Raw genomic sequence first — 144179 nt, 5'->3', positions numbered from 1 at the left:
TGTTCAAAAACGAAACGAACATTGAATACCCTTTATATATGATTTGCGGATGCTATGATCACCGGTTCAAAATTTTGAATCCGCCTTAGGTATCACACATGCCCCCACTCGTTCTCTCTCGATTTCATCTCGGGGTCCGGAGATCGATTGAAAGAGGACTAGGGTGGGTACAATACGTTCGTTTCGCTTATGAACGTACAATATACTCCCTCTGATCCACACAGACCCCCCCCCCCCCGCGGGTCATTTCTATCATAGAAACAGACCAAACCTTTATCTCCTTGCACGACACGCAATTGATCTCTGAACATCAATCGATCTCGTCAACATGTGTCGGGGCATGCATGAACCGAATGGGATGCCAAAACTAAGACGCGAAGCGACACGTAGTGGAGGCAAAGTGAAACTTCAAACGAACCGTTTGTTTGTATGCATGTCGGACAAATTACAAATAAACATTGGAAATACAAGCATGGTCTAGGCCCACATGCGAATGATACTCGGCAGAATGTTCAAATGAGGCATGCGGGAGGATGGACTCGACTGGAGGGCGACATGATCGATGGAGAAGAGGGTTGGAGATGAATGAGAAATAAGCAAACGCCACATGATTATAGTTGACCGGCTCAAATAAACAATAAGTTGTCTCGCTTGGCCTACATAGTGAAAGGCCTAATGCGCAACGCGGAGCACTGATGCTCGAATATGGCTGGGAAAACAGGGAAACCGACATGTGGGCACACCTGTCGGGATGACGTAGCGCAAACTAGTCCAATGGAGGAGCTGGCCCACGACCTCCTCGCCACCGGCAACCGTTCATGTGGGTCGTGGGGGCCAGCAACGTGGCGCAGCTCCAGCACCGCCTCTGGACATGGCGACCGCGGTGAGCGACACGCTCATCGTCGCTAGACACGGTCGGTTTCAGTGTGCCGAGGGTGGCGTTAGTGTTGTGGCACGACCAACAGCTAGTATGTTTGGTTTGTGCCCAAGGTTGCCTAATCAAAGCATTGGGTAGCCAAAATTTTGGTTGAGGTTTTGGTTGCCCATGATTTGGCCGACATCGGCAAGAAAAATGAACTAGAGTTGGCTAGAGTTCATTGGCATGCCAAAAAATGGCAACCATCCATTTTTGGGTCATGACCAAAACCTCAAAAGAAAATGGCGACCATCCAAACAAAGACCAATCTTTGGGTCATGACCAAAATTTTGGTAAGGTGCACTTTGGCCATAATCCAAACACACCCCAACACCCGGCTCGTCGAGGATGCACGGGGCGTGGGGACGCGTCCGCGGAGTGGTGTAGCGCGGCCAACTGCATCCTCAGGACCTGAGACCATGCCGGGTCATCTTTCTTTTTCAATGACATGCGTCGATCGCATGTGAGCAAAGGGCATCTCCAACGTTGCCATGACCGCAACTAACTACCCTGGCACACCAAAAACCCTCGTCCCTCACGCCGTCGCACGGTGCGTTCCCAGCCGGCGCCAGCTGCCCGCATTCATGCCGTCCGTCCGTATGCCATCGTTAAGAGGCTTGGTGCCCGAGGAACCAACTCCGGCAACTTAATGACGCACCAGGACGCTTGGCCTCACCAGAATGCGCTACTTAAAGCGGCAACGCCCAGCTAACCTCCACACCATAGCGCATCGTCCTCCTACCTGGCACCACATCCGCCATGACCGCAAGCACGAACGCTCTGCGGGAGAGCTTGTCTTCGGGGATGGAGCTCGAGGTCGCCGCCCTCGCTCAAGTCGCCGCACAAGCGGTGGCCACGCTGGCGGCCGACGACGGGAGCACCGTCAACCACGTGTCCTACTTGCCGCCGTCCAACGTCCGGCACCGCCGAGGCTGGGGACTCCTCCGAGGATGAGTAGGGCATGGGAGGCGGCAGGGCATGGTGTGCCAACTGGCCGGTCCGTCTCCCGTGTTCTACTTTTCCTCGCCGGAGACCGCACCTTCACTTCACGGGTCTTGAACCCCGCCCCCGTACATGGAGATCGCAGATGGAGGACGTCGGTCGCCGCCGTAGAATAGGTTTAGGGTCGGGTTTCTTTTATTTTTCTGTCCTATAAAAGTTCGAAATGTAATGAAAATCTGCCGTGTTTGCATTAATCTCGGCCGGTGTATATGAACTTTCACAATAATATAGTATATTGTAGGAGTACTAGCAAGATGCCCGTGCGTTGCACGGAAGATCAAGATCTTGTGGGAGAAAAGGATGAACGAGGGAAGGCCTTATCTGCAAATGCACATTCACGCATTTCACATTTTTCTACATCTACTGGAACCTACGAAAGGGTTAACGTAAATTGCCTCTCTCTCTCCTCCCCTGATTTTCATGGTGGTGGGCCCCTCCCTCCCCCCAATCTACAATCAACAGCTCACACGTTTCACATTATGTTAATTACGTAACTGGGACTACGTAGGTGTAGCATTACTCGTCCTAAAAAACCCAACTAAGCCAACCTCCCAGCATATCGCGCGGGAAAAGACCCGGCCGCGCCATTTTAGTCGGGATTACCGGATTACTAGTAGTAGTATCGATGGATCGCGCGAAGCAACAAGTTTTTTTTGAGGGGGCGAAGCACCTAGTTTAAAAGGAAAAAAGGTGGTACACTCACAGCACCCCTGTCGCGGTCGCATTGCACCCCACACACGTTCGGTCCTGCACACGGCTCACGCAAACGGAACGCGCTTCGGCTTGCCTCTTCACTGACACGTGGGACTGCACTTGGAGAAACCGACCATGCGCCAAACTCCCCCCGCCCACCGCGCGAAAATCCTCCTCCACCCAAAAATTCCCCCCAAATCCTAGATTCAACCGCCCTTCGGCCAACTAGCCAATAATATTCCCCAAACCCCCCTCCCCCCGTCCCCCTCCACTCCATTCGCTCCGCCAAAGCCGCCCTCCCCGCCACGCCGATACGTTGGTGCTGCGGTTCATCGAGGGGACGCACGGAGATCCTCTCGCTCCCACAGTACGCTCTCGTAGACTGCTGTCCTCTAGCCGCGCCGCCACCGCTGGCGACGTTCTTGTGGAGGCGCACGGCGGTCAGCGCCGCCACCGCTGGCGACGTTCGTGTGGAGACGCACGGCGGTCAGCTTCTCCCACGGTACACGCATTCTAGACTGAGGCCCCGTGCATGTCGGTGTAGCGCTGAATGTTAGCTGATAGACGCTGTTAATCTCACTATTTGCTGAAGTAGTTTACAGTCAATATGCTCTGCTTAAGAAGCTTCCTTGCCCTGTTCTGCACTCAATCTGCTTAGCTGAGATGGCATGCCAAGGCCGATTAGTTGCTAAAATATCCTGCCATATATTTATTGTGACGTAGATTGCCATGGTCTAGTAGCCAATCTGTTAGGTGAAATAGCTCTACACCGTTTTATACTCGATCTTTGTTGCTGCGATGGCCTTCGATAGTTCGATGGCTGTGTGCTCGGCCTCATTGACTGCTGAAATAGCCTGCCATAATTTAGCACTCAAATCTGTTTGCTGAATTAGCTTTACATATATTTCGTTACTTAGATCTGCTCGTCCAAATATCTTGCCATAGCTTTAGACATCGACCTAGGTATTTTCTTCTGGACTTCATAAAAAAGCATATATGTTTTTCCTGTAATATCTAGTAGAAGAACTAATTTGTATGTCTAACAGATGGACATGACTTGGATAACTTCTGCTCGAAGATTCTCCGCTGCATATGTCGAGGGGGTTGAAAACTTCATGAACTTTATCAGAGCTGAGTACGGTGGTCCGAAATCAGATGTGCTCTGCCCGTGTAGCAGTTGTATGAATTCAGTTACAAGACCCCAGTCAACTGTGCAAAATCATCTACACTTGTATGGGATGTCGGTCACATATACTAGGTGGGTTCATCATGGTGAAGCTGTGAACATCAATGTTATTGACTACGTGGAAGCAGCAGATCACCATCTTGATCTGCCTGATGCTCAGGTGGAAGAGGAGGAGGAGGTGGTGGCGGAGCCAGTGAGTTTGACCAACATTGAATCAATGCTACGAAATGCTCGTGCATTCCGTGAACTTTCACCTGTAGAAGAAAAACGATGGGCCCGCATGTTGGAACAATACAACGTGGCTGTCACCCCAGGAAATAAGCTGTCAGTATTCTCAGCTATGGTCACCTTTCTTCAGGTTAAGACATCTGAGCGGATGACCAACAAATCATTCGATGCGATGTTGGCTACTTTCAGCAAAGCTTTCCCAGATGCGTCTGAGCTGCCACACACCTACAGTAAAATGAAGAATTTCCTTCGTGCAGTTGGAGTTGGATATGATATGATCAATGTTTGTAAGAATAATTGTGTTCTGTTCCGGAAGGATTATACCAACTTAAGTGAATGCCCAAAATGCAAATCATCAAGATGGAAAGATGGCGATGATGTGAAGAGGATTCCTCATAATGTTCTGAGACATTTTCCAATTACACCAAGATTGCAGAGGTTGTTTCATGATGCTGAAACAAGAGCGGATGTACTATGGCATTCTAGGAACCAGGATTTCAGAGATCAGAATGTAATGAACCATCCATCTCATGGTAGTGAGTGGAAAAGCTTCAATCAGAAGCACGAAACATTTGCTGCTGACCCAAGAAACATTAGACTTGGCTTAGCTTCAGATGGATTTAACCCATTTCGCCACCAGAGCGCCACATATAGCATGTGGCCAGTGCTTGTTATCCCTTACAACATGCCTCCAAATGTCTGCACCAAAGAATCAAACTACATGATGGCCTTGCTCATCCCAGGTCCAAAAAGTCCTAGAAAGGATTTTGATTTGTTCATGGAGCCTCTTGTGGAGTAACTTCAATAGCTATGGAGGGGTGTTCTCACTCGAGACCTATATAGCAGCCCACCAGCTGATTTCTTTCTGCGTGCTGTTATAATTTGGTGCATCCATGATTATTCGGCTTTGGGAACTATGTCAGGGCGAACGACACATGGTTACAATGCATGTGTTCACTGTGACAGGAATCCGCTATCATACGCAATACTTAGCAAGATCTGTTACATTGCACACCGCCGTTTCCTTGCCAAGGACAAGCCGCATCCTAGAAAATACCGAAGACATGTGTTCAATGCAAAGCATGAAAACCGTGATGCGCCAAAGAGGCTCACCGCCGATGAGTTGCAAGTGGAATTAGAGAAGGTCAGGCATATTACACCAGGAAACCATCCTGATAATGGTAGCGGGAAAAGGAAGCGTGGCAGGGCAGAAGAGAGATTATTGTTTACCCGCAGGTCCACTTTGTGGGACTTGGAGTATTGGAAAGATTTGGATCTGCGGCATAATCTTGATGTGATGCACATCGAGAAAAATATATGTGACAGCATTATCGGCACACTTCTTAATATTGAAGGCAAGACGAAAGATACCTTAAAATCTAGGATTGATTTGACACACCTGGGTATCAGAAAGGATTTGCAGGTGCAAAATGAAGGTAAACCACGGGATATGGCACCAGCTTTGTACGTCTTGGACAAGGTAAAAAGAAAAGAATTCTGCAAGGTCCTGTCACGTGTGAGATTCCCACATGGATTTGCTTCCAACCCTGAAAGGAGAGTCAGTGCAGATGGAGACAAGGTACAAGGGTTGAAGACTCATGACTGCCACGTCCTACTTCAAAGGGTTTTACCTGTTAACCTTGGAGGATTGGGCTGCCCTGACTTATACAGAGCAGTTGCAGAGTTGGGAAAATTTTTCAGGGAACTCTGCAGTAGAAATATCAGGATAGATGCTTTGGAGCGTCTTAGAGACAAGATACCAACTATCCTATGCGACCTTGAGAAGATATATCCTCCAGCCTTCTTTGATGTGATGGTGCATTTGGCTATTCATCTACCTGATGAGGCACTACTTAGAGGTCCAGTACAGTATGGCTGGATGTACCCTATTGAAAGGCGGCTAGGCACTTTCAAGGGATATGTTAGGAACAGAGCTAGACCCGAGGGTTCCATTGCAGAGGCCTACATTGCTACAGAAGCGTTGACATTCTGCTCAAAATACATTGAAACAGCCGATCAGCTTAGCAAAGACGTGGATGAAGACAATCCCGGGCTCAATGTTTTCGATTATTCTGTTCGAGTTACAGGGAAGAGTCGACAAGAGGACAAACCTAAAGATTTGGACAAAATGGTTTGGTATGTGTTGAATAACTGTCCTGAGATACTACCTTATATCAAGCAAGTGCTAAGTACTGCAGCTTATTGATAACCCACAAGTATAGGGGATCAATTGTAGCCTCTTTCGATAAGTAAGAGTGTCGAACCCAACGAGGAGCTAAAGGTAGAACAAATATTCCCTCAAGTTCTATCGACCACCGATACAACTCTATGCACGCTTAACGTTCGCTTTACCTAGAACAAGTATGAAACTAGAAGTACTTTGTAGGTGTTGTTGGATAGGTTTGCAAGAAAGTAAAGATCACGTAAAAAAAAGCTAGGGGCTGTTTAGAGTAAAGAAGCAATAAAGTAAATATAGCTAGTGTGGAAAAGTGGTGGTAGGAGTTGCGAAATTGTCCCTAAGCAATTGACTACTTTACTAGACCGATAGCAAGTTTTATGTGGGAGAGGCCACTGCTAGCATGTCATCCCTGACATGGAATTCCATGCACTTATGATTGGAACTATTAGCAAGCATCCGCAACTACTAACGTTCATTAAGGTAAAACCCAACCATAGCATTAAGATATATTGGTCCCCCTTCAATCCCATATGCATCAATTTCAATGCTAGGCTGAAGCTTCTGTCACCCATGACCTCCAATACATAGTCCTATCAACATACAACTAACCCTAAGGTGTGATCCACGCGCGCGCTCATATGATGGGCACCAAAGGACAACAACATGACCACAAGCAAATTAAATCAATCATAGCAATTCATGAAACACCGATAGGACAAAGAAAATCTACTCAGACATCATAGGATGGCAACACATCATAGGATGGCAACACATCATTGGATAATAATATGAAGCATAAAGCACCATGTTCAAGTAGAGGGTACAGCGGGTTGCGGGAGAGTGGACCACTGTAAATAGAGGGGGGAATGTGATGGAGATGTTGGTGAAGATGGCGGAGGTGTTGGTGAAGATCGCGGTGATGATGATGGCCCCGGCGGCGTTCCGGCGCGACCGGAAGCGAGGGGGAGAGAGCCCCCCTCCTTCTTCTTCTTCCTTGACCTTCTCCCTAGATGGGAGAAGGGTTTCCCCTCTGGTCCATGGTCTCCATGGCGTGGGAGGGGCGAGAGCCCCTCCGAGATTGGATCTGTCTCTCTGTCTCTCTCTGTCTCTCTCTGTTTCTGCGTTCTTGTCTGCTGCCCTTTCACCGTTTCGTGTATACTGCGATTGGATGGAAACCTTCGCCCAGATCTTTTTCCAAAAATTACTTTCTTGCGGCCGAAGAAGGGCATCAACCGCCTTACGGGGGGCCCACGAGGGTCAGGGCGCGCCTGCCTGGACTGGGCGTGGGCCCCACCCTCGTGGCCACCTCGGGCACCGTCTCGCGTTGATTTTAGTTCCCAAAAATCACAAATATTCCAAAATAATTCTCCGTCCATTTTTATCCCGTTTGGACTCCTTTTGATATGGGGTTTCTGCGAAACATCAAACATGCAACAAACAGGAACTGGCACTGGGCACTGGATCAATATGTTAGTCCCAAAAATAGTATAAAAAGTTGCCAAAAGTATATGGAAGTTGTATAATATTGGCATGGAACAATCAAAAATTATAGAAACAACGGAGACGTATCAGCATCCCCAAGCTTAATTCCTGCTCGTCCTCGAGTAGGTAAATGATAAAAAAGATAATTTTTGATGTGGAATGCTACCTAGCATAATCTTGATCATGTATCTAATCATGGCATGAATATTAAGACATGAGTGATTCAAGGCAATAGTCTATCATTTGAAATAAAATCAATAATACTTCAAGCATACCAACCAAGCAATTATGTCTTATCGAAATAACATAACCAAAGAAAGCTTATCCCTACAAAATCATATAGTCTGGCTATGCTCCATCTTCACCACACAAAGCATTCAAATCATGCACAACCCCGATGACAAGCCGAGCAATTGGTTCATACTTTTTAACGCACTTCAGCCTTTTCAACCCTCATGCAATACATGAGCGCAAGCCATGGACATAGCACTATAGGTGGAATAGCATATGATGATGGAGGTTGTGTGGAGAAGACAAAAAAGGAGAAAGTCTCACATCGACGCGGCTAATCAACGGGCTATGGTGATGCCCATCAATTGATGTCAATATGAGGAGTAGGGATTGCCATGCAACGGATGCACTAGAGCTATAAGTATATGAAAGCTCAAACTCTAAACTAAGTGGGTGTGCATCCAACTTGCTTGCTCATGAAGACCTCGGGCATTTGAGGAAGCCCATCATCGGAATATACAAGCCAAGTTCTATAATGAAAATTCCCACTAGTATATGAAAGTGATAACTCAAGAGACTCTCTATATGAAGAACATGGTGCTACTTTGAAGCACAAGTGTGGTAAAAGGATAGTAGCATTGCCCCTTCTCTCTTTTTCTCTCATGTTTTTTTTGGGTGGGCTTCTTTGGCCTCTTTTTTTATTTGGGCTTCTTTGGCCTCTTTTTGTTATTTTTAAAGTCCGGAGTCTCATCCCGACTTGCGGGGGAATCATAGTCTCCATCATCCTTTCCTCACTGGGGCAATGCTCTAATAATGATGATCATCACACTTTTATTTACTTACAACTCGATACTAGAACAAAGATATGACTCTATATGAATGCCTCCGGCGGTGTACCGGGATGTGCAACGATCTAGCATAGCAATGACATCAAAAAACGGACAAGCCATGAAAACATCATGCTAGCTATCTTACGATCATGCAAAGCAATATGACAATAAATGCTCAAGTCATGTATATGATGATGATGGAAGTTGCATGGCAATATATCTCGGAATGGCTATGGAAATGCCATCATAGGTAGGTATGGTGGCTGTTTTGAGGAAGATATAATGAGGCTTATGTGTGATAGAGCGTATCGTATCACGGGGTTTGGTTGCACCGGCGAAGTTTGCACCAACTCTCGAGGTGAGAAAGGGCAATGCATGGTACCGAAGAGGCTAGCAATGATGGAAGGGTGAGAGTGCATATAATCCATGGACTCGCATTAGTCATAAAGAACTCATATACTTATTGCAAAAGTTTATTAGCCCTCGAAGCAAAGTACTACTATGCATGCCCCTATGGGATAGATTGGTAGGAAAAGACCATCGCTCGTCCCCGACCGCCACTCATAAGGAAAGCAATGAAAGAACACCTCATGCTCCGACTTCGTTACATAACGGTTCACCATACGTGCATGCTACGGGACTTGCAAACCTCAACACAAGTATTTCTCAATTTCACAATTACTCAACTAGCACGACTCTAATATCACCACCTTTATATCGCAAAACTATTGCAAGGAATCAAACATATCATATTCAGTGATCTACAAGTTTTATGTAGGATTTTATGATTAACCATGTGAATGACCAGTTCCTGTCATCTCTCTAAATAGATATAAGTGAAGCAAGAGAGTTTAATTCTTTCTACAAAATATATGCCCACGCTCTAACAAGTATAAGTGGAGCAAAAGAGCATTCTACAAATGGCGGTTGTCTATGTGAAGAGAAACAGGCAATCCAAACTTCAAATGATAAAAGTGAAGCACATGAAGCATTCTATAAAGCCATACTCAAAAGATATAAGTGAAGTGCAATGAGTATTCTATAAATCAACCAAGGACTATCTCATACTAGCATGGTGCATAAAAGAAAAATGAAAACTAAATGCAAAAGACGCTCCAAGATCTGCACATATCACAATGAAACGAATCAGAAAACATACCGATACTTGTTGAAGAAAGAGGGGATGCCTTCCGAGGCATCCCCAAGCTTAGACGCTTGAGTCTCCTTGAATATTTACTTGGGGTGCCTTGGGCATCCCCAAGCTTGAGCTCTTGCCTCTCTTCCTTCTTCTCACATCGAGACCTTCTCCATCATCGAACACTTCATCCACACAAAACTTCAACAGAAAACTCGGTAAGATCCGTTAGTATAATAAAGCAAATCACTACTCTAAGTACTATTGCAAACCAATTCATATTTTGTTTTTGCATTGTGTCTACTGTAATATAGCTTTTCCTTGGGTTAATCCACTGATATAAATCGATAGTTTCATCAAAACAAGCAAACTATGCATCAAAAACAGAATCTGTCTAAAACAGAACAGTCTGTAACAATCTGAACATTCACCATACTTTTGATACTTGAACAATTCTGCAAAACTTAGAAAAAATAAACAATTTGCATAGAAATACAGTTCAAAAAGAATCAGAACCATTTGACATTCCAGTAAAAAATGTAAAATCGCGACTACAGCCAAAGTTTCTGTCCTGCACCGTACAAACCAACAAGCATTGTAAATATCCTAAAGGCAAACCTTGGCACATTATTTTTATTTCTAAACTTTATAAAAGCACACAACAGAAATAAATGACTCTCTAAAACTTCCGGGTTGTCTCCCAGGCAGCGCTTTCTTTAAAGCCATTAAGCTAGGCATAAAGTGCTCAAGTAATGGATCCACCCGGATCCCAAGGTATATCAAAGCCAATTTTAATTAACAATGATTTGTAATTTAGTAGTGAGCACAAAGTAACATATATCAAGCAATGACGAAGTCTAACTCTCTTCCTATGCATCGGCATGTCATAAAAGAACAATTCATGCACACATAGTAAAGGCCAATGCATAGTATAAACCGTTTCTTGCAATTTTACCATGTTGGAAACATAGAGAGGTGGAGATATAATTCCTCTCTCATAATAATTGCAAGTAGGAGCATCAAGCACATGCATATTATATCTATCAAAATCATCATGTGTAATAGTAAAACGCAACCCATCAATATAATCCTTAATAAGTGCAAACTTCTCCGATATAGTGTAGTTGGGAGAATTCAAAATGATAATAGGACTATCATGCGTGGGTGCAATAGCAACAATTTCATGTTTAACATAAGGAACTATATCAAGTTCATCTCCATAAGCATAATTCATATTGGCATCTTCGCCACAAGCATCATCAAAAAGGGATATTTCAAGAGGATCAATGGGATCATAATAGTCATCATAGCAATCATCCTTCGGTAAGCACGAAGGGGAATTAAACAATGTATGGGTTGAAGAGTTACTCTCATTAGAACGTGGGCACGGGTGATCAATCCGCTCTTCCTCCTTTTGTTCTTCGCTCTCCTCCTCATCTTTTTCATCCAATGAGCTTACAGTTTCATCAATTTCTTCTTCCATAGACTCCTGCAAAATATTAGTCTCTTCTTGGACAGCGGAGACTTTCTCAATAAGCGCATTAATATAGTAATTATATTCATAATTATCATAGCAATATTTCAATATAGCAAAATTTTCAGGCCTATAAACATCATCATCAAAAGCTTCATACTTTTCAAACAAATATTCAATTTCATAAACACCCTTAAAAGCAACAAATTCTTCTATTTGTTCCACATCATAGTAATCATATATACCATTAGCATAAGAATCTAAGGTTTCATTATCATTAAATTTGCATGAAAAGGGAAGGTGTGGAGCCTTCATCCTAGAGCAACAAGTATAATCATATCTCAAGCATACTTGCCGAGCATACCACTTCAATATATAAATTTGATCGCATAATAGTTTCCCTTTTTCTGTCAAGCGATAATCCCTAAAGTATTCACATTGATCCAACGTTACTCCCATTACCAAATTGAATGGGGTTTTCTCAGGATTATCAAAGTAGTACGTAATATCTATCACATAACGAGCATCGAGGGTTTTAGGAGGTTCCCCATCTCCATGAGTAGCAAGTACACCTAATTTTTTTGGTATTTCGTGTTCCATATCCATAACTAAAGATAGAGAACAACTAAGAACAACAAATAAAAATTACTTAGTGATAAAGCAAACAAGCACACACGAGAATATTCACCCCACGCTATTGCTCCCCGGCAACGGCGCCAGAAAAAGGTCTTGATAACCCACAAGTATAGGGGATCAATTGTAGCCTCTTTCGATAAGTAAGAGTGTCGAACCCAGCGAGGAGCTAAAGGTATAACAAATATTCCCTCAAGTTATATCGACCACCGATACAACTCTACGCACGCTTAACGTTCGCTTTACCTAGAACAAGTATGAAACTAGAAGTACTTTGTAGGTGTTGTTGGATAGGTTTGCAAGTAAGTAAAGCGCACGTAAAAAAAGCTAGGGGATGTTTAGAGTAAAGAAGCAATAAAGTAAATATAGCGAGTGTGGAAAAGTGGTGGTAGGAGTTGCGAAATTGTCCCTAAGCAATTGACTACTTTACTAGACTGATAGCAAGTATTATGTGGGAGAGGCCACTGCTAGCATGTCATCCCTGACTTGGAATTCTATGCACTTATGATTGGAACTATTAGCAAGCATCCGCAACTACTAGCGTTCATTAAGGTAAAACCTAACCATAGCATTAAGATATATTGGTCCCCCTTCAATCCCGTATGCATCAATTTCTATGCTAGGCTGAAGCTTATGTCACCCTTGCCCTCCAATACATAGTCCTATAAACATACAACTAACCCTAAGGTGTGATCCACGCGCGCGCTCATATGATGGGCACCAAAGGATAGCAACATAACCACAAGAAAATTAAATCAATCATGGCAATTCATCAACCACCGATAGGACAAAGAAAATCTACTCAGACATCATAGGATGGCAACACATCATAGGATGGCAACACATCATTGGATAATAATATGAAGCATAAAGCACCATGTTCAAGTAGAGGGCACAGCGGGTTGCGGGAGAGTGGACCGCTGTAGATAGTGGGGGGAAGATGATGGAGATGTTGGTGAAGATGGCGGAGGTGTTGGTGAAGATCTCGGTGATGATGATGGCCCCGGCGGCGTTCCGGCGCCACCGGAAGCGAGGGGGAGAGAGCCCCCCTCCTTCTTCTTCTTCCTTGACCTTATCCCTAGATGGGGAAGGGTTTCCCCTCTGGTCCATGGTCTCTATGGCGTGGGAGGGGCGAGAGCCCCTTCGAGATTGGATCTGTCTCTCTGTCTCTCTCTGTTTCTGCGTTCTCGTCTGCTGCCCTTTCACCGTTTCGTGTATATATGGAGATCCGTAACTCCGATTGGATTGAAACCTTCGCCCAGATCTTTTTCCAAAAATTAGCATTCTTGCGGCCAAAGAAGGGCATAAACCGCCTTACAGGGGGGCCACGAGGGTCAGGGGCGCGCCTGCCTAGAGTGGGCGTGGGCCCCACCCTCGTGGCCACCTCGGGCACCGTCTCGCGTTGATTTTACTTCCCAAAAATCACAAATATTCCAAAATAATTCTCCGTCCGTTTTTATCCCATTTGGACTCCGTTTGATATGGGGTTTCTGTGAAACGTAAAACATACAACAAACAGGAACTGGCACAGCGCACTAGATCAATATGTTAGTCCCAAAAATAGTATAAAAAGTTGCCAAAAGTATATGGAAGTTGTATAATATTGGCATGGAACAATCAAAAATTATAGAAACGACGGAGACGTATCACTTATATATCGTAATCTACTAAACTTGCAGCACATTCTTATATATTTAGATGTTTGATGCGATCACTATGTTGTGCAGCATCTACAAAAAGGAGTTACTGCCGCAAAATCCAAGAAACATTGACAAACTGGTTATGGCTGGATTTGTGAAATGGTTCAAGAGCCATGTAAGCTTTTGAATTGCACTGTTAGTTTTTTTAATATATTGAGTACATAATATGATCAGCTTGTCTATTTTCTAACCATAGGTTAAGCAGATGCGGGAGGATGGGCAGGCAGTTGATGATGCCCTTTACTCACTAGCAATGGGTCCTGATACTCGGGTAAGACATTATGAATCTTGCATTGTTGGAGATGTGCGCTACAACACCCTTGCACGAGACAAAGGCAGGAATACACAAAACAGTGCCATCATGAGCACGGATACGTATGACAAAGAGACAACTGAAATGTATGCTAACATAACAGACATTGTTTAGTTGCAGTATATCTCCAGTTTCGAGGATCATCGGTGTGTGGTTCTGTTGTGCTATCGTTGGTATAACCTGTTTTCCAGGATCGCAAAACCCAGAGCTGATGATTATTTCAAATCCATCAATGTCAAGGCAGCGTACCAGACCAACAAGCCTTTTATTTTGGCAAATCAAGCAACACAGATATTTTTCTTGGAAGACACATTTGCACGTAGCGATGACTGGAGAGTAGTGCAAAGGTTTGAGCAGAGGAATTCGTTTAATGAAGTTGCACAACAAGATGATGCTTACACTGCTCCTGATGTACAAGATAACACAGATGTTCCTAATATCTTTGAGAACCATCACGTCAATGACCCCGGCGAAAAGATTGCCTGTCATGCTGTGGACATACAAGAGTTGATCAAGAAGAAGCCAACGTTCGAGGACGTTGAGGACGAAAAAGAAGATGACACCATGGGGAATTACGATTCAGACTGATACACATGGCGAAGATGTTGACGCTGCTGCTGCGGATGATGATTACATTGCTTTTATCGTATTTGCCTGTCAGAAGATGTTTTTCATCTACTATGTGAAATTGTGTTTGCTATGACAACTGAAACCTGATGAACATGTTGTTTAGTATTTTCCTGTGAGAACATCACTTGTTATGTATGCTGATTTGTGTTTGGTGATTGTATGACGACTAAAACATGATGACATTGTTGTTTAGTTGTACTCATATTTGGCTGTGAAACTTGAATTTGATGACATAGTTTGTTGTTGGACTGCAATATGCTCGACATCTTCGAATGAGAACAAAGCTGACCCGACAGGTCCCCTGCTAATTTATTTATTTATTACCAAAAGGGCCTCTGCTATTTATTTATTTATGAGCAAAAGGGGATACCCCCTGATTTCCGTTAATAGAAATCATTAGATGTTCACAACACTACGCCCAGCCTGCTACACAGGTTTCATTCAATACTAGTTTCAGCAAAGTGCTCATGTCATAGCCACTGAATACATCACGAGTGCTACATACACTGCAAATAAAGACACAATCATCCTACAGAGCACATCGATTTTTTCCATTATCTTCACAAGCTCTTTCATCTCCTTGTTAATGTCAAGGCCGTTCAACAGCTGTTGCTTGGCCATGATCAGAGGAATTGCATCTTTAACCTTCTGCTCTGCATGTTCCTCTTCTTCCGTTCCTTCAGTTACTTGTCCAACACCCCAACCTGCTGGTATTGGGATTCCTCGGCTAACCAAATAATCAGCGTAGTCGCACTCCCACACATCAGCAACTTCCCAGAAATACAAATCACACGAATCTTCCCTTTTCTGCACGAATCAAATTGGAAGATCATTGACCAAACTATTAAAAAAATCAGCAACTGAAAGTAGCAGAACAACACTTAAACATATTATTACCCAATGATTCGGGCATTTGTAGAAGACTCGGCCAGGGTTGAGGATTGTGGTTGAGACGCGACGGATGACTTTGCGTAATTTGCAGCAGTGGCACCACACCAAGGATAGCGAGTTGCAATGAGCAACCGGCTGCGGCGCGCGTGCCGGCGGGGGTGTGATGAGACCCACAGGCGATGGTACGGGTGGCGACTTGGCGCATATTTGGTTGTTGCCTGCTGAAGAGCAGGTGGACGAGCAGCCAGCGGACATGGTTGCTGCGGCCAGAGCTTCTGATGCTAGGCAGAGTAAGTAGAGAGGAGGAGAAGCGAATGTTGGATATGTCAGTTTCATTACTTGCAGAGTAGCATAGCACCATATATAGTCATAGTCTAGGTTTGGCTTCGAACCAGCTACAGGAGCACGTCTCTCTTTTTTCTAAAACTCAGCAACGTCTCTTTACTGGTACACTAGCTTGTTCTGTACGCCTTCTCAAGTCTTTGATTCCTCCACCTGACATCTGGGACCCACCGGAAGGGTCTCTGTATTTCGTGAAAAAAACGTGCCCCCCGCTGACAGGTCGGACCCACCAGCTATCTTCGCACGCAAGGAAGTGCCTCCTTATTACGCACAAAAAATGAATACTCCCCCTGCCAGCTGGACCCAGCATCGTGGGAGGCTGACTTGTGGGCCTACCAAGTTGACGGGGACGGAGGGCTTTGTGAACTTAGTCAATATGAACGATTCTAGCTCCAGTTACCGTACGATGTTCATCCAACGGCAGTAGTGCTTCTTCAACCTCTGGTCTTCTTGCTCCAGCCGCCCAAACCAGCGCCGGTCGTGCCGCGTGCTCCTCCTTCCCGTGGCCGCCTGTGATGCCGCGGAGGCCTCACCGCCCCCTACTACTCCAACCGCTCGCCAGGCCATCCCTCTACTCACCCACACCCCCTGTTATTCTGCGGCGACGGCAGCCTCACACCGCAGCCGAACCAGTGAACCCTCGTACTCCTCTCCGCCTGGGCATCCACTGCCGTGTCTTCCCCGGCTCTGCGTCGTCCCCTTCCTAGGCCTCGCCATCATCCACTAACTTGGTGCTCTCGGCGCGGCGTGGTCAATGTGGTCAACGACCGACTTTTATCGGAAGAGTACTGTACGTGGATAGGCCGATAGCTGGGTCCATGGCCTCAGCTGGGTCCACGGCCACAGCCAAGTCTTTTTGTGATTTGCCAAGTAAGTCGCTTTGTCAGGCCTATTGGGCTGCAAATCTTTCAAGACGAGGAGAGCTTCATTCGGCTGGCCGAGAAAATGGCCTATCAGTAATGAGAAATGGGCTGTACATTTTTAAAACACATCAAACCGGCAATTAGTTTCAAATTTCTTTTTTCATTTCAAGATTTTAAATTGCATTAATTTTTATGCATGGACAATTTGTTGGATTTTATATTGATATACATTTATTTTCAAAATCAGTTTGAATGTGACTCGAAATTTCGGGATTAAATACAGTTCGGACCGCACCGAAATATGCAAAATTTCGTATAATTTTTTAACTGTGGCCACAATATGGGCTGTAATGCTAACAAAAAGAATATGGGCTCCAAAAAAAACCTTAAGAATTAGCAAATGGGCTGTAAATTATTAGAAATAATGGCAGATGGGTTGTATGTTGTTTTCCACAGATTTGAGGCTTTCCTAAAAAAAAGGTTGATGCACAAGTAGTGACTGTTGGATGTCCATCCAACGACCGTCGTGCTTCTTCAATCTCTGCTCTTCCTACTCCAGCCGCTCAAACAAGTGCCGGCGGGATTGCCTGCTCCCTCCTCCCCGCGGGCGGCTGTGCTGCCGCGCAGGCCTCACCGCCCCACCGTACTCCCATCGCTGGCCTAGCCATCCCTCTACTCACCCACACCTGCTGTTATTCTCCGGAGACGGCAGACGAACCAGTAAACCCTCGTACAGTCGTACTCCCCTCTGCGTGGGAAACAACTGCCGAGTCTTCCCTGCCTCCGTGTCGTTCCCTTCCAAGGCCTCGCCGTCATCCACCGCCCTGGTGCTCTCGGTGCGGCGTGGTCGACGTGGTCAAGGAACGACTTCCATCGGAAGAGTACTGTACGTGGAGAGGCTGACAGCTGGGTCCACGGCAGCCGCAAGGAAGTGCCTCCTTATTACGCGGAAAATAATTATTCCTCCACCTGACAGCAGGGACCCACCGGACGGGCCACCATATTTGGGAAAAAAACGTTTCCCCCCTGACTGCTGGGACCCACCGGACGGGCCAACGTATTTCACGAAAAAAAACGTTCCCCCCACTGTCAGCTCGGACCCACCGGAGGTGCCTCCTTATTACGCACAAAAAAATGAATACCCCCCTGCTAGTTGGGACCCACCTTGGTGGGAGGCTGACTTGTGGGCCTACTAAGTTTACAGGGATGGAGTGCTTTGTCAACTTAGTCAATATGAACGATTCTAGCTCCAGTGACCGTACGATGTCCATCCAACGGCCGTAGTGCTTCTTCAACCTCTGGTCTTGTTGCTCCAGCCGCCCAAAGCAGCGCCGGTCGTGCCGCATGCTCCTACCTCCCGTGGCCGGCTATGCTGCCGCGGAGGCCTCACTGCCCCCGACTATTCCCACCGCTGGCCAGGCCATCCCTCTACTCACCCACACCCCCTGTTATTCTACGGCGACGGCAGCCTCACACCACAGCGAACCAGTGAACCCTCGTACTCCTCTACGCGCGGGCTTCCACTGCCGCGTCTTCCCCGGCTCCGCGTCGTCCCCTTCCTAGGCCTCGCCGTCGTCCACCGCCCTGGTGCTCTCGGCGCGGCATGGTCGACGTGGTCAAGGAACGACTTCCATCGGAAGAGTACTTTTGTGGAGAGGTTGACAGCTGGGTCCACGGCAGCCATAAGGAAGTGCCTCCTTATTACGTGGAAAATTATTCCTCCACCTGACAGCAGGCACCCACCGGACGGGCAACTGTATTTCGCAAAAAAAACGTTTCCCCCTGACTGCTGGGACCCACCAGCTACATCTTTGCACGCAAGGAAGTGCGTTCGGGCAAAAAACAATTCGCCCCCTGACTGTTGGGACCCACCAGCTACATCTTCGCAGGCAAGGAAGTGCCTGACATTCGGGACCCACCTGGTCGAAGCGTACGTAGCATTGTCATTCTGGCCGCGAACATGTACGTACATACTGGTCGATGTAGAGGCGCGCACGTAGCATGTACACGTACGTACAGTGGCCAGTGTGCAAGAAAGAAAATACGGCCATGTACGTACATACGGGCAGGGTCTCGAACGCCTACTCGCGCATACGTACGGCCAGGGGTCGTATACATCGCTGGGTCGGAACGGAGAAACAGGGTCGTCGTCGTGTCCATGGGGAGCCAACCGGCTGGGTCGGAACGGAATGCATCGTCGTGTTCATCGGGAGGGCTTGGACGGAATAGCCGATGGAAACGAGGCCTGGCATACCGCAGAACGGAGGAAACGACCTTGTGTTCGACCGGCCACGTTCGAAACGGGATCCTGTTCATCGGGAGGGGTCTAGCATACCGCAAAACGGAGGAAACGGACCTCCTACGATCGAAACGGGGGTCCTGTTGATCGAGAGGGGTGTGGCGTACAGCAAAACGGAGGAAACAAACTTGTGTTGGAGCGCTACGGTCGAAATGGGGGTCCTATTCATCGGGAGGGGTGTGGCGTACCGCAAAACGGGACTCCACGGGATACTGTTCATCTCTACCGTCGACCCCCTCCAGCCTCCACGGGCTATTGTTCATCCACCATCGACCTCCTCCAGCCTCCACCTGCGACTGTTCATCCACGGGCTCCTGTTCATCCATCCTCCACCACACGCTACTCCTCCGGCTACTGTTCAACCAGCCCTCTTGATACGTCTCCGTCGTATCTATAATTTTTGATTGTTCCATGCCAATATTATTCAACTTTCATATACTTTTGGCAACTTTTTATACTATTTTTGGGACTAACATATTGATCCAGTGCCCAGTGCCAGTTCCTGTCTGTTACATGTTTTATGTTTCACAGAAACCCCATATCAAACGGAGTCCAAACGGGATAAAAGCGGACGGAGAATTATTTTGGAATATTTGTGATTTTTGGGAAGTAAAATCAACGCGAGACGGTGCCCGAGGTGGCCACCAGGGTGGGGCCCACGCCCAATCCAGGCAGGCGCGCCCCTGACCCTCGTGGGCCACCCATAAGGTGGTTGATGCTCTACTTTGGCCGCAAGAAAGCTAATTTTTGGAAAAAGATCTGGGCGAAGGTTTCAATCCAATCGGAGTTACGGATTTCCATATATACACGAAACGGTGAAAGGGCAGCAGATGAGAACGCAGAAACAGAGAGAGACAGATCCAATCTCGGAGGGCTCTCGCCCCTCCCACGCCATGGAGACCACGGACCAGAGGGGAAACCCTCCTGCCATCTAGGGAGAAGGTCAAGGAAGAAGAAGAAGGAGGGGGCTCTCTCCCCCTCGCTTCCGGTGGCGCCGGAACACCATCGGGGGCCATCATCATCACCGCGGTCTTCACCAACACCTCCGCCATCTTCACCAACATCTCCATCACCTTCCCCCCTCTATCTACAGCGGTCCACTCTCCCGCAACCCGCTGTACCCTCTACGTGAACATGGTTCTTTATTCTTCATATTATTATCCAATGATGTGTTGCCATCCTATGATGTCTGAGTAGATTTTCTTTGTGCTATCGGTGGTTGATGAATTGCTATGATTGATTTAATTTTCTTGTGGTTATGTTGCTGTCCTTTGGTGCCCATCATATGAGCGCGCGCGTGGATCACACCTTAGGGTTAGTTGTATGTTGATAGGACTATGTATTGGAGGGCAAGGGTGACAGAAGCTTCAGCCTAGCATAGAAATTGATGCATACGGGATTAAATGGGGACCAATATATCTTAATGCTATGGTTGGGGTTTACCTTAATGAACATTAGTAGTTGCGGATCCTTGCTAATATTTTCAATCATAAGTGCATGGAATTCCAAGTCAGGGATGACATGCTAGCGGTGGCCTCTCCCACATAAAACTTGCTATCGGTCTAGTAAAGTAGTCAATTGCTTAGGGACAATTTCGCAACTCCTACCACCACTTTTCCACACTCGCTATACTAACTTTAGTTGTGTCTTTATCTAAACAGCCCCTAGTTTTTATTACGTGCTCTTTATTTTCTTGCAAACCTAACCAACAACACCTACAAAGTACTTCTAGTTTCATACTTGTTCTAGGTAAAGCGAACGTTAAGCGTGCGTAGAGTTGTATCGGTGGTTGATAGAAGTTGAGGGAATATTTGTTCTACCTTTAGCTCCTCGTTGGGTTCGACACTCTTACTTATCGAAAGAGGCTACAATTGACCCCATATACTTGTGGGTTATCACCTCTCCACGGGCTCCTGTTCAACCACCCCTCCATGGGCTACTGTTCATCCAGCCCTCCATCGTCTACTGTTCATCCTACCCTCCACGGAGTGGTCCTGTTCATCCTGCCCTCCACGGGGTCCTGTTCATCCAGCCCCAACCGGCTCGAACAATCGGGGTCCTGTTCATCCACCCCCATCGGGAACTGTTCATCCAAACCCCCCAGCAATGCTCACTGTTCATCCAGACGCAACGCCACGAGGTCCTGTTCATCCACCCCCACCGGGAACTGTTCATCCAAACGCCCCAAGCAACGCTCACTGTTCATCCAGAGGCAGCATCGATCGGCTTCAGTTAGCAGCAGTAGCGAAGGAATCACTCGATCAGGTTCAGTTATCAGCCGTCGATCGATCGCTCGGGTTCAGTAACGCGTAGCCTGCAGTGCAATCGCTCGGGTTCAGTTAGAGCCGAACGCCTCGCACCCACGCGCGTGCGTGTATGAGAGAAACGTGCATCGCTCGGCCCTGACCACCCACCATAACGGGGAACACCCCGATATTTTCCTCGCCCTCACTTCTACCACGGTTTTTTCCGTCATGGACGACCCAAAGAATGTCATGCAGCCGCGTCTTCGGCCCGCCCAGGACGAAAAGCCCATTTTTTGTCATGATTGTTTGTTATAGAAGTAGGACCCCACCACATCTATGATGATACTGTGTTTTTTCACAATTATTGTCATAGAAGTGTCATAAGTATGACAGAAAAGATTTTCGTTCGGCCCAAAATGTCACGGATGTGTCTTTTTTTGGAGTGTAGCCTGCTACAGCCCGGGTTCCCGGAGTCCTGTTAGCCCAGTTGCTACAGCCCGGATTCACACGCTGATGACCGACACGTTTGATGATGGTTCATGTATGCCTGTCCCTGTAAGTTAGCGCCACTTTGGGTTCATGACTAGTCATGTCGGCCCGGGTTCTCTGTCATATGGATGCTAGCGACACTATCATATACGTGAGCCAAAAGGCGCAAACGGTCCCGGGCCAGGTAAGGTGGCACCCGTGGGAATACCGTGCGTGTGGCCGCAGATTGATATGTTGTGTTACATGCTAGATCGATGTGGCTTAGGATCAGGGTCCTGACAACAACGCTGAAACGCCCCTGTGACACTGCGATGGTGTAACTCCCCATTGACAATTGACATTGACTTAGACCGCCGGGTTATCTGTCTAGCCAAGATTTCATCCTCTGGCAACTCACCCCGGGTCATGTAAGCCAAATACGGAACTGTCCAATCAGGAATAGCATGAAGCACCACCACCAATTGCGCTTCCGGGCCAGGGACAGCAAGATCTTCCTCTGTACGCCATTTGACAGAAGGGTTAAGCAAAATGTCCAGGAATGTGTTAGGTGGCACTGGCTTACGCTGAGACCCTAGCCGGCTTAAAGTATCAGCCGCCTTGTTCTTCCTGCGATCAATATGCTCAACTTGATAACCTTTGAAATGACCCGCAATAGCATCAACCTCTCGACGATAAGCCGCCCTGAGCGGATCTTTAGAATCCCAAGTACCAGAAACTTGCTGAGCCACCAGATCTGAATCGCCAAAGCACCTCACCCGGCTTAAGTTAATCTCCTTAGCCATCCGAAGACCATGGAGCAAGGCCTCATACTCGACTGCATTGTTAGTACAGGGGAACATTAGCCGGAGAACATAAGAAAATTTGTCACCTCATGGGGAAGTCAAGACAACTCCAGCCCCGAGCCCTCCAACTGTCTGGATCCATCAAAGTGAATAGTCCAATATGTGTTATCCGGCTTTTCCTCAGGTGCCTATAACTCTGTCCAATCATTGATGAAATCCACAAGTGCTTGAGACTTGATGGCCGTGAGTGGTACATACTTTAAACCATGAGGACCAAGCTCAATGGCCCATTTAGCAACTCGGCCTGTGGCTTCCCTGTTTTGGATGATATCTCCTAAAGGAGCAGAACTAACCACATTAATGGGATGACCCTAAAAATATTGCTTAAGCTTCCGTCTTGCCATGAAAACCCCATACACAAGCTTCTGCCAATGTGGACTCGATAAGCACCTCACTGATGTAATAAACCGGACGTTGAACCGGGTACTCCTTGCCTACCTCTTTCCTTTCCACCACAATGGCTACACTGACGGCCCGACTATTAACAGCCACATATAACAACAGAGGCTCTTTATCAATAGGGGCAGCAAGCACGGGCAGCTCAGCCAACTGTTCCTTCAGGTCCACAAACGCTTGATTAGCAGCATCACTCCAAACAAAGTGATCTGTCTTCTTCATCATCTGATAAAGAGGAATAGCCTTTTCACCCAGCCGGCTTATGAACCGGTTTAGAGCCGTAATACGACCCGCCAGACGCTGAACATAATTAACACACGCTGCTTTAGCCAATGAAGTAATGGCTTTGATCTTCTCCGGGTTATCTTCAATGCCTCTGTTAGAAACTAGGAAACCCAAGAGCTTGCCTGCTGGCACACCAAAGACACACTTAGCCGGATTAAGCATCATCTTGTAGACCCGGAGATTGTCAAACGTCTCCTTCAAATCGTCAATCAGGGTCTCCTTCTCTCATGACTTCACCACAATGTCATCTACATAAGCATGAACATTGCGCCCAATCTGATTGTGAAGGCAATTTTGCACATACCGCTAATAAGTCGCCTCGGCACTCTTGAGCCCAAAAGGCATAGACACATAGCAGAAGGCTCCAAATGGAGTAATGAAAGTTGTCTTCTCCTGGTCCTTAACTGCCATCTTGATCTGATGATCACCATAATAAGCATCCAAAAAACTCAAACGCTCACGACCCGCCGTAGCATCGATGATTTGATCAATACGAGGGAGAGCAAACAGATCAGCCGGACAAGCCTTGTTCAAGTCCGTGTAATCCACACACGTCCGCCAAGTGCCATTTTCTTGAGTACCAGCACCGGGTTAGCCAACCACTCAGGGTGGAAAACTTCAACGATAAACCCGGCCGCCAAGAGCCGGGCCACTTCCTCACCGATGGCCTTCCGCCTCTCCTCATTAAATCGGCGAAGAAATTGCTTGACCGGCTTAAATTTCATATCAATATTAAGAGTGTGCTCAATGAGTTCCCTCGGTACACCCGGCATGTCTGAAGGCTTCCATGCAAAGATGTCTCGGTTCTCACGTATGAACTCAATAAGCGCGTTTTCCTATTTCGGATCCAGATTAGCACTGATACTGAACTGCTTTGATGAATCACCAGGGACGAAGTCAATCATTTTGGTGTCGTCCGCCGACTTAAACTTGAGCGACGGATCATGCTCTGTTGTTGGCTTTTTCAAGGACGTCATGTCTGCCGGGTCAACATTATCCTTGTAAAATTTCAACTCCTCCGTTGCACAAACTGATTCAGCATAAGCCGCATCACCTTCTTCACACTCCAGGGCCACCTTGTGACTCCCATGCACTGCGATGGTGCCCTTGTAACCCGGCATCTTAAGTTGCAAATAAACATAGCAAGGCCTCGCCATGAACTTAGCATAAGCCGGCCGCCCAAACAGAGCATGATAAGGGCTCTTGTTCTTGACCACTTCAAAGGTTAAAGTTTCAGACCTGGAATCATGCTCATCTCCAAAGGCAACTTCTAAAGATATCTTACCCACCGAGTATGCTGACTTACTCGGAACGACACCGTGGAGACAGTGTTTGACGGCTTAAGATTTTTATCGGTCAGTCCCATGCGACTGAAGGTCTCATAATAAAGTATGTTAATGTTGCTACCTCCATCCATGAGTACCTTGGTAAATTTATAGCCTCCAACCTAAGGTGCCACCACCAGAGCCAGGTGACTCGGATTATCAACCCGGGGCGGATGATCCTCACGACTCCACACAATAGGCTGTTCTGACCACCGCAAATAGCATGGCACCGCCGGCTCAACCGCATTCACGGCCCTCTTATGAAGCTTCTGGTCCCGCTTACATAAGCTAGTGGTGAAGACATGATATTGCTTACTATTCAACTATTTCGGGTTGCTCTGATAACTAGATTGCTGCTGCTATTGATTCCCCTGATTACTCTACTGATTATAACCACCCTGGTTGCCGTGGCCCTGAAACCCGGAATTTGAACCACCGCCGCCATGACCCGGACCATGAGAACCGGACCCTGATCCGCTGTTCGGGCCATGGTGGCGCTGGATGGACTCCCGAAAGCTTCTCATTATGCTGCAATCTTTCCACGAATGAGTAGCCGGCTTCTGATCCGTTCCGTGTTTCGGACACGGCTGATTCAACATTGCCTCAAGGTCGAAGCCAAGTCCTTGGAGCCGGTTGTCCCTTACGACGCTGGTTATAATTGCGCGCAGCAGTGTTAGCCACAAAATCATCAGCCTTGCACTTACCGTTGCCGCCCTGATTGGTAGGATTGTACTGTTGTCCCTTCATGCCGCTACTCTTCTTTCCCTTTCCCGATCTTTCATCCTCAATGTCGGGGTCCTTGGTACCATCAGAGTCGGCATACTTAACAAGAGCCTCTAGTAGAGTACCCATGTCATTGCAATGATGCTTGTGCCGTCCAAGCTTCTGCTTGAGTGGAGTAAAACGGCAATTTTTCTCCAACATTAGAATTGCTGAACCGACATTCATGTTATCTGAAGAGTGCATGATAGTCGATACCCGGCGTACCCAACTGGTGGTTGACTTGCCCTTAGCTTGAACACAAGAAGCCAAATCCACAATTGACATGGGCTGCTTGCATGTATCTCTAAAATTCTGGATGAACTGGGCCTTCAGCTCCGCCCATGACCCGATGGAATTAGCCGGCAGCCCCTTCAACCAGGTACGAGTCGTCCCCTCCAGCATCATGGTGAAGTACTTGGCGTATGTAGCCTCACTAACATCCAACATGTCCATAGCCATCTCATAACTCTCAACCCAGGCCTTGGGAGGCTGATCTGCTGTATAATTGGGCACCTTATGAGGGCCTTTGAAATCCTTAGGCAAGCGCTCGTTCCGTAGAGCCGCTGTTAGACACGGCACACCGAAAGTTCTAGCAGTTACACCCAACTCAACTAAAGTCGTCGGGTAAACCGGCGCGTGCTGATGAGCCGCCAGCTCAGCCTCCCGACGTGCTCTGCGCTGGTCCACCAAATCCTGTGCATCGGCATCGTTGCGCACCGGGTCAGGACCATGAGGTTGGTGACGACGTCGCTCAGTACTCGAAACTGCTGGCGAGTCAATATGCCGACAGTAGCTCCGGCTCGGACGAGGGGTTGAATGAATCCAGTCACGACTAAGCCTGCTGCTGCACCAAAGCCGTTTGAAGAAGTTCCCTAGCCCTTCTGGTTTCAATCACCGTCGGGGTCTCGCCCTCGACCGGTAAAGCCGCCAATCGCGTAGCTGCAGCGATCATGTTATCTAGAGGGGTGCAGTAATGACCCGGCGGCATCACTATGCGCTGAGGCAGGGTATTATCCATGTGTGGAGAACCGGCCATGCACGGCTGTCCCGGTACACCGCCTCCTGGCACCTCAATCGTCTGGTTTATTGATACGTCTCCAATGTATCTATACTTTATGAAGTATTAATGGCATGTTTACAATAGTTCTATATGATTTTGGTATGATTTGATTAGAACTAACCCGGACTGACGCTGTTTTCAGCAGAACTACCGTGGTGTTGTTTTTGTGCAGAAATAAAAGTTCTCGGAATGCGATGAAAATCAGCAGAGAATTTTTCTGGAAAATATAAAAAATACTAGAACAAAGAGTTACCGGAGGGGAGTCCCATGGGTCCCATGAGGGTGGAGGGCGCGCTCCCTGCCTCGTGGACTCCCTGTGGGGCCCCTGACTTGTTCTCGACGCCATCCTCTCCTATAAATACAGAAACCTCCAGAAAATAACCTAGATCAGAAGTTCCGCCGCAAGTCTCTATAGCCACGAGAAATCAATCTAGGCCCTCTCTGGCACCCTGCCAGAGGGGGCCATCATCACCGGAGGCCATGGAGGAGGATCCTGGAGGGGCCATCATCACCATGAAGGCCAAGGACCAGAGGAAGAACCTCTCCCCATCTAGGGGGAGGCCATGGAGGAGGAAGCACAACGGGGAGAACCTCTCCTCCTCTCTCTCGGTGGCGTCGGAGTGCTATCGGGAGGGGAATCATCGCCGCGGTGATCGTCTTCATCAACATCACCATCATCATCACCATCCTCATCTATTTTACGCGGTCCACTCTCCCGCACCCCGCTGTAATCCCTACTTGAACATGGTGCTTTATGCCACATATTATGATCCAATGATATGTTACCACCCTATGATGTTTTGAGTAGATATCCTTAGTATTTGGGTTGATTGATGATCTAGATTGGTATGAGTTGTATGTTTTATTTTGGTGCTGTCCTATTGTGCCCTCCGTGTCGCGCAAGCGTGAGGGATTCCCACTGTAGGGTGTTGTAATATGTTCATGATTCGCTTATAGTGGGTTGCTTGAGTGACAGAAGCATAAGCCCGAGTAAGGGGGTTGTTGCGTATAGGATAAAGGGGACTTGATGCTTTAATGCTATGGTTGGGTTTTACCTTAATGATCTTTAGTAGTTGCGGATGCTTGCTAGAGTTCCAATCATAAGTGCATATGATCCAAGAAAAGAAAGTATGTTAGCTTATGCCTCTTCCTCATATGAAATTGCAATGATGACTACCGGTCTTGTTAACGATTGCCTAGGATAATTCCGCACACCAACCCATCATTATTCCACACTCGCTATTTATAATACTTAGTAATATATTCTAACTTTATGATAACATCACCTACTTTTATGTTTTAGCTCTCCGATATCATGCAAAGTTATCCTCTTCATACCCACAACGTAGTTTTATTTCTTGTTTCTCGTTGGAAGCAAACGTTCGGTGTACGTAGAGTCGTATCAGTGGCAGATAGGACTTGAGAGAATATTGATCTTACCTTTAGCTCCTTGTGGGTTCGACACTCCATACTTATCACTTCCACCTTTGGGAATTGCTACGACGATTCCCAGCACTTGGGGATTATGAAGCTCTTTTCTGGCGCCGTTGCCGGGGAGCAATAGCGTGGGGTTGATATTCTCGTGTGTGCTTGTTTGCTTTCTTCACTAAGTAGATTTTAGTTTTCCTTTTGGTTTCTGTTTAGTTGTGGGTGAAACATACAAAAAATTTAAAAGAATGAAAATACGAAAAAAATACTTGCCTTTCATGCCTAAAAAGTTTTCCAATAAGAGAAGTGATTGGAAGATTATGCATTGAAGAGGTGAGGGTCGACCTTGAGCACTTGTGTTCATGCTCATCGAAAAAATGTAAAAAAATTCATGGAAGCTTCTCTAAAAATAATTATCTCCTTGTATATATCCATTGTATTATAAAAATAATGTGCCAAGCTTTGGTTTTAGGATGATTAGATTGCTAGTTTACTTAGTGCAGTACAAAAACAGAAACTTTGGCTGTAACGCGTGAATTTACATTTTTTTACTGGAAAGTCAAATGGGTCTGAAACTTTTTTCACATTACTTCTGTACAGGTTGTTTAAATTTTCATATTTCTTTAGAATTTTTTGGAGTTACAGAAGTTTACTAAACTTCCAGATTACTACAGACTGTCCTGTTTTGACAGATTCTGATTTCTATGAGTTGTTCGCTTATTTTGATGAATCTATGGGTAGTATCGGAGGTATGAACCAAGGTGAAGTTGGAATACAGTAGATATAGTTATAATAATAAATTGTAATAAGTTTGCAACAGTACCTAAAGGTAGTGATTTGCTTTATTATACTAACGGATCTCACAAAGTTTTTGTTAAAGTTTTGTGTGCATGAAGTGTTCGAAGATCGAGGAGCTATCAATATGAGAAGAATAAAGAGAGGCAAGAGTTCAAGCTTGGGGATGCCCAAGGCACCCCAAGTAAATATTCCAAGAATACTCAAGCATCTAAGCTTGGGGATACCCCGGTTGGCATCCCATCTTTCTTCCTCAACAATTATCGGTATACCTCGGTTTTTGTTTTGTTCACATGATTTGTGTCCTTTGTGTTTTTCTTTTTGTTTAAGAACCATGCTAGTATGAGATGTCCCTTCATCGATTTATAGAATTCTCCATGAACTTCACATATATCTTTTGGAGTATGAATAATATTATCATCTAAAGCGGGTTTGGAAGAGTGTCAACTTTAGGAATTAGTGATCCCACTATTCCGAATGAGAAGAATTTTGCTTATGTGGAGAGTAGTAAAATTTCTATGATTGTAGATCATGAAAGGAATGCTTTATGTGATGGTTATATTGTTTAATTCATTAATGATGCTACTGAAAATTATTATGAGGGAGGAATATATGCTTGTAGGAGTTGCAATAATATCAAGTTTCCTCTCTATGTGCTTAAAGTTTTGAAGTTATACTTGTTTTTCCTTCCTATGCTAGTTGATTCTTGTTCCTATAAATTATGTGCTCACAAAATCCCTAGGCATAGGAAGTGGGTTAGATTTAAATGTGCTAGTCATATTCTTCATGATGCTCTTTTTATGTTTCAATTCTTATCTTTTATGTGAGCATAATTGAAATCATCATGCCTAGCTAAAAGGCATTAAAGAAAAGCGCTTGTTGGGGGACAACCCAATATTTACCCTTACTGTTTTCATGTTTTTACATGATTAAACTACTGTAGTAATCATGTTTTATAGCTTTTGTTTCAATAAAGTGCCAAGTAAGACCTTTGGGAAGACTTGGGTGAAAGTTAATGTGATCTTGCTGTGAAAAACAGAAACTTTGTGCTCACGAGATTAGCTGTCATTTTTTACAGAAGAATGGTTTTCAGTTGATTATTTTTTCAGAAGATTAATAGACAAATTCCTCACGTGCAAAAATTTATTTCATAATTTTTGGAGTAGCATAAGTATGGTTTCTGTTCAGATTATTACAGACTGTTCTGTTTCTAACAGATTCTGTTTTCATTGCATAGTTTGCCTGTTTTCTAGTTTCTATGGCTTATATTTCTCAATATAAATTGTAGAAATTATATGGTACAGTAGGAATTGTGTGAGAACAATTATGAACCTTGTCTTTGACAGTACCAAAGTGAATGGTTTACTCTTTATCATACTAACCTATCTCATGAAGTTTCGTTAAGTTTTGTGTGATTGATGTTTTCAAGCTTTGGGTGAGACATCGATATGAGGAGAATAAGGAATGGAAAGACCCTAAGCTTGGGTATTCCCAAGGCACCCCAAGGTATTATTCAAGTAAGACTCAAGCACTTAAGCTTGGGGATGCCCCGGAAGCCATCCCCTCTTTCGTCTTCAAAACTATCGGTATACCTTACTCGGAGCTATATTTTTATTCGTCACATGATATGTGTTTTGCTTGGAGAGTATTCTCAATTTTACTTGCTGTTTGAATAAAATCATTGCATCTGAAATCTTGAATGAAAAAGAATCCTCCCATGGCTAGTTAATCATTTGACTACTCAGTGTTCTTCACTTATATCTTCTGGAGTAGTTTGTCATTTACTCTTGTGCTTCACGTATATCCTATGAGTAAATGGTTGAATGAATTGAATATCATAAATCTGAATTTATATATGTTTCATATGCTTATACCATGGGGAGTAAAGACTTCACACAGAATAAGTATAGGTAGTAAACTTATTTGAAAGTTAGCAAACGCAGAATTGGTCACTTGAACAATTCATGAAAGAATATTGAAGGAAGAGAGATTTGACATATAAATATACTATCTTGGACATCTTTTGTAATTGTGAGCACTCATTAAAATATGACATGCTAAAAGGTTGATGTCGGACAAGGAAGACAACATAATGGGTTATGTTTTCTTATATCCGAAATAAAGTATATTGTCATGGATCATCCAACATGCTGAGCTTGCCTTTCCCCTTCATGCTAGCCAAATTCTTTGCACCAAGTAGAGATACTACTTGTGCTTCCGAATATCCTTAAACCCGGTTTTGCCATGAGTGTCCACCATATCTACCTATGGATTGAGTAAGATCCTTCAAGTAAGTTGTCAATGTTGCATGCAATAAAAAATTGCTCTCTAAATATGTATGATCTATTAGTGTGGAGAAAATAAGCTTTATACGATCTTGTGATATGGAAGCAATAAAAGCGACGGACTGCATAATAAAGGTCCCTATCACAAGTGGAAATATAAAGTGACGTTATTTTGCATTAAGATTTTGTGCATCCAACTATAAACGCACATGACAACCTCGGCTTCCCTCTTCGAAGGGCCTATCTTTTATTCTTGTCTTATACCTTATACAAGAGTCATGGTGATCTTCACCTTTCCTTTTTACATTTTATCCTTTGGCAAGAACATTGTGATGGAAAGATCCTAATATATATATATATATATATATATATATATATATATATCCAATTGGATGTAAGCTATCATGAACTATTATTGTTGACATTACTCTTGAGGTAAAAGGTTGGGAGGTAAAACTATAAGCCCCTATCTTTCTCTGTGTCCGATTAAAGCTTTGAACCCACAAATATCACGTGAGTGTTAGAAATTGTAAAGATTAAATGACAGTTGAGTATGTGGAGTTTGTTGAATCAAAGCTCTTACATAGACCCTTCCCGAAAATAAGATGAATTGCAATTGTTTGATGAGCAAGAGCACGGTTTGTTGGTTTTCAAGAAAGTTTGTGATCTATACTTTAACATGTGAATAGCTTGTTACTTGATCATGAGAAGTTTAATGAGTTGAGCTACTGTTATGATATGTAATGATGCTAGAAAAAGTGATTGGAACTATCATTGATCAAACTTATGCACTTCCTAGCATTCACACTTCATAAATTATTTATTTTATCATTTACCTACTCGAGGACGAGCAGGAATTAAGCTTGGGGATGGTGATACGTCTCCAACGTATCTATAATTTATGAAGTATTCATGCCATGTTTACAATAGTTTTATATGATTTTGGTATGATTTGATTAGAACTAACCCAGACTGACGCTGTTTTCAGCAAAACTACCATGGTGTTGTTTTTGTGCAGAAATAAAAGTTCTCGGAATGCGATGAAAATCAACGAAGAATTTTGCTGGAAAATATAAAAAATACTGGAACGAAGAGTTACCGAAGGGGAGTCCCGTGGGCCGCATGAGGGTGGAGGGCGCGCCCCCTGCCTCGTGGACTCCCTGTGGGGCCCCCTGACATGTTCTCGATGCCATCCTCTCCTATAAATACAGAAACCTCCTGAAAATAACCTAGATGGGAAGTTCCGCCGTCGCAGGCCTCTGTAGCCATGAGAAGTCAATCTAGGCCCTCTCTAGCATCCTTCCGGAGGGGGCCATCATCATCGGAGGCCATGGAGGAGAAACCCGGAGGGGCCATCATCGCCATGAAGGCCAAGGACTAGAAGAAGAACCTCTCCCCATCTAGGGGGAGGCCATGGAGGAGGAAACACAAGGGGGAGAACCTCTCCTCCTCTCTCTCGGTGGCGCCGGAGTGCCATCGGGAGGGGAATCATCGCCGCGGTGATCGTCTTCATCAACATCACCATCATCGTCACCATCCTCATCTATTTTACGCGGTCCACTCTCCCGCACCCCGCTGTAATCCCTACTTGAACATGGTGCTTTATGCCACATATTATGATCCAATGATATGTTGCGATCCTATGATGTTTTGAGTAGATATCCTTTCTCTTTGGGTTGATTGATGATCTAGATTGGTACTAGTTGTATATTTTATTTTGGTGCTGTCCTATTGTGCCCTCCGTGTCGCGCAAGCGTGAGGGATTCCCACTGTAGGGTGTTGTAATATGTTCATGATTCGCTTATAGTGGGTTGCTTGAGTGACAGAAGCATAAGCCCGAGTAAGGGGGTTGTTGCGTATAGGATAAAGGGGACTTGATGCTTTAATGCTATGGTTGGGTTTTACCTTAATGATCTTTAGTAGTTGCGGATGCTTGCTAGAGTTCCAATCATAAGTGCATATGATCCAAGAAGAGAAAGTATGTTAGCTTATGCCTCTCCCTCATATGAAATTGCAATGATGACTACCGGTCTTGTTAACGATTGCCTAGGATAATTCCGCACACCGACCCATCATTATTCCACACTCGCTATTTATAATATTTAGTAATATATTCTAACTTTATGAGAACATCACCTACTTTTATATTTTAGCTCTCCGATAGCATTCAAAGTTATCCTCTTCATACCCACAACGTAGTTTTATTTCTCGTTTCTCGTTGGAAGCAAACGTTCGGTGTATGTAGAGTTGTATCAGTGGCAGATAGCACTTGAGAGAATATTGATCTTACCTTTAGCTCCGTCTGGGTTCGGCACTCCATACTTATCACTTCCACCTTTGGGAATTGCTACGATGATTCCCTGCACTTGGGGATTATCATTTATCACCGGCGGATTACTGGCCCCCGCTCCGGGTGTGTTGAAGAGGTCCCTCGACTCATAAACTGAGGGCAGACGACTCCAGTGCTTCCTCCTCAAGACTTCGTTTGAAGCGTTCTGATCCACCAAAAGCCGGTATGAATCTACTTGAATCCGCTGCGCTTGGGCATTCAAAATGGCCCGTTCTGCAACCATCCTGGAGTTTTCCGCTGCTAAGTCCGCCTTAGCTTGCGCGATCCCATCACACAATTTAGCCACTTCCGCCTTATGATGTTCCTGGTTGTCTGGGGTCACATCAACCTCCATCAGAGTCGCCAGAGCGTCTAGTAGATCTGCCAGAACTTGAGCCGGCGGGCGTGTTGAACCGCCAGCACCCGCTGCTGTCACCGCCGCTGCACTGGAAGTCATGGCCGCGGCGGTTGTCGAACCAAGAACCGGCTGGGTGCCAGCCATGAAGACCGCCACCCTGTTCGGCGGCTCATGGGGGTCCAGAATACTGTTGCCATCGGAATAGCCCCCAAGCCGTCCATCTTGCAACTGATACATTGAGTCGGGTTCGCCTGTGGATGACTCACCATCAGAGTAGATGGTCGTTTCATCGCCAGACACAGAGCCTCCCAACTCAGCCCCATGGGTATATCCAACAAAGGCATGCTTCACGACGGGTTTAACCTGTGCGGGTCGTGCGCACTGAGCCGTCTCGATGATGTCGGCGCAGGTGTCCGGCTCAGGGCCCGACTCGCCGATTTTGCCAATGAAGACGTGAATTCCGCCGAAGGGGACCCGGTACCCGTACTCAATTGAGCCGGCCTCGGGGCCCCAGCCTGCATCGTCGATGTAGAGCTTGCCGTGATGACTCTTGGTCATCCGACCCACAGCGTATCCCTTGCCCTTCGAAGCTGCCCTTTAAGAACTCAAAACCACCGTGCACTGGCCCCACGGTGGGCGCCAACTATTGTGGAATCGTCACGACAGATGTCCTCATGGAAGGACTTAGTTGTGGATACATTGCGATGAGGTTAGCTTAAAGGGGTTAAACAGGACAAAGGACACAAGGAGTTTATACTGGTTCGGCCCCTTACGGTGAAGGTAAAAGCCTAATCCAGTTTGAGGTGGTATTGCTAGGGTTTCGATGACCAGGGAGCAAATACGCTTTGCCTGGCTCTCGATCTGTTGTTTTCTTGCCCTAAGCCATTGCCGGGTCATCCCCTTATATACACGGGTTGACGCCCTGCAGCCTACAGTGTCCCGGCCGGCTCATACAACGTGTCCGGCTCGGTGACTTATCTTACATGCGTTACAATACAAGTTTACATATACATTGTGATTTATGCTTGAGGGCCTTAAGCCGCCTTCGGGTTTGGGCCCTCTAACAAGCCTGTCTATGAACCGCAATCTTAATATACTCTTGGGCTTCATTGAGATGAACCGCCATAGGGATGACCCGACCCCTCCTGTGCGGGTCATATCTAATAGTCATATCCCCAACACGTCGCGAGCTTCAACACTCATCGGATGGCATACATCAGTATGTATTATTTCTAATAAGTCAGTTGCTCGCTCCATTGTTCTAGAGAACGGAGTCTTAGTCATCTTGTCCATGAGGCATGATGATTCATAATCAAGTGATTCCAAAAGCCCATCGGCATGGAGTTTCTTCATGCGCTTTACACCAATATGACTTAAACGGTAGTGCCATAAATAAGTTGCACTATCATTATCAACTTTGCATCTTTTGGCATCCATATTATGAATATGTGTATCACTACGGTCGAGATTCAATAAACCATTCACCTTGGGTGTATGACCACAGAAGGTTTTATTCATGTAAAAACAATAACAATTTTTCTTTTGACTTAAATGAATAACCAAGAATAATAATTTTTCTTTTGACTTAAATGAATAACCGTATTGCAATAAACATGATCCAATCATATTATGCTCAACACAAACGCCAAATAACATTTATTTTAGGTTCAACACTAATCCCGAAGGTAAAGGGAGTGTGCAATGGTGATCTTTATCATCCTTGGAATCACTTCCAACACACATCGTCACCTCGCCCTCAACTAGTCTTCGTTCATTTTGCAACTCCTGTTTCAAGTTACTAATCATAGCAACTGAACTAGTTACAAATAAACAGGGGCTACTATGAATACTAGTAAAGCACAAATAAATATGTATATCATATATACTTTTGTTCACTTTGCCATCCTTCTTATCTGCCAAGTATTTGGGGTAGTTCCGCTTCCAGTGACCATTTCCTTTGCAGTAGAAGCAGTCAGTTTCAGGCTTGGGTCTCGCTTTGGGCTTCTTCATGGGAGTGGCAACTTTCTTGCCGTTCTTCTTGAAGTTCCCTTTCTTTCCCTTGCCCTTTTACTTGAAACAAGTGGTCTTGTCAACCATCAACACTTGATGCTTTTATTGATTTCTACCTTTGCCGATTTCAGCATCGCGAAGAGCTCGGGGAACCGTTTTCGTCATCCCTTGCATATTATAGTTCATCACGAAGTTCTAGTAACTTGGTGATAGTGACTAGAGAACTTTGTCAATTACTATCTTATCTGGAAGATTAACTCCCACTTGATTCAAGAAATTGTAGTACCCAGACAATCTGAGCACATGCTCACTGGTTGAGCTATTCTCCTCCATCTTGTAGGCAAAGTACTGTCAGAGGTCTCATACCTCTCGACATGGGCATGAGTATGAAATACCAATTTCAACTCTTAGAACATCTTATATGCTCTGTGGCGTTCAAAATGTTTTCGTTGTCCCGGTTCTAAGCCGTAAAGCATGGTGCACTAAACTATCAAGTAGTCATCATACCGAGCTTTGTCAAACGTTCATAACGTGTGCATCTGCTCCTACAATAGGTCTGTCACCTAGCGGTGCATCAAGGACATAATTCTTCTGTGCAGCAATGAGGATAATCCTCAGATTACAGACCTAGTCCGCATCATTTCTACTATCATCTTTCAACATAGTTTTTCTCTAGGAACATATCAAAAATAAACGGGGAGCTACATCGCGAGCTATTGATCTACAACATAGTTATGCAAATACTATCAGGGCTAAGTTCATGATAAATTAAAGTTCAATTAATCATATTACTTAAGAACTCCCAGTTAGATAGACATCCCTCTAGTCATCGAAATGATCACGTGATCCATATCAACTAAACCATGTCCAATCAACACGTGAGATGGAGTAGTTTTCAATGGTGAACATCACTATGTTGATCATATCTACTATATGATTCACGCTCGACCTTTCGGTCTCAGTGTTCCGAGGCCATATCTGCATATGCTAGGCTCATCAAGTTTAACCCGAGTATTCTGCGTGTGCAAAACTGGCTTGCACCCGTTGTATGTGAACGTAGAGCTTATCACACCCGATCATCACGTGGTGTCGCGGCACGACGAACTGTCGCAACGGTGCATACTCAGGGAGAACACTTGTACCTTGAAATTTAGTGAGAGATCATCTTATAATGCTACCGCCGTAGTAAGCAAAATAAGATGCATAAAAAGATAAAACATCACATGCAATCAAATAAGTGATATGATATGGCCATCATCATCTTGTGCCTTTGATCTCCATCTCCAAAGCACCATCATGATCACCATCGTCACCGGCTTGACACCTTGATCTCCATCGAAACATCGTTGTCGTCTTGCCAACTATTGCTTCTATGACTATCGCTACCGCTTAGTGATAAAGTAAAGCAATTACATGGCGATTGCATTTCATACAATAAAGCGACAACCATATGGCTCCTGCCAGTTGCTGATAACTATTACAAAACATGATCATCTCATACAACAATTTATATATCATCACGTCTTGACCATATCACATCACAGCAAGCCCTGCAAAAACAAGTTAGACGTTGTTGGGGATATAACTACTAGTGTAACCCGCCCAGGAGGGGCCGGGTTACGCTATGGCAATTCATCATATGAAGCCCAATATCAAGCTTGAAGATGGCGGTTCAATAAAGGGCCTAAAGCCCATAGGCGACTTAAGGCCCGTAGTGATAATCCGCCGTAATGGCATGACTTGTGAGGCAATTAACTAGTCACCGAGCCGGACACTGTATATGAGCCGGCCGGGACTCTGTAGGCCGCGGGGCATCAACCCGTGTATATAAGGGAACGACCCGCCGACGGCTTAGGGCAAGTAACATCAAATCGGTAGCCAGGCATAGCGGATTCGCTCCCTGGTCATCGAAACCCTAGTAATTCCACCTCAACTGGAGTAGGCTTTTACCTTCACCGTAAGGGGCCGAACCAGTATAACCCTCGTGTCCTTTGTCCCGCTTTAACCCCTTTAAGCTTCCTAGTTGTGATGGCTCCACGACTAAGTCCTTTCACGAGGACATCTGCCGTGACTATTCCACGACAGTTGGCGCCCACCGTGGGGCCTGCGCACGGTGGTGTTGAGTTCTTGGAGGGATTTCTTCAGGGATCAAGAAGCTCGCGATATGTTGGATGAAAAAGAGCCAACGCAGAAAACATCATCACCGATGAACAGCCGGAACGACGTATGAGATTTGAGATGAATTTTGAGGGTTGCGTTTTTTACTGCCACCGAAAAGATCATGGCGATTCGTCGAGGCCGAGACAAAGTGTTGTTTGAATCTATCGTGGCCTCGGATGGATGATGACGGTTAGTCCATGATGCAAATACCAGGAAAGATCAAAAGTTTATTGCTGCAAGTCGCCGAGACCGAGCGGATGAGTCACCGGAATCCTCGTTTTCCTCTGATTGACCAGTCAAGATGCACACATAGCAATCATACTATTCCAACAGGTACTCGATCGGTTCGGCCGGTGCACATTCACTTTAAAAAAAGAAGGGGAGGAAACAGCCCACGACCCAGCTATGAACACAGTTTTCGGCCAATTCCGCTTCGTCAACCGCCGCCAGCGCGGCGCTCGTGTCTGAGCCACCACATCGCTGGCCGTCTCCACGTCCACGGCCTCTCAAGTCACTGCCTTGCGTGACGGGCTCTCCACCGCGGCCGCGGAGTCTCCTCACCTGCGATCTACTACTCCGCTGCTGTTTTTTCTGCCGACCTCACCAAATCGCTGCATGAGCCGGTCCGCTCAGAGCCACCGCAGAGTCCGCCTCTGATTCGTCGGGCAGGCCCTGGGTTGCTGCCGTTCTCCGCCCCCGATTCACATTGCCTTTGAACCGCCGTAGCGAGCAAACCCCGCCGTTCGCCGCCAGGTGACCCGCCTGGCTTCTTCCCTGCCATGAGCCGCCGTAGCGAGCAATCCCCGCCGTTCGCCGCCGGGTGACCCGCCTGGCATGGCCGGACGGGGCTGTCGACCCGCCGCTCTGATCCAAATCGCCATCTGCTGAGCCGCCCTGGATGTGAGTCGCCTCGCCTCTGAATCGCTGCCGTACTCGACCGTGCCGTCTCCACCTCGTGAGCCACCTCCATGCTCAAGTCGCCCCGCTCTGCGGCGCCGTCTCCGCTTTCAAGTTGCCTCGGCTCATCCCCTACCTCCAAGTCGGCAGGTCTGGGCCACCGCGGGTTGAATTGGGCTGTGATTTGAATCTCCACTTCGCGTTGAGCTACCGCCGCTGTAGGCGTGCCTTGAGTAAACCTCTCACGCGGGCCTTTGGCACGGCCACGCCATTCCGCCCGGCGCCCCCAAGTTGCCTCACGCCATCCCGGATTACTCCGCCATCACGGAGACACGGACCTGCCGTATTCGCCTCCTCCGAGTCGCAATTGCGCCTGGCTTCTTGCGAGCCGCTCCTCCTCGCTCCCGCGTCAGCTCGCTCCTGTGGCCTGGCGTTGGCCTTACCTTCCACTGCAGGTCACTGGGCCTCTCCGCCGATCTTCGTCTCCGCCGCAGCCCGGAGCCTCCGAATCGTTTTCTTGCACGCCGAGCCGGTTTTCGCCGTCGTCATCTGCCAGAGCCGCCGTCTGGGGTTTGAATTGGGCCTTCACCCGCGGTTACACCAGCCGCTTGATTGGGTCCTCGCATGAGACACCGCCCTGACGGATTGCTCAGCCGCCGTCGCGTCTGGTTTTTGCAGAGAGCCGCCCCTGCCGGCCTCCTGAGACGCCTCGGTCGCCCGACTCACACACCACTATCTATGCCACCGGCGCGCTGCCTTTGCTGGTGAGTCGCCCTCGCCTGTTCCCTGATCCGGGCAGATTGCTGTTGCTGTGAGTCTCCACCCGCCGGAGTCTCTGCCGCAAGCAGGCACTGCTTCCCATTACTAACAGCCGCTGGTCCGCCTTGTAAGCTACTGCTGCGGTCAAAACCGCACTTTGGGCCACGACTTCTTTGACCCGATGTGGTTCTGGAGCCGACGGGAGTTGCCTCTGCCAAGCGGCCTACTCAGCCGCGGGTGTGCCAAGTTGCCACGCCTGACGATGTTCGTTCTCCGCTGTCTTGCTTACTTTCGCTGCTCCGGTCGCGCGGTCGCCCTGTTTCTCGCATCTGTCCAGCTGGCACTGTCAACCCACCGAGACTTATCTCCGTGACCACGGCGCATCGCGCAATTGCCGCATCTTGGGCGGGTCACACCTCGGGCTGGTCGTGCTACTTCCAACGCCATTGCTTTGGCCTACTGAGAGCCGCTCTACACCATGGTGCAATCGGTGCAATTGCAAGATGTTTTGAACAAATTTTGCTGCCTGCTGGAGGATCCCATGATGCAAATACTGGTTTTGCCGCAGAACTATTGCCTTCCTATCAGGACGTCCAAGCTTTCCAATACCATGCTAAAATATTTTACAGCACTGTTGGGTCTGTATTAACCAATTAAGACAAGGTATATATTGGAGATTCTTCTTGCTGTTGGTGACAATACTGTTACCATATCACTAGACAAGGCAGGCCCTACAAGGTTTTCATCGAAGGGCACAATATTAAATTGTTCATTGGCTCCAATGAGGACAAAAATCAGTGGCCGGTCAGTTGTGGTAGTATCTGCCAGGATTCTAACGGGTCAACACAAAAATACCTTGATACATACTACTAATTGCAATGTACGGAGTTCAAGTACATGTATCCGCGCCAGACTGCGCCTGGACCAAATCATCGGTCGTCCGTTCAGGTGATATCTGTCCAAACTGTTTCATTCATAACATATTATTTTATTCGAGGAACAAATACTCCGGCCAGTATATTTTAATCATGCAGGACCAATGTTCATTATAAAAGCGATGTCATGTTATGAATAAATGTGGGTGCAAACCGCCGCCTCTGTGGCTCAGTCTACAACAACAGCACCGCGCCGGCTCTCCCGTTTGCGCCGATTTACAACACCAGAGATAACTCACCCGTCCGCCTCCGCGGCCAACTCTCCCGTCCACGCTGGCTTACAACTCCGCGGTGGATAATCACTAGCCTGGCATATCAGGTGAAATCCATCCAGTATATTTTATATTGCATATTATTTTCTTTAAAAGAGCAATTACTTTGGCTTGCAAGTTCTCCCATGCAGGACTCAAACCGGTCTATATCACGGTCAACTACGGAGAATCTTAAGCCAACTCCTGGAGTCATCTTAAGACTCGGGTGCTACAATGGCATGACTCTGGAATTTCGGGTCATTGGAGGGAATGATAACCCAGTTCCGGAGGAAACCGCCATATTGATGAAAATTTAAAGGCCGCCATATCGGCGCGATGGCAAAAATTTATATGATCACTGGGGGCTTCCTGTTCAAACATAGGTCATATTCGAACCAAAGAGAACATAGCTGTCGGTACCCTTTTGATCGGCATACTGCCGAGCTCACTGAGGGGTTTCTTGATCGTATTCAAATCATAGTTCAACCCCCTTAGGTTACCGACATGGATCGTATTCGAATCAGGATCGTTAAACAACTCTCAAGGTCATGTGGGGGCTTCCTGTTCAAACATAGGTCGTATTCGAACCAAAGAGAACATAGCTGTCGGTACCCTCTTGATCGGCAACGCCAAAGCCACTGGCGGCTATATGATTGTATTCGAATCTTAGCTTAACCCCTTTGGGACGGTTTTCTGATCGTATTTGAATCAAAAGCCTTGATTTTTCTTTCTTTTTGGCTTAAGTTTTTTGAAAACAATCTTTGGTTTTATCTTGAGACCTTTTTGTTCATATTTGAAGCATATATGTGGTTTCGATTAACCCGGCTTGACTTTGGATGATAAGTCGCCATATATGACAATCATAAACATTTGGAAGTTTTTGGCTTCTAAAAATGGGGTTATCACCCTTACTGCACAGGTATCTTAAACCGGCAGTATGATTCAATATCACAAGAACCGGTTTTCCAAACCGGATTATACTATTATTCAAATCTTTAACAGCCAACATGGCTGGATTTCTATTATGGTTATCAATAGCCAATATTTTGATGGAGGTCTTCAAAGTCGCTTTAGCGCAATGATTATTATTTTATTAATGGACATGATTATTTTCACAATGGAGGGAATAGTCCCGAGTCGCTGCAGGCTTATGACCCGGCACTTGGGGGCTACATTATTCAAATTGAGATCACATCAAATATGCAAGTCCCATGTCACTGCCAGCATGCACCATGGCACTTGGGGGCTAATGTAAAGTCATTTTTGACCAACTTATTGAAGACCCGACTCATCCCATTGTAATGAGACGGCCCTTGGGGGGCTACCAATTGCTCATGTCAAAAATTCAAGGTACACAAGCCTCAGTTTATTATATTGAAAGGTCCACTACTCAGTTGGTAGAGTACAAAGCTCTTAACCTTATGGACGTGGTTTCAAGCCCCATGGTGGAGATTACATCATATGATATTATCATTAATGAATTATATACAAAGTCCCAGCTCAGTATTATCTTACTGAGCCGGCCCTTGGGGGCTACATGTTGCTGCTCAAGTTTACATGATCATATTTACAAAGTCCCTGCTCATTATATCATAATGACCCGGCACTTGGGGGCTACAAGTGATATGAATATAATGGAGTTCTACATCTTTAAGCCGGTTGAAGGTCACATGAGTATTTCAAGACCTATATTTTTAAACATTGGGAGCTGAGTCAAAAGAATTATTCTTCAATCTTTCTCTGTGAGAAACCAACGTCAGCAAATTGATTATGAAGTTGGCTTATTGACCCAGATTTTCTAGAAGAAGGGAATACCAAGGAATTAAGGATGATCAGGTGCCGGCTTACAAGAGCTTTTTAACCCGGAGCATAATCTGTCAAAATTGTTCTTGTGTTGTTTTACAGGATCAGTTTAACATGGATGAATCCAAATTAAACTGGGGGCTAATGTCGGGGATATACCCCGCAGTATGACCCGGCTGGAGATATAACCCGGCTGGGATTGGGTGTTTCATTGATGACCCGGCAGACCATAAGCCGGCAGGAATAGTTAAGTAGGTTAAGCTCGCGGGAACAGTTGCGCATTGTAACCCGCCAGACATAGTCATGTAACCCGGTAGACACAGTCATGTAACCCGACACATGTTAAGCCAGATGGTAAGCCAGGTGGTAAGCTAGATCGTAAGCCAGACGGTAAACCAGATGGTAAGCCAGATCGTAAGCCAGACGGTAAGCCAAATGGTAAGCCAGATGGTGAGACGTCAAAATAAGGTTAAATCATAAGTCCGAGTTGGACTCTACATGTAGCCCGCCCCTTCATCTTATATAAGGAGGGGCGGGGCACCCCGAGAGGGAGAAGAAACAATCTCTAGGGCTAGACACCGAGAGTCGGTTCCCGGCGACTCTCCTGTGACCATAATGAGACCTAGCCTCAAACAGCATGTAGGTTTGTTACCGGATGATGTTTCCTGGGGCCCGAAGCTGTCTAAATCCTTTTCTTCGTCCTCTTGCTGGGCTTTACTTGTACACTGAAAATTAAAGGGTCAGTACAAAAACATGAGTAAGATAAGCACAAGATAAACAGATTATCTTTACCCTAGAGCGGTTTTGAAAGCTAGCATGCTGGACTGCATTGATTCGCCGGAGGAAGGTGAAGTTCCCTGATAGTTTGAGTCAGAAGAATTGAGTGGTTGACGAGTGAAACCCGCCAAAGGATACAAAGAATATAAATCAGAGATAACCTCAGTCCGGCGTTTTCTTGTTACATCGGGTAAGCCGGAGTAGAGGTTCGCATCTTTACTGGTCTGGGTCTGCCTCCGACTCTCGTGAATCTGTCGCTTCAAAAGAAATTGAGGATCTTGATAAGCTAAAGGATGTGAAAATCTTACTTTCAGGGTTACCCTTCGGACTTTCTGTCTCGGCAAAGGCTCGGAGTCGGAGGAAATTATAGTTACCTCTTCAATTACTACATGACTTACTCCTGTATCCTCCTGCTGATAATCAGTGTCAATAAGATGGTTAAAGAAGGAGCCTAAAGAGTCAAGAGTTACCTCTGACTCGGAGGTATCGTCCAGATGAAACATATCCGAGGCGCTAGGTTTGTTCCCCTTATTACAGGCAGCGGCTTTCTTGGCCTTTCTGGCTTTCTTTGCAGCCTCATGGTCATACTTGACCTTCCAGAATTTATCACCAGCCTGTAAAATATAGCAAAAGTTTTTGAGTAAAGATGTAATTGTCAAAGTGGAAAGTAAGATGCTCAAGTTAATGGTTTACCACTGGAGCCGGGTTAGCCTTGCAGAAAGGACTTAAGCCCGCTTTCCCGCAATCTGCCAGGCTCTCGTTCAGAAGAGACTTGGTCATGTCATCAACGACATCCTCAGGTAAGTCGTCAGGACTGTGCCGTAGAGGATAATTTTTCTGGCCTGTGTAATCGCACATCAAGCCAGGGCGGCGGCTCAAAGGAATCACCCGCCAGGCAATCCAAACCCGGACCAAGTCAATGCCGTTTAGGCCGTTCCCCAGGAGTGCTTTGATCTTGTTTATGGTGGGGGCAAGTGTTTGACGTTCAGCCGGAGATAATTTATCTGGTAAGGGGTGAGTTGACTCCAGGCGCCGGGCGCGAAAGCCGGGCAAAGGGTTCTCATTAGCCAGAGAAGTGTCTTGACAGTAGAACCATGTCTGGTTCCAATATTTAGGGTGACTCGGCGGCTCGGCATAAGGGAAGAGGCAGTCTCTACGTCGCTGGATTGAGATTCCGCCAAGCTCCAAGCTGGGCCCGTGGGCACATTCGTTTTGACGGTTCGGATAAAATAACTCTCTAAAGAGTAGTAAGTTGGGTTCTTCTCCAAGGTACACCTCACAGAATACTTGGAAATTGCAGATGTTTGACACGGAATTGGGTCCGATGTCTTGAGGTCGCAGGTCAAAAAAGTGCAAGACGTCTCTGAAATTTTTTGAGCTGGGTGGAGCAAAGCCCCAGTTCATGTCATCAGTAAAAATGACAACTTCCCCATCCTTGGGTTGAGGCTTTTCTTCTGACGGGTCAGGTGCACGATAAGACATGATCTCTTTCTTCGGTAGATGACCAGTCTTCACAAAATCGTTTAAGATGCTATCAGTGACGGTGGATCTAACCCAGTTGCATGTGACGGGTGCTTTGGGAGCCTTGGGCGGCATTATGAAGGATGGAAGCCTATGACAAAATAAAAATTTCCGGTTCAAATTTAAGCCAGAGAAAATATTTCAATTCATATTCAAGATGGCGGCTTACGAAGGGGCCTAATGATATATGGCTAATTGTGTCAGTTTGTTTAAGCCGCCATGGAAAACATTAGCAATTAAATTATTTAAATCTACTATGTGTGATCAGGATTATTCATTGAGCATTGCCACTTTAAGCCGGCGATAAGAGTCGCCATGGCTAACAGATACAGTTTTTGCCTAAGTGTCGCACAAACAAGTTTCGCAGGTTCAAGCTGTTATTTTGGATTAAACGGTCGTTCAGAAAAGAAAATATTCTAGACCTAAAAACTGGTACAGATGAGTTTGAGAGTTCTAATGAGGCCTCTGAACTAGAGAAAGGAATCTACTAGCATCTAAAATGGATGCGAAACGGTTACCGCACAAGTTATATGTTCTTTTTGGATCAGAAGAAGCCGCGGTGGAGGAACCACGAAGAAACGATGAAGAACCATGAAGAACACGGAAGAAATTGAAAACCCTAAATGCAGATCTGAAGTGCGGGAAGGTGAATACTTACAGCTGTAGATCTACTGCGGAGGATCGCCGCTATTCTCTGGTCGATTCAGGTTGATGCAGCGGCCAAGATCGACGAAGATGAGGTGCTCTGCTGCGGCGGCATCGGCGGAGCTCGAGCAGCAGCGGAGTCGCGAGAGGAAGAAGACGACAGAAAGGGGGAGAATGAAGAAAGACCTAAAAGTCGTGCTTATTTATAAGGGAAAGACTGACAGGGAGGGCGCGAGAAACGAGGAGGCCAGACGTGGTTATCCAGCTACTCCGACGCCTCGATTTTCGGGATGGTCATTAAGATAAGGATCCGTTGTGATATGACAGAATAGAAAATGAATTTAATGGAAGATGACGTCATGGCGGGTTATCATGAATCCAGAAGATGACGTCATGGCGGGTTATAACTTTTGCACAGACAGAAGCCAGAAAGCTTTTTCTTAAGGTATTGAAGATTGACATGAACCGGTTCAAATCAATCTGGGGCCTAATGTTGGGGATATAACTACTAGTGTAACCCGCCTAGGAGGGGCCGGGTTACGCTATGGCAATTCATCATATGAAGCCCAATATCAAGCTTGAAGATGGCGGTTCAATAAAGGGCCTAAAGCCCGTAGGCGACTTAAGGCCCGTAGTGATAAACCGCCGTAATGGCATGACTTGTGTTGTAAGGCAAGATTAACTAGTCACCGAGCCGGACACTGTTTATGAGCCGGCCAGGACTCTGTAGGCCGCGGGGCGCCAACACGTGTATATAAGGGGACGACCCGCCGGCGGCTTAGGGCAAGTAACATCAAATCGGTAGCCAGGCATAGCGGATTCGCTCCCTGGTCATCGAAACCCTAGTAATTCCACCTCAACTGGAGTAGGCTTTTACCTTCACCGTAAGGGGCCGAACCAGTATAACCCTCGTGTCCTTTGTCCCGCTTTAACCCCTTTAAGCTTCCTAGTTGCGATGGCTCCACGACTAAGTCCTTTCACGAGGACATCTGCCGTGACTATTCCACGACAGACGTCCTCTACTTTGTTGTTGCAAATTTTACGTGGCTGCTACGGGCTTTAGCAAGAACCGTTCTTACCTACGCATCAAAACCACAATGATTTTTCGTCAAGTGTGATGTTTTAACCTTCAACAAGGACCGGGCGTAGTCACACTTGATTCAACTAAAGCTGGAGAAACAGACACCCACTAGCCACCTGTGTGTGAAGCACGGCGGTAGAACTAGTCTCATGAACGTGGTCATGTAATGTCGGTCTGGGACGCTTCATCCAACAATACCGCCGAATCAAAGTATGACATGCTGGTAAGCAGTATGACTATTATCACCCACAACTCTTTGTGTTCTACTCGTGCATATAACATCTACGCATAGACCTGGCTTGGATGCCACTGTTGGGGAATGCAGTATTTCAAAAAAAATCCTATGATCACCCAAGATCTATCTAGGAGATGCATAGAAACGAGCAGGGAGAGTGTGTCCACGTACCCTTGTAGACCGAAAGCGGAAGCGTTAAGTAACGTGGTTGATGTAGTCGAACGTCTTCGCGATCCAACCGATCAAGTACCGAACGCACGACACCTCCGCGATCTGCACACGTTCAACTCGGTGACGTCCCTCGTACTCTTGATCCAGCTGAGGCCGAGGGAGAGTTTCTTCAGCACGACGGTGTGATGACGGTGATGATGAAGTTACCGACGCAGGGCTTCGCCTAAGCACTACAACGATATGACCGAGGTGGAAATCTGGGGAGGGGGGCACCGCACACGGATAAGACAACTGTCAACTTGTGTGTCTATGGGGTGCCCCCTCCCCCGTATATAAAGGAGGGGAGGAGGTGAGGGCCGACCCTCTCTATGGCGCGCCAAATGGGGAGTCCTACTCCCAGTAGGAGTAGGTTTCCCCCCTTTCCCTAGTTGGAGTAGGAGAAGAAGGAAGAGGGAGAAGGAGGCGGCCGGCCCCCACCCCAATTCGGATTGGGCTTGGGGGGGCGCCCTCCACCTGGCCGCCTCCTCCTTTCTCCCACTAAGGCCCAATAAGGGCCATTGACTCTCCGAGGGGTTCCAGTAACCTCCCGGTACTTCGGAAAATGCCCGAACTCATCCGGAACCATTCCGGTGTCCAAACATAGCCTTCCAATATATCGATCTTTATGTCTCGATCATTTTGAGACTCCTCTTCATGTCCGTGATCACATCCGGGATTCCAAACAACCTTCGGTACATCAAAACACATAAACTCATAATACCGATCGTCATCAAACGTTAAGCGTGCGGACCCTACGGGTTGGAGAACTATGTAGACATGACCGAGACTCATCTCCGGTCAATAACCAATAGTGGAACCTGGATGCTCATATTGGTTCCCACATATTCTACGAAGATCTTTATCGGTCAAACCGCATAACAACATTCGTTGTTCCCTTTGTCATCGGTTTGTTACTTGCCCGAGATTCGATCATCGGTATCACTATACCTAGTTCAATCTCGTTACCGGCAAACCTCTTTACTTGTTCCGTAATGCATCATCCCGCAACTAACTCATTAGTCACATTGCTTGCGAGGCTTATTGTGATGTGCATTACCGATCTCGATCTCAGACAATCGGAGTGACAATATCCTAATCTCGATCTATGCCAGCTCAAGAAACACCATCGGAGACACCTGTAGAGCATCTTTATAATCACTTAGTTACGTTGTGACGTTTGATAGCACACTAAGTGTTCCCCCGGTATTCAGGAGTTGCATAATCTCATAGTCAGAGGAACATGTATAAGTCATGAAGAAAGCAATAGCAATAAACTAAACGATCATAGTGCTAAGCTAACGGATGGGTCTTGTCCATCACATCATTCTCTAATGATGTGATCCCATTCATCAAATGACAACACATGCCTATGGTTAGGAAACTTAACCATCTTTGATTAACGAGCTAGTCTAGTAGAGGCATACTAGGGACACTCTGTTTGTCTATGTATTCACACGTGTACTAAGTTTCCGGTTAATAAAATTCTAGAATGAATAATAAACATTTATCATGATATAAGGAAATATAAATAACAACTTTATTATTGCCTCTAGGGCATATTTCCTTCACATTCTCCACCTTTAACTTTTTATCCCGCATCTTGAAATATGCTTCAGCATTGACAACAGTTTCTCTAAGCCTACATGTGTTCTCTTCCTCATACATGCTCCAGAGCTTCGCTAGGCACATCTTCAAAGACTGTGGCCACTCTTGATCAACCCAGTCCAAGTAAGAACACTTCCGTTCATCCTATAATATTTAAAACTAGATCAGTAACAATTGTAGGGGAAATGGGTCTATAGCAACATACAAAATCACCAATGCTTATTTTGAAAAACTGAAGAAACATGATAATTATGACATATCTTCTCAGAAAGATCAATGTGCAAATGAAATAATTGGTACTGAGACAACAACCAAATTATGGAACATCAGAAGCTATAATTAACTACAACGATGCTACAAGTTCTTACTCATGTACAATAAATAACAAATTGAACATTTTATGAGGAAGGTAAATATAACTGCAACAGCATAGCGACAGTGTTTGGATGACAACAAATTGATACTAATAGGTGTGTACATACACAAATTTAGTAACGTAGAACTAATAAAACTAAGGCCGTCCACTATGTATGCCAAAACTGGGGTAAAGACAACTGTTGCTACATCTCGCACCGGTGCCCTACACTGGTGAGCCGATGCAGCGGAAAAAAATCAGGGACCCAAACTCCGGAGCACGTAGTTGCTCCGATGCCTAGTTCCTTCGTGCCATAAAGATTTAGTATTTTACTGCTTGGCTACTCGAATGTGTGGACCAAAGTTGGCTGCACAAACTGCTGAAGCAGTGCCAAATAATTTTCTAATGGCACCGCTGATGAGATGGCAACAATTTAAGATACTAGGTACAAACTGTGACACTGTCTTAGGATGCGTTTGGTTGAAGGTGTGGTATGAATGGGTTGGGACCGTGACGGTGTCTGAATCACATCTAACAAATAATTTGTAACAACGAAAGAGGGTTTAACCCTGTCTGCACATGCCAGAAACTTCCTCCCACTGTCCACAGAATCAAACGCAACTAGCTTCACGCATGGAGATTGATGGTGACAACAAGCAGATAGATCTTCAGCCACCCTGCTCCATTCGTTGCCACTAATGGTCCTAGGGAGCTACAAGAGGAAGAAATTACTCAAATGACCATCGGGTAAAAATCCTTCATTCCAAGTCATAGCCCGAGAGAGAGAAGAGAGGCATACCAGGTTGGTGAAGGAGTAGTCGCCGGAGGAGGAACCGCTGGAGAGGTCTTTCAAGAAGACCATGGCGACCCCGGCGGTAGGATGCGAGACGGCGAGAGCGAGGAAGAGGCTATAGCTTAGCAAGGAAGGAAGGAAGGAAGGAAGGAAGGAGGAAACAGGGGAAATGCGACTTGTGGTCGGGGAGAAAAGGGGGTGGGGAAGGGGGAAGGGGGGTGGGGGTAGATATTTTGGCGGTAGGCCAAAATTTAGGAAATGTGGAGGGAAACTTTGCGCGCGGTGCCGCCGGACCATTCACTTTGAACGATTGTGTGCATCGCAAGCGATTCTTCTGCTTTAAGCACATGGGATGAGTTTGATAATTCAAATTTTGGTGGAAATTTCCCCGGGTACGCCATTGCATAATTTAACATCGCTTGCTAATTTGGGCACACAAAAGAGCGTACAGCACATAGACCACACTTACTGAATCAAGCAATTTTAGTAATTAAACAGAGCCAGTTGACCTAAACATTGCTCTAACAAAAGACCAACATTAAAAACAAAGCCTAAGTACGCATACTTTTAACAAATCCGCCGCCGCGCCGGCCTATGCATCGCCGGTGTGAGATGAGACGTCGATGACTTGTCCTGGCGACATGCCGCCGTTGGTGGACTCCACGTCCCCCCAGCTCAAGTCGACCGCGTCCTCGTCCTCGTCCTCGAAGCCGCCCTCAAGGTTGTAGTACTCATAGTAGTGGCTGCGCCAGAGCTCGTGTTGGTACTCCACCGTCGATTCCTCGACGGACAGACTCTTCTCTACCTCGACCTCGGCCACGCACAACTCCTCCTCCCGATGCTCCTCGATCTCCGCCGCCTCCTGCATCTCCAACTCCCGCTCGGCGACCTCATGAGGAAGCATGTGCTCCATGGCCACCGCCGCCTTTTCAGACGTGGGTTGCATGCTGGAGTCCGAGGTGGCCGGGAATATCTTGGCATGTGCATCCTTGATCTTGGCGTGGATTTCCTCGACCCGGGCCAAGGCGACATCAGCGGCACGGACGGCAGCTCGAGCGCTCTCGGCGTTTGCAGCCACCGTCGCAGCAGCAGCTGTAGCCGTCTCGGCTGCTGCAGCTGCCCTGTCGGCTGCCGCAGACGCCCTCTCGGCGGAAGTGGCCGCGCTCAATGCGGATGTGGCGGCACTCTCGGCATAGGCGGCCGCGCTCTCGGTGCAGGCGGCGGCGCTCACGGGGGGGGGGGGACGTGACCATCGTACGGGCCTTCACAAAGCGTTTCCATGGTGTCATCTTTGCAAGAAGGGGGTGCGGGAATGGGGATCGGGATTCATGGATTCGGGGGTTGCCGGCACTAGACAGATGAGCCGACGAAGCTTAAGGAGGGAGACTTAAATAGACCCAGATATTTTCATCGCAAATAGTTCCTAGAAAACAACTGTGTGTGATGTTGTAGATATTTTTTATTAGCTGCGAATGACGAATTTGGAATAAAGTGCCAACGGATGGTGTTTTAAATGAACGAGAAATTTTGTAGTACTAATGCAACTGTCATGTCAAATTTTGGAAAATTTCAGGGGTCATTTGACCTTTTAAGACATTTAAGTGATTTTCTAGCCATCTAATGACCGTAATTGAAATTTGAACTACCTGTACATGCAACAGCTAACCATAACGGTTTGAAAACTCATATTTCATGTACTTGTGTGTGATTTAATTCCATGTGTAGTAAATTGGAAGGAATTTTCAAACATATTGGTATAACGACTATGACACAATTAAGCTTGGAGTGACATGACATTTTAATTCCAAAAAAAAATCAGAAACACATGAAACCTTGGTTGATGTAATGTCATGCCACCAAGATGATGTGGTAAAAAAATTGGCATGTTTGACGAAAGTTTGGACACAGACCCCTCAAAAACCGGAGCAACTCACTAGAAGGCTCGTGGTTCCGAGAGGGAAGAACAATGCATGTTTGATGACGAACGGGACATAGCTTCCTCTTACGGCCTTCAATTTTTTTCTACGTCTAACGTGCACTACTACAACTGTAATGTGAATTTTTTGAAAATTCTAGGGGTCATTTGACCTTTTAAAGACATTTAAGTGATTTTCTAGCCATTTAATGACCGTAATTCAAATTTGAACTACATCTACATGCAATGCCTAACCAAAACGGTTTGAAAAATCATAATTGTGTGCGAGTTAATTCCATGTGTAGTAAACTAGAAGGAATTTTCAAACATATTTGTCTCACGACATGGACACATGCATGCATATGTATGCATGGAGTGACATGCCATTTTAATTCTAAAAAAATTCAGAAACACATGAAACCTTGGTTGATGTAATGTCATGCCACCAAGATGATGTGGTAAAGAAATTGGCATGTTCGCCGAAAGTTTGGACACACACCCCTCACAAACCGGAGCAACTCGCTAGAAGGTTCATGGTTCCAAGAGGGAACAATGCATGTTTGATGATGAATGGGAGATAGCTTCCTCTTACGGCCTTTAAATTTTTTCCTACATTTAACATGCACTAATACAACTGTCATGTGAAAATTTGGAAAATTTCAGGGGTCATTTGACCTTTTAAAGACATTTAAGTGATTTTTCTAACCATTTAATGACCGTAATTCAAATTTGAACTACATCTACATGCAACGCCTAACCAAAATGGTTTGAAAAATCATATCTGTGTACTTGTGTGCGAGTTAATTCCATGTGTAGTAAATTAGAAGGAATTTTCAAACATATTGGTCTCACGACATGGACACATGCATACGTATGCATGGAGTGACATGACATTTTAATTCCAAAAAATAAAAAAATGATCAGAAACACATGAATCCTTGGTTGATGTAATGGCATGCCACGAAGATGATGTGATAATGAAATTGGCATGTTTGACGAACGTTTGGACACACACCCCTCACAAACCGGAGCAACTCGCTAGAAGGTTCGTGGTTCTGAGATGGAACAATGCATGTTTGATGACGAACGGGAGATAGCTTCCTCTTACGGGCTTCAAATTTTTTCCTACGTTTAACGTGCACTAATACAACTACATGTGAAAATTTGGAAAATTTCAGGGGTCATTTGACATTTTAAAGACATTTAAGTGATTTTCTAACCATTTAATGACCGTAATTCAAATTTGAGCTACATCTACATGCAACGCCTAACCATAACGGTTTGAAAAATCATATTTTTGCGTACTTGTGTGCGAGTTAATTCCATGTGTAGTAAATTAGCGGGAATTTTAAAACATGTTGGTCTCAAGGCATGGGCACATGCATGGAGTGTCATGGCATTTTAATTCCAAAAAATAAAAAAATGATCAGAAAAACATGAAACCTTGCTTGATTTAATGTCATGCCACCAAGATGATGTGGTAAAGAAATTGGCATGTTTGGCGAACATTTGGACACACACCCCCCACAAACCGGAGCAACTCGCTAGAAGGTTCGTGGTTCCGAGAGGGAACAATGCATGTTTGATGACGAACGGGAGATAGCTTCCTCTTACGGCCTTCAAATTTTTCCCTACATTTAACGTGCACTAATACAACTGTCATGTGAAAATTTGGAAAATTTCAGGGGTCATTTGACCTTTTAAAGACATTTAAGTGATTTTCTAACCATTTAATGATGGTAATTCAAATTTGAACTACATCTACATGCAACGCCTAACCATAACGGTTTGAAAAATCATAATTTTGTGTACTTGTGTGCGAGTTAATTCCATGTGAAGTAAATTAGAAGGAATTTTCAAACTTATTGGTCTCAAGGCATGGGCACATGCACAGAGTGCATGCCATTGATTTTAATTCCAAAAAATTAAAAAATGATCAGAAAACATGAAACCTTGCTTGATTTAATGTCATGCCACCAAGATGATGTGGTAAAAAATTGGCCTGTTTGACGAAAGTTTGGACACACACCCCTCACAAACCGGAGCAACTCAATAGAAGGTTCGTGGTTCCGAGAGGGAACAATGCATATTTGATGACGGACGGGAGATAGCTTCCTCTTACGGCCTTCAAATTTTTTCCTACGTTTAACGTGCACTAATACAACTCTCATGTGAAAATTTGGAAAATTTCAGGGGTCATTTTACCTTTTAAAGATATTTAAGTGATCTTCTAACCGTTTAATGACCGTAATTCAAATTTGAACTACATCTACATGCAACGCCTAACCAAAACGGTTTGAAAAATCATATTTTTGTGTACTTGTGTGCAAGTTAAAAAATCATCAGACGATGTAAATATCTGGTGTTCAAAAATGAAAATGTAAAGATCTGGCAAGACAACCGGCCCCCACACGATTGCACTCTATCTCGCGGCTCGAGGTTTGGTTGGTGATTGGCAGGGATCATTAATCAGACACGGTTCTGTATTGGAAACCGTCAGCTATTATGTTCACACACGGATTTTGCTGCGGGAATAGTGTGTAATTCAAACTACAATACTCGTAAATTCTGGCAACCGGCGTGTGTACTATCCCCGTCGATCTAGATTCCGGCCGCCAATAAATACTACCTTGCTCACGTCACCCCGCCTGCATTCTCATCTACATCCTTCCCTCGCTCGCCCTCTCTCTCTCTCTCAAATCTCTGCCATGGCGCCGCCGGTCTGCCCATGCGCCGACGAGGAGTCGCCGCCCCCTGAGGATGCTCACTCGATTAGCAGCGACGAGGACCCCTACGCGCCGCTTGACGAGGTTGCGCCGGACCCCCCAACTTTGGATTGGTTTTGGGGCCAGTACAATCTTTGTCTGTGGAAGTCATTGCCGCCGGCTGAGAAAGCCAGGCAAGTGGCGTTCAAGAAGGAGATGGCGGAGGAGGAAGCCAGGTACCAGGCGGCCTGTGAAACCCGTGATGCCGCCTGGAAAAAGGAGGTGGCGGAGCTTTGGGGGTAGGCGCGTCGTCGAGCCGAGGAGGTGTACGAAGACAGGTACTTCGCGAGGAAGGTCATAGGCGCTGGGCGCCTCGTCGCTGCGTGGAGGTGGGCCGATAAGCTCCAGCGTGCCACCGATGAGGAGCTCCGGTGGGCGCCCAACGAAATGGCAAGATTGGCCGAGCGCGTTCGCTAGCAAGAGGCAGATCGGTACGTCAAGCGCTGCGAGGCGGAGGGGTTGGAGTACTGCCTCCGCATTGGGAAGACGCCGCGAACAAGGGAGCTGCTGGCGAGGGGCTGCCGGAATACTGGCCCCGGGAGGGATTATTAGTTTTAGTATTGTTCGTTTTCAATTTTATGCATTGTACCTAGTAGTTAAGTATCGTCACGTACATGTGATGATATTATATATATATATATTCTGTGATGAACTAATGAACAATTAATATATATATATATATATTATGAATTCAATTTTCTATCTGTTTTTGTATACTAATTTGAATCTAGCTGTTATCATCCACATATACAGAATGGAAAGCGTATATAGACGCATTGAAACAGAACATATAAGAATGGAAAACAGAGTACACACATTGCAACAGAGCAATAAACAAAGCAATACTATGATTGCTGTGAATACATAGCTATCCACGTCGAAATGACTTTTCAAAATAAAACGCGTCCATGAGACCATGACCAGCAGCCCTTGCCTAGGGTAGCTCTTGGCTCTGCCTGAACTCGTGCAGGCGTTCGTCCAAGCGGTCGACACGCTCGCGGTACATCTGGAGCGTGATCTCGAGCTCCAAGTTGGCTATTTCATCGGAGATCACCAGGTCGAGGATGTGACGGCCATGTTCCTCTACTGCGCCCAGGTGGACACCTGGGCCAAGGAGGCGGTCGAGCCTACGGACCAGTGCGTTGGCATCCAGCGGGCTGCGAACAAGGCAAATGGCGGCACCCATGCGAACGGCGCGGCGGGCGTCCGGTGCAAGTACGGCGTGGTCGGCCTCTGGTGCAAGTACTGCGCTGAGGGCCTCTGTCCACTCCTGGCGAGGAATGAGGGTACTGACGGGACGTGTACCCAGCTGCGACGCCATGTCGACAGCAGGCAAGCGTCGATGGATCCGCTCCTGCTGTGCAGCACGCCGCGCCTCTCGCTCTGCGGCGCTCCAATGGTCTCACCGTGCGGTGAGCCGCAGCCTATCGGCACGGACGCGCCTAGCTTGCTCTGCGGCGTGCCATCGATCATGTTGCGTTGCGAGCTACAGCCTATCGGCGCTGACATGCCTATCTTGATCCGCGGCGCTCCAGCGCCATGCGCCAAAGGTCTGCTCAATCCTGGCGATGACGTGCATCACGGCGTCATCCATCATGTTGTCGGGGAGCGCCTCGGCGTCGATGGGCCGTGGCGCCTGCTCATTTTCCTCGTCGACGAGGTTGATGGCAGAGGCGGCGCTTTGGTGGGTTGGCATGCTTGGAAAAGGTGGATGTGCTACAGGTTGCGCTTGTCGCCTCCATGCGTCGCGCGCCGCCTATGCGCAGTATAGCAGGGTGGCGGGAAACAGGTGAGGAAATGGCGGGAAACGGTGGCGTGTTCATAAAATGCCATCAATTAATGGAAACTTAGCATAGAAGGAACATCGAGCTAGCACAAGAAGTAGATGATGATCAGATGAACACGAACCACACTAGGGAACCCGTCGGTGATGAATTCATCAATCCCAAACGGGTGAATACTAGCAAGCATTTGCCCACAACACGCACGGCCTATTCCATCACAAACAGGTCGGATGGATCAACTGTATGCCACGTATTGCACATTGTCAAAAAGTAATGCGGTAGACCTTCTTTAACGTATGTTAAAAAAAACAAGGACCTCGAGGTTAAATTAGCTGAGGGAATGGGTCATTTCGGTCATTTGACCAAAATGACCCATCCTATCAGTTAATTTAACATCAACAGAACTTTCCATCCAGTCACCCATCAGATGGCTGCTCCAGCCTGAGCACACTTAACTCGATAGTTTTCTTACATGAGCTACTGGTGGAACAGCTAGTCCTTGCTGATAGGAATGCCTCTTCGCATCCTTATGGTGTATCCGGATGACCGCCTGTCCCACAATGGCCAATAGATGTTGTGTAGACAGGGCATATCACATACGTCTTATTAGAAGCAACCGTCTATGTTATTATCGGTCTTTGCACACATTTCCGATTACAGACCTGTTTGCCGCGTATCACACACATCTTGTTATATTGAACTGTTTATGTTGTCTTGCCTAATCACAAACAGTTCATCCGAGTGAACCATATGCTGTACATCGCACACACCTTGATCGGGCTGACCGTTTCTTTTGTGTTGCCTAATCACAAACAGTTCATCCAAGTGAACCGTATGTTGTACATCACACACACCTTCATCTAGCTGCCCGTTTATTTTGTTCCTCCTCATCGCAAACAATTAATTGAGCTGAACCGTATGCCCTGCATCGCACACGCAACGAAAATCTGAACCGTGTTTGATGCATCCTCCATCGCAAACGTTTTGCACCTTTTTTGACGGTTATTTTACGCCACCTTTTGCGATTATGGCATCGCACACAGTTTCGTCGAAGGGTCTCTGGTCGTAGTGTCACGTTAGCAGCAAACTGCAGTAGTGATAGCTTAGCTAATTTTGCTAGAGTTGAGGGCAGAACCATGACTTGGATTGGTTCTGTCCCGGTAGAATCTTAAGAGCTAGCCAATGCAGATTGTATGAGCGTCATGCTTTGATTAATACAAGTTTTACCCGCAAAAAAGAGAGACCACCTATTGCCTATCATATGTATGCCACCGGCCCCTCCTGCCACAACAACAAACTGAGCCCATCCCACGAACACGTTTGAGAAGAGCCGACTACCTCAACCTTTGTCACATCTCCTACATCGCTCCCCTTGTCATCTTTACCAGAGAAGTCTCAACGCCATCCATTGGTCTCGCTTGCTAATGCCCAGCTCCAAAGACGAATCCCCCAAGAGGGAAAATGAGGCGTCGCCATCGTACGGTGACATAGCATCAAGGGTTTACCCAAGATCTGTAGCGATGATCGTATTCGTGTGGGAGGGGTGCAAAATCATTGCAGCGATGCCTCAAGGAAGGTCAATGACGCCCGCAGATGTCGCCATCACTTGTCATGGCACATAGTCGAGACAGGGTCTTTGATGAGCGATTTTTTTCTGCTCATTCCACCATTGTTTAAATAGGACAATCCCGAAATTGCCAAATGTATTACAAAACCAACTGATACGTCTCCAATGTATCTATAATTTTTGATTGTTCCATGCTATTATATTATCTGTTTTGGATGTTTAATGGGCTTTATTATGCTCTTTTATATTATTTTTGCGACTAACCTATTAACTGTAGGCCCAGTGCAAATTGCTGTTTTTTGCCTATTTGAGTGTTTCACAGAAAAGGAATATCAAACGGAATCCACACGGAATGAAACCTTCGCGAGGATCGTTTTTGGAACAAATGCAATCCAGGACACTTGGAGTGGAAGCCAAGGAAGCAACGAGGCGGCCACGAGGTAGGGAAGCACGCCCAGGGGGGTAGGCGCGCCGCCCACCCTCGTGGGCCCCTCGTGACTCCACCGACCTACTTATTTCGCCTATATATACTCATATACCCTGAAAACATCCGAGAGCACCACGAAACCCTATTTCCACCGCCGCAACCTTCTGTACCCGTGAGATCCCATCTTGGGGCCTTTTCCGGCGCTCCATCGGAGCGGGAATCGATCACGGAGGGCTTCTACATCAACACTATAGCCTCTCCGATGATGTGTGAGTAGTTTACCATAGACCTTCGGGTCCATAGTTATTAGCTAGATGGCTTTTTCTCTCTCTTTGGATCTCAATACAAAGTTCTCCTCGATCTTCTTGGAGATCTATTCGATGTAATTCTTTTTGCGGTGTGTTAGTCGAGATCCGATGAATTGTGGGTTTATGATCAAGATTATCTATGAACAATATTTGATTCTTCTCTAAATTCTTATATGCATGATTTAATATCTTTGCAAGTATCTTCGAATTATCAGTTTAGTTTGGCCTACTAGATTGATCTTTCTTGCCATGGGAGAAGTGCTTAGCTTTGGATCTCAATACAAGGCACGTATTGTATTGTGGTCATCGAGGATAAAAAGATGGGGTTTATATCATATTACTTGAGGTTATCCCTCTACATCATGTCATCCTGCCTAATGCGTTACTCTGTTCTTATGAACTTAATACTCTAGATGCATGCTGGATAGCGGTCGATGTGTGGAGTAATAGTAGTAGATGCATAATCGTTTCGGTCTACTTGTCACAGACGTGATGCCTATATACATGATCATGCCTTGATATTCTCATAATTATGCGCTTTTCTATCAATTGCTCGACAGTAATTTGTTCACACACCGTAGATTATGCTATCTTGAGAGAAGCCAGTAGTGAAACCTATGGCCCCCGGGTCTATCTTCCATCATATTATTTCCTGTCAACTAGCTATTTCTGTCGCTGTTTATTTTTGCAATCTTTACTTCCCAATCTATACAACAAAAATACCAAAAATATTTATCTTATTATCTTTATCAGATCTCACTTTTGCAATTGGCCGTGAAGGGATTGACAACCCCTTTATCGCGTTGGTTGCAAGGTTCTTGATCGTTTGTGCAGGTATGAGGGATTTGTGTGTAGTCTCCTACTGGATTGATACCTTGGTTCTAAAAAACTGAGGGAAATACTTATGCTACTTTGCTGCATAACCCTTTCCTCTTCAAGGGAAAACCAACGCATGCTCAAGAGGTAGCAAGAAGGATTTCCGGCGCCGTTGCCGGGGAGATCTGCGCACAAGTCAAGACATACCAAGTACCCATCACAAACTCTTCACCCTCGCATTACATTATTTGCCATTTGCCTCTCGCTTTCCTCTCCCCACTTCACCTTTGCCATTTTATTCGCCCTCTTTTTCCGTCCTTCTCTTTTTGCTTGCTTCTTGTGTGCTTGTGTGTTGGATTGTTTGTCACGATGGCTCAAGACAATACTAAATTGTGTGACTTTTCCAATACCAACAATAATGATTTTATTAGCACTCCGCTTGCTCCTATTACCGATGCTGAATCTTGCGAAATTAATGCTGCTTTGTTGAATCTTGTCATGAAAGATCAATTTTCTGGCCTTCCTAGTGAAGATGCCGCTACCCATCTAAACAACTTCGTTGATTTGTGTGATATGCAAAAGAAGAAAGATGTGGATAGTGATATTGTTAAATTGAAGCTATTTCCGTTTTCGCTTAGAGATCGTGCTAAAACTAGGTTTTCTTCTTTGCCTAAAAATAGTATTGATTCATGGAATAAGTGCAAAGATGCTTTTATCTCTTAAGTATTTTACTCCCGCTATGATCATCTCTCTTAGAAACGATATTATGAATTTTAAGCAACTTGATCATGATCATGTTGCACAATCTTGGGAGAGGATGAAATTAATGATACGCAATTGCCGTACACATGGTTTGAATTTATGGATGATTATGCAAAAAAAATACGTCGGATTGATTTTTGCTTCCAGAAATCTTTTAGATTCGGCTGCGGGAGGCACTTTTATGGAAATCACTTTAGGAGAAGCTACTAAACTCCTAGATAATATTATGGTTAATTATTCTCAATGGCACACCGAAAGATCTACTAGTAAAAAGGTTCATGCGATAAAAGAGATTAATGTTTTGAGTCGAAAGAGGGATGAACTTATGAAATTGTTTGCTAATAAGAGTGTTTCTTCTGATCCTAATGATATGCCTTTGTCTACTTTGATTGAGAATAATTATGAATCTACGGATGTGAATTTTGTTGGTAGGAACAATTTTGGTAACAACGCGTATAGTGGAAACTTTAATTCTAGGCCGTTCCCTAGTAATTCCTCTAACAATTATGGTAATTCCTACAACAACTCTTATGGAATTTTTAATAAGATGCCTTCTGATTTTGAGACTACTGTTAAAGAATTTATGATTTTGCAAAAGAATTTCAATGCCTTGCTTGAAGAAAAATTGCCTAAGATTGATGAGTTGGCTAGGAACATGGATAGAATTTCTCTTGATGTTGATTCTTTGAAACTTAGATCTATTCCACCTAAGCATGATATCAATGAGTCTCTCAAATCTATGAGAATTTCCATTGATGAGTGCAAAGAAAGAAATGCTAGGATGCGTGCTAAAAAAGATTGCTTTGTGAAAGCGTGTTCTTCTAGTTTTCATGGTAACAATAATGATGAAGATCTAAAAGTAATTGATGTGTCCCCTATTAAATCTTTGTTTTCCAATATGAATCTTGATAAAGAAGGGACTGGAGATGAGTCAACTTTAGTTAAAAGGCGTCCCAGTGATTCAGAGTTTTTAGATCTTGATGCAAAAATTGGTAAAAGTGGGATTGAAGAGGTCAAAACTTTACATAGCAATGAACCCACTATTTTGGATTTCAAGGAATTTAATTATGATAATTGTTCTTTTATAGATTGTATTTCCTTGTTGCAATCCGTGTTGAATTCTCCTCATGCTTATGATCAAAATAAAGCTTTTACTAAACATATCATTGATGCCTTAATGCAATCCTATGAAGAAAATCTTGAATTAGAAGTTTCTATCCCTAGAAAACTTTATGATGAGTGGGAACCTACTATTAAAATTAAAATTAAAGATCATGAATTCTATGCTTTATGTGATTTGGGTGCTAGTGTTTCCACGATTCCAAAAACTTTGTGTGATGTGTTCAGTTTCCGTGAATTTGATTATTGTTCTTTAAATTTGCATCTTGTGGATTCCACCATTAAGAAACCTATGGGAAGGATTAATGATCTTATTATTTATGCAAATAGGAATTATGTTCCCGTATATTTCATTGTTCTTGATATAGATTGCAATCCTAAATGTCCTATTATTCTTGGTAGACCTTTTCTTAGAACGATTCATGCAATTATTGATATGAAAGAAGGAAATATTAGATTCCAATTTCCATTAAGGAAAGGCATGGAACACTTTCCTAGGAAGAAAATTAAATTACCTTATGAATCTATTATGAGAGCCACTTATGGATTGCATACCAAAGATGATAATACCAAGATCTATTCTTGCTTTTATGCCTAGCTAGGGGCGTTAAACGATAGCGCTTGTTGGGAGACAACCCAATTTTATTTTTGTTTCTTGCTTTTTGTTTATGTTTAGTAATAAATAATTCATCTAGCATCTGTTTAGATGTGTTTTTGTTTTAATTAGTGTTTGTGCCAAGTAGAACCAATAGAATCTTCTTGTGTGATAATTGTTTGATCTAGCTGAAAAAGACAGAAACTTTGCGCTCCCTAAAATAATTGTTAAAATTCACCAGAACGTGATAAATTGATAATTGCTTTTGCAGTGGATCAATATACAAATTATACAGGTTTTCCTAGTTTTTTCAGAATTTTTGGAGTTGGAGAAGTATTTGAACAAATCAGATTTCTACACACTGTTCTGTTTTTGACAGATTCTGTTTTTCGTGTGTTGTTTCCTTATTTTGATGAATCTATGGCTAGTATCGGGGGGGGGGGGGTATGAACCATAGAGAAGTTGGAATACAGTTGGTTTAACACCAATATAAATAAAGAATGAGTTCATTACAGTACCTTGAGGTGGTGATTTGTTTTCTTATACTAACGGAGCTCATGAGATTTTCTGTTGAGTTTTGTGTTGTGAAGTTTTCAAGTTTTGGGTAAAGATTTGATGGATTCTGGAATAAGGAGTGGCAAGAGCCTAAGCTTGGGGATTCCCAAGGCACCCCAAGGTAAAATTCAAGGACAACCAAAAGCCTAAGCTTGGGGATGCCCCGGAAGGCATCCCCTCTTTCGTCTTCATCCATCGGTAACTTTACTTGAGGCTATATTTTTATTCACCACATGATATGTGTTTTGCTTGGAGCGTCGTGTATGACTTGAGTCTTTGTTTGTTAGTTAACCACAATCATCCTTGATGTACACACCTTTTGGAGAGACACACATGAATCGGAATTTATTAGAATACTCTATGTGCTTCACTTATATCTTTTGAGCTAGATAATTTTGCTCTAGTGCTTCACTTATATCTTTTAGAGCACGGTGGTGGTTTTATTTTATAGAAATTATTGATCTCTCATGCCTCACTTATATTATTTTGAGAGTCCTTTAGAACATCATGGTAATTTGCTTTGGCTATAAAATTAGTCCTAATATGATAGGCATCCAAGATGGGTATAATAAAAACTTTCATAAAAAGTGCATTGAATACTATGAGAAGTTTGATACTTGATGATTGTTTTGAGATATGAAGATGGTAATATTAGAGTCGTGCTAGTTAAGTAGTTGTGAATTTGAGAAATACTTGTGTTGAAGTCTGCAAGTCCCGTAGCATGCACGTATGGTAAACGTTGTGTGACAAATTTGAAACATGAGGTGTTCTTTGATTGTCATCCTTATGAGTGGCAGTCGGGGACGAGCGATCGTCTTTTCCTACCAATCTATCCCCCTAGGAGCATGCGCGTAATGCTTGGTTTTTGATGACTTGCAGATTTTTGCAATAAGTATGTGAGTTCTTTATGAATAATGTTGAGTCCATGGATTATACGCACTCTCACCTTTCCATCATTGCTAGCCTCTTCGGTACCGTGCATTTTCTTTTCTCACCTTGAGAGTTGGTGCAAACTTCGCCATCGCATCCAAACCCTGTGATACGATACGCTCTATCACACATAAACCTCCTTATATCTTCCTCAAAATAACCACCATACCTAACTATTATGGCATTTCCATAGCCATTCCGAGATATATTGCCATGCAACTTTCCACTGTTTCATTTATTATGACATGCTTCATCATTGTCATATTGCCTTGCATGATCATGTAGTTGACATCGTATTTGTGGCAAAGCCACCATGCATAATTGATTATACATGTCACTCTTGATTTATTGCCCATCCCGGTACGCCACCGGAGGCACTCATATAGAGTCATATTTTGTTCTAGTATCGAGGTGTAATAATTGAGTTGTAAATAAATAGAAGTGTGATTATCATCATTAATAGAGCATTGCCCCAAAATAAAAAAAGGGAAAAAAGAAAAAAAAAAGGCAAAAAAAGGCCCAAAAAAGAAATAAAAGAGACAATGCTACTATCCTTTTTTCCACACTTGTGCTTCAAAGTAGCACCATGATCTTTATGATAGAGTGTCTATTATTTTGTCACTTTCATATACTAGTGGGAATTTTTGATTATAGAACTTGGCTTGTATATTCCCACAATGGGCTTCCTCAAATGCCCTAGGTCTTCGTGAGCAAGCAAGTTGGATACACACCCACTTAGTTTCCTTTGTTGAGCTTTCATACATTTATAGATCTAGTGCATCCCTTGCATGGAAATCCCTACTCCTTGCATTGACATCAATTGATGGGCATCTCCCTAGCCCGTTGATTAGCCGCGTCAATGTGAGACTTTCTTCTTTTTTGTCTTCTCCACACAACCCCCATCATTATACTCTATTCCACCCATAGTGCTATGTCCATGGCTCACGCTCATGTATTTCGTGAAAGTTGAAAAAAGTTTGAGATTACTAAAGTATGAAACAATTGCTTGGCTTATCATCGGGGTTGTGCATGATGAGAGCATTCTTGTGTGACGAAAATGAAGCATAGCCAAACTATATGATTTTGTAGGGATAAGCTTTCTTTGGCCATGTTATTTTGAGAAGACATAATTGCTTTGTTAGTATGCTTGAAGTATTATTATTTTTATGTCAATATTGAACTTTTGTCTTGAATCTTTCAGATCTGAAAATTCATGCCACAATAAAGAGAATTACTTCGAAAATTATGTTAGGTAGCATTCCACATCAAAAATTCTGTTTTTACCATTTACCCACTCCAGGACGAGCGGGAATTAAGCTTGGGGATGCTTGATACGTCTCCAACGTATCTATAATTTTATATTGTTCCATGCTATTATATTATCTGTTTTGGATGTTTAATGGGCTTTATTATGCACTTTTATATTATTTTTGGGACTAACCTATTAACCGAAGGCCCAGTGCAAATTGCTGTTTTTTTGCCTATTTCAGTGTTTCGCAGAAAAGGAATATCAAACGGAATGAAACCTTCGCGAGGATCGTTTTTGGAACAAACGCAATCCAAGAGACTTGGAGTGGAAGTCAAGGAAGCAACGAGGCGGCCACGAGGTAGGGAGGCGCGCCCCCAACCCTCATGGGCCCCTCGTGGCTCCACTGACCTACTTCTTTCGCCTATATATACTCATATACCCTGAAAACATCCGAGAGCACCACGACACCCTATTTCCACCGCCACAACCTTCTATACCCATGAGATCCCATCTTGGGGCCTTTTCCGGCGCTCCGCCGGAGGGGGAATTGATCACGGAGGGCTTGTACATCAACACCATAGCCTCCCCGATGATGTGTGAGTATTTTACCACAGACCTTCGGGTCCATAGTTATTAGCTAGATGGCTTCTTCTCTCTCTTTGGATCTCAATACAAAGTTCTCCTCGATCTTCTTGGAGATCTATTCGATGTAATTCTTTTTGCGGTATGTTTGTCGAGATCCGATGAATTGTGGGTTTATGATCAAGATTATCTACGAACAATATTTGATTCTTCTCTGAATTCTTATATACATGATTTAATATCTTTGCAAGTCTCTTCGAATTATCAGTTTGGTTTGGCCTACTAGATTGGTCTTTCTTGCCATGGGAGAAGTGCTTAGCTTTGGGTTTAATCTTGCGGTGTCCTTTCCTAGTGATAGCAGGGGCAGCAAGGCACGTATTGTATTGTTGCCATCGAGGATAAAAAGATGGGGTTTATATCATATTGCTTGAGTTTACCCCCCTACATCATGTCATCTTGCTTAATGCGTTACTCTGTTCTTATGAACTTAATGCTCTAGATGCATGCTGGATAGCGGTCGCTGTGTGGATAATAGTAGTAGATGCAGAATCGTTTCGGTCTACTTGTCACGGACGTGATGCCTATATACATGATCATGCCTAGATATTCTCATAATTATGCACTTCTCTATCAATTGCTCGACAGTAATTTGTTCACCCACCGTAGATTTTGCTATCTTGAGAGAAGCCACTAGTGAAACCTATGGCCCCCGGGTCTATCTTCCATCATATTATTTCCCGTCAACTAGCTATTTCTGTCGCTGTTTATTTTTGCAATCTTTACTTTCCAATCTATACAACAAAAATACCAAAAATATTTATCTTATTATCTTTATCAGATCTCACTTTTGCATGTGGCCGTGAAGGGATTGACAACCCCTTTATCGCGTTGGTTGCAAGGTTCTTGATCGTTTGTGCAGGTATGAGGGATTTGCATGTAGTCTCCTACTGGATTGATACCTTGGTTCTCAAAAACTGAGGGAAATACTTATGCTACTTTGCTGCATCACCCTTTCCTCTTCAAGGGCAAACCAATGCATGCTCAAGAGGTAGCACCAACCATTCATCTTCATGTAGTTTTCAATGAGTTCATCATGTGATCTGATCGTCATGTATGGGTAATTTCGTAAGGCAATGAGTTGAGGCAAGGCCTTGCAACTGAATGTATTTGACTCACAAATCATATTCATGCTCAAGATCAGAAGGATAATAAATAGCATAGTGGATCTGAACATATAATCTTGCACCAAATTAACCAACTAGCATCAACTACAAGATGTAATCAACACTACTAGTCACCCACAGGTACCAATCTAAGATTTTGATACAAAGATTGAACACAAGACATGAACTAGGGTTTGAGATGAGATGGTGTCGTTGAAGATGTTGATGAAGATTGGTCCTCCCAAGATGAGATGGTTGTTGGTGATGGTGATTGCTTTGATTTCCCCCTCCCGGAGGGAAGTTCTCCCGGCGGAATCGCTCTGCCGGAGGACAAAAGTGCTCCTGCCCAAGTTCCGCCTGGAGATGGTGGCGCTCTGTCCCGAAAGTCCTCTCTTTATTTTTTCTAGGGAAAAAGACCTTATATACTAGAATATGGGCACCGGAGGATGGCCTAGGGGCCCACTACCCACTAGGGCGCGCCAGGAATATATAAGAAATATTGGAGAAAATAAATACCATAGGGGCCACCCAGGTTCCCCTATCCACCAGGGCGCGCCAGGGGGGTAGGCGCGCCCTGGTGCCTAGTGGGAACCTGGGTGGCCCCTCTGGTATTTATTTTCTCCAATATTTTTTATATATTCCAAAATAAATCTCCGCAAAATTTCAGCTCATTTGGAGATGTGCAGAATAGGTATCTCTCACATAGCTTTTTCAGGTCCAGAATTCCAGCTGCCGTTAATCCCCCTCTTTGTGTAAACCTTGCATATTATGAGAGGAAATGCATTAGAATTACTCCACAAGGTGTTATATTGGACGAAAACACTATAAATAACAGTAGGAAAACATGATGCAAAATGGACGTATTAACTCCCCCAAGCTTAGACCTCACTTGTCATCAAGCGAAAGCCAATAACAAGAATCATGTCCACATGTTCAGAGAGAGAGAGAGAGGTGTCGATAAAAACAAAATACGGACATAGTAGCATCAAGATCATTATTATAACAACAATACTTTATCATAAAACTTCTCATGAGCAAGTAACAATTCATCACAACATCGAAGTATAAAGAATAAACTTTCTTGAAAACTAATAAACTATGTTCTCATTCAACAATACAATTACAATTCATCATATTTTCAGGAAGGGTCTCATGTCGGAGCTTTTTAGAAAGTCCATTGATGTCTACTATGTAATTTTATTCTTGTAGACCCGTGTTGGGCCTCCAAGCGCAGAGTTTTGTAGGACAGTAGCAATTTTCCCACAAGTGAATGACCTAAGGTTTATCAATCCGTGGGAGGCGTATGATGAATAATGTATCTCTCAAACAACCCTACAACCAAATAACAAAGAGTCTCTTGTGTCCCCAACACACCCAATACAACGGTTGATTGTATAGGTGCACAAGTTCGGCGAAGAGATGGTGATACAAGTGTAATATGGATAGTAGATATAGGTTTTTGTAATCTGAAAATATAAAAACAGCAAGGTAGCAAGTAAAAAATGTGAGCAAAAACGGTATTGCAATGCTTGAAAACAAGGCCTAGGGTTCATAATTGTCAGCATTCTGGGAACAGGAGTACCCAGACTTGCCTGCCTGCGGTCCACGGCGTGGTACGGCCCATCTTCAGCATCAACAACTCAAGACCCTCGCGAGGGGCCAAGCCTCACGAGGCGGACAACACCAAGACCTCCACGAGGAGCGGCCTCCTCAGGCTGGATCCTGAGGAGCGGAGATTTCTATGCAAGCCTCACCTCGCGAGGTTCGGATGACGTGAGCCATGACGACCAAGGCCAGGCGGGCGCCAGCGGGCGCAGTGCACCAGTTTCCTCTTTGCTGCTAAAGAGGCAAGCGCAGGCACGGAGTCCTGAGGCATTAGCGAAAGGTTTCCATTCCCGCGCAACAAGACAAAGACCTCCAGGATGGCAGGAAGGAGGTCATCGCCGAGCCCACCGCAGCGTCACGGCCAAAGGCTTTTTGCGGGCGAAGACTACTTTTGTCAGGATAACATGTACTAGTTGTCTCCCTTCGAATTTGGCCGTTGTGGGATCCCTTCCCGCCTTCATTTGGGAAGAGGACCAAGGTGTAGCGACCAGACCTCAGACGGTCAAGTCTCTGTGCTTAAGTGTCATCCCTGGATCGGTATTGCTGACACACACAGTACTCGAGGAACTATAACAGAGTTCAATCACACACTTACTACATCGAGTGTCTCAAAAAGAGTACTTATTACAATAATATGGCTGAAGGCCCTCTAAAATAACTAAATGCGGAAGCATCGAAGATAAATGAGTCCATCCAACTCCACGGCAATACTGAGTGCACGACAACGACCTAGCGCACCTTACTCTTCGTCTGAAAAGTCTGCAACATAATATGTTGCAGCCGTGTAGGCCAGCACATGGAATATGCTGGCAAGAGAACACTATAGAGCAATGAACAAATAACAGCTATCACTACATGCATATATGGCTGGTGCAGGCTCTATGGTTATCATTTGCATAAAGCTAATTTTTTCCTACAACAAAGGAATAAATTTTATTCACTACCAAGTTGATGCCATTATTGAGAAGGTTCCTCCAACTCAAGCCCAAACTAATAATATTAACCCAACAAATTCATTAAGTAAAGTGATGAGATCAACCAATAATTCAAACACCAGATACGCAAGATGTCCATAACCGGGGACATGGCTAACCATGATAAGTTTATACACTCTGCAGAGGTTTGCGCACTTTTTCCCACAAGACTCGATCTCCTCCATTGAATTTCTTGCACTGCATGATGTTTGAGAAACGGATGATCGAGACACAGGCTTTCCGAAGAGGTCCCCTTAACCGATAGATAGACCGGTACACCTACAATCCCCTACATCTGCTAGCCCATCATGAAAAGGATTCCCACAACTTACTCAACTATGCCAGAGCCCATAATGGCTTGTGCCTGCACACGGAAGTTTCTAGCATGAATAATCTTATGATCCCTTTGAGCCTGGGTGGCGAACCATAGGATGATCACACGGGTTCCCCGGGATCTCCTTGGACAACACTAGTATAACCCCCAGGTGCCCACAACCAATCCACCCAGATGTGTATTAAAGTAGCCACATTAAGTTAACCCTTAGATATAAACAACTCTCACATCTTTCATGAATCTCACAAACCAATCCACGTCTACGAGCATAGCAAAGAAGTGTAAGCATAACGCAATAATACCCAGGGTTTGAATGCAAGACAATGGGTTTCTAACTCATCAACTACTTCCCAATACCCACATGTTATCAAATCCTACTCATGCAATGTTTGAGGGTTGAAACTAATGCATAAAAACTGGGTAGTAAAGGGATATGATCAAAGTGTTACTTGCCTTGCTCACGATCGGAAAACCCGAGAGATTCGTAGTAGCAAGCCTCGCACTCCGGAAACTCTATCGTGAACAAACAATAACATACATAAGCACTCAAGCATAAGGTGCAAAGGTAAAACTGAGAGAAAAGATCTAAACAGAAAGTTCAAGTGAAGAGCTTCGATTTGCAAAAAGAATCAATCGAATCGGAGCTACGAAACTCAAACTACGATCAAAAGAAGTTCAAATTCAAATCTGCTTGAAACCAAATTTAAAGTTTTAAAATCATGTTCAAGTTGTTTATCTGGACAGAGGAGAACAAGACGAAGATTTTGGCATTGGTTTCACTGGATTTGGATAAACGAGCGAAAAGTAGTGAGGGTTAGAAGATCAGGGACTATTCTGTAAGAAAACTATTCGCGGATGGGTCCCTGGCCGAAAATAAAAAGAAAACGAAAATTCTATCGGACGAACGTCCGCTAACAGAAACTAATGAACGAATTCGTTCGTTAACAGATCTAAAAGAGTGAACGCTCGCTAAATAACCTAATAAAATAAAAATCGATCTAATCTAATAAACCGAAACATAAAAAATGAACTAAACCGAGAAAAACCGGACCGGTTTATACCGGTCGGCGGTGACGGCGGATCGGTCAATGGCGGCGTCGGGCGAGGCGGGCGGCGACTCCGGCGGCGTGCGGCGACGGCAGCGGCGGCAGCGACAGCGGCTTGGCGGCGGTGGCTAAGGCGGCGGCGGCTTGATGAGGAGGAGAGGGGCCCGAGGCCTCGGCTTATAAAGCCTGGGGGACGGCGACTTGGGAAGGGGGCAAGCGGCGGGGAGGAGGAGTCCGCGCCGGACTCGGCGGCGGCGGGCGCGAGCCGGTCCTGTTCTAATATTTAGGACAACATGAACATTTTTTTGGGCTAAAATGCAATTTTTTTAAAATGCAATTTTTCCCTAATTTAACTGAATAAAATCTCAAATAAAATTCAAATAAAAATATTTTTTATTCAAAATTATATTTCCATTATTTCCTCACTATTTTTGAAGAAGTCATATTACCTTCCCTCGTTATTTTATTTATTTTGAAATAATTGGAAAATAATTTCAAATAAAAATCACCTTGATCCAATTTACCAATTTTGAAAATTCAAAAATGGAATTTTATGAAAACCTCCAAGTCTCTCAAATGGTCCTTGAGTTGCTTAAGGTTTCGAGGATCAAAATGTCCAAACAAAACCTATTCAAAGAAAATGCAAGAATCATGGATGCATATGATGACCTAATGGTTAACATCCAAATTGAAAATTGGGATGTTACAAACCTACCCCCCTTAAGATGAATCTTTCCCTCGAGATTCGGGTTGGCTACCAAATAGGTGTGGGTGTCTTTCCGTAGGTCTTCTTCTCGCTCCTAGGTGGCTTCTTCCTCGGTATGGTGGCTCCACTGAACTTTGCAAAACTTGATGACCTTGCTGCGTGTAACTCGGTTGGCAAAATCGAGAATCTTGACGGGTTTTTGCTCGTAGGTTAGGTTACTCTCCAACTGAATTGCTTCCAGGGGCACTGTATCTCTCAGAGGAATATTGGCCATCTCTGTATGGCGCTTCTTCAACTGGGAAACGTGAAACACATCATGAACTCCTGACAATCCTTCGGGTAACTCCAACTTCATCCCACATCAATGGTGTCCTGCACCTCCTTCCATACAAAGCTTCAAAAGGGGCCATCTTCAAACTGGCTTGGTAGCTGTTGTTATATGAGAACTCTGTGGAAGGAAAATTATCATCCCAACTAGATCCATAATCTAGCGCACAAGCTCTCAACATGTCCTCCAGAACCTGATTGACTCTCTCGGTCTGTCCATCTGTCTGCGGATGAAAGGCTGTACTGAACTCTAGCCTGGTACCCAAAGTCTGATGCAACTGATTCCAAAACTTCAAGGTAAACTGTGTTCCTCTATCTGATACGATGGTCCTCAGAACTCCATGCAGACATACGATCCTGGTCATATATATCTTGGCCAACTTTGCGCTTGTATAAGTGGTTTTCATAGGGATAAAGTGAGCCACTTTGGTCAAGCGATCAACTACTACCCAGATGGAATCGTAACCTGATCGTGTTCTGGGTAATCCGGTGATGAAATCCATGCCAAGCTTATCCCACTTCCATTCGGGTATTGGCATAGGCTGAAGTAATCCTACTGGCTTCTGGTGTTCTGCCTTAACTCTCTGACATACGTCACATACTGCTACATACTCGGTAATATCCTTCTTCATTCCTATCCACCAGAAATGTTCCTTCAAATCCAGATACATCTTGGTGTTTCCGGGGTGAATCGAGTATGGCGAGTCGTGAGCCTCCTGAAGAATTAACTTCCTGATCTCTGAATCATTGGGCACATATATACGATCCTCAAACCACAAAGTTTCGTGTTCATCCTCACGAAAACCTTTGGCCTTTCCTTTGCTCATCTTTTCTTTTATCTCCATAATCTCCTTATCTGTATTCTGGGCTTCTTGAATCTTTCCCAACAACATGGACTGTACTTCCAATGCTGCAACAAAACCTCTCAGAACTATCTCCAAACGAAGTTCCTTGAGATCGTCGGCTAACTCTTGCGGTAATCCCCCGGTCACGAGAGTATTAACATAACTCTTGCGGCTTAACGCGTCTGCTACAACATTGGCCTTTCCTGGATGATAATGCAATTTCATGTCATAATCCTTTATTAGCTTCAACCATCTCCTTTGCCTGAGATTCAACTCCTTCTGCGTGAAGATGTACATCAAACTCTTATGATCCGTGTATACATCACAACAGTTTCCAATGAGAAAATGTCTCCAGGTCTTGAGCGGTACGGCTGCTAACTCCAAATCATGCATGGCATAATTCAACTCATGAGGTCGAAGCTGACGTGAGGCATATGAACCAACTCTTCTGTCTTGCATAAGTACACCTCCAAGTCCCAGGCGAGAAGTATCGCAATATACCTGGAAATCCTTGCGTATATCCGGAAGAATTAGCACTGGGGCTGTAACTAAACGTTCCTTCAACTCCTGAAAACTGGCCTCACACTCTTCGGCCCATTTGAACTTGGTGTCCTTCTTCAATAAATCTGTCATGGGCTTCGCAATTTTGGAGAAGTTCTCAATGAATCTCCGGTAATACCCTGCGAGTCCAAGAAAACTGCGTATCTCTCTAACTGAGGTGGCTGCCAACAACTCAGTGACAAACCGAACCTTGGTAGGGTCTACTGCTATACCTTCTCCAGATATAACATGTCCGAGAAATCCAACTTCTTGCAACCAATACTCACATTTGCTGAACTTGGCATATAGCTGATGTTCCCTGAGCTTCTCGAGAACTAAGCGCAAATGTTCCTTGTGTTCTTCTTCATTCTTCGAGTACACCAGTATATCATCAATGAACACCACAACAAACTTATCCAAGAACTCCATGAACACCTTATTCATCATACTCACAAAATAGGCAGGGGTGTTAGTCAATCCAAAAGACATAACCGTGTACTCATATAGCCCCTACCTTGTGATACGAGATGTCTTAGGTATATCTTGTTCTTGGATCTTCAGCTGGTGGTATCCTGATCGAAGGTCGATCTTGGAGAATACTTTAGCTCCCTCCAGTTGGTCAAACAAATCATTGATCATCGGTAGTTGGTATTTGTTCTTGATCGTCACCTCATTCAGTGCACGATAATCAACAACCATTCTCAAAGATCCATCCTTCTTCTCAACTAAGAGCACTGGGGCTCCCCACGATGATGAACTTGGTCGGATATAACCTTTCTCCAATAACTCCTTAATCTGCTTCTTAATTTCCTCCAGGTCATTTGCGGGCATCCGCTACGGCCTCCTTGATATTGGTCCGGTGCCAGGCAACAACTCTATCAAAAATTCTATATCTCGATCTGGTGGCATGCCTGGTAATTCCTTTGGAAATACATCAGGATAATCCTTCACAATTGGCACTTCCTCCTGAACAACTCCTGAGAGTGAATTCACTTGAGTCCTCCTTGGCGCATGCCTAGACACATACTTGATCTGTTTACCCTCTGGGGTGGTGAGGAGAATTGTCTTACTAGCACAATCGATATTTCCTCCATACATCGATAGCCAATCCATGCCTAGTATCACATCCAATCCTTGTGACTCCAAAATTATTAGGTCCGAGGGGAAAACATGCCTACCTATGGTCAATGGCAACTGAAAACATCCTCTGCTAGCCATATACTCCGCTCTAGGTGAGCTTACTAACATAGGTGTCTTAAGGGCTACGGTGGGCAACTTAAACTTATCCACAAATCCCCTTGATATGTATGAATGCAATGCACCAGTGTCAAAAAGAACAATAGCAGTAAATGACTTAATCAAAAACTTACCAATAATTGCATCGGGCTGCTCTTCAACTTCATCCACGTTGACGTGGTTCACCTGCCCTCTAGTGAAAGGGTTGGGCTTCTTTCCAGAGCTTCCATTTCCATTTCCATTCTTTAACTCAGAACAATCATTGGTGTAGTGTCCAGTCTTCCCGCACTTGAAACAGGTAACGTGACTCAGATCCTTCTTAGCGGGGGTTGCCGGGTCGGAACTGCTCTGACTGCTGCTACTTCCATTCCATTCTTAGGGCCACTGTGGTTATGTGAACTTCCTCCATTGTGGGAATGGCCTCCATGGTTAAGATGGGTATGTCCTCCCGAGTTCGGGGTAAAACGAGGCTTCTGCTGAGCTCCAGAGTTGTACTTCCCCTGTCCATATTTGCGTTTGCGGCTCTCTATCTACTGCTGCTTGCCTTCAATCATGAGAGCCCTATCTACCAGCTCCTGATAGTTGGTGAATGTTGCCACCATCAACTACATACTCAGCTCGTCATTCAGCCCCTCCATAAACTTCTCCTGCTTCGCGGCATCTGTGGCCACATCATCTGGGGCGTAGCGAGCTAACTTACTGAACTCATCCATGTACTGCGCCACAGTACGGTTTCCCTAGCGTAAGTTGGGAAACTCACGCTTCTTCATACTCATAGCTCCAGCTGAGACATGTGCAGTGCGAAATGCTTGCTGAAACTGATCCCAAGTGACATTGGCCACCGGGAAAGTGGCAGTGTTGTTCTCCCACCATGAGGCTGCGGGTCCATCCAGTTGATGTGCGGCAAAGCGCACCTTCTCAGCATCTGTGCAACCTGCGGTGGTCAGCTCCCTTCTGATCTTGCGGAACCAGTCATCAGCAACAATTGGCTCGGTGCTACTAGAGAACACCGGTGGATTCAACCTTAGGAAATGGGCTAAGTTATCAACTGGAGGTGGTGGCGGTGGGTTGTTGTTGTTGTTTTTGCCTTGATTCTGGACTAGCAACTGCATCAAGGCATTTTGCTGTTAGATCAACTGAGTGAGCTCCGGTGGGAGGACGAATCCGGGGTCACGTCTCGGAGCCATCTGATAGGTTTAGAGGGTGAGAACAGAATAGAGTGAGGTCTAAAGAGAAATCACTACCCATATGCACATGAGACAAACACATTCATTTCACACCACTCAATTCAAACAAGATCATACAATCGATCTAAGCTACCATTACAAATCTCGCAGACTATTTCTATATAGATGGGAGAATACTCTAATGGTAATATGGTGGTCGACTAGAAATTTTGATCGGTGGAAGACTCCATAATATCAGCTCCAGGTTCATCTTCATAATCATCATCGATGTCTTCATCTTTGCTGTCGGGGTCGGAGTCTATGTCGTCTATTATGATGTAGTCTTCAGAACGGATGTCGTCTTTAGGTTCGGGATCCCCCATGAATATCCCTAGCTTCTTCTTCAGGTCTTCATTCTTCTCAAGTAGTACATCAATTTCTTCTTCATATCCCTCACGTCTAGACTTGAGTTCCTCTTCTAGCTCCATGTTCTGGGTCATCACCTTCTTCATGTCTATCATATTGGCGCACATCTGGTTCTCCTGACGACGAATGTGTTGATTTAACACCTGGATGTAGGCTGCAATGGATTTATCCTTCCTGGTGCAAATCATCTCCCATTGCTCATCTCGGCGTCCACATGTCTGGTAGATGGTGTCCTTAAGATCCTTGTTGTATACCTCGCCGATGAGTCCAATGGCGATGTGGGCGGCCATGCTCTTTCCTAGACTCCAGGTTGGTGCATCAAAGGAAAACTCGATGGGCTCGGTAACTGGCACGAACATCCTTCCTAGAACATGAACTCGAATCATCCAGTGCTCCTTTCTGGTAAAGTGGCGGTGTAGGTTCCGGTGAAGCTTGGTATGTCGGTGCTTAGGTACCTAGTGACTTCCTTCAAGTGTTGTCCGAAAGGGGTGTCATCATCTGGTTGAGTGAACTTGTTCCTTGGGTCCGCCATCTATAGAGTGGAAATGGAGAAGAGTCAGAAATGAGTAGAGAAGAGTATCATGTGGCTTGTCCTAGTGGTCGCGTCCCACAGCCAGCGTGTGCTCTGATACCATCTTGTAGTGACTAGACCTCAGACGGTTAAGTCTTTGTGCTTAAGTGTCATCCCTGGATCGGTATTGCTGACACACACAGTACTCGAGGAATTATAACAGAGTTCAATCACACACTTACTACATCGAGTGTCTCAAAAAGAGTACTTATTACAATAATATGGCTGAAGGCCATCTAAAATAACTAACTACGCAAGCATCAAAGATAAATGAGTCCATCCAACTCCACGGCAATACTGAGTGCACGATAACGACCTAGCACTCCTTACTCTTCGTCTGAAAAGTATGCAACATAATACGTTGCAGCCGTGTAGGTCAGCACATGGAATATTCTGGCAAGATAACACTATAGAGCAATGAACAAATAACAGCTATCACTATATGCATATATGGCTGGTGGAGGCTCTATGGTTATCATTTGCTTAAAGCTAATTTTTCCCTACAACAAAGGAATAAATTTTATTCACTACCAAGTTGATGCCATTATTGAGAAGGTTCCTCCAACTCAATCCCAAATAATAATATTAACCCAACAAATTCATTAAGTAAAGTGATGAGATCAACTAATAATTCAAACACCAGATACTCAAGATGTCCATAACCAGGGACACGGCTAACCATGATTAGTTTATACACTCAGCAGATGTTTGCACACTTTTCCCCACAAGACTCGATCTACTCCGTTGAATTTCTCGCACTACATGATGTTTGAGAAACGGATGATCGAGACACAGTCTTTCCGAAGAGGTCCCCTTAACCGATAGATAGGCGGGTACACCTACAATCCCCTACATCTGCTAGCCCATCATGGAAAGGATTCCCACAACTTACTCAACTATGCCAGAGCCCATAATGGCTTGTGGCTGCACACGGAAGTTTCTAGCATGAATTATCTTATGATCCCTTTGTGCTTGGGTGGCGAACCATAGGATGATCACACGGGTTCCCCGGGATCTCCTTGGACAACACTGGTATAACCCCAGGTGCCCACAACCAATCCACCCAGATGTGTATTAAAGTAGCCACCTTAAGTTAACCCTTAGATATAAAAAACTCTCACATCTTTCATGAATCTCACAAACTAATCCACGTGTACGAGCATAGCAAAGTAGTGTAAGCATAACGCAATAATACCCAGGGTTTGAATGCAAGACAATGGGTTCCTACCTCATCAACTACTTCCCAATACCCACATGTTATCAAATCCTACTCATGCAATGTTTGAGGGTCGCAATGAATGTATAAAAACTGGGTAGTAAAGGGATATGATCAAAGTGTTACTTGCATTGTTGACGATTGGAAAACCCTAGAGATTCGTAGTAGCAAGCCTCGCACTCGGGAAACTCTATCATGAACAAACAATAACATACATAAGCACTCAAGGATAATATGAAAAGGTAAAACGGAGAGAAAAGATCTAAACAGGAAGTTCAAGTGAAGAGCTTTGATTTGCAAAATGAATCAATCGAATCGGAGCTACGAAACTCAAACTACGATCAAAAGAAGGTCAAATTCAAGTCTGCTTGAAACCAAATTTTTAATTTTCAAAATCATGTTCAAGTTATTTATCTGGACAGAGGGGAACAAGACAAAGATTTTGGCGTTGGTTTCACTGGATTTGGATAAACGAGCGAAAAGTAGTGAGGGTTAGAAGATCAAGGACTAATTTGTAAGAAACCTATTCACGGATGGGTCCCTGGCCGAAAATAGACAGAAAAAGAAAAATCTATCGGACGAACGTCCGCTAACAGGAACTAACAAACGAATTCGTTAGTTAACAGATCAAAAAGAGTGAACGCTCGCTAAATAGCCTAATAAAATAGTAAAAATGATCTAATCTAATAAACCGAAACTTAAAAAAACGAACTAAACCGAGAAAAACCGGATCGGTTTATACCGGTCGGCGGTGGCGGCAGATCGGTCAACGGTGGCGTCGGGCGAGGCGGGCGGCGGCAGCGGCAGCAGCGCGCGATGGTGGTGGCTTGCGCGGGCGTCGGCGGCAGCGGCGAGTAGCGCGGAGCGGCGGCAGCGGCTTGGCGGCGGCGGCTTGATGAGGAGGAGAGGGGCCCGGGGCCTCGGCTTATAAAGCCTAGGGACGGCAACTTGGGCAGGGGGCAAGCGGCGGGGAGGAGGAGTCCGCGCCGGACTCGGCGGCAGCGGGCGTCAGGCGCGAGTCGGACTCGGGGAAGGCGGCGGCGAGCTGGGCCACGGCCTGGTGCTAGCTGGGCCGGCCTAGTTAGGATTTTTTTTAAATAATTTCGCCAAACGGAAAAATCCAAAAATAAAATAAATAAAAATCCTAAAATCCCAAAAATAATTTGCACGGTCCTCTCCTAATATTTAGGACAACATGAACATTTTTCTGGGCTAGAATGCAATTTTTTTTAAATGCAATTTTTCCCTAATTTAACCGAATAAAATCTCAAATAAAATTCAAATAAAATATATTTTTATTCAAAAATATACTTCCATTATTTCCTCACTCTTTTTGAAGAAGTCATATTATCTTCCCTTGTTATTTTATTTATTTTGAAATAATTGGAAAAATAATTTCAAATAAAAATCACCTTGATCCAATTTACCAATTTTTAAAATTCAAAAATGGAATTTTATGAAAACCTCCAACTCTCGCAAATGGTCCTTGAGTTGCTTAAGGTCTCTAGGATCAACATGTCCAAACAAAACCAATTCAAAAAAAATGCAAGAATCATGGATGCATATGATGACCTAATGATTAACATCCAAATTGAAATTTGGGATGTTACACAAGGCCACTATAAGTAGAGCACCACCACCACCGTAGAGGGGGGACCGGATCGGATCCATTCCATCCTCACACCCACCAGCTCACTCGAGCACAAGAACACGCCTCCTCCTGAGGTTGTTCCCGACTGTACTAGTTCATCCCCAGCCCCTCGAGGCCAATCCACCACAAAGAAAGAGTAGGGTTTTACACCGCAAGGTGGCCTGAACCTGGGTAAACTGATGTGTCCCATTTCCTTCCTGTTCATCGAGCTAGGTCGTGAGATTGGCGAGTAGGCAGACTACGGAGGGTGAGTTCTTCGCACACACCCTAGAGTTCGAACCTCTCAAGGGTCTGCGGATCCCGAAATCTGACACATGGCGCGCCAGGTAGGGGTGCGCTGGAGCCTCTCTTCCTCCAGTCGATTCACCATTGTTTTGCCATCCCCATGGCTGATGCTCGTCGAGTTCGTGCTGAGCATCGGGCCGCCCTCGCCGCCCGCGTCGCCCAGATAGCGCCCGCAGGTGACGATGCTCCCCGTCGTTCCCTGTTTTCCGCGGCCAACGCTGCCACCGGCCTCGCGGCCCACGAGCAGCAGGCTTCGTCGATGCAGCCCTCCGTGCGGCGGGATGGACTCACCGCCACTCGGTCGCTGACCCCAGCAGCTGATGGCGTCCTGGACTAGGGGGTACTGACCACGTCGTCGCACACGAGGAAGATTCCACAAGGCTTGGTGATCAAGACAAGGACTCCTCTCCACCAACGTATTCGACTAGGACTCTTTTTATCCTAGGCCTCTGGTACATTATATAAGCCAAGGCCATGCTAGTCGATAGATTATGACATTATTCATCATACTCTCAGGTTTTAGACCACAACATATGATCTCGAGATAGATCAACTCTGTAATCATACACATCGATCGGCAAAAGATCAATGGCTCGCCTGCAGATCAACTGTGACGTCGGCATCTTTGTCGCCGGCTCGACTAGTCACCTTGGCATGACCGAGGACTATGCCCTACCTCCGATCGTCATGTTCAGACAAGGGCCTTCATCAACATCAACTCTGATCTCTGTCATGATCATGGAGAAATCATCCATGGAGCTCGAGGGCTCAACGTCAACATTGCCCTCGGGCGACCACACAGTTTTTTCTATACAGTAGACTTGTTTTCGCTACCACCACATCCTCGAGCACTGCTTTGACGATTCCTTCAGTGGAATTGTGCGGAATTGAGTCTACAACAACACTTTAAAATTTTGTCGCGTTCCGATGGAGCAATCAACACCGATCTCCGATATACCGGAGCCCTGTCGAATCTGGAGAGGAATCTGGACGAGTTTGGAGCATGGTGTCCAGCATCTAGCACGGACATGCTTTGGAAGATCCAACCATTGATCGGTTGCGGAATTCCTATATCTATCACCTCTCAAAGTTTCAGCTCGATCCGACCGTCCAAACTCCGGGAACCTTCCGATTAGTGCATCACTTTTTGGATATGTTTTGTGGGAGAATACGAATCCGACCCGAGTTCATCTTTCTTCATGAACGGGATATTGGACAACCTTTTGGGAAGAATCTCTTTGCAGGGTATTGTGTTTTTTTCCAAACGCCTGCTCACAAATTTTGCTCCTTACTCCACGTCTGCTGACCTATGCTAGACAAATCGTCGCTTTATCGAGCCGAGCCCAACCTTATCGAATCATCAGCTCGGCAAGCCGAACAAGAGTTCGGAATCGCGAAGACTAAGTTATCACCAAGACCATCGCCCCACGGATTGCATGGGTCAGGCACGCCGACATCGCCGCTCGGTCACTTCATCTATCCGGCTTTGACCGCGTCACAAGTTATGACCAGCGTCGGCATGGCCGCGCCGTTGCTTCTTCAAGATGATGTCCATCACGCCGAACTGCTTCAACACCTCAGCTGACATGGCAGCTGCAACGTCATCTTACCGACCCACTTCGTTACCTCGGCCTAGATCGGGGGCTTCGTCACGGTAGCTGGACCGGGGGATTTGCCTCGGCTAGCCAACCTTTGCCAGCATCGCCATGCCGTCGCTTCATCGCCCATCAGGCAATGGGTGTGCGGATCGAGTCCCAGTTTTGGGAGTAACCTTTCTTCATATTGCCACAACAGATAAACCAGGTGCTATTAATCCTAGTAGTTTTTTCTTGCTTGGGTTTATCTTTCTTGAGGAATTATTACTCTGGTTTGTTCCATCATCTGTACGCAGGTGTGTCAAATGGTGGCCGCATTAACGACGGTTGCGTGGTGGTTCAGTCAGTTTCCCTATGCAGTTCGGCGAACGCCACATCCGAAACTCGGACCGGCCTGTGAATTCAGGCTTTGCCACCCCTTCACCGCGTCACGCCGACGCCCTACATCGACATTGACTTCGGCGCGAGGCCACATCTCTTTAAATAAATTATTTTTGTGAAAAGAAATTATGCAAGGATTATATATATATTTATATTATTCTTTTTGGACCGCACTATTTTATGTGTGTAGGTGATCGACTTCGACTGCATCACGCGGTCACTTCGGCAAGCCAACGTCGTCGTCCCAATTGGCATAAATCGGCTCGCACGATCACCTTGTGAATCGAATTGCCTTACCGACATGTTCGGTTGCCTTGGGGACTTCGGCATCATCAACAGGGTCCTACCTCGTCGGGTGTTCGGCTCACGGGCCATATTTCTTTTATTACTCACTTTGCATAAATTATTAATCATGCAACTCTTTTTAATTTTTTATTATTATTATAACCATTATGTCCGGTCTGCACTATTTTCTATGCACAGGTAAATGACCCGGGTCGGGCAGCGATGTCACCTCGGCGTACCGACATACCACGTCACCTCGGCTGGGCCGGGGGCTTCGTCACCACTTCATTAACCCACGCCGGGGACTTCGGCGTCACACTACCGGCCTGCATTAGTCGTGCTATGTTGCCACTTCGGAGTGCTGACCTCTTCGCTCCGCCACCTCGGGACCGGCCTGGGGGTTGGGACCTCGTCCCGCCGTAAGCTCGAGCCGCAGATCGACACCGAGCACATTAACCAGCTAAGTCGTTTCCATGCTCAGTCTTTTTTTAATTCTCGTTCGGTTCGACCAAACGTTATATTTGTGTTAAAAACTTAGTTTGTCAACAAACGTTGTTTGTTAAAAACACTTCCTTTCCCATGTGAATTGGGGTCTCTTAAATTTGTACGAGCCGTTCTATAATAATTGTTTTCTTCCTAGTCGTTGCAAAGTCTTTTTCTACCACTCCTTTCTCGACTTGAGTGTGTGGTCAATAGCCGGATAGCCTATTTTCTCTCTAATGACTGCTCGAGTTTAGTTCTCTAAACTGGCCTAACGAGAAGTACCCCGCCTTCGGGATAGGAGGTTGAAGCCGTAGGCTAACCCGCTTGAAGTCTTGAGATTGGATGTGTCATGTTAAAGCACAAAAGAAGGACAGTTTAGAAAAAACAATTCGGGATTGGCACAAATAAACTTGATTCAGTTCGGACATAACGTTTTTACTGAAGTTGTTTTTGGTTTTCCAAGATTCTGGCACTTTTGATCTATTTGTGTGTTTTTCTTTTAAGCTTGAGAAATCTTTTTCGACCCATAGTTCGGCATGTTTCCAGCCGCCTGCACCTTGGTGTTGGGTCCGAGTATAAATCCCGCAGTACACTACCGGACACTTTTTAAGCATCGACAGTGTCAACAGGGGGCTGCGACTTGAGCCGAACCCATTGAAAGCCAAGGTACTCCGAGGAGTCCTCGGCAAAATGTTCTCGGATATTGATTTATATGCACCATTTTGAATTGTGTCTTCGGTCAATAGTTGGGTTGCCTGGCTCCTGTGCTTGGCTCCTACGTTCCGCTATGTTCGGCTAGGTGCACAAAGGGAGAACCACTGCGATTGTGCTTCTAGCTAGCATGGTTAAGCGCCTCAGTGGAGGAAGCCAAAAACTGACTATCACAATAAGCGTAAACTGGTCAGGGTTCCGACGAATGTATTAAACTATAAGATCGATAGAGGTCACCCCGTGTTATATGACGGTCCATTCATAACATTGGCCGAAGTGTTTACAGCTTGACCTCGACTGTCGCTGAACAGTAACCGGGGGCTAGTAACTGGCCTCCCAACTTTAAGCTCCTATGACTAAGTGAAAGTTATAAAGCATGCATATCTAATTGCCTCGTTTCCGCTAAACACAACCGCATTTGGGCACCGAGACGTCAGCTAAGGATTGTTTTGTTATTGCGAAAACACCCTGCGTAGCATCTACAAGGGGGCGGAAGCTGAGGATGGGCCACTTTCAACTGATAAAAGGTCGCAACTGAGTCAAAATAAACATATCTCATCAGCATTTGTATTTATTATACAAGTGCCGCTTTCCATAATTATCGTTATAAAGCCATAATATGCATCAATTTGACTTAGGATTTTGGCCAAGCTGGGTTGCCTGGCTCCTGTGATTACCCCTACGTTCCCGATTGTTCGGCTAGGAGGTAAAGGGAGCACCTCTGTTATTGTTACTTCTGGGTCATCCGTGTTAGTACCTCAGACTGGGAGAAGCCGAAAGCTAGCCATCTTAAAGAATATAATTGGTCGGCAATGATGGAAGTGAAAATTTCGGTTCATTAATACAATAGAGTTCGAGAACTTTCCTCGAGCTAAATCCACAATATTTTCCTCTCACATTGATCGGAGGTGAGGTTTCATGATCATGATCAGCATAACAACCCAAAGAAAGGAACCTATAGCAGGATTATTTTCTTTGGAAGATGTTTCATGTCTCTCTGCGTACCTTTGTTTATAAACCGTATGGCCGGATTGCCTTGTTTTCCATAAATCTTTGCCCTTATAACGGTTTTATAAAGTAGGAAAACACTCCTCGACTACTGGCCGAAGAGGTTGAAGCCGATGGTTGGTCAGCAAAGTTTTATACAATGCGGATCCGAGCATTAATGATGTGAAGTACTTGGATACATAGAGTCATTACACTTAAATTGTGATTTTAATCTGGATATCAATCCTTAATTCGGCCACTCGTGCCCACATTAAGGCTCAGGGGCTACTGGGCTTCGGGCTTACCATTTACTAATATTAAAGGGGCACATCAATCATCTGATCTGGTGTTGCCACCCGACCAGTGTCTCGGGGGCTACTGCATTGCCTATTCAATGTAGAAAATTCAAAGTGCTCAGTGTTTGGCTTGACCGAACGTTGGGCAAACGCGTCTTCAGACAACAATAGGTACCATGTGGACCCATCCGACATCAAGCTAATATATTACGACAACTTCTCAAGACCCTCTCTCAAGGGCAGTTCGCCGATGACTATTTCCGCTAATATATTACACCGTGCTTCTATTCCTAAGTATGCTGCCGAGCTGGGAATTGATCCTCAAGCTGATTTTACGAATCGACTTGAGTCTCAGGGGCTACTAGGGTCAGCGGTTTGATTTTATCCTTTAGGTGCATCCTGGATATTAGGCCAACACACACCTTAAAGGCTACTGGCTATACATCTCGGCAGAGAATACATTGCACAATTCCGAATCAAATTCATAACAATTAGCCCATGGCCGGGGTGGTGCACCACCTCGGATATGGTCCGGCGTTGGTGCTCGACCGCAAAAGATACCTCAGAAGCAGTCCGGCATAAAGCTCGGTTGCAAGTGGCTGGCTCCATAGAGGGCATCTCCGGCATTAAGCTCGTTTGAACCCTTTTAACTTTTTCAAGACCAAGGTAATCTATGACACCTAGGATACAGTCCGACATTGGAGCTCGGATACATTTCGGCGTTGGACCTCGGAAGCAGTCCGGCGTTGCTGCTCGGCTGCAAAAGATACCTCGAATGCAGTCCGACGTTGGACCTCGGAAGCGGTCCGGCGTTGGTGCTCGGCTGCAAAAGACACCTCGAATGCAGTCCGACGTTGGACCTCGGAAGCGGTCCGGCGTTGGAGCTCGGACGCAAGAGGACACCGCCGCACGGGAAACACTTCAAACCCGAGGTGGGCGTAAAAATAACAAGGCATTGATAAAGGCCGATAACTTAAAGGGACTCCTCGGATACCCGAAGTATAAACTCTTCGGATTTACTTCGACGATCCTCAAGATCGAAGATAAGAAGATTTGTTGAACCAGTTTTCAAGACCGACGACCGAAGATGAAGAACAGTTCAGAAGAATCGAGGAGCGTCCCCAACTTGAAGACCGGTTCAGGGGCTACTGACGGTGTCCTGGACTAGGGGGTACTAACCACGTCGTCTCCCGACCAGCTGGATCGGCCCGAGGACCCCATGGCGGTTCACTCATGGGCCACTTCGGGAAGCCCATGCCGCACACGAGGAAGATTCCACAGGCTTGGTGATCTAGACAAGGACTCCTCTCCACCAATGTATTCGACTAGGACTCTTGTTATCCTACGCCTCTGGTACATTATATAAGCCAGGGCCTGGCTAGTCGATAGATTATGACATTATTCATCATACTCTCAGGTTTTAGACCACAACATATGATCTCGAGGTAGATCAACTCTGTAATCATACACATCGAATATAATCAAGCAGGAGTAGGGTTTTACCTCTTAGAGAGGGCCCGAACCTGAGTAAACACCGTGTCCCTCGCCTCCTATTACTATTGATCCAAAAACGCACAGTTCAGGACCCCCTACCCGAGATCTACTGGTTTTGACACTGACAGCAGCCGCTTCGTCATCTCATGCTCGTCGCGGGCTGGCGAATGTGCAGGCTGCGTTGCTCATGGCACGCGAGCTCCTGTGCCATCGCCCCATCGACGGCCTCTATGAGTACTGGCTGGACCGCATCGCCGAGCTCGTTAGTGCCACCAGAGAGTCTCCTGCACCATCTCGCTCGCTGCCTCACCCGCCGCCTGCCGTGGGTGACGTAGCTCACGGAGCACCTCCTCCACCTCCCAGGCAGGACGCCATCATCGAGCCAAGGCGCGAGGCTCCACGGCGCGACCCGCCACGCAAGCCGCCGCCGCGCGACAAAGAAAGCTACCAGGTGGTGCAGCGGCCGGAAGGAGAGGCGCGTGCGCTCCCAGCACCGCCACGTCAAGACGGCACGCCTCCTGTGGTGGTGGTGCGCGAGCTCCAAGATCAAGCTCCACCTCTACGGAGGGCTCCCGTGACCACGGCGGGATGCCGTACGTTCACTGCGAAGCTACGCAGCGTCGTCTGGTCATGGAAGTTCAAGCCCGACCTGCCTCCACGCTATGACGGCACCCCCGACCCTACCGAGTTCCTGTAGCTCTACGAGCTGAGCATCGAGGTGGCCAACGGCGATGAGAAGGTTATGGAGATTTGGTTTCCCATGGCCCTCAAGGACAGTGCGCGCTCGTGGCTCCTCAACCTCTCCGCGGGATCTATCTCCTCCTGGGACGGGATGCGAGAGCGCTTCGTTGCCAACTTCCAGGGCACTCGCGACCATGCACCACCTGCGGCTGACCTGCGGTGCATCAAGCAGCAGCCAGGAGAGACCTTGCGGAAGTACATCCAGCGCTTCAACAATGTTCGCCTCAAGATCCCCAAGGTGTCGGATGAAGCCATCATCTCGGCGTTCACTGATGGCGTCCGTGATGTCAAGATGAAGGAGGAACTCGCCATACACGAGGACCTGTGCACGGCTCTGGAGATGTTCAACATGGCAACCAAGTGTGCGAAAGCTGAGGAAGGTCGCCTCTCCCTCCTGGAACTTCCGGAGGTTGACCCAGAAGACAAGAAGACCAAGGCCAAGGACGTGAACCGCAAGGGACCGGCCATTCTCACGGCCGAACCAGAGATGCAGCGCGGCTGCGACCACACGGAGTCATCCAAGGGCAGCCGCCCGTTCTGCGTCTTCCACAACATGCACAGGCACAACACCAATGACTGCTAGGAGCTCATGGCCATCCACGACGGGCACCTCGGTCATCGTCCCAAGCACAACAATCGAGCCTACGGCCGTGTAGGAGGCCGAGGCGGAGGATACTGGGACGTCTGCGACCCTCGCCAGGAATGGCGCGATCAGCCTCGTGAGGACTGCTGGCAGGGTCAGCCTCGTGAGGGCGCCTGGAGAGATTAGCCTCGCGAGGGCCATCCTCAGGGCAACGCTGGCCTTCCTCCGCTGCCGCCACCACCAAGAAGGAATGACGACCATCACCAAGACGAGGGCGCTGGGGGCTTCCAAGAGCCTCGTGCCATCGCCTGCATCTTAGGTGGCGCTCAGGCCCCAGCCTCTCATCACATCTTCAAGCAGTTCACACGTGAGGAGAACGCAGCCCTCCCCAAGCTCGAGGCAACACGTCCGCTCAGGTGGTCCAAGTACACCATCACCTTAAACTCTTTTGACCAGCTCAAGTGTGCGACAACTGCCAGCGCCCTCCCGATGCTCAGCTGGCCTACCATCAGCAACCTGCTCGTCACCAAGACACTCATCGATGGCGGTGCGGGGCTTAATGTTCTCCCCGTCGAGACGTTCGACCAATTCCAAGTGCCCTATGACCAGCTGCAGCCTACCAAGCCCTTCTTAGGAGTGACCGACGGCTCCATGATAATCCCCAAGTGCAGGGAATCATCGTAGCAATTCCCAAAGGTGGAAGTGATAAGTATGGAGTGTCGAACCCACAAGGAGCTAAAGATAAGATCAATATTCTCTCAAGTCCTATCTGCCACTGATACGACTCTAGGTACACCGAACGTTTGCTTCCAACTAGAAACGAGAAATAAAACTACGTTGTAGGTATGAAGAGGATAACTTTGCATGATATCGGAGAGCTAAAACATAAAAGTAGGTGCTGTTATCATAAAGTTAGAATATATTACTAAAATTATAAATAGCGAGTGTGGAATAATGATGGATCGGTGTGCGGAATTGTCCTAGGCAATTGTTAACAAGACTGGTAGTCGTCATTGCAATTTCATATGAGGGAGAGGCATAAGCTAACATACTTTCTCTTCTTGGATCATATGCACGTATGATTGGAACTCTAGCAAGCATCTGCAACTACTAAAGATCATTAAGGTAAAACCCAACCATAGCATTAAAGCATCAAGTCCCCTTTATCCCATACGCCACAACCCCCTTACTCGGGTTTATGCTTCTGTCACTCAAGCAACCCACCACAAGCGAATCATGAAACGTATTGCAACACCCTACAGCGGGAATCCCTCACGCTTGCACGACACGGAGGGCACAATAGGACAGCACCAAGATAAAACATACAACTCATACCAATCTAGATCATCAATCAACCCAAAGACAAAGGATATCTACTCAAAACATCATAGGATGGCAACACATCATTGGATCATAATATGTGGCATAAAGAACCATGTTCAAGTAGGGATTACAGCGGGGTGCGGGAGAGTGGACCGCGTAAAAGAGATGAGGATGGTGATGATGATGGTGATGTTGATGAAGACGATCACCGCGGCGATGATTCCCCTCCCGATGGCACTCCAGCGGCACCGAAAGAGAGGAGGAGAGGTTCTCCCCCTTGTGCTTCCTCCTCCATGGCCTTCCCCCTAGATGGGGAGAGGTTCTCCCTCTAGTCCTTGAGCTTCATGGTGATGATGGCCCCTCCGGGATCCTCCTCCATGGCCTCCGGTGATGATGGCCCCCTCCGGAAGGGTGCTAGAGAGGGCCTACATAGATTTATCGTGGCTACGGAGGCTTGCGGCGGTGGAACTTCCGATCTAGGTTATTTTCTGGAGGTTTCTGTATTTATAGGAAAGGATGGCGTCGAGAACAAATCAGGGGGTCCCCGAGGCGGCCATGAGATAGGGGCGCGCCCCAGGGGGGTGAGCACACCCCCACCCTCGTGGGGCCCACGGGACTCCCCTCTGGTAGATTTTTGTTCCAGTATTTTTTACATTTTCGAGAAAAATTCTCCGTTGATTTTCATCGCATTCCGAGAACTTTTACTTCTACACAAAAACAACACCACGGTAGTTCTGCTGAAAACAGGGTCAGTCCGGGTTAGTTCTAATCAAATCATACCAAAATCATATAAAACTATTGTAAACATGGCATGAATACTTCATAAATTATAGATATGTTGGAGACGTATCAGCATCCCTAAGCATAATTCTTGCTCGTCCTTGAGTAGGTAAATGTTAAAAGAAATAATTTATGAAGTGTGAATGCTAGCAAGTACATAAGTTTGATCAATGATAATTCCAATCACTTTTTCTAGCATCATTATATATCATAACAGTAGCTCAACTCATAAAACTTCTCATCATCAAGTAACAAGCTATTCACATGTTAAAGTATAAATCATAAACTTTCTTGAAAACCAACAAACCGTGCTCTTGCTCATCAAACAATTGCAATTCATCTTATTTTCGGGAAGGGTCTATGTAAGAGCTTTGATTTAGCAAATCCCACATACTCAACTATCATTTAATCTTTACAATTTCTAACACTCACGTGATATTTGTGGGTTCAAAGCTTTAATCGGACACAGAGAAAGATAGGGCCTTGTAGTTTTGCCTCCCAACCTTTTACCTCAAGGGTAATGTCAACAATAATAATTCATGATAACTTAAATCCAATTGGATATATATATATATATATCAGGATCTTTCCAACACAATGTGCTTGCCAAAGGATAAAATGTAAAAAGGAAAGGTGAAGATCACCATGACTCTTGTATAAGGTATAAGACAAGAATAAAAGATAGGCCCTTCGCAGAGGGTAGCAGAGGTTGTCATGTGCTTTTATAGTTGGATGCACAAAATCTTTTTGCGAAAGAACGTCACTTTATATTGCCACTTGTGATAGGGACCTTTATTATGCAGTCCGTCGCTTTTATTGCTTCCATATCACAAGATCGTATAAAGCTTATTTTCTCCACACTAATAGATCATACATATTTAGAGAGCAATTTTTTTATTGCATGCAACAATGACAACTTACTTGAAGGATCTTACTCAATCCATAGGTAGATATGGTGGACTCTAATGGCAAAACTGGTTTAAGGGATGTTAGGAAGCACAAGTAGTATTTCTACTTGGTGCAAAGAATTTGGCTAGCATGAGAGGGAAAGGCAAGCTCAACATGTTGGATGATCCAAGACAATATAACGTTTCGGATATAGGAAAAAATAACCCATTAAGTTGTCTTCCTTGTCCAACATCAACCTTTTAGCATGTCATATTTTAATGAGTGCTCACAATTACAAAAGATGTCCAAGATAGTATATTTATATGTGAAATCTCTCTTCCTTCAATATTCTTTCATGAATTGTTCAAGTGACCAATTATGTGTTTGCTAACCTTCAATAAGTTTACTACCTATACTTATTCTGTGTGAAGTAATTACTCCCCATGGTATAAGCATATGAAACATATATAAATTCAGATTTATGATATTCAATTCATTCAACCATTTACTCATAGGATGTACATGAAGCACGTCAGTAAATGACAAACTACTCCAAAAGACAAAAGTGAAGGACACCGAGTAGTCAAATAATTAACTAGCCATGGGAGGATTCTTTTTCGTTCAAGATTTCAGATCCAATGATTTTATTCAAACAGCAAGTAAAATTGAAAATACACTCCAAGCAAAACACATATCATGTGACGAATAGAAATATAGCTCTGAGTAAGGTATACCGATAGTTTTGAAGACGAAAGAGGGGATGCCTTCTGGGGCATCCCCAAGCTTAGGCGCTTGAGTCTTCCTTGAATATTACCTTGGGGTGCCATGGGCATCCCCAATCTTAGGGTATTTCCACTCCTTATTCTCCTCATATTGATATCTCACCCAAAGCTTGAAAACTTCAATCACACAAAACTTAACGGAACTTCGTGAGATAGGTTAGTATGATAAAGAGTAAACCATTCACTTTGGTACTGTCAAAGACAAGGTTAATAATTGTTCTCACACAATGCCTACTTTACCATATCATTCCTACAATTTATATTGATAAATATAAGCCATAGAAACTAGAAAACAAGCAAACTATGCAATGAAAACAGAATCTGTCAGAAACAGAACAGTGTGTAATGATCTGAACAGAAACCATACTTATGCTACTCCAAAAATTATGAAATAATTTTGTGGACGTGAGGAATTTGTCTGTTAATCTTCTGCAAAAATAATCAACTCAAAATCACTCTTCTGTAAAAAAAATGACAGCTAATCTCGTGAGCGCAAAATTTCTGTTTTTTACAGCAAGATTACATTAACTTTCACCCAAGTCTTCCCAAAGGTCTTACTTGGCACTTTATTGAAACAAAAGATGTAAAACATGATTAATACACTAGCTTAATCATGTAAACACACAAAAACGGTAAGGGTAAATATTGGGTTGTCTCCCAACAAGCGCTTTTCTTTAATGCCTTTTAGCTAGGCATGATGATTTCAATGATGCTCACATAAAAGATAAGAATTGAAACATAAAGAGAGCATCATGAAGAATATGAATAGAACATTCAAACCTGACCCACTTCCTATGCCTAGGGATTTTCTGAGCACATAATTTATAGTAACAAGAATCAACTAGCATAGGAAGGAAAAACAAGTATAACTTCAAAACTTTAAGCACATAGAGAGGAAACTTGATATTATTGCAACTCCTACAAGCATGTATTCCTCCCTCATAATAATTCTCAGTAGCATCATGAATGAGTTCAACAATATAACCATCACATAAAGCATTCTTTTCATGATCTACAAGCATAGAAAATTTTCTACTCTCCACATAAGCAAAATTCTTCTCATTCGGAATAGTGGGGTCACTAATTCCTAAAGTTGACACTCTTCCAAACCTGCTTTGATGATAGTATTATTCATACTCCAAAATATATAAATGAAGTTCATGGAGCATCCTACAATTAATATAGTCTAACCAATATCCAAGCTCAAAATATATATAAGTGAAGCACACGAAGCATTCTATAAAACCATACTCAAAAGATTTAAGTGAGGCGCAAAGAGCATTCTATAAGGTCGTACTCAAAAGATATAAGTGAAGCACATGGATCATTCTATAAATAGATGAAGGGATATCTCACACTATCATGGTTCTTAAAGAAAAAATAAAAACACAAGGGACACAAATCATGTGAACAAAACAAAAACCAAGGTATACCGATAATTGTTGAAGAAGAAAGATGGGATGCCAACCGGGGCATCCCCAAGCTTAGATGCTTGAGTATCCTTGAAATATTTTCTTGGGATGCCATGGGCATCCCCAACCTTGAACTCTTGCATCTCTTTATTATTCACATATTGATAGCTCCTCGATCTTCGAACACTTCATCCACACAAAACTTTAACAAAAACTTTGTGAGATCCGTTAGTATAATAAAGCAAATCACTACCTTTAGGTACTGTTGCAAACTTATTCCAATTTCATACTAGAACTATATCTACTGTATTCCAACTTCACCATGGTTCGTACCCCCCGATACTACCCATAGATTCATCAAAATAAGCGACCAACACATAGATAACAGAATCTGTCAAAAACAGGACAGTCTGTAGTAGTCTGGAAGTTGAGTAAACTTCTGTAACTCCAAAAATTCTAAAAAAATATGAAAATTTAAACAATTTCTATAGAAGTAATGTGAAAAAAGTTTCAGACCCATTTGGCTTTCCAGTAAAAAATGTAAATTCGCGCGCTACAGCCAAAGTTTCTGTTTTTGTACTGCACATAGTAAACAAGCAATCTAATCATCCTAAAACCAAAGCTTGGCACATTATTTTTGTAATACAGTGGATATATACAAGGGGATGATTATTTTCAGAGAAGCTTCCATGATTTTTTTTACATTGTTTCCATGAGCATGAACACAAGTGTTCAAGGTCGACCCTCACTTCTCCAACGCATAACCTTCCAATCACTTCTCTTATAGAAAAAACTTTTTAGGCAAGTATTTTTTTTGGTATTTTCATTTTTTTAATTGTTTTTGTATGTTTCACCCACAACTAAACAGAAACAAAAGGAAAAAAAAATCTACTTAGTGAAGAAAGCAAACAAGCACACACGAGAATATCAACCCCACGCTATTGCTCCCCGGCAACGGCGCCAGAAAAGAGCTTGATAATCCCCAAGTGCAGGGAATTATCGTAGCAATTCCCAAAGGTGGAAGTGATAAGTATGGAGTGTCGAACCCACAAGGAGCTAAAGATAAGATCAAAATTCTCTCAAGTCCTATCTGCCACTGATACGACTCTACGTACACCGAACGTTTGCTTCCAACTAGAAACGAGAAATAAAACTACGTTGTAGGTATGAAGAGGATAACTTTGCATGATATCGTAGAGCTAAAACATAAAAGTAGGTGATGTTATCATAAAGTTAGAATATATTACTAAATATTATAAATAGCGAGTGTGGACTAATGACGGATCAGTGTGTAGAATTGTCCTAAGCAATTGTTAACAAGACCGGTAGTCGTCATTGCAATTTCATATGAGGGAGATGCATAAGCTAACATACTTTCTCTTCTTGGATCATATGCACTTATGATTGGAACTCTAGCAAGCATCCGCAAATACTAAAGATCATTAAGTTAAAACCTAACCATAGCATTAAAGCATCAAGTCCCCTTTATCCCATACGCCACAACCCCCTTACTCAGGTTTATGCTTCTTTCACTCAAGCAACCCACTATAAGCGAATCATGAACGTATTGCAACACCCTACAACGGGAATCACTCACGCTTGCGCGACACGGAGGGCACAATAGGACAGCACCAAAATAAAACATACAAATCATACCAATCAAGATCATCAATCAACCCAAAGACAAAGGATATCTACTCAAAACATCATAGGATGGCAACACATCATTGGATCATAATATGTGGCATAAAGCACCATGTTCAAGTAGGGATTACAACGGGGTGCGGGAGAGTGGACCGCGTAAAATAGATGAGGGTGGTGATGATGATGGTGATGTTGATGAAGACGATCACCGCGGCGATGATTCCCCTCCCGATTGCACTCCGGTGCCACCGAAAGAGAGGAGGAGAGGTTCTCCCCCTTATGCTTCCTCCTCCATGGCCTCCACCCTAGATGGGGAGAGGTTCTCCCTCTGGTCCTTGGCCTTCATGGGGATTATGGCCCCTCCGGGAGCCTCCTCCATGGCCTCCAGTGATGATGGCCCCCTCCGGCAGGGTGCCAGAGAGGGCCTAGATTGATTTATCGTGGCTACAGAGGCTTGTGGCGGCGGAACTTCCGATCTAGGTTATTTTCAGGAGGTTTCGGTATTTATAGGAAAGGATGGCGTCAAGAACAAGTCAGGGGGGTCCCCGAGGCGGCCACGAGATAAGGGGCACGCCCCTGGTGGGTGGGCGCGCCCCCACCCTCGTGGGGCCCACGGGACTCCCCTCGGGTAGATTTTTGTTCCAGTATTTTTCATATTTTCCAGAAAAATTCTTCGTTGATTTTCATCGCATTCCGAGAACTTTTATTTCTGCACAAAAACAACACCATGGTAGTTCTGCTGAAAACATCGTCAGTCTGGGTTAGTTGTAATCAAATCATACCAAAATCATATAAAACTATTGTAAACATGGCATGAATACTTCATAAATTATAGATACGTTGGAGACGTATCACTCCACCACCCCGATAGGGCAGATCCGCCTCCCTGTCACCTTTGGCAAGCGCGACAACTACCGCACGGAGCTCATTGATTTCGATGTCGCCCACATTCACCTCCCGTACAACGCCATCCTCGGCTACCCGGCCCTGGCCAAGTTCATGGTTGTGACTCATCATGGTTTCAATGTTCTCAAGACGCCAGGGAGCTGAGGCGTCATCACGGTCGCCTGCAAAGAGAAGTACATGGTGTGCTCTCTCGAGCGCGCCTAACAGGCTGCGGCGGTCGAGGACCCAGATGACGAGGGCGCTGTCTACCCTCCTGAGGCTGTCCCCAAGAAGAAGAAGCAGCTGCTCCGCCAAGGACCTCGGGAGGTTGGGGTGTCCAGCGGCGCTGCCTCAAGCTCTGCGCCCACTAACGGGGCGCCTTCCGCTCTCGCATAGGAAGGTGCGCCCGGTGCCCCGCTCAGGCTGGGCTCGGGGGCTCTCCTCTGGAGGGCCTTAGACCTAGCCAACGTCACGAGGGAGGCGCTCGGGCACCATATGGAGGTGTGCTTCAGCGCGCGCTTCCGCCAGGAGGGCACAAGGCGTGAGGCACCAGGTGCTTAGGAGTTCATCACCAAGGAAATCGTGGAGCTTCAGGAGGCAAGAGATATGCGGGGCGACCATCGCCCACCACCTGGCACAGCTCCCCGCCTCGGCAAGGACAGCGAGCTACGCGCCTGCGTCAACATCCCTGGGCTCAACTGGGCCGCGTATCAGGAGCTCTTCTCGCCATCCCCCGTCGGCCAGTGCGAGCCCCCCTCCCCCCACAGCTATGTTCGCATGCCTTTTGGCCTGCCGAACGCGGCTGCCACCTTCCAGCACCACATGAGGGACGTCCTGGCGGCTCATGAGGCCAGGCACCAGGCGATCCTATTGGAGGTGGCGACGGATCCTTGAGAGCCCCCAGGCCCCTAGAGCCTCCCGAGGCTCAGAACCTGGGCGGTTCATGAGGAGCGACTTCTGCAACACGCGTCCTCGGCTACTCCAACACCTCTTCAGCAACGGTGCCAAGTGACGCTTTTTTGGTTTGTTCAATTGGGGGCGCCCCTCGGGCTGCATTAGCCCAAGCTGCGTGGGTCCGTCCCTACGGCATGTATCCTTCTTGCATCTATCAGAACTCGCTCTACCTTTTGATCATGAGTTGCTTTATAATTATCATCTGTCTGTCCGGTGCTTCGTCACCATGAACGTCGTACACCCTTGCAAGCCCACCCACGACCGCCTCATGATTAAGGACTGGCACAACGTCTGTGCTTGGGTCCGTCCCTCTAGCATCGCTAAACCCAAGTGGCTGAGCTGTGGCTCGCGGGCCAGCACCCATGCACATCACCTCGCATGTTCCTTGGTGCCTTGTTCTCGCATGAGCTAATAGTGGGCGGATGAGTGAGTGCACACGAATCGGTGCCTCGCCACCGCGGGAGCCGCGTGCTGGTTGTCTTTCTTCAGGACTTCCGCATGAGAAGACTGGGCACGGCGTCTGTGCTTGGGTCCGTCCCTGCAGCATCGATAAACCCAATGGTTGAGCTCTGTCTGGCGGGCCGGCCCCGTTCACGTCACCTCCTGGGGTCATTGGTGTTTGGCCTTCTCATGCGGTAACCTCAGGAGATTCACTCGGCGCAGGTTGCCTAACCATCTTGCAGGACTATCACAAGTGTTTGGAATCAAATTCAGGCCCAACCCGCCTTGAGGTAGGGCCTCGTGAGTCCCGCGCTGGCTCACGAGTGCCCATACACACCTCGTCTAGCCCTGCCGTGCAAGCCACGTGCCAGGGCGGGGTTGTACACGCCCTGGAGTCTCCCCTCAGAGGGAGCTCCCACCCACGTACCAGTGGAAGCACCATGCTCCGCGCTGGCAGTCGACATGGTCGAGGAGCGGCTATGCCCGTGCGAGAGCGGAAGCGCCATGCTTCACGCTTGTGATAAACAACTGATGGTAGCCTCATGGCTGCACTAACCTCAGGAGAGCTATCAGGCTCGCTGTTCAGCCTCAACGCATCGCTTCTCCCTCAAGAGAGTTGCGCGAGGGGGCTGCGGAGGGGGGCTACGCTCAGGTCACGCCTGGCGTACGCCACCTCGCCAGGTCCCTCGGACCGGGTCTTCGCGCACCCCTCCCGAGTGAGAGCCCGGTGAGGAAAGGTATGGAGGTTTGTTCGTACGTCAAGGGGGACCCCTGGGCATCGCGACCCAGGGGCCTAACTGGTCACGTAGCCCCTCACCCCTTGGTCTCGTCCTGGTGATCCGGATGCCCCAACGGCGATTGAGGTATGCGGGGGTCGGGCCCTGCCGACGTAGAACGCTAGGACCTACTCTCGCATCTCCTTCCCGAGGGATGTTTGTACGTCAAGGGGGACTCCTGAGCATCGCGACTCAAGAGCCTAACTGGTCACGTAGCCCCTCACCCCTTGGTCTCATCTTGGTGATTCGGACGACCCAACGGCGGCTGGGGTATGCGCGGGGCTGGGCCCTGCCGACGCAGAACACTAAAGCAAACGGAAAGGAAATCACGGAACCCTAGCAAATTATTACAAAACATACTATCTCTTGAAAGTACCAAGCGTAAGTTCTTACGTCTCCACAAGGCACGATTCATGTTGCAGGACTGAATGCCTATCTGTGAATCCCTTTCCATAAATGCAACTCTTAGGATATTGAAACCATAGGGGGAAGCGCCGCCATGTTGCCTCTTCTTCAGCCTTGGACACCACCGTTGCCCACTTGGGGAGCCCCGTCGTCGATGACGTCGTCGCCGTCCTTGCTGTCAGCCATAGTCACGGGGTCGACGGCAGGAACTTCTGCAGCAGGTCCTCTAGCTGATCCTTCACGGCTTCGGCAACATTGGTGTAAAGCTCAGGGTCCACGGGCTCATGAAAGGAGCCAAGGTCAAAGTTGGGGTCCCGAAGATAGAGGTGGCTGAAGACGTGCGTCGCGGCCGAGGTAGAAAGCGCGCGGGCCTCTCCCTCTACCATGGGGCCCACTCCGACGATGATGCCCTCGAGCGCCACGACAAGCTTGAGGAGCAGCCCGGCGGGGCCTTCCTCCGGAGTCACCAGCGGCTTCTTGTACCCGCTCCCGTAGAGATCCTGCAGTGCCTTTTGGGACCTCAGCTCGAGGGAGTCGAAGGCGGCACGCCCTGCGACGGCCGTCATCTCCGCCGCAACAAGGAGCTTCTCCCTGTCGGCGTTCCGCACTTGCCCCTTGGCTTCACCTTGAAGCCAAGTCCGAGCACGCCTTGGGCCCGAGGGTCCCCGGACTTGCCTGCCTGCGGCCCATGGCGTGGCTTCACTAGCGGCCCTGTATGGCCCATCTTCACGAGCAAACACTCAAGACCCTCGTGAGGGGCCAAGCCTCGCGAGGCGGGTGACACAAGACCTCCTCAGGGGCAGCCTCACTAGGCTGGCTTGCGAGGAGCGGAGAGATCAAGGTGAGGGGACCTCGTGAGGTTCCCGTGACATGAGCCATGACGACCAAGGCCAGGCGGGCGCCAGCGGGCGCAGAGTACTGGTTTCCTCTTCGGCACTAAAGGAGTAGGCGCACGCGAGGAGTCCCGAGGCGTCAGGCAAAGGTTTCCATATCGGTGCAACGAGACCAAGACCAGCAGGACGGCAGGACGAAGGTCATCGCAGAGCCCACGAGGACGTCACCACCAGAGCCTTTGGCAAGTGAAGACCACCTTTTATCAGGATAGCTTGTACTAGTTGTCCCCCTTCAAACTGGCCATTGTGGGATCCCGTCCCGCCTAATATTTGGGAAGAGGACCCGGGCCTCTATAAATAGGACTAGCCACCACCATACGAGGCAACTGATTCGGCCCCAACTCATCTTGGATTAGATCCATTCCATCCACACACGCACAAGCTCACCGAGCTCAAGAACACCTCTCCTTAGGAGGTAGTCATTCCCTTGTACTTGTTCATCCCGGCCTACAAGGCAATCCACCACACCACACTGGAGTAGGGTGTTACACCACATCGGTGGCCCGAACCAGTATAAACTCTTGTGTCCCTTGTTCTTCGAGTTCGGCGGGCTAAGCTTTGAGATCGCGGTGAGAGCGTGAGCTAGGGGAAGAGATATCTTCGTGCGCACCCCAGAGTTCGAACCTCAAGGGTTTTGCCGGAACCCGTGATCCAACATGCCCCGAACGCGCTGCTGAGCGTCGTCGGGGTAGGGCCTAACAAGTGCACAGGCAGAATTGCTGAAGGGGTTGGCCCCTTGAGGTTTTCTGTTGCTACTTCATTAGTCTTGATTTCGGGGCAGTTTCAGATTTCCCCGTGCCCGTTGTAAAGCCAATAGTGGTGGGGCCGCGGCAGTGATGGCCCATGAATGAATTTAACGCACGGGGTAGAAACCGCCAAATTACTCTTCCCACGGCGTGCTCTTATCCTTAGCCACGTATGCTGCATGCATCGCGCGGGGTAGGTAACAGAGGTGCGTGGCGTGGGAGAGCATCTTGAAGTGGGTCCGTCCGTCTTGAATTGGCGGAGGAGGGCGGTGGTCGCCCATTGATGGAGCAGCTGCCTTTCCTCGCTCGGCCTATAAAAGGAGGGGTGGAGGAGGGCAAAGTCATTCATCCTTGCCTTCTTCCTCCTCTTCTCTTGGTCTTTGGTTCCACTGGTAATGTTGAAGAGAAGGGCCCGGGGCCAGCCCCCGGGCTTCCGCTTTGGGTCTCCCTTGGATCCGAGGAGAAGGTTCGGGCGACGCGGTGCTGATGTCGGGAATGGCAACCCCGGCGTGCTCACTGTCGCGTCACCCGTAGCCTTGGCCTTAGTGGGAGGGGATGCAATCGACACCATGTCACGGCTCCAGGTGGGCGCGGCGCGTGGTAGTCGACCGCTCCTCATTCATCTTCCTTTGACGGCATCGGGGAGGAGCTGTAGGAGGGATCCACCGCTGACGGGGGCGAATCCGACTTCTCCTGGATGTGGTTGTCTCGCCAATCAGGGAGGCTCTTTGCTTTCCCACGCGTCCCCAAGACGCGCAATATCTTCTCACGCCAGGGCTTCTAGGGACGACCATGCTCTCTGTGGAAAGGCTTAGAGAGCATGGTGTCTGGTGTGGTGGTTGTACCAAGGTCTTCGGGTGGTAGTGATGCGGACAGCAGCAGCAACCCACGACGCGTCAAGAACAGGGACGACCGTTCCGACGAGTCGTGTTTGCCGGTGACTCTGTGCCTCCCATCTGGTCCTCCGGCAGTGTCACCATCCACGCCTGCCCTCCGGTTTCTTCCTCCTTGCTGGGGAATAGCGTTGCCCTGATCCTGGGGAGGAGCCGAATCCCAGCCGTGCCCGCCTCCGGCTCCCTCGGCCTCTTCCTGCAAGGGATGGACAGGCGCAAAGGCGTAACGGGGCACTTATCTTTTTTTTGTAATCTTAAATCTAGCCGGCGATTGCCAAATTTTAATTCAAATAATGTAATCTCTCGAGTCCATCTTTCTGTTCTGTGATCCTTGTACTTGTATCAGCATATGAATGAAAAAGATGAACCTTGCCTGGAACTCGCGCACGTATATGTCCGTGCAGAGGTGTAGTGCCTCTTTAATAAAAATAAACGAGTTGCCCTGGCAGGATATCTTGCCGGCACCCTCTTTTTGTCTGCCGGAGAGTTCTGTCTGCTGGGGAACAGACAGAGGGGCCAACCCCCCCCCCCCCCCCCCCCCCCGCCGCCAATTCTCTTTTACCAAAGGCTACTGCGACCATCCTGGCTGAAGCAACGTTTGAGTCATGGATGGGAGCACCTAGGTTTCAAGAGAGAGAGACGAGGTTTTCTCATGCAAAGTTATAGCTTTACAGAACACTAACGGACAAGAGGTAAACTTATCTTTTTGGCTTGCCGGGGATTGCTGTGCCGTGCAATCTTCTCGTTCCTTGTCAGAGTCAAGTTCACGACAAGAACCTGCAACTCCATGTAGATAAGAATGAATGCAGGATGCAATCCTATCTATATGCATATGCAAATGCTCATGAAATGCTTATGCAGTGATCTAGGTGTGCTTGTGCGTGCATGCAATCTTAGTTGGGGCCCCCCTACAGCGCTTCTTTATTTTCTCTTGCAGGGGGTCATCGCCCCGGCTTGTACAGGTTTTTACATGCAACTTCGGCAAGGCCATGTACAATGGCTGGCTGCCGGGCAGGGCCCAGGAGCCTCTGCGCCTTATGGATAGAACTTTCGGAGATGCTCAATATTCCATGAGTTTTGCAACTGAGTGCCATCTCCAGTCTCCAGATGGACCGCGCCAGGTCTGGTGACTCGTACTACCCGGTAAGGGCCTTCCCACTTTGGTGATAACTTGTGTGTACCCTTGGCGGACTGAACGCGCCTAAGGACAAGGTCACCTTCCTCAAAACACCGGGCGTGAACCCTGCGGCTATGATAGCAACAAACGGCTTGCTGGTAGTGTGCAGCATGCGTAGCAGCCCGGAGACGGTTCTGCTCAAATAGCACAGCGTTGTCACGCCGGTGCTGATCCTGCGCTACTTCATCGTAGGCAAGCACTCGAGGGGACCCGTAAATGAGTTCCGTGGGGATAACTGCTTCTGCCTCGTAGACCAAGGAGAAGGGAGTCTGCCCGGCAGGTCGGTTAGGTGTCGTTCTGAGGGACCAAAGAAATACCGGCAGCTCCTCAATCCACCGTTTGCCGTGCTTCTGCAACGTATCGAAAGTCCTTGTCTTGACTCCACGAAGCACTTCAGCGTTCGCCCTCTCAGCTTGTCCATTGCTCCGGGGGTGTGCCACAGAGGCGAATGAGATCTTGCATCCGAGGGCATGAACGTATTGCATGAAGGCGTGGCTCGAGAACAGGGTGCCATTGTTAGTGATGATCCTTGCCGGAACTTCGAAATGACACACCAATTCTTTTAAGAACTTGATAGCTGACTGAGCAGTCACCTTCCTCATGGCAGTCACTTGCGGCCACTTTGTAAACTTGTCGATGGCAACGAACAAGAATTCAAGGCCCCCGATTGCTCGGGGAAGGGGCCGAGGATATCGAGCCGCCAGACCAAAAATGGCCATGATAAAGGGATTGTCTGAAGGGCTTGGGCAGGCAGGTGTGTTCTCTTGGAATGTAACTGGCATGCTTCACATGCCGTGATGAGCTCAACTGCATCTTGGAGGGTTGTGGGCCAATAGAATCCTTGCCAGAATGCTTTCCCAACTAATGCCCTTGATCCAATGTGTGAGCCGCACATTCCTCTGTGAATCTCAGCCAGCAGTTCCTTTCCATCTTCCCGGCAAACACACTTAATTTCACACTGTTGGGCCTTCTTCTATACAGAGTGTCATCGACAAACTGATACATACTGGCCCTCCGGGCTACTTTCTCAGCTTCATCTTGGTCGCCAGAAAGTTCTCCCATTTGGTGGAAGCGGACGATGTGCCTTGCCCAAGTTGGAGCCTAGGCTCGACAACGAGGACTAGCGGCACCTCCTCAGCTGCGGGAGCACCAACCTCGTTCGCAGGGTCCATAGGCCCGGCTGGAGGGGCGGTCCGGTAGGCTGTGAGGAATTGTTTCCGGCAAGGTCTCTGCTGAGAGAGGATGGCTCTGCTGGGAGAGGCTTACCGTAGTCCAACTTTCTCCTTTTCCGGGCCATTGTGACTGGTGATACGAAGGGTTGAGAGAGATGGAGAACAAAAGTTCCTGGATCCACAGGAAGCTTCTGCGCAGCACACTTTGACAGGTGATCAGCTATGCTGTTTTCCGCATGGGGTACGTGCTTTGTTTGCAACCCATCAAAGTGCTCCTCCAATCTCCTCACTTCCTCGACATATGCTTCCATCAATGGGCTTTGATAATCCTTGTTTACTTGTCTCGCCACAAGCTATGAATCTCCTCGAATGATTAACTTCTTGATTCCCAATTCTGCTGCAATTTTGAGCCCGGCAAGGAGCCCTTCATACTCAGCTGTATTGTTGGTGGCTTATTCCCGGGCAAAGTGCATTTGGATGACGTACTTCAAGTGCTCCCCAGGGGTGAAAAGAAGCACGCCAGCTCCTGCAACTTGCAGGGAAAAAGCACTATCAAAATACATAATCCATTCTTGGGGTGATTCCTTGCCGGGCAGAGCTGTTTTTGTCATCTCTTCATCAGGGGTTGGCATCCATTCTGCAATAAAATCTGGCAGTGCCCTGCTCTGGATAGTTGAAGTGCTCTCAGACTTCAAACCAAAGCTAGATAACTCCAAAGCCCACTCCACTATTCTGCCGGTAGCCTCAAAGTTTTGGAGTATCCTTTGCAACGGGAAACGAGTGACAACCGTAATCTCATGGGCTTGGAAATAGTGGCGCGGTTTCCTTGAGGACGTGATGAGGCCAAAGATCAACTTTTGCACACCAGAGTACCTCGATCTAGCCCCTTGCAACAAGGAGCTGACAAAGTACACTGGGCGCTGCACCACTTCCTTCCTTGCCGCGTCCTCGAGGTTGCACTCGTTGCCGTGCTCACCGCTGTTCTAACCCTCTTCTGACTCTGCCGCAGTCTGGCCGCTCTTCCACTTCCCACTGTCCTACCAAGGCTGCACTGACCACTTGGTTGGTTGCTGCCAAAGAAAGTAGTAACGGCTCTTGAGGTTTGGGTGCAACCAGGGTAGGTATAGACAATAGGTAGGCCTTCAACTCCTGCAAAGCTGCATCTGCTTCCGGGGTCCACTTCATAGGCCCTGTCTTCTTAAAATTTTGAAGAACGGTAGGGCACGCTCGGCAGACTTGGAAATGAATCTGCTTAGCGCAGCAACGCATCCCGTCAAGTGCCTCACATCCTTAACTGTCCTGGGCGCTTGAATCTTCTCAACAGCCTTGATCTTGTTGGGGTTGGCTTCAATCCCCCGATGGGACACGAAGAATCCAAGTAGCTTGCCTGAGGGAACACCAAACACACACTTCTCCGGGTTGAGCTTCAAGTTGATCTTGCGCAAATTAGCAAATGTCTCCTCCAAATCCTCGATAAGGGTGGCCTTATCCTTGGTTTTGACCACAATGTCATCCATATAAGCTTCTATGTTTCTGTGTATTTGTGGCTCAAAACCAATCTGGACTGCTCTTGCAAAAGTGGACTCGGCACTCTTCAATCCAAAAGGCATGCGGACAAAGCAGTACGTACCACATGGAGTGATGAATGATGTATTCTCCTCGTCTTCTTTGGACATGAAGATCTAGTGATATCCGGAGTATGCATCCAAAAAGGAGAGCAGATCACATCCAGAAGTGGAATCCACAATCTGGTCGATGCGTGGCAAGGGAAATGGGTCCTTCGGGCAAGCCTTGTTGAGATTTGTGAAATCAATGCAAAGCCTCCATTTCCCATTAGCCTTCCGGACTACCACTGGGTTTGCTAACCACATAGGGTGTAACACGCTGACTAAACCAGCTGCTTCCAGCTTCTTGATTTCCTCGGCAATGAACTGTTGCCGCTCCAAGGCCTGCTTCTGAACTTTCTGCTTGACGGGCCAGGCATGTGGACAGACAACAAGGTGGTGCTCGATTACCTCCCTGGGAACACCGGGGATATCAGTTGGTTGCCAGGCAAACACATCGACATTCGCCCGCAGGAAGGCAACGAGCACACTTTCCTATTTGTCATCAAGGGTGGCGCTGATAGTGAAAGTACCATCAACCCCAGCCAGCCCTGCCGGGACCTTCTTCACTTGGGGTGCCGCAACCTTTGATCTCTTGCTGTTGGAACACTCCGGCACGTCATCAACGGGTGCCATGCACTTGGAGGGGGCACGCTTTCCGAACTCCTTGCCAGAGGTCCTACAATCCCATTTCTTTCCCTTGCTTTCCTTGGCGGGAGCTGCTGCTATCGCAGGCTCTGCCGCAACAGCATGCCGGTACATCTTGTCTGCGCAGATAATTGCATCCTTCTCATCTGACGGGATAGTGAAGACTCCCAGCAGCCCAGGCATCTTCAAAGTGTTGTAAGCATAGTGGGATGCTGCCATGGACTTGGCCAGGGCTGGGCATCCCAGAATCCCATTGTACGGCAGGGGGAGATCAACCACATCAAACACAATCTTCAAATCTCTTCCCCTGGCAGCCTGAACAGCGATGGTGTAAATGCTCAGGAACTCTGTCGGGTTCAACCTCCCCTCGTACTTCTCAGGTATCTCTAGCATGAACGTGCGAACGGACGGCCAACGGACTTGCCATAGTTCTCATGTAAAGGCAGGGCAGCCGACCTCGAAAGGTAGGCACCCGCCAACACCGAGTGCAGGCTCGTCGATGTTGAGGCTGCCGCACCCGTCGGTTTGGCGGAGGTCGTCGTGGCGCCGATCCATGATGACGCAGGCATCTCCCCGCCGCCTATCCTCGGGGGTTCGACGTTGGCCTGGACGTGCTCGAGGGTCAGAAGAGGCCATCGAGACATTGTCGGGGTTTTGACTCTGCAGCGCCCGCATCGGCTGCTGTGGGGGGGACTGCACTGTGTGAACAGCCCCCTCCGTTCGGCCAGCAGTGTGGGCGGTTGCTGTCGCTTGGGGAGGTCGTGGCGGGCCAGCTCATCGTGAGCCCCCAGCTTCGGCAAAACCGAGCAGGCTCTGGATGGTAGGACGCCACTCGTGCATCTTCTCGGCAACCGGCCGAAACCTCAGTAGTAGCTGAGCTCGCGCCATAGCCTCAATGGTCATGCTTGGCATAGCGGTTGGTGATGTCGACCGCACCGTCGCCTGGCTCCTGATGGTGCCTGGGGCGGCGACAGTGGCCGTGGCACGCCCGCGCTGCTGTGGAATGACCACTTGGGCAGCGGGATCGCGCGGCAATGGTGCTCGAGGGCTCGCGGCTCCGTCGGGCACAGTGGTCGGGTCGGCTCGTCCGGGAAGAGGCACATGTATCATGATTGCTCCCGTGGCAGGGGTGGCCAGAGGAAGATGCCTCACCCCGGACCGAGCGTTGTTGCTATGGCTGCGCCCGCCGGGGGAGGATGGGGTGCAAGCGGAGTGACCCTCTCGTCCGCGCCTTGGGGAGCATGGCCGTCGAGACGCTGTTGATGTTGTTCTCCTCCGACGTCTCCAGCCCCCGTGTCGGCCGCGGGGGGAATGGTGATGCCACCACCCGCTCCAACCATGCCCCCAGTAGCTCTCACGTCCTCGCTCGTCTCCGCATCCCCCACAGCGTTAGAGGCTATAGGCGGCGAAGCCTTCGAGGTGGATGGCTGGGTTGGAGGGCCGAACTTCTTCTTCTTGGGCGCCATGGTCGATGGCGTCATCGAAGATGAAGATGACGAAGAAGATGACACGCTGCGCATGCTTTCGGTTCACGCAAGCGAGCCCCCTACCTGGCACGCCAAAGATGTCGCGGGATATCCACGGCCACCTATGGGACCGGGTGGCCCCTTGCTGGTTCGGCAGGGGGACGTCGCGTTGCACAAAGAGCAGACCAGCGCATGGCAGCACGGCAGAAAAGAAAACGAGCAATTTACCCAGGTTCGGGCCGCCGCGAGGCGTAAGACCCTACTCCTTCTTTGGTGGATTGATGGTGGAATGAATGTGGTGGTGCGTAGTACACTTGCCCAGCAAGGGCTGCCTCAGGGCAGTAGCGACTACGCGCGTGTAGTGGGTTGGGCTTGTCAACTTTCTAACCCTCTAACCCCTCCTACGAGTGCCATGGGCCTCCTTTTATAGATTAAGGGGTCACCACAGTGGCAAAGTGGTCATTATCCATTGATATGATAGCAAACAGTGCTATCATACCTAACTCTGCGGGCTGACAGGGTGCATTAAATGCACCACTTAGTGTCACATCAATGGTTGTCCGGCAAGGCCTGCCGGGCTATCTCGCCAGCTCCGCATCTGTTCTCTTGACACGTCGCAGGACGGGTGTCATCTATGAGTTTCTTCTGTAGGAGATGGCTGCCATGTGGCGAATGGCTTCCACTTAATCATCTTGCAACTTGACACCGCACTGATTTACGACGTGGGTTGTGCTTGAGTGGTTTGCGGGGTGGTTCAGTCCCCGTGAGCCCCGGCAGGCTCTGTCGGGGAGTCTTGGTTGCTTGGTACTGGTGGTGGCCTCGCCCCTTGCCAACCTCGCCTACCATGCAAGGGAGGCCCTTTTCTTGTCGATATCTTGCAAGGGAGGTCTCTGAGCTGGATGTTGGTTTTCCAAATCTCTTGGCTCTTCAATCTCTGGTTTGAGCTGGTGCTTCAATCTTGATCTTGTGCCTGTGCACAGTTGGGCAACAGACCCAGGGTGTTGCACCGACAAGTTCTGGTGCTTATTTTAGAAGGTGATTACACAACATAAAAGTAAATAGAAAGTCCCTTCGCAGAGGGAAGCAGTGATTTGCAGCGGTGCCAGAGCTCATGTTTTTAAAACAGAGGTAAATGATATTTTGAGAAATGCACCCTTCTTGTTTACTTCACGACCATCAGTTATCAATATCTTCCATGCTAAGCATGCTAGTGGCGGTTCCCAAGCGATAAAAGTAAAGGTTTACTCACCCCCCACCAACAATCACACTCCACGGCTTGTCCGAAGCAACGGGTGCCGTCCATAGCAACAACAGTCCCGGGGGAGTTTTGTTTAATTATTTGCAATTTTGAGTTCGGGACTGGGAATCCCTGTTACCGCCCTTTTCTCGTGCGATTGTGAGTGAATAAACACTCATCCTGAGAATAACCCGATTAGCATGGAAGATACTGACTACCTCCTGTCGTTCCATTAACAATCCAGGCACACAAAAAGGATATTTATTTGAATTTTTTAGAGATGGCACATGCAAATTTACTTAGGACGGCAGGGTAATACCGCATATAGGTAGATATGGTGGACTCATCTGGAATAACTTGGGTTCAAGTTTTTTGATGTACAAGCAGAATTCCCACTTAGTATAGGCGAAGGCTAGCAAATATGTTGAGAAGCGGCCAGCTAGAGAGCAACAACGATCATGAACATGCATTATGCATAAGTAACATTGGACACTAGCATGAGTAGGATATGAACACCATGAACATAAATATCATAGAGGCTATGTTGGTTTTGATTCAACTACATGCATGAACATGTGCCAAGTCAAGCCACTCGAGCATTCAGAGCAGGATACCATATCATCATACTACATCACAATCATTTTAATGTAATGTTGATATCCAAGATAAATCATTATCCACCCCTAGCTACTTATGCACGACATGAGAAACTATAATCTCTAATTTTCATTGCAAACATGTTTAATCATAATGGGCTGAATCATGGATACTAGGTTAAACATATTTACAAAACAGAACAAGTCGAGTTCATACCCGTCTCTCTCTACCACGGCCAGTTCATCAAATATCGTCATTATTGCCTTTCACTTGCATGACCGAATGATGTGAAAATAATAATAGTGCAAGAGTGTCGTGGACTAAGCTGGAATCTGCAAACATTTTATTCAACAAGAGAAGACAAGGCAATATGGGCTCTTTGTTAGATCAACAATTATGCATATGTGAGCCACTCAACGTTTTCATCGTGGTCTTCTCCTCAGTATGACTCAATAAAAAGAAATGAAATTCAGAGAAACACACTGAAATATTTTTTGAGATTTTGGTTTTCTTGAGCAAGCAAATAAGAGGGAAAAGCAAAAACAAGAAAAACTATTTACATGAGAAAGCTCCCAACAAGCAAAAGAAGAATAAGGAAATATTTTTGGGTTTTCTTTTTAGTGCTACAGCTAACTACTCTAGAAAGAAAAATAAAAAGGAAACAGGAAATATTTTTGTATTTTCTCAAGGTTTTTCAAACACACAAGAAGAAAGCGAGAAAATAAATTTAACATGGATAATAGAATGAAAAAAATGTGGACACCGACTACTGGAATGAAATGTGTGAACATGAATGTAATGTCGGTGGAAATACGTACTCCCCCAAGCTTAGCCTTTTGGCCTAACTCGGTAATCAGTAGTCAAAGAAACCATGGGGTCCCATGTCGAACTGCTGTGGGGCGGGCACCCATGGATCCCACAGCTGAGGCTCCTTCTCAGCTGCAGCCCGGTTGTCTCGGTAGGCGATGATATCCGCATGCATAATCCTGTATCCACCCCTGGCAATATGATCAAACAAAGCAGGTGCAGGCAATGGAATAATATCACGAGTTCTCACACTGAAAACCAGGTTATATGGAATAGGGATGTTAGGGTAATCGGCAGCAATAAACTGGTGGTGTTCCATGGCCGCGCGATCTAGGTAAACCTTGGGCAAAGGACAATCATGCAAGCGTATCTGAAGGTTAAAACGAGCCACCAAACGAGTGGCGTAAATGCCTCCATGTATTTTACCCTTTGATTTATTAATGTGAAGGCGACGTGCCACAATAGCTCCCAAGCTATAAGTCTTGTTGCCTTCAAGTGCACGACGTAAAACAGCAAGGTCTGGGGCACTGAGTGCACCCACCTTCTCTCTAGCAAGCAAGCATTTTGTGATGAAAAGAGTAAAATAATGAACAACAGGAAAATGCAAGCCAGCGACGGTGATACTTGACACGCCTCCCTCATCACCCACTGTCAGAGTACGATAAAAGCCTTCAAACTCCAAAGGCCTAGGCTCTACCAAACCACCATCAGAACGAAGCAAGCATATTTCACAAAACATAGTAAGCGATATCTGATGGGGTTCAGCGTATAAATTAAACTGCACCTCAGGAGGATTATTCCTAGGAAGGAAATTAAAACTTTGCACAAATGTGTTTGTGAGGAGATGATACTGTTCACATTCAGCTGCGATGAAGTCGGTGAGGCCGGCATTAGCAGCATATTGTGCAAACTTTTGAAGGATTATGGCCCCTTCCATGAACGGGGTACGCGACCATTCGCACGGCCGTAGCTCCGCCAATATCCGGGTGTGGAGATCACTATCAGATGACTCCCCAATCACTCCCTTGGAGTTCTTCTTGGAAGCAAACTTCCTAAAGATACTCATGTTTTTCCTATGAACAAAAATTCTGAAATTTTTAGTCCACAAAATTTTCTCAACAAAAGTTTACAAGATTGGTAGCAACTACTCATAGGGATACCTAGAGGCCATGGCAAGCATTCAAACTACTTAAAACTTTAAGAATTCAAAACGCAAGCATCACCAAGAGTATATAATTATTCAAAATATAAACCACTAAAGCAAAAACTAATTGGACAAACGAAGGAGTCACATACCAAGCAACAATCCCCTGAAACAGTTTCGGAAACGGAGCTTCGAGCAAAGAGATCGAAATCCGCGGGTTTGACAGCAATAACACGAGAGAGAGAGAGAGAGAGAGAGAGAGAGAGAGAGAGAGAGAGAAAGAGAGAGAGAGCAATGGTGCTTTTTTCTGGACGTAGGTGATGAAGTGGTATGAAGAGATAAGTGAGAGGGCCCACGTGGGGACCACAACCCACCAGGGCACGCCTGGGGGTCCTGGCGCACCCAGATGGGTTGTGCCCACCTCGTGCATCTCCCTCTGATATTATTTGCACTAAAAACTCTTAAATATTCAGAAAAAATCGTATTAAATTTTTAGAGCATTCTGAGAACTTTTATTTTTGGGTCATTTTTATTGCACGGGAAATTCCGAAAATAGACAAAACATGGCATTTTATTTTATTTAACTAATAAAAATAGAAAACAAAAGGTAGGGACAGAAGATAGTGCTTACTAAATTCATCTACTTCATACCTCTCAAAAATGATCCATTAATAAGGTTGATCAAGTCTTATTAACAACCACTTTCAATTAGCATGAAACCGAAGAACTTTCGTAAATCACTAAGTTACCTCAACGGGGATATGCATGTACCCAACAATAAGCATTTCATATTTCTTTTTAACAGTAGGTAGAGGTAGTTGAAAACTTCCAATAGTGATTGTCGGAGATATTTCAATAACATTAATACCATTCACTTGGAATTGTTTCTTTAGAAAATGCACAGTATGCTCATTACCATTGATATGAAAAGTGACCTTGCTTTTATTGCAATCAATAACAGCCCCTGCAGTATTCAAGAAGGGCCTACCAAGGATAATCGACATGTTATCGTCCTCGGGAATCTCAAGTATAACAAAGTCAGTCAAAATAGTAACATTAGCAACAACAACGGGCACATCCTCACAAATACCGATAGGTATGGTAGTTGATTTGTCAGCCATTTGCAAAGATATTTCAGTAGGTGTGAGTTTATTCAAATCAAGTCTTTTATATAAAGAGAAAGGCATAACACTAACACCAGCTCCCAAATCACATAAAGCAGTTTTCACATAGTTTCTTTTGATGGAGCAAGGTATACTTGGTCTTCCCGGATCTCCAAGTTTTTTAAGTACTTCATCTTTAAAAGTATTATTAGCAAGCATGGTGGAGATTTCAGCTTCCGGTATTTTTCTCTTATTGGTGATGATGCCTTTCATGTATTTTGCATAAGGAGGCATTTTTAAGATATCAGTAAAGTGAGTATGCAAAAAGGCTGGCCTCAGCATTTCAGCAAAGCGTTCAAATTCTTCATCATTTTATTTTTAGTTGACTTAGGTGGAAAGGGCATAGGTTTTTGAACCCACGGTTCTCTTTCTTTACCGTGTTTTCTAGCAACAAAGTCGCTTTTATCATATCGTGTATTCTTGGGTTGTGGGTTGTCAAGATCAACCGCAGGTTCTATCTCAACATCATTGTTTGGTTCTTTACTATTTGTTTGAGTATCTTTATGAACCTCATTATTATCTTTTTCATTACCAGAAGGTGAGTGTTCATTACCAGACTGAGTTTCAGCATCAGAGATAGAAATTTCATTATCATTGTCAAGAGATTTTTCTACTTCAGGTTCACTAGACGCATGCAAAGTCCTATCATTTTTCTTCTTCTTTTTCTTTTTAGAAGAACTACGTGCATCAGTGTTAACTCTTTGAGAGTCTTGTTCAATTCTTTTTGGGTGTCCCTTAGGATAAACTGGTTCCTGAGTCATTCTACCTCCTCTAGTCATTACTCTAACAGCATGATTATTGATATTATTATTCATTTCCTCTAGCAACTCTCTTTGAGATTTAACAACTTGTTCTAACTGAGTTTGAACTATAGAAGCATGCTTACCCACACCTCTAACATCATTTGAGATTATAAATAACAAGTCACTCAAGCGAGCAATCATACCAGAGTTGTATTTTAATTGTTTCATAACATTTGCATTCAAGTGACCTTGCTTTCTAATATAATTCTCAAACTAATAAAGGCATTGGCTAGGGTGCATATTGTGAGGATTGTCATTATCATTGAATTTCATTAGAGAATTTACCTCTACCACCTTAGGTGGTGGTGGCGTATCAAGCCCATGTATTTCTTCAATAGGAGGTAAATTTTTGACATCCTCAGCTTTAATACCTTTTTCCTTCATAGATTTCTCTGCCTCTTGCATAACTTCCGGACTGAGATATAATATACCCCTCTTCTTCGCAGTAGGTTTAGGCGGTGGTTCAGGAAGAGTCCAATCATCATAATTTTTTAATATGTTGTTCAATAATTCTTCAGCTTGTCCAATAGTTCATTCCCTGAAAACACAACCAGCACAACTATCTAGGAAATCCCTAGAAGCATCGGTTAGTCCATTATAGAAGATATCAAGTATTTCATTTTTCTTAAGAGGATGATCAGGCAACGCATTAAGAAATTGGCAAAGCCTCCCCCAATCTTGTGGGAGACTCTCTTCTTCAATTTGCACAAAGTTAAATATTTCCTGTAATGCAGCTTGTTTCTTATGAGCAGGGAAATATTTTTCAGAGAAGTAATAAATGATATCCTGGGGACTACGAACACAACCAGGAGCAAGAGTATTGTACCAAGCTTTAGCATCACCCTTTAATGAGAACAGAGATAATTTGAGAATATAGTAATAGCGAGTTTTCTCATCATGAGTAAAAAGGGTGGCTATGTCTTTCAACTTAGTAAGATATGGCACAACAGTTTCAGTTTCATAACCATGGAAAGGATCAGATTCAACCAAAGTAATTAACTCTGGGTCGACAGAGAATTCATAATCCTTATCATCAATAAAGATAGGTGAAGTAGCAAACTTAGGATCATATTGCATTATAGCATTCAAAGATTTTTCTTTATACTTGCATAATAATTTCTCTAGATCATCTTTATCCTTACAAGCAAGAATATCTCTAGTTGTCTCCTCATTCATAACATAACCTTCTGGTACCTTTGGCAATTCATATCTAGGAGGGCTAGTCCTAGTAGGTGTTTCAAGAGTTTCAATTTCGAGCTCATCATCAGTCTTAACAATATCATGTTGTCTTACTCTAGCAATTTGTTCATCAAGAAAGTACCTAGTGGCACATCATCATCATCATCATCAAGCAAGGTACTAGCATCATCATAAGTATCATTCATAGCAGAAGTGCCATCATCAATAACTTGCGACATATCGGGATTAATAGCATGTGGTGGTGTTGCAAGCTTACTTATAGCAGAAGGTGAATCTAAAGCAGAGCTAGATGGCAGTTCCTTACCTCCCCTCGTCTTAGAGGGATAAATCTTATTCTTAGCATCCTTCAAATTCTTCATAGTGATAAATTGATAATAATCCCAAGTGACTCAACAAATATAGTTATGCTCCCCGGCAATGGTGCCAGAAAAAGGTCTTGATAACCCACAAGTATATGGGATCGCAATAGTTTTTGAGGGTAGAGTATTCAACCCAAATTTATAGATTCGACACAAGGGGAGCCAAAGAATAGCAAGTATTAGGAGCTGAGTTGTCAATTCAACCACACCTGGAAATTAACTATCTATAGCAACGTGATCAGTAGCAAAGTAATATGATAATTTTGATAGTAGTAGTGACAACAATAGTAACAGTAACAGTGATAGCAGTAGTTTTATAGCAAGTGCAATAGTAACGATAGCAGTAGTATCTTAGCAAGAAGAATATAAGAACAATTCCTAGGCATTGGATCAGTAACTTGTTGGATGATATTAATCATGTGACAGTCATAACCTAGGGCGATACAACACTAGATCCAGTTCGTAAATATAATGTAGGCATGTATTCCGTAAATAGTCATACGTGCTTATGGAAAGAACTTGCATGACATCTTTTGTCCTACCCTCCCGTGGCAGCGGGTTCCAATTGGAAACTAAGGGATATTAAGGCCTCCTTTTAATACAGAACTGGAACAAAGCATTAACACACAGTGAATACATGAACTCCTCAAACTATGGTCATCACCGGGAGTGGTCCCGACTATTATCACTCTGGGGTTGCCGGATCATAACACGTAGTAGGTGACTATATCTTGCAAGATCGGATCTAGAACATGGATATAATGGTGATAACATAAACGGTTCAGACCTGAAATCATGGCACCCGGGCCCAAAGTGACAAGCATTAAGCATGGCAAAGTCATAGCAACATCAATCTCAGAACATAGTGGATACTAGGGATCAGGCCCTAACAAAACTAACTAGATTACATGACGAATCTCATCCAACTCCTCACCGACCAGCAAGCCTACAAAGGAATTACTAACTCCCAGTGGGGAGCATCATGGAATTGGCGATGGAGAAGGGTTGGTGATCACGAAGATCGAAGATCCCCCTATCCGGAGCCCCAAACAGACTCCAGATCTGGCCCACAAATGAAGAGCAGGAGGTGATTGCGGCTCCGTCTCATCAAACGCGACAATTCTTTCTCCCTGATTTTTTTCCTGGAAAAATGTGATTTTATAGCATCGGTTTCAATGTCTGCGGGGCCACTAGGTGGGGGCAACCCACCTGGGCGCGCCTGGAGGGGGGCGCCCTGGTGGGTTGTGCCCACCCAGGTGCCCCATCCGGTGGTTCCTGGCTCCAGAAATTCTCATATATTGCATAAAAAATCCTCACAAAGTTTCGTTCCATTCCGAGAACTTTCATTTCTGCACAAAAACAACACCATGGTAGTTCTGCTGAAAACGGCGTCAGTCCGGGGTTAGTTTCATTCAAATCATGCAAATTAGAGTCCAAAACAAGAGGAAAAGCATTAGTTAAAGTAGATACGTTGGAGACATATCAATGGACCCGTGTCCAAGTTTCAGCTGGACACATAGAAAGATAGGGGCTTTTAGTTTCGTCTTCCAACTTATTCACCTCAAGGGTGATGTCAACAATAATAACTCATGATTACTCATATCCAACTGGAATATGTGCCTAGATCTTTCCCCACTACATGATTCTTGCAAAAGAGAAAAATAAAAGGAATAGAGGATAATACTATTGACTCTTGCATAAAAAGGTAAATACATAAAAGTAAAGGATAGGCCCTTCACAGAGGGGAGCAAAGGTGGTCATGAGCTTTCTGTTTTTGAATGCACAAGCTCTTAGTGCAAAAGAACGTCATGTTATATTGCCCCTTGTGATAGCAACCTTTATTATGCAGTCCATCACTTTTATTACTTTGCCATCACAAGTTCGTACAACACTTATTTTCCTTTACACTAAAAGATCATGCATATTTAGAAGCAATTTTTATTGCCTTATGCACCGATGACAACTTACTTGCAGGATCTTATTCAATCCATGGGTAGGTATAGTGCACTCTCATAGCATGAAAGTGGGTTTAAGGTTTTGGATACATAAGTAGTATCTCTACTTGGTGCGGATTTCTGGCTAGCAAAGATATTGGGCAAGCACCATATGTTGGGGGATCTATGACAATATAACTTCTATGTGAATATGAACAAACATAAATCATTATGTTGTCTTCCTTGTCCAACATCAACAATTTGACATAAAATACATAATGGGGGCTCACAATCATAAAAGATGTCCAAGATAGTGTATTTGCATGTGAATCTTCTCTTCCATTATTCATTCTTTCATGAACTGCAGCATGGACCAATGCTATGGTTATCAACTTTCAATAAATTTTACCACTTATACTTTTCCTTATGTAATGTCATTACTTTCGATAAGATTAGCGTATGATCTTTTTCATTAGTTTCTTTATGTTGATTGCAACATAAAAGTAAAGAAGCAAAAACTCAAACTAAACTTTATTATATAACTCTCACTTGATTACATAGATAGATAGATCACGAAACTAGCACTCGAAAATAGATCATACTAAACTTTTATTCAACTAAATCACGAAATAGCTAAGGATCGAACTAAAAACTGGTGAAGATAATAAAAGTGATGGTGATACGATACCGGGGCATCTCCCCAAGCTTGTCGAAAGCCAAGGGGAGTGCCCATACCCGTGTACTCAAATCTCCTTCTTTGGTGATGATGGTGATGATGAAGTGGTGAGCTTGTCTTTCGGCTTCCATGGCATAGGTTCACCCTCACAATAAGATGCACGAGTCTCAGGAGCCCTGAAACTTGCAGCTAAACTCATACCTTTGAATCTTGCTTCATACTCAAAGTTCTGGTTTTGAAGATCATAAACTTGGCCTTGGAGATAATCAATGCATTCATTGAGTTGGAAGACAATGTTCTTCATTGGCTGGCCATCCACTTTGTTGTCACGGGTGAGTGATCATGGAGTGGTTGGCATTCAGTCCACGTTCCACCATCCCTTGGCACTTGACGATCTCCTGCTCCAACGCCTCGAGCCTGGCCTCCATGCTCCCCGTCTTCTTGGGACCTTGAACATCCAGGATGTGGAGCACCCCCTCACGTATCTCAATGGCTTGAGGGTGTTTCGTCACCTCCGGTAGGTAGGGGTTGACGACCTTCTCATAGAACATGTCCTTGGAAGAGCTTGGTGTAGCCATGGCGATCTAGATATGTCAGAAAAATAGCACGAAACAAGAACAAAGGATATTTGCACGATCCGGTGATCAAATCGTCCGGGGATATACATAAATATTTTTTATCTTGGGAAACAAGTATACCATAGGAAAATAGAGTCAGGAAGGTTCCTGAGGGGCCCACTACCCATCAGGGCGCGCCAGGAGGGATAGGCGCGCCCTGGTGCCTAGTGGGCACCTCAGTTGCCTTATTAGGTGTTTCATATTTTTTATATTTTTTCAAATATTCCAAAATTGACAGAAAATATTTTTGCGCAATTTTAAGAGTCTGTTTACTTACCGTATCACGTACCTCTTCCTTTTCAGGGTTCTGGGTGTTCTGGAAGGTCTCTTTTATGTATTCCTCTGGTGCCATGGTTTGAATAATGTACATTAATGGGTGTACCTAAAATATAGTGCTTAATTCTTTGTCCATTGACCACCTTCGGATTAGTGCCTTCGACATTGTTGATTTTAATAGCTCTAGAGCGATAAACTCCTCAATGATATATGGTCCTTTCCACTTGGGGAGGAGTTTTCCTGCCAAAAATCTAAAATGATAATTGTACAATAGAACATACTCACCCACTTTGAATTCCCGTCTTTGGATTCTTTTGTCATGCCATCTTTTAACTTATTCTTTGAAAATTTTGGCATTTTCATAGGCATGGGTTCTCCATTCATCTAGTGAGATAATATCAAATAACCTTTTTTCACCAGCAAGTTTGAAATCATAATTGAGTTCTTTAATTGCCCAATATGCTTTGTGTTCTAACTCAAGAGGCAAATGACAAGCTGTTCCATAAACCATTTTGTATGGAGACATCCCATGGGATTTTTATAAGTTGTTCTATAGGCCCAAAGTGCGTCGTCAAGTTTCTTAGACCAGCTCTTTCGATACCTATTGACAGTTTTTTGCAATATTAACTTTATTTCTCTATTGCTCAACTCAACTTGATCACTATATTGAGGATGATAAGGAGATGCAATTCTATGATTGACACCATATTTAGCAAGTAATTTAAGGAAAGCACAATGAATAAAATGTGAACCACCATCAGTCATTGATGTCTACTATGCAACATATCTTCTTGTAGACTCATGTTGGGCCCCCAAGTGCAGAGTTTTGTAGGACAGTAGAATTTTTCCCTCAAGTGGATGACCTAAGGTTTATCAATCCGTGGGAGGCGTAGGATGAAGATGGTCTCTCTCAAACAACCCTGCAACCAAATAACAAAGAGTCTCTTGTGTCCCCAACACACCCATACAATGGTAAATTGTATAGGTGCACTAGTTCGGCGAAGAGATGGTGATACAAGTGTAGTATGGATAGTAGATATAGGTTTTTCTAATCTGAAAATATAAAACAGCAAGGTAGCAAGTAGTAAAAGTGAGAAAAAACGGTATTGCAATGCTTCAAAGCAAGGCCTAGGGTTCATACTTTAACTAGTGTAAAGTATCTCAACAATGAAAACATAATTGGATCATATAACACTCCCTCAACATGCAACAAAGAATCACTCCAAAGAGTGCCCCAAGATTTCTTTCGGACAAACAAGGACGAAAACATGCATCAACCCCTATGCATAGATTACCCCAATTTCACCTCGGGAATCCGTGAGTTGAGTGCCGAAACATACATCAAGTGAATCAATATGATACCCCATTGTCACCACGGGTATCCATATGCAGGACATACATGAAGTGTTCTCAAATCCAATATTCAATCCAACATAATGAAACCTCAAAGAGCAGGACTCAATTCATCACAAGAAGGTAGAGAGGGAAGAACACCATAAGATCCAAATATATTAACAAAGCTCGCGCTATGTGAAGATCGTTCCAATTCAAGAACACGAGAGAGAGAGAGAGAGAGAGAGAGAGATCAAACACATGCTACTAGTACATACCCTCAGCCCCGAGGGTGAACTACTCCCTCCTCATCATGGTGTCCGCCAGGATGATGAAGATGCCATCCGGTGATGATTTGCCTATCTGGCAGGGTGCCGGAATAGGGTCCCGATTGGTTTTTCATGTCTACAGAGGCTTGCGGCGGCGGAACTTCTCATCTAGTATTCTTCTGGGGGTTTGGGTATTTGTAGGAATTTATTGCGTCGGTCTCACATCAAGGGGGTCCACGAGGTAGCGACAAGCTCGGTCACCCCTCCCTGGGGGGGGCGCCTAGCGAGCTTGTGGCTTCCTTGTGAGGCTTCTGGTCCTTCCTCAAAGCTTCGGGGGTCTATTTTGGTCCATAAAAAATCACCATAAAATTTCAGCCCATTCCGAGAACTTTTATTTCTGCACAAAAAACGACACCATGGTAGTTCCGGTGAAAACAACGTTAGTCCGGGTTAGTTCTAATCAAACCATACCAAAACTATATAAAATTGTTGTAAACATGGCATGAATACTTCATAAATTATAGATATGTTGCAGGCATATCAGTCATTAAACATGTAGGGACTCCAAATCATGGGAAATAACTTCTTTAAGCATTTTAATGGAGGTGTTATGATGAACACTACTAGTCGGAATAGCTTCTACCCACTTAGTGACATAATCAACATCAACCAAAATATGTGTATACCCATTAGAGGATGGAAAAGGTCCCATATAATCAAAGCCACAAACATCAAATTGTTCAATAACAAGTGACTAATTCATAGGGATTTCCCGACATTTATCGATATTACCAATTCTTTGACATTCGTCACAGGATAAAACAAACTTAGGAGCATCCTTGAAAAGAGTAGGCCAATAAAAACCAGATTGTAATACTTTGTGTGCAGTTCTATATCCCGCATGATGTCCTCCATAGGCTTCGAGTGACATTTCTGTAGGATTTGTTCCTGTTCATGCTTAGGCATACAACATCTAATAATACCATCTACTCCTTCTTTGTAAAGATGTGGGTCATCCCAAAAGTAATGTCTTAAGTCAAAGAAGAATTTTTTCTTTTGTTGGTATGTGAAACTAGGTGGTATAAATTTACAACAATGTAATCAGCATAGTCTGCATACCAAGGAGTATTACGAGAAGCATTTATGATAGCTAATTTCGTCAGGGGGCTAGCATCAATAGCTAGTGGGTCATCAAGAATATTTCTAACCTAGACAAGTTATCAGCTACGGGATTCTCAGCTCCCTTCCTATCTGTGATATGTAAATCAAATTCTTGTAGCAAAATAACCCACCTAATGAGTCTAGGTTTAACATCTTTCTTTTCCATAAGGTATTTAATAGCTGCATGATCGATGTGAACAATTACTTTAGAATCAACAATGTAAGATCTGAATTTATCATAGGCAAACACAACTGCTAAAAATTCTTTTCCAGTAGTAGCATAATTTCTTTGAGCACTGTCTAGAGTTTCACTAGCATAATGGATAACATTTAATTTCTTATCAACTCTTTGTCATAGAACAACACCAACAGCGTAACCACTAGCATTACAGATAATTTCTAAAGCTAAGCTCCAACCAGGTGGTTGAATGATAGGTGTAGAAGTTAAGGCTTTCTTAAGTGTTTCAAAGACTTCTACACAATCATCATAAAAAACAAATGGAACATCCTTTTGCAAGATATTAGTAAGAGGCCTAGAAATTTTAGAGAAGTCTTTAATAAACCTTCTAAAGAAACCAGCATGACCAAGGAAACTTCGAATACCTTTGATATCTTTAGGACATGGCATTTTCTCAATTGCATCAACCTTAGCTTTATCCACCTCAATACCTCATTTGGAAATTTTATGCCCCAAGACAATACTTTCATTCACCATAAAGTGGCACTTCTTCCCATTCAAGACAAGATTAGTTTGTTCACATCTCTGTAAAACTCGATCAAGGTTGCTTAAGCAATCATCAAAATAAGTTTCGTAAACGGAAAATCATTCATGGAAACCTTTAACAATCTTTTCACAAAAGTTAGAGAATATAGCGGTCATACATCTTTGAAAGGTAGTAGGTGCATTACATAGGACAAAAGGCATAAGTCTATAAGCATAAGTTCCAAAAGGACAAGTAAAAGTGGTTTTCTCTTGATCAGGTTGTGATACAGGTATTTGAGAGAAACTGGAATATCTATCAAGGAAACAAAAGTGTGTGTGCTTTGACAATATTTCTAACATTTGATCAATAAAAGGCAAAGCGTAATGATCTTTTATAGTGGCTTTATTTATTTTCCTGAAATCAATTACCATTCTATAGCTAATCACAATTCTTTGTGGCATAAGTTCATTTTTATCATTAGCAAGAACGGTAATACCTCCTTTCTTTGGGACACAATGAACAGGACTTACCCATCTACTATCAACTATGGGATAGATTATACCTGATTCCATAAGGATTTAGTATTTCAGTTCCTACCACTTCCTTCATCTTAGGATTTAGTCGTCGTTGATGATCAATAAGAGGTTTAGCATCGGGTTCCATATTAATTTTGTGTTGACACGGAGTGGAAATGATGCCCTGATCATCAAGAGTATATCCAATAGCATCATGGTGCTTCCTTAGAATTTTTAACAATCTCTTTTCTTCATGCTATGTAAGGTTAGCACTGATAATAACATGATATATCTTATTTTTATCAAGATAAGCATATTTCAAAGTGTCAGGCAATTGCTTTAAATCAAACACAGGATCGCCTTTAGGTGGAGGAGGGCCTCCTAGAGTTTCAACATGAAAATTGTGTTTAAGGATAGGATGTTGATCAAAGAACATCTTATCTATTGCATTTCTTTCATGCAAGTGCATATCATTTTCATGGTTTAGCAAATATTGTTCTAACGGATCGGTAGGAGGTACGACAATAGAAGTAAGACCAATTATTTCATCCTTATTAGGCAATTCTTTATCATGAGGATGTCTATGAAACTTAGAAACTCATGAGATCACCAAAATTGACACTGATAGTTTCTTTGTTGCAATCTATCTTAGCATTAACAGTGTTCAAGAAAGGTCTACCAAATATTATGGGATAAAAATCATCTTGTGGAGAACCAAGAACTAGAAAATCAGTAGGGTATTTTATTTTCCCACACAATACTTCAACATCTCTAACAATCCCAAGTGGTGCAATGGTGTCTCTATTTGCAAGTTTAATATTAACATCAATATCTTCTATTTCAGCATGTGCACACTACTACAGGATGCTGCTAACGCGACACTATAATCAGAGACCCTTCGACGAAACTGTGTATGATGCATTAATCGCAAATGGTGATGTAAAAAACGTCAAAACAGGTGCAAAACTTTGCGATGGCAGATACATCAAACACGGTTTAGATTTTAGTTGCGTGTGCGATGCTAGGCATACGGTTGAGTTCAATGAACTATTTGCGATGAGGCAGAACAACAGAAATGGGCAGCCAGATGAAGGCGTGTGTGCTTTATGGCATACAGTTCACTCGGATGAACTGTTTGTGATTAGGCAACACAAAAGAAACGATCAGCCATATCAAGGTGTGTGCGATATACGGCATACGGTTCACTCGGATGAACTGTTTGCTTTGAGCCAAGAGAACAGAAATGGTTCAATTTAACAAGATGTGTGTGATACGTGGCAAACAGGTCTGTAATCAGAAATGTGTGCGAAGACCGATAATAATACAGACGATTGCTGCTAATAAGCCATGTGTGTTGTGGGCAAACGCTTGGTGGTATACAATTGCCAGTGATTGATGAAATCATCACCGACGGGTTCCGTAGTATGGTCTGTGTGCGATGTCATTGCACACAGAACAACATCATATGTACTTATAACTTATAAGGACTTGATTCCATAAACAGATTGAACATCCAATTACATAGGTGGCTAGTACACACATGACCTTTGCACACACCAAAGTATGTTCCAAAATGCCTAGAAAACTCAAATAATGTATAAAAAGGTAAAACAAACCCTGAATAATTTCATATTTTTAGGACGACGCTCCTATAGTTGCATGTTGCCTCTGTAAAATAAATCAAGGCGGGAAGAGACAACGTATGTCGCTTCGCACACATAGGTGACAAGTTCCCTCTCGGAACCATGAGCCTTTTTGAGAGAAGCTCCGGTTTGTAAGAAGTTTGTACCAAAACTTGTCCCAAATTGGACTAATTTTTGACCACAGCATGTTGGTGCCGTGTCATAACACCATGCCAAGTTCCATGATTTTGAGGCGAGTTTTGGATTTACAGTAATTTTAAAACCAAGTTTCTCAATGTTTACTGTCGAGTTAGCACCGCCCTAGATAGCCTTTTTCCTTGTGGGTCCCAAATGAAAAATCCAAATCTGTCACTACCATGCAGCTTTCTTATTAAGAATTACAGCCCATTTGGTGTGCTAGCTGAAAATAAGGTTTTGGGTGCTAGTGGGCGCTAAGAACCTGTGGGTTCTGTAATGAAGAAAGATCTCAAGGATCCCGTGAGAGTGATGTTCTTTCCCTATGTTGTGAATGCTTATAATATTTATGTCTTAATTAAATAAATGGCAAGCCATTGGCCCAGTATGGAAGAAAATATGGGTCAAAGCCGAGTTGAAAAGGGCAACAATATCTAACTCTAGCTTACAGACAGTACAAAAGCATGAGGATTAATTGCTCATCAGGTTTAGACAAAATCCAGATTGAACAGGACAATGACATCTAACTCAACCAAAGTTTTCGGTAGTCACAATCAAATGGGTCGGTCTGATCCATAAAATCAAGATCCCGGGCCAGAAATTATACTGGTAAATGAGGATAAGCTGTTGTAAATAGAAGCCGAGCACGATCAGAAGGCCTTAGGTCCACCTGAAAGTCTTTTTATGTTCTTTAACACATGTAGCCCTAAGAAATTTCTTGTCGAAAAACTTAATCCTCATGGACAATAGTGCCCTCGCATTCAACATGAAGAATGTGACAAAGCTAGTTTTCGCATTGTTGGATGCATATCTTCCAGCGTTACTGTCTTCAAACGAATGTCATGAGATCTGCGAAAATCTTTGTGCTTCTTGAACCATCGATTGGTTATACCTTTTTCTCCATCTGTTAGTGCCTAAATGGAGATGATGATTGAAAACAGTTAATGTCTAAAAAAGATTATGTTGAAAGAGTGATAGCTGAACGATTAATTATAGTACATTATATATGGGCTTTCAATGTGCGTGAAATCATCACCTTTATGTAAAATTCTCTAGACATGGAAAGCATTGCAGCAAGCCAATAATCGTGTTCAGATCAAAACACCACATACTGATATGTAAGATCTTGAAAGAATCCACCACCACTGATAGGATGAACAAGCTCTTCATTGAGCATAGAACATAATATTAGTACCAAAAGTGTACTCCAAGATGATATTTAACTTATGCGCACAAATGAAAAAAGCAGATTACAAAAGTTCACGTGAATAATATACAGTACCTCAATAGGTGTGGAGCCAAACACCATCTTGAACCATCTAAAAGGATCACCAATTGCACCCAAGGTCTCCTGTTTAGGCGTAGAGACTAAAATTATTTGCAAAGGTACTATAGTAGAACCAAGGAGCAACCTTTGAAGTGAAGGGGCATCTTTGATGATGAGATCATGTACAAAAAAACAAATTCCCATGCTTACAAGGTGAGCGACTTTATTTTCATACATATAGTATAGGTCCACCCACAGGTGGTTCGTATGTGGTCTCATCCATCTACCGCCACAAACACACATTTGTGGGTTGTCACATGGTCCACCTTTGTCCAGAAGCAAACGGGGAAGTTTGACCATATATATGATGGACTCCTATAGGTTTTGTGTTACAATAGGGTGAGATTTCAAACGTAACTATCTGGGGGCATGCATTCGTAGCTAGGATTCCCTTACCGCCGACACGAAGTGGGGTTCGTAGGGGGTGGCTGACTAGCAATACTGTGCGCTTTGTGCGACATGTGCCACACTAAAGTTGTGCATTGGGTATCCGAACATCAAACCACCCTTTTCATACATATATTTGGTCCACATGCAAATGTGTTCGTGTTCTGACCCTTTCCCGCATTATTGTTTTTGCCAAATTTATAAACAGCACACGAGTTGGATGCAGAAACCGTCTGCGATTGGGTACGCAGCAGACACGGTTCGGTCAGACTACCGTGTGCCATGCCCGTGCCCCTGTAGTCACTCACATCAGCATAGTAGATTGGGCTCCACGAGGCTTGCCTCCCGCTCTCGAAAATATCTACTGCCTCGTAATCTCGAAAATATCTACCGCCTAGAAGGTTTTTATGTTTGATAGCACATGATTAGTATGTGCGGACCATGTGTGACGTCTGTTACTCCCGCTCCGCTTCAATCCCTTGATTCAAATTTTCAGTAGCCCCGCCTTGTTACTCACGCCTCTGCATCCCCCGCAATCTCAAAAATATCTGCTCGCCCTTGATTCAAATTTTTAGTAGCCCCGCCTTGTTACTCCCGCCTCTGCATCCCTCGCAATCTCAAAAATATCTGCTCACCCTTGATCCAAATTTTTAGTAGCCAAGCACTTTACTCCCGCCTAGTAAAATTTTCAGTTACTGCAGTATTTCCTCAAACACCACTTGCCCCCCCCCCCCGGCCCTCCCTCCACACACACGACACACTCCCCAAAAGCTCTGCTCACACTGACACACCACCCCTCCCTCACTCGAAACCATCGGTAGTTCGCCGCCGCCGCCTCCAGCCTCAACCTCTGCATGTGTGCCGGGGAGCTCGAGGAGCCAATGGCCCAAGCGAAGTTTATCGCAGCCCCTTTGCCCGACGCCAGCGAGGTGGCCTCCAAGGTATCCCCGTCATCCTCTGCGAACTCTTTATCGATCCATCATCGCCGGTCGCCCGATCTGCCCGCCGCCGCGCCTCTACGCCAGTTCGAGGACTTCCCCGTCCTCCCTTGGGCCCGACCATCGACGAGGTCCTACCTCGGGGTCCGGCAGCGGCGGTGAGGGACGTGGGTCATTGAGATTACGGATCGGGAGACCCACACCCGCTGGTGGCTCGGTAGCTTCCACATGGCTGAGCTCACGGCCATGGAGTACGACCGCTGGCAGGTCCGCTCCATGGCGCGGCGGCTAGGCTCAATTTCCTCTTTGGCACACATCCGGTCGACCTCGTTCCTCCAGAGCCAGGGGTAGTGAGCTCGGCTATGGCGCGGGGGGATAGCGAGGCATGGGAGCGCCTCGACACCGAGGCCGCCGACGAGGCCTACATGTAAGAGCTCCGCCGGTAGCACCGGGAGCTCGTGGAGGCAGAGCGGGTGATCTTTGCCGGCGCGGAGGGCGGCGAGGTTATCGTGCTCTCCTCCGATGACGAGGTCGAAGGCGGCGAGGACGGTGGCACGGAGGGCGTCCAGGTGGGCGGCGAGGATGAGGAGATCGACGTTGACGAGTGGGGGTGTCTTCCCCAACGACCCCAAAGACGGCACCGGCCCGGACCAGGCTCGCGACAGACGGTACCTGACGAGGAAGGATTGGCTCGACCTCCACTTCGACCGAAAGTAGTTTAGCTTAGTTTAAATTTACGTTTTATGTCCGGTTATGCAAAACTATCTATGTTTATGTTTGAATGCATGCTATTTTCGGTTGAACCTGCTTTGAACTTGATGAAATTGAAGTTTACAATGTTAAGTGTATGGGATCGACTGAAACGACCAAAAATTGTTGGAGTATATATATATCCACTAAGGGTTTTAGTCCATTAAATTTTAAAGGATCGGCTAGAGATGGCCTTATGCCTTGTTTATTTCAGTTCTTAACAATGTGATTCTCTATATGTGCAACTATTTGCCATGCAGTTCAATTTCATCAATAACAGTTTCAACAATACCACTATGAATTACGATATTTGGTTGATATTAAGGATGTTGCAGCTAACATGCCTTTTCGTTTTTTAACAATCACTAGTGTACTTTAGACCTACACAATACCAGTTTGAATGACTATGTTTGCTTGTTTTTAAATGGTATGCCTGTTGCAGTTAACACACCTTTTGACTTCTTGTTTTGCTTAACTAGCATGCTTAAACCTGCACACTGAAGCTATCATTTTGTAGATTATGTTGTCTACCATGGATATAATTGGTTGATGTTTAGCCTGGTGTGCTTAACATGCCTTTTTATGTACTCATACAGGACAATATCAAGAACAGCTGTTGTTTACCATCGAGGTTAGTTTCATCGCATTGCTTATATATACCACTGTTCAGGATATCAGTAGCTGGTACCATATAGCCTGGGGGCTGATAAGGGATTAATCGTTGAATCAGACATTTCACTGAATATATTTGTAACCCATTTATTGGTAGGTTTACTAGTGCCATATCTAATATATCTGAGGCCACATAGCAATATGCATTGTACTGAATGACTAAATATGCAATCTTATAATACACAGCAACAAGGAAGAGTGTTACCTTAATGTTCTGATGATGTCTAGATATACATGTAATAAGATCTTATATAATGGGATGGAGGGAGTGTTGTACTACATCATTTTGCAGTTGTTGTTTAGGTTCTAATATTAACTTGGTGCTTTCAGCTACATATGCCATTGCCAAAGATCCACACTTCGACCCTTTCTGCGTATGGGGCAATGAGATATTCATGAACCAACATCAAGTGAGGAAACTGATAAAGATTGTTATTAAAATGGGTCAAAAGATGTCAATTGAACTATTTAATTCCACTTTATGCAAGACAACAGTGAACTGCAGGATGGTAAGTCAGAACTCCGTAGCCTTCTTTTTACTGCTCGTAATGAGCTGTGTTAGATGACATTGTCTGAATCTTTTTCCTTTGCAGTGGATCCTGAAGCAGTTTACTCAAAATTACCTCTCAAACTACATGATTGGCAGCCGACCATCACAAGTGGTTGGACTAGAGTCGTGTGTGCCTTCTGCATCAAGGAGAGCACAATAGGGCCATTCTGCTTGACCTTGTTCAGCAACCAGAATGTCTATCGCCTCTTTCTTTACCATATGTCATAGTACAAGTATAGAACTGTGGTTCATCATTCTTTATTTGGTTCTTATGTAATTCTTGAACATATGTACAAGTGAATCGAATAATGCATAGGTTGTTCGAACCTGATGGATATGAATAAAGCTATAGCCTACTTTCAAATTCAAATCAGGTACAATTTTAAATAGCAGCAATTAAATTAGGGTGAAATTACGCTCTGCAGGTCATTACGGCGCACACGGTCTATAAAGCACAGAGTGTGCGATATACATCATAATCCGACATGGTTGACGGAGAGGAAACGTGTGTAACAATGCACACAGTTGCAATTTGCAAAGCGTGTGTGATGTCATACACTATCACAAACGGTGCGGGAAAACTAAATGTGTGTGATGGTCGACCTATCGTACACGGTTTACAATCATGAACTGTTTGTGACTTGCCAGGCATCGTAAACGTAGAGCCAGTTTGGTACGTGCCTGGAAAACCCTCGTGCCTGGAATTTGCCTGGTTTTAGGTAAAACCACAGAACTCTGACTGCGATGGCAATGCGAGCACAAAGAGTAGCAAGGACGAAGCGTTTGGGATATTCAAGATATTAGAAACAGTTTTATAGGGACAACTGTATGCATCATGGCTCCCTATCCCCGATGGTTTCTGGGTCGTGTGGGAAGGACCCCCTATCGCAGTCACTCACTAGGCGATGGTTCAGAACACCGTCGCGGAAAGGGGTTATAAATGGTTTGTATAGCACCTCGATGTACCAGTGGCAATATCATTCATAATTTCTTGATATAGGGTAAAAAGGGATATCACTCACACTAGCACCCAAATAACATAAGCCATGATAAAAATGGTCTCTTATTTTAACCGAGACAACATGCATGCCAACAACAAGTTTATTCTTATCTTTAGTATCTGGTTTGGCAATTCTAGCAGCTTCACCAACGAAATAAATAGCATGCCCATCAATATTATCGACCAAGAGACTTTAACCATAGCAACACTAGGTTGTACCTTAATTTGTTCAGAGGTGCTCTAATATTACTTTTTTTAACCACGGTTGAGACTTTAGCATGTTCCTTTATCCTAACAGGGAAAGGTGGTTTTTCAATATAAGCGGTAGGCACAACTGGGTCAACATTATAAATGATAGCTTCGTCTTTAACTACAACATGATCTTCAATCTTTTCTTTAACAGATGGATGATATTTAAACCATTTGTCCTCAGGCAGATCAACATGAGTAGCAAATGATTCACAAAAAGAGGCTACTATCTCAGAGTCAAGTCCATATTTAGTGCTAAACTTTTGAAAAGCATCGGTATCCATAAAAGATTTAACACAATCAAACTTAAGTGTTACACATGACTCATTACCTTTGTCAAGTTCCCAATCTTTAGAGTTGCGTTTAATTCTTTCAAGAAGGTACCGCCTGAATTCAATAGTTTTCTTCATAAAAGAGCTAGTCGAAGAACGGTCGAGCATGGTTTGATCATCACGAGAAAGCCGAGCATAAAAATTTGTAAGATAATTTCCTTTGAGAGCTCATGATTGGGGCATGTATACAACATGTATTTAAGTCTCCCCCAAGCTTGAGATACTTTCTCCTTCACAAGGCCAAAAATTATATATGTAATTCTGATCACGATGAACTAGATGCATAGGATAAAACTTTTGATGAAATTCCAATTTCAATCAATTCCAGTCCCAAGCTCCAATATCATCACATAGCCTATACCATGTCAATGAGTCACCCCCAAAGATAAAGGGAAAACCTTCTTCTTAACCTCATCTCTGGGTAAACCTGCAATCTTAAATAATCCACACACTTCATCCACATTGATTAGGTGCATATCAGGATGTAGTGCTCCATCTCATGCATAAGGATTAGCTAGCAGTTTCTCTATCATACTTGAAGGAATCTGATAACCAATATTTTCAGTAGGTGCAGTGGGTTGAGGAGCAACTCTTTGTGCTTTCGATCGAGGTGAACATAACCCGAACAAACCCCTCAAAGGATTGTTTTCCATAGTAACAAGTAACAGTAAATTTCAGCATGTAATATAAATTTTTCCTTACCAAATTCCACTCACCAGAAGCGCTTCACTCCCCGGAAACAACACTAGAAAAGAGTCTTGATGACCCACAAGTATATGGTATCAGTCATAGTCCTTTAAATAAGTAAGAGTGTCGAACCCAACGAGGAGCAGAAGGAAATGACAAGCGGTTTTATCAAGGTATTTTCTGCATGCACTGAAATTCTTGGTAACAGATAGTTTGATAGCAAGATAATTTGTAACGAGAAAGTAATGATATGGTAACAAAAGTACAGGAAAGTATCCCAATCCTTTTTGTAACAAAGGAAAGGCCGGAACGGTCTCTGATAATAGGTAAAACGTTCTTGAGGACACACGAGAATTTCATCTAGTCACTTTCATCATGTTGGTTTGATTCCCATTTGCTACTTTGATAATTTGATATGTGGGTGGACCGGTGCTTGGGTGATGTTCTTACTTGAATAAGCCTCCCACTTATGATTAACCCCTCTTGCAAGCATCCGCAACTACGAAAGAAGAATTAAGATAACATCTAACCATAGCATTAAACATATGGATCCAAATGATCCCCTTACAGAATAGTGCATAAACTAGGGTTTAAGCTTCTGTCACTCTAGCTACCCATCATCTAATAACTCTCCACGATGCATTCCCATAGCCCCAAAGATGGTGAAGTGTCATGTAGTCGACGTTCACATAACACCACAAAGGGAACGACAACATACACATCATCGAAATATCAAACGGATATCAAATTCACATGATTACTTATGACAAGACTTCTCCCATGGCCTCAAGAACTAAAGAATCTACTCACAAATCATATTCATGCTCAAGACTAGAGGGATAATAAATAGCATAATGGATCTGAACATATAATCTTCCACCAAATAAACTAATTAGCATCAACTACAAGATGTAATCAACACTACTAGTCACCCACAGGTACCAATCTGAGGTTTTGATACAAAGATTGAACACAAGAGATGAAGTAGGGTTTGAGATGAGATGATGCTATTGAAGATGTTGATGAATATTGGTCCTCCCAATATGAGAGGTTTGTTGGTGATGACGATGGCTTCGATTTCGCCCTCCTAGAGGGAAGTTCCCCCGGCGAAATCGCTCCACCGGAGGGCAAAAGTGCTCCTACCTAAGTTCTGCCTCGAGACGGCGGTGCTCCGTCCCGAAAGTCCTCTCTTTAATTTTTTTCAGGGAAAAAGACCTTATATACCAGAAGATGAGCACCGGAGGATGGCCAGGGGGGCCACTACCTACCAGGGCGCGTGAGGGGGGTAGGCGCGCCCTGGTGCCAGTTGGCACCTGGGTGGGCCCCTCTGATACTTTTTTATTCAATAGTTTTTATATATTCCAAAATAAATCTTCATAAATTTTCAGCTCATTTGGTGATGTGCAGAATAGGTATCTCTGACATAGCTTTTTCAGGTCCAGAATTCCAGCTGCCGGTAATCTCCCTGTTTGTGTGAACCTTTCATATTATGAGAGAAAAGGCATTAGAATTACTCAACAAGGTGTTATATTGGATGAAAACACATAAATAACAGTAGGAAAACATGATGCAAAATGGATGGATTAATCATCTATGATACTTTTTCACTATGGAGGTAGTATCATGCACTAGTATCATATGCATGATACTGGTATATGATACTCCCCACTATGACTAGCCTAAGGCCCTTCCCAGTGCTCCACCTTATACATGTGTAAGGCTGTCATGTAGGAGAAAATCTAATATGGCTGGATAATTAAGAGGAGAGAGATCAGTTTGGTGATCCCGGGAAGAAACAAATGCCATGCGCGTGAACCTAAGCAAAACACATAAATATAGGAAGCTCACCGATGCATGGAAGAGTGTAGTTGCTAAATTATTAAATGAAGGGAGCTTAGCTACAACAAGTTAAACACCTATGCAATGGGGGATTTAGTTGCTGTAATGTGCTTGGTACCTCACCTAAGCACATGTGGATTGGAAGAGGCCTAACTCTTTTCTTCAGGGCCAATGATAGGCGCCGGTTGGCCGGCCAAAATTACGGTTAGTCACTGGGCGCCCGTTTGATCTGTCAAACCTGGGCCGTCTGATCTCCTCCCCCACGACTTCCATGCCTCCCTCCTGTTTTAATCTTCATCTCCTCAACCGCCCTGCTTCCAAATCCCCACACTACAAAAAAACACATCCGTGACATTTTGGGCCGAACGAATTTTTTTCTGTCATGATTATGACACATCTATGACGATAATTGTGACAAAACCCGGTATCATCATAGATGTGGTGGGCTCCTACTTCTATGACAAAAAATCATGATAGAAAATGGGCTTTTCGTCCTGGGCAGGCCGGAGACGCATCTGCATGACATTCTTTGGGTCGTCCATGACGGAAAACACCATGATAGAAGCGAGGGCGAGGAAAATATCGGGGGAGTTCCCGGTTACGGTGGGTGGTCGGGGGCCGGGCGATGTGCGTTTCTCTCATATGTACGCGCTTGTGTGCGAGGCGTTGCGCTCTAACTGAACCCGAGTGAGGCGTTGGGCTCTAACTGAATCCGAGCGATTGCACTGCAGGCTACGCGTTACTGAACCCAAGCGATCGATCGTTCCCTTGCAATTAAATTAACCCGAGTGATTCCTTCGCTACTGTTGCTAACTGAAGCCGATCGATGCTGCCTTTGGATGAACAGTGAGCATTGTTGGGGGGTTTGGATGAACAGTTCCCGATGGGGGGTTGGATGAATAGGACCCCGTGGTAGTAGAGGCCGTTGCCGCTGGATGAACAAGACCCCGTCGAGGGCTGGATGAACATGACCCGTGGAGGGCTGGTTGAACAGTAGCCGGTGGAGGGCTGGATGAACAGTATCCCGTGGAGGGGTGGTTGAACAGGACCCCGTGGAGAGGGTTGGTTGAACAGTAGCCGGTGGAGAAGCGCACGGTGGAGGCTGGATGAACAGGAGCCCGTGGATGAACAGTCGCAGGTGGAGGCTGGAGGAGGTCGACGGTGGATGAACAGTAGCCCGTGGAGGCAGTTGACGGTGGAGATGAACAGTATCCCGTGGAGTCCCGTTTTGCGGTACGCCACACCCCTCCCGACGAACAGGACCCCCGTTTCGACCGTAGCGCTCCAACACACGTCCGTTTCCTCTGTTTTGCGGTACGCCACACCCCTCCCGATCAACAGGACCCCGTTTCGACCGTAGGAGGTCCAGGAGAAGTCTGTTTCCTCTATTTTGTGGTACGCCAGACCCCTCCCGATGAATAGGATCCTGTTTCGACCGTGGCCGGTCGAACACAAGGTCGTTTCCTTCGTTCTGCGGTACCCCAGGCCTCGTTTCCATCGTCTGTTCCGTCCAAGCCGGTTGGCTCTTGATGAACACGACGTATTTCGTTGCCTCCCGATGAACACGACGCATTCCGTTGCCTCCCCATGAACACGACGACGGCGCAGCTTCTCTGTTCTGACCCAGCCATGTACACGATCCCTAGCCGTATGTATGCACGAGTAGGCGTTCGAGACCCCATCCGTATGTACGTACGTGGCCGTATTTTCTTTCTTGCACCCTGGCCGTTGTACGTACGTGTACATGCTACGTGCGCGCCTCTACTACGACACGTGCGTGCCTCTACATCGACCAGTATGTACGTACACGTTCGCGACCAGAATGACAATGCTACGTACGCTTCGACCAGGTGGGTCCCGACTGTTAGGCACTTCCTTCCGTGCGAAGATGTAGCTGGTGGGTCCCAGCAGTCAGGGGCCGAATCATTTTTTCCGTAATATGGATGCACTTCCTTGCGTGCGAAGATGTAGCTGGTGGGTCCCAGCAGTCAGGGGGAAAGGTTTTTTCGCGAAATACGGTGGCCCGTCTGGTGGGTCCCTGGTGTCAGGTGGAGGAACCATTATTTTGCGCATAATAAGGAGGCATTTTCTTGTGTGCGGCCGTGGACCCAGCTGTCAGCCTCTCCACGTACAGTCCACGTCCGATGGATATCGTTCGTTGACCATGTTGGCCACGGCGCGCCGACAGCACCAGGGCGGTGGACGACGATGAGGTCTAGGAAGGGAACGACACGGAGGGGGGAAGACTCGGTAGTGGTTGCCCACGCGGTGGGGAGTACGAGGGTTTACTGGTCCGGTTGTCGTCGCCAGAAAATAACAGGAGGTGTGGGTGAGTAGAGGAATGGCCTGGCCAGCAATGGAGTAGGGTGGGGCGGTGCGGCCTGTGCGGCAGCACAGCCGGCCACGGGAGGCGGGAGCAGGCAGTCCCACCGGCGCTGGTTTGGGCGGCTGGAGCAAGAAGACCAGAGGTTGAAGAAGCACTACGGCCGTTGGATGGACATCGTACGGTCTCTGCAGCTAGAATCGTTTATATTGACTAAGTTGACAAACCCCTTGGTACGCGTCAACTTAGTAGGCTCACAGGTCAGCCTCCGAAACGGTGCACCCAGATGTTAGGGGGGAATCATTTTTTGGGCGGCTGAAGCTAGAATATCCTAGATTGAAGAAGAAGCACGAAATCTGTTGGATGGACATCCAACGGCCACTGGTGCTAGAACCGTGTGTTGACTATAAGCTGACAAAGCCTTGCACACGCGTCAACTTATTTTTTTAGGGGACGCGTCAACTTAGTAGGCCCACAAGTGTGTGGCACAGAACTTATAGCCCATTTGCGATTTGTAAGAATGTACAGCCCATTTTTGAATTCTAATGGAATTTACTACAGCCCATTTACAGTTTGTTAAAAGTACAGCCCATTTTCTAGCTAGGACAACGATTAATAATTTCAACCAACCATTCAAAATAGAATTCAATAAAATTTCCCACATTTTGATGGGATCCGAAATATTTTTATCCCGAAATTTCTAGTCAGATTAAATAAAATTTCAATATAAATTTGTATCGCGTAAAAATCCAACTAAACATTGCGCGCGCAACAATTGATGAAATTAAAATTTTCAAAATCCAAAAAAAGTTATAAAAAATTACGTGTTTGGTGCATTTTTTATAGTTACTGCCCAGTTTTTATAATTACATCCCATTTATTATTTCTTAAAAACCATTTTCTTGTTAAGCCTAATGCATCCCTCCTTGGAAAGATTTGCAGCACAGCGGGGCGGAGAATAACAAGTTGACCTTGCCTGGGTATTCCTCAAAGAAAAAGTATAGCTGGGCTAGCCATTTTCAGCTTGAAAAGTTTTAATATCTGGGCTGGATATCTGGCCTGGGCTAGACGGGCAATAGCCCGCCTAGTTAATACCCTGCTCTCCTCTGAACAACAACGAAAACATCGCTCAAGAAAAACTCTGCAGTGCTCACACCTCAAAAACACAAATACTGCTCGAGCTGCTTGGTCCCAGCTGTCGGCCGCTCCTTATGCAATTCTCTCGTTTATTTACTACATAGGTTAACAATGGTGTGGGACCGTGATGTCAAGGAACCAGGAGGAAGCAAAAATATATAGTTGTATATAATAAGGAGGCACTTGCGAACATGCGGCTATGGCCCTGGTGGGTCCCCACTGTCATCCTCTCCAAGTAAAGTCATCTCCTCATTCCTCATGTCCATTGACCATGTTGACAACGCGAGACGGCAGCACCACGGCGAGCGCAACAACTCGACGGACGACGGAGAGGGCCCCGTGGGCCCTACGGATGGTCTGATACAGCGCCCGCTACTCATTCGGGAAGCCGGGATCATAGGTCCACATGTTCGCGACCATTATCGTTCGCTTGTTCACTGGTGCTCGTTGAGGAGATGAAGGTTGCAGTACATGTCCTCCTGCACTGGTGGCTCTTCTGCCATTAGGGCGTCGAAGTGCGGCCGCACCTCCTCTATGGTGAACACGGCATGAACCGGCTTGGACAGCGGCGCCGGCTCCTGGTCGGAAGCTACGTCCATCGTCTGATTGTCGACGCTAAGCTCGGCGAGCTCGCTGGCAAGCCAGCATGTCCGGCTGCTGGACCGACCTGCTGCCAAGCACGAGTCTGACTGCCGTGGCCCACCTAGACCGCCTCCCTTGCCCGCGTGCCCTTTCCGCCCGAAATGGTCAGCACCGCCTGCCCCGCTTCCCGGTGCAGGCGATTGCTCCGCGTTCAAACGACATAAGTGCCGTCCGTCCGTCCGTCTACCACCCACATTAGTGATACGCAGTTGCCGAGGCGGCTACTCCGGCGCCACTGTCGGATTTCGGGTTCCGGCAAAACCCTAGAGGTTCGAACACTGGGATGCGCATGAAGATCTCCCCCTACCTGATCACGCCCTCGGCCTCACCGCGATCATAAAGCCTAGCTCGACGAACCCGCAACACAAGAGACATGAGATTTATACTGGTTCGGGCCACCATTGTGGTGTAATACCCTACTCCAGTGTGGTGTGGTGGATTGCCTCTTGGGCTGAGGATGAACGGTACAAGGGAAGAAAAACCTCCTGAGGTGAGGTGTTCTTGTGCTTGGTGAACTTGTGTGGGTGAGGCTGATCTGAATCTGTTGCCTCCTACTGTGGTGGCTAGTCCTATTTATAGAGGCCCTGGTCCTATCCCCAAATATTGAGCGGGAAGGGAGCCAACAACGGCCAAATTCAAAGGGAGACAACTAGTACAAGCTATCCTGACTAAAGGTGGTCTTCGCCTGCCAAAGGCTCTGGTGGTGACGCCGTCTTGGGCTCCACGGTGACCTCCATCCTACCGTTCTGCTGGTCTTGGTCTTGTTGCACCGATATGGAAACCTTTGCCTGATGCCTCGGGACTCCTCGCTTGCGCTTGCCCCTTTAGCACCAAAGAGGAAACGAGGACACTGTGCGCGCTGGCGCCTGCCTGGCTCCGGTCATTATGGCTTGCGTCACTTGAACCTCGCGAGGTGTCCCTCGCCTTGATCTCTCTGCCCCTCGCGAGCCAGCCTGGTGAGGCCGCTCTCGAGGAGGTCTTGTGTCGTCTGCCTCGCAAGGCTTGGCCCCTCGTGAAGGTCTTGAATGGTTGCTGGTGAAGATGGGCCGTACGGGGCCGCTGGCGGAGCCACGCCGTGGGCCGCAGGAAGGCAAGTCTAGGGACCCCCGTTCCCAGGACGCTGACAGTAGCCCCTCGGCGCAAGGCACGCTCGGACTTGGCTTCGAGGCGAAGCGAAAGGGCAAGTGCGGAGCGCCGCGGGCCCAACGGCCTGCGGCCTTGGTTGACGCATGGCGATTGATTGGACGTGGGCGTCTCTGCTTCCCCACGCTGTCTCGGCAACTGCCCGACTTGACGAGTCCCTGCTGCATGCAAGGAAAAATCATCATTACCTGTGATCATGGGGATCGCTGGTTGGCCTTCTCCTGCTATAAATGAGGAGGGGAGCAGAGCCCCCGTTGCTTATCTCTTCTGGCTCTTCCTGCCTCTTCTTCGTTCTCCCTCCATTGCTAGTGGCGACTCCCATGGCGCCTATTCGGAGGTTTTTGGCCGCAGAGAAGGGGAAAACCCCCCGCGACGAGCCTGGGCCTCTTCCGCCGAAGAAGAGGCCGAGCCACCGCCATGACATGGTCGTGAGGCCGGAGGTGACGAGGCCTTGGTACGAGCGACCTCCTCCCGGGTACCCGCTGCCTCTGTACGCCCAAGCTGAGGGCTCCGGAGGAGGAGGCGACGAGCGCCGCCGCCGGGGCCGCGGTCGCCGCGCCGCGGTGACGCACGCTATCGCCCCAGGAGTCCATGTCGCGGACTCCTCGCGGAGCTCGTGATGTGGGTGGCGATGCCCCCGCGCACCTGGATTCGCTTCCCGTAGTTCTTCTCTGCCGAGATGCCGCCGAGGGCCCCCCTGGAGCTTTAGCTGCAGCACACCGACTGCGACGCCCCGGTGACTGGAGCGGAGGTCGAGACCGTCTCTCCAGGCAAGATCTTCATGACCCGCGCCATCCACTTCAGGTACGACGGCGCCTCCACGATGTTCTTCAAGGTCTCACAGAAGGCCGCCGCTTGGAGTGCTGCCCCAGAGGGGGTCGTCGGGACGGTGCAGCACCCAGCGCCGGGCGCGCCGTTGGCTTCTCCAGCGGCTCCTCCAGCAGCAGCGGTGGCGCCTGGGAGTCCAGCGGCTCTCCCGAGCTCTACGAGACCCCAGAGACGAGCGACGACAGCTACGTGCCTCCGAGCTCTCAGTGGGCGCGGAGCAAGGCCGCGGCGTCCGGCCATCGCCGTCGCTGATCTAGATGGGGTTGGCGCCGGCCTCCCGTGGCCCACTGTTGATGATGGCGTCGGCTGTGCTGGCGCGTGTAGATAGGGCTCCTAGGAACTCCCCTCTTTTGTTCCCTGCGAGGAATCGAAACGAACCCCGTGGGGGTGTGTAAAGAACCTGCAATGTCTTTTGTTCATATTATCCTTATTATGAAAATTGGCGAGCGCATGTCTTGTTTCGGCCCAGTCCCCCCTTTCCAACCCCACGGCAGCTTGGTGCTCTATGCCGACAGGCCCGGTCCCCAGGAAGGCTGCAGCCATAGCTGGTATGCCAGGTCGCGATGCCGTGGTCAAGGCCAGGAGGTGAGCGGCCCGAGGTCTAGTAAGAGCTCCTAAGGCGCGATGCTCAAGAGGTCCCCTTTAGCGCTCAAGAAACTACCGAGAAGCAGGAAAGGGTGGCGACGTTGCCGTAACAAGGCTGCCACAGGTGAGGGTCCAATGATGTAGTGCTGGGTTGATATAATCGCGAGACTTATCTTGGCATTCCTGAGATGGCTCTTTGTGTCGCACCAGACTTGTGCGTCAACCGCTGTAGGGTAGCTAGGTTGGGCCCGTGCAAGCCTCCCCCTCTTCTCCACGCTCTTTCGAGTGCTCTGCGTCCTCAGGTCCTGGCCCTCGAGCGAGCTCAGTCGCCATTGGTATGCCAGGTCGCGATGCCGTGATCAAGGCCAGGGGTGAGGGCTGGAGAGCCAGTAAGAGCTCTTGAGTTGCGATGCTCAGGATCCCCCCTTTTATCGTGAAAGTGAATCGCATGGGAGAAGAAGTAGGAGCCCGTGGTACCACCCGCTCTCGTCTTGGGAGGTTCCTGCAGGTCAGCACGAGGGAAAGCACAGATTGCCACGATGATTGCCGGTCTGCCGCAGGTCGCCCTGCAAGAAGATGAAGGCACCGAGGGCCTGGTGAGGTGACGTGCGCGGGGCGTGCTGCGAGCCAGAGCTCGACCACTCAGATTTGTCGGCGCTGCAGGGACGGACCCGAGCACAGGCGTCGTGCCAGAGTGCGTAGCTCCCGTGGTGGGTGACAATCAAGCAGGTGATAACCATAGATAGATTACGCATAGAAAGCGAACGGGATTAGGTAAACGCAAGAACGATACATGTCGCTGGGCCGGATCCGACCGGCTTGGGGATGATGTAGCCCGAGGGGAGCCCCCGGCAAAGTGAGCCAAAGATGTAAATGGATACATGCCGCAGGGACGGACCCACGCGGCCTGGGAGTGATGCAGCCCGAGGGGCGCTCCGAGCTAAATAAAGTTGGAAAATGTCACCTGGTTCTGTTGTTGAAGGAATGTTGGGGCAACTGAAGACACGTGGTTAAGGGGTTGCTCCTCACGAGCCACCGTGACCCTGAGCCTCGGGAGGCTTTGGGGGTCCGGGCGGTTCCTTGAAGACCGTCTCCATCTCCGCCAGGACTGCGTGATGCCTGGCCTCCTGAGCCGCCAGGATGCTCCGCAGGTTGCGCTGGAAGGCGGACGCCATGCTCGGCAGGCCAAAAGGCATGCAAACGTAGCCGAGGTGGGCCCTCTCAGCGTCCCACGCGCAAAGGCCAGAAGAGCTCTTGAGATGCGGCCCTGTTGAGCCCTGGGATGTCGACGCAGACGCGCAGCCCGCCATCCTCGCCTGGATGGGGAGCCGTGCCAGGTGAGCGGTGGTCTTCGCGCATGGCTCTCGCGTCCTGCAGTTCCTGAGTGGTCTTGGCAATGAACTCCTGAGCGCCGGGTGCTCCTCATCCGGTGTCCTCCTGAGGGAACCGTGCTGCGAAGCACGCCTCCACGTGGTGCCCGAGCGCCTCCCTTGTGATGTTGGCAAGGTCGGAGGCCCTCCAGAAGAGAGCCCCCGAGCCCTGCCAGAGGAGGGCGCCGGGCGCGCCTTCCTATGCAAGGGAGGGAGGTGCCCCAGGCGCGGGCGCCGATCCTGACGTGGCTCCACTTGCGGTGCCGCTCTCCTAAGGCCCTGTGCGAGTAGCTGCTTCTTCTTCTTCTTGGGGGCGACCTCAGGAGGGTACTGTGCTGCATTGCTGTCGGGGTCTTCGATTGACGCTGCTTGGAAGGCGCGCTCGAGGGAGCACACCGCATCTCTTTCTTCACAGGGGACTGTCATGATTCCGCCACTCCCTGACATCTTGAGGATGTTGTAGCCGTGGTGTGTCACTGCCATGAACGTGGCCAGGGCCGGATACCCGATGATGGTGTTGTACGGCAGACGGATGTGGGCGACGTCGAAGTCGAGGAGCTTGGTGCGGTAGTTGTCGTGCTGCCCGAAGGTGACAGGGAGGCGGACCTGCCCTATCGGGGTGGTGGAGCCGTCGGTTACTCCTGAGAAAGGCTTGGTAGGCTAAAGCTGATTGTATGGCACTTGGAGGCCGTCGAACGTCTCAACGGACAGGACGTTAAGCCCTGCGCCGCCGTCGATGAGGGTCTTGGTGACTTGCACGTTGCTGATGACGGGTGAGCAAAGCATCGGGAGGGCACCAGCGGTGGCCGCGCACCTGAGCTGATCTGCCAAACTGAAGGTGATGCCGCACTTGGACCACCTAAGCAGGCGCGTGGCCTCGAGCCTGGGGAGGATTGCGTTCACCTCACGAGCAAACTGTTTGAAGATACGCTCAGAGGCTGGGGCCTGAGCTCCGCCCAAGATGCGGGCAATAGCCCGCGGCTCCTGGAAGCCCCCAGCCCCCTCGTGTTGATGCTGGTCGTCGTTCCTTCTTGGTGGTGGCGGCAGCGGAGGAAGCCCAGCATTGCCCTGAGGACGGTCCTCGCGAGGCCGATCCCTCCAGGCGCCCTCGTGATACGTCTCCAACGTATCTATAATTTTTGATTGCTCCATGCTATTATATATTCTGTTTTGGATGTTTAATGGGCTTATTTATACACTTTTATATTATTTTTGGGACTAACCTATTAACCCAAGGCCTAGTGCAAATTGTTGTTTTTTTGCCTATTTCAGCGTTCAAACGGAATGAAACCTTCAGGAGCGTGATTTTTGGAACAAACGTGATCCAGAGGACTTGGAGTGGACGTCAAGAAATCAACGAGGAGGCCACAAGGCAGGGGGTGCGCCTACCCCCCTGGGCGCGCCCTCCACTCTCGTGGGCCCCTCGTGGCTCCACCGACCTACTTCTTCCTCCTATATATACCTACGTACCCCGAAACCATCAAGGAGCACCCGAAACCCTATTTCCACCGCCGCAACCTTCTGTACCCATGAGATCCCATCTTGGGGCCTTTTCCGGTGCTCTGCCAGAGGGGGAATCGATCACGGAGGGCTTCTAGATCAACACCATAGCCTCTCCGATGATATGTGAGTAGTTTGCCACAGACCTTCCGGTCCATAGTAATTAGCTAGATGGCTTCTTCTCTCTCTTTGGATCTCAATACAAAGTTCTCCTCAATCTTCTTGGAGATCTATTTGATGTAACTCTTTTTGCGGTGTGTTTGTCGAGATCCGATGAATTGTGGGTTTATGATCAAGATTATCTACGAACAATATTTGAATCTTCTCTGAATTATTTTATGTATGATTGGTTATCTTTGCAAGTCTCTTCGAATTATCAGTTTGGTTTGGCCTACTAGATTGATCTTTCTTGCAATGGGAGAAGTGCTTAGCGGTGATCGATCCCAGTGACAGTAGGGGAAACGACACGTATTGTATTGTTGCCATCGAGGATAAAAAGATGGGTTTTATATCATATTGCTTGAGTTTACCCCTCTACATCATGTCATCTTGCCTAATGCGTTACTTTGTTCTTATGAACTTAATACTCTAGATGCATGCTGGATAGCGGTCGATGTGTGGAGTAATAGTAGTAGATGCAGGCAGGAGTCGGTCTACTTGTTGTGGACGTGATGCCTATATGCATGATCATGCCTACATATTCTCATAAATATGCACTTTTCTATCAATTGCTCGACAGTAATGTGTTCACCCACCGTAATACTTATGCTATCTTGAGAGAAGCCACTAGTGAAACCTATGGCCCCCGGGTCTATTTTCCATCATATTAATCTCCCGTCAACGAGTTATTTTTGTCGCCGTTTATTTTGCAATCTTTACTTTCAATCTTTATCATAAAAATACCAAAAATATTATCTTATCATCTCTATCAGATCTCACTTTTGCAAGTGGCCGTGAAGGGATTGACAACCCCTTTATCGCGTTGGTTGCAAGGTTCTTATTTGTTTATGTAGGTACGAGGGACTTGTGTGTGGCCTCCTACTGGATTGATACCTTGGTTCTCAAAAACTGAGGGAAATACTTACGCTACTTTGCTGCATCACCCTTTCCTCTTCAAGGGAAAAATCAACGCATGCTCAAGAGGTAGCAAGAAGGATTTCTGGCGCCGTTGCTGGGGAGTCTACGCACAAGTCAAGACATACCAAGTACCCATCACAAAATTTTATCCCTCGCATTACATTATTTGCCATTTGCCTCTCGTTTTCCTATCCCCCACTTCACCCTTTCCGTTTTATTCGCCCTCTTTTTCCGTTTGCCTCTATTTCGCTTGCTTCTGGTTTGCTTGTGTGTTGGATTGCTTGCTTGTCACGATGGCTCAAGACAATACTAAATTGTGTGACTTTGCCAATACCAACAACAATGATTGTCTTGGCACTCCGATTGCTCCTCTTACCGATGCTGAATCTTGTGAAATTAATGTTGCTTTGCTGAATCTTGTCATGAAAGATCAATTCGCCAGCCTTCCTAGTGAAGATGCTGCTACCCATCTAAATAGCTTTGTTGATTTGTGTGATATGCAAAAGAAGAAAGATGTGGACAGTGATATTGTTAAACTGAAGCTATTTCCGTTTTCGCTTAGAGATCGTGCTAAAACTTGGTTTTCGTCTTTGCCTAAAAATAGTATTGATTCTTGGAATAAGTGCAAATATGCTTTTATCTCTAAGTATTTTCCTCCCGCTAAGATCATCTCTCTTAGAAACGATATTATGAATTTTAAGCAACTTGATCATGAACATGTTGCACAAGCTTGGGAGAGGATGAAATTAATGATACATAATTGCCCTACACATGGTTTGAATTTATGGATGATTATACAAAAAATTTATACCGGAATGAATTTTGCTTCTAGAAATCTTTTAGATTCGGCTATGGGAGGCACTTTTATGGAAATCACCTTAGGAGAAGCTACTAAACTCCTAGATAATATAATGGTTAATTATTCTCAATGGCACACTGAAAGATCTACTAGTAAAAAGGTGCAAGCAATTGAAGAGATTAATGTTTTGAGTGGAAAGATGGATGAACTTATGAAATTGTTTGCTAATAAGAGTGTTTCTTCTGATCCCAATGATATGCCTTTGTCTACCTTGATTGAGAATAATAATGAATCTATGGATGTGAATTTTGTTGGTAGGAACAATTTTGGTAACAACGCTTATAGAGGAAAGTTTAATCCTAGGCCGTTTCCTAGTAATTCCTCTAATAATTATGGTAATTCCTACAACAACTCTTATGGAAATTTTAATAAGATGCCCTCTGATTTTCATACTAGTGTTAAAGAATTTATGATTTCCCAAAAGAATTTCAATGCTTTGCTTGAGGAAAAATTGCCTAAGATTGATGAGTTGGCTAGGAACGTGGATAGAATTTCACTTGATGTTGATTCTTTGAAACTTAGATCTATTCAACCTAAGCATGATATCAATGAGTCTCTCAAGGCTATGAGAATTTCCATTGATGAGTGCAAAGAAAGAACCGCTAGGATGCGTGCTAAGAAAGATTGCTTTATAAAAGCATGTTCTTCTAGTTTTTATGACAATAAGGATGAAGATCTAAAAGTGATTGATGTGTTCCCTATTAAAACTTTGTTTTGCAATATGAATCTTGATAATGATGGGACTGGAGATGAGTCAACTTTAGTTAAAAGGTGTCCCAATGATTCGGAGTTTTTAGATCTTGATGCAAAATTTGGTAAAAGTGGGATGGAAGAGGTCAAAACTTTATATAGCAATGAACCCACTATCTTGGATTTCAAGGAATTTAATTATGACAATTGTTCTTTAATATATTGTATTTCCTTGTTGCAATCCGTGCTAAATTCTCCGCATGCTTATAGTCAAAATAAGGCTTTTACTAAACATATCGTTGATGCTTTCATGCAATCTTATGAAGAAAAGCTTGAATTGGAAGTTTCTATCCCTAGAAAACTTTATGATGAGTGGGAACCTACTATTAAAATTAAAATTAAAGATCATGAATGCTATGCTTTGTGTGATTTGGGTGCTAGTGTTTCCACGATTCCAAAAACTTTGTGTGATTTGTTGGGTTTTCGTGAATTTGATGATTGTTCTTTAAACTTGCACCTTGCAGATTCCACCATTAAGAAACCTATGGGAAGAATTAATGATGTTCTTGTTATTGCAAATAGGAATTATGTGCCCGTAGATTTCATTGTCCTTGATATAGATTGCAATCCTTCATGTCCTATTATTCTTGGTAGACCTTTCCTTAGAACGATTGGTGCAATTATTGATATGAATGAAGGGAATATTAGATTCCAATTTCCGTTAAGGAAAGGAATGGAACACTTTCCTAGAAAGAAAATTAAATTACCTTATGAATCTATCATGAGAGCCACTTATGGATTGCCTCCCAAAGATGGCAATACCTAGATCTATCCTTGCCTTTATGCCTAGCTACGGGCGTTAAACGATAGCGCTTGTTGGGAGGCAACCCAATTTTAGTTTAGTTTCTTGATTTCTGGTCCTTTTTAGGAATAAATAATCCATCTAGCTTCTGGTTAGATGTGTTTTTGTGTTTTAATTAGTGTTTGTGCCAAGTAGAACCTTTGGGAAGACTTGGGTGAAGTCTTTTTGATCTTGCTGTAAAAAACAGAAAGTTTAGCGCTCACGAGATTAGCTAAAACTTTTTACTGGAGAGTGCTATTTAGTTGAT

The sequence above is a fragment of the Triticum aestivum genome, chromosome 7D (genome assembly GCF_018294505.1).
Source record: "Triticum aestivum cultivar Chinese Spring chromosome 7D, IWGSC CS RefSeq v2.1, whole genome shotgun sequence".
NCBI classification, from domain to species: domain Eukaryota; kingdom Viridiplantae; phylum Streptophyta; class Magnoliopsida; order Poales; family Poaceae; genus Triticum; species Triticum aestivum.
Note: the sequence above shows the minus strand (reverse complement) of the source record.